The sequence below is a fragment of the Aplidium turbinatum genome, chromosome 15 (assembly GCF_918807975.1).
Source record: "Aplidium turbinatum chromosome 15, kaAplTurb1.1, whole genome shotgun sequence".
In the NCBI taxonomy this organism is placed as follows: Eukaryota; Metazoa; Chordata; class Ascidiacea; order Aplousobranchia; family Polyclinidae; genus Aplidium; species Aplidium turbinatum.
Genome location: NC_137486.1, coordinates 8,926,524 through 9,048,419, shown reverse-complemented (window position 1 = coordinate 9,048,419; position 121,896 = coordinate 8,926,524). Strand labels below are relative to the sequence as shown.

General features: G+C 38.0%; 5 protein-coding genes and 2 pseudogenes across 5 annotated transcripts in view; 4 read left to right on the top strand and 3 right to left on the bottom strand.

Moving 5' to 3' along the window:
- Window positions 1-13,537: 13,537 nt before the first annotated feature.
- Window positions 13,538-19,671, top strand: LOC145784794 (uncharacterized). The gene is made up of 6 exons (XM_082596642.1): window positions 13,538-13,710; window positions 15,930-16,079; window positions 16,771-16,980; window positions 17,416-17,505; window positions 18,431-18,565; window positions 19,166-19,671. Exons 1-6 carry the CDS (start codon window positions 13,672-13,674, stop codon window positions 19,244-19,246), a joined length of 705 nt encoding a protein of 234 aa, XP_082452768.1. The 5' UTR covers window positions 13,538-13,671; the 3' UTR covers window positions 19,247-19,671.
- Window positions 19,672-30,385: 10,714 nt separating this feature from the next.
- Window positions 30,386-31,925, top strand: LOC145783944 (SCAN domain-containing protein 3 pseudogene; annotated as a pseudogene).
- A 3,244-nt stretch (window positions 31,926-35,169) lies between these two features.
- Window positions 35,170-49,782, bottom strand: LOC145784598 (transmembrane protein 62-like). Its single transcript, XM_082596455.1, has 10 exons — window positions 49,618-49,782; window positions 48,008-48,257; window positions 47,619-47,795; window positions 46,243-46,467; window positions 45,472-45,670; window positions 42,116-42,220; window positions 41,407-41,575; window positions 40,460-40,628; window positions 38,722-38,840; window positions 35,170-35,493 (listed from the first exon to the last, which is right to left on the bottom strand). The coding sequence occupies exons 1-10, from the start codon at window positions 49,780-49,782 to the stop codon at window positions 35,197-35,199; spliced, it is 1,875 nt and encodes a 624-aa protein (XP_082452581.1). The 3' UTR covers window positions 35,170-35,196.
- A 13,698-nt stretch (window positions 49,783-63,480) lies between these two features.
- Window positions 63,481-66,822, bottom strand: LOC145784558 (multifunctional methyltransferase subunit TRM112-like protein). Its single transcript, XM_082596401.1, has 3 exons — window positions 66,681-66,822; window positions 65,043-65,144; window positions 63,481-64,428 (listed from the first exon to the last, which is right to left on the bottom strand). The coding sequence occupies exons 1-3, from the start codon at window positions 66,777-66,779 to the stop codon at window positions 64,234-64,236; spliced, it is 396 nt and encodes a 131-aa protein (XP_082452527.1). The 5' UTR covers window positions 66,780-66,822; the 3' UTR covers window positions 63,481-64,233.
- Window positions 66,823-82,861: 16,039 nt separating this feature from the next.
- On the top strand, window positions 82,862-83,693 carry LOC145784756 (ciliary microtubule associated protein 1A pseudogene; annotated as a pseudogene).
- Window positions 83,694-110,453: 26,760 nt separating this feature from the next.
- Window positions 110,454-113,348, top strand: LOC145783943 (uncharacterized). Its single transcript, XM_082595705.1, has one exon. The coding sequence runs from the start codon at window positions 110,454-110,456 to the stop codon at window positions 113,346-113,348; it is 2,895 nt and encodes a 964-aa protein (XP_082451831.1).
- A 5,785-nt stretch (window positions 113,349-119,133) lies between these two features.
- The window catches only part of LOC145784776 (acid sphingomyelinase-like phosphodiesterase 3b), an 8,437-nt gene continuing 5,674 nt past the window's right edge, over window positions 119,134-121,896 (bottom strand). The window contains exons 6-7 of the mRNA XM_082596628.1: window positions 120,954-121,079; window positions 119,134-120,714 (exon numbers count right to left, since the gene is read on the bottom strand). Coding sequence (XP_082452754.1) covers window positions 120,307-120,714; window positions 120,954-121,079 — 534 coding nt within the window. The 3' untranslated portion in view covers window positions 119,134-120,306. The remainder of the gene's footprint in view (window positions 120,715-120,953; window positions 121,080-121,896) is intronic.

The following is a 121,896-nucleotide window of genomic DNA, read 5'->3' as shown; positions in this document are numbered from 1 at the left end:
TCGTCCGTAAGACCGGTTTAAACCTGTTTCAGTTTGAAACCGGTTTAAACATGAAATATTGCGTCACGAACTGCTCTCGTGCCTTTGAGTTATCACAAATTTTTCTGATTCATTCTCGAAGTTGTTTGTTGGAAGTCGGTCGCACATTTAACTGGTTTATTTGGTGCTTGCTAGCTGGACAAATTCTCCGTCTTTTATCCAAGTAGTCTGTATCGTAGTGACAGTTTTAGAGGTGTAGGCATTGCATCTCCATTTCGATAGCCGCGGGCTAATTTTACAGGAATACACTTATTGAATAGACGTTTCAAGAAGTGTTTCTTTTTCGGTCACTATATGCAGACAAACGGATCCGGGAACTTTATGTTACAATTTTCCCACGAAGAGATTATGGTTTACCGCTGTGACCATAAAAAATAAAAGACGATTTTTGTCAGTTGGTAGGTCAAGAAGAAATTAAAGCAAAAAATAAAAATAAAAGACGAGTTCTTGTCAGTTGGTAGGTCAAGAAGAAATTAAAGCAAGAAAAATAAAAAACGAATTTGTTAGCTGGTAGGCCAAGAAGCACTTGAAGGCATAAAAATAAACGACGTGTTTGTTGTCAGCTAGTGCAGAAGAACTAATTAGAAGTAGGCTACAAGAAATAATAAAAGAAGATTTGTTGGTTGGTAGTCTACACTCTTACAGAAGCAAAGAAAAGTAAAGACATTTCTTCTCAGTTTGGTACTGAAGAAAAATAACTTTGACAATCATTGGCAAGAAAGAAGATTAAAAGACAATCCATCTGTGCTTGTAGATTCAAGTGGAAGAATCCAAGCAAGTTTTGTGGACTTTAGGACTTCATGCTCGTACAGCTACGGTATCGTGCATTTAAATTCTTTTTTGTATTTTTACGGTCTTTGCAGTTAAGTTTTTTATAACTACTGTAGCCTAATAATTTTGTATGTTTGTGTAACTTAATTTTTTTAATTGTTAATTTAGCCCCAACATTTAATATGTCTACACTCGGTGGCGACAAGGACTCGACCGCCGTAGACTCGACTGAGTTTAAGCCTGATGATGTTCTTTGCGGTCGGGCAGGCCATTCTGGGGAGGGACCCAATAACGATGAGGCTAAGTCAGTTCGAGAGGCCCGGCATCTTAGACGGGATATTTTGACTCAAATTGGGGAACTTTCTGTAGCCCTAGGTTCTTTGAGTGATAAGCAGGAACTGTTAATTTTTCGATCTAACTTATCTACTTTAGAAGAGGAATTACGGCATTTCCATGCTCTTTTGACTACAATCTTTAACTCTGCAATCTTGGCAGAACTTCGTGATAGGGTAGATCCCGAATTTAACTCGTTAAAAAATAACTTTGAACAAAAAGAAAGTGAGTTCTCAGATATGTTGGATGCTGACATACATCCTGAGGATAGCGCCTCAAATGTAAGCACTAGGATGTCTAAGAGTTCGTCTCGGATAGTTGCACAAATTAACCTACAGCTAAGACGAGAGGAGCTCCAGATCCAAGCTGAGGCCGATGCAAGAGCTGCTGAGGCCATCGCGAGAGCTGAGGCCATACGAGCTGAGGCTGCCGTGAGAGCTGCTGAGGCTGCTGCGAGAGCTGAGGCCGAAGCGAGAGCTGCTGAGGCCATTCGAGCTGAGGCTGCCGCGAGAGCTGAGGCCGAAGCGAGAGCAGCTGAGGCCGCCGCGAGAGCCGAAGCGAGAGCTGCTGAGTTCGCACTCAAAGACGCTCAGTTGAGGGCTGAACAACGTAAAGAGGTAGTTTTAGCTGAATATCGATCAGAGGTGGGCTCTCGGCGTAGCTCTAAGAAGGGCTCTTCTAGGCATTCCAGAAATGAACATCAATCGCAGTTTAATTTACATAACCTTTTCCAAACACCCGTTCAACCTGTGAGTGGACCAGGGCAATCCACACGTTTTCCAGCTGTTTCAGGAGGTCTCGGGGCCGCGGCTAAGGGTCTTCCGAATGCTGTAGAGCCAAGGTCTGCGAATTACAACCGAACTTCTCCCCCAGAGCGTACAGGTCACGGGGCCGCCATTAGTAGTAATGCTTTGCCCCCTTCACAGTTCTCTGCGCCGCTAGGTTTTGATCGCCCAGCTACACGTAATTTGGGTGGTTGTGAGAGGCGTATCGCGTCTGATCGGGCTGTGCATGTGACTGAGCCCACTCAGCCCCTTAAGGGATATAGCTTGTCTTCTCCCGCTAAATCGAGTTCTCAACAGCAGGATTGCTTTTTTGAATACCAAAATAGTAGGACGTTTTTCGATAAGGCGGCCTTGATTGGTTACGATGGTAATAATATGCCATTTATCTTCTTTAAAAATCGTGTTACGGCCTTAATGGCAGCTTCGCCCTTTAAGGGGACTTGTTTGACTTTGTTACAAGCAGCTTGTGTTAGAACAGCTGCGCAAACGATTGCTAATTTGGTTTCTGACACCCCTGGCTTGTCAGAGGAAGACAGGATAGAAATGTCGTTAGCTCGCTTGTCCCAGCGTTTTGGGGTTCGTGGAGGTCTTTTTGCAGAACCGGAAATTAGAAAGTATCGCTATGGTAGCAAATTGACTTCGACCTCTTCCAGTGATCTGAAAGAGTTTAAAGATGAATTATCGCAGTGTTTGCTTTACGCGCAAGCTTATGGTCAGCGTGACAAATTGGAAGGACGTTTTGTTTTGGATTTGGCTAAGCGACTCCCGTTTGACGCTAAGCAGCGTTATCTTGACTTTTTAGGTGATCAGTATGGTGGCACTGATGAGCCTACTTTTCAGAGTTTGTTTGAATTTGTAGTACGGGAGGAAACGCGTAAGTCGACTGATTTTAGCATTATGCTAATGGGCGATTCTGGTGAGTCGCAGCAATTTAAAAAGTTTGGCAAAGGAAAATTGCCTTCATGTCCGGTTAGGCAGACGTCCGTAAAACCCCATGATGATGTGATGTCAGGGAGTTCGCAGTACTCGACTGTTGTTGGCGCACCGCGCGGTGGTGAAGCCAGACGTAAAAACCTACCGGCATGCATTTGTTGTTCGTCACGTGGTCAAGTTGAATATCATTTTTTGTCTAATTGTAAAGAATTTTTGCGCTTGACACCTAAAGATCGGAGAGATGTCATTGTGAAAGCTGGCAAATGCTTGAATTGTTTGCGCCAGCATATGGTTAGGGATTGCGTTCATGCAAATAACTGTCGTAAGTGTGGGCCTAACAACGATAGGAAACACTATTTTCTTCTGCATGATTTTTATGTGACGTCACATGATTCTCTGGATTCTGTTGGGAAAGATGATGCTCGTGCCAGAGTTCCTGTGCGTAATGTTAAGATTGGAAATGTTAAAGCAGCCTTTAACCGCGTTACTGCTGCTCGTGTTTTGAATCCAATGACTGGCAAATCGAAGTTGGTGTATTGTCAGCATGATCCTGGTTCGCAGTTGACGTTTGTTTCGAGTGACTTGGTGTGTGAACTTGATCTTAAACCGTACGATAAAGCGTCGTTTAAAATGGATACCCTGGCTGGTCAGAAAGCTACTTGTGCTGACCTTGTCAAACTCAACATCCAGTCGTTAGAGACAGATGAACTGTTTTGTGATATAACTTCGGTGGTTAACCCAGCTTGGGCTGATGATGTTAAAACTTTACCGCATAAACAAGATTTAAATGGTTTCCGTCATTTTCATGACGTAAATATGTTTCATTTGAATGATTGTAGTACTGTAGATGTACTGATTGGCAACGACAACGCTTATTTGATGTGGGCAAAAGAAGAACGTGTTGGTGAAAATCGTAGTGAACCGCATGCTTTACTCACTCCTCTCGGTTGGTTGGCTTGTGGTGGTAAGTCACCCTTAGAGGAAAGCGTTGCTAAAGTGTGCAGAGTGCAGACGTCTTCAGAGTCGGATGTCATCTCTGGCTTTCAGCGTAAAATTGAGTCTCGTGATATGGAAATAGCAAACCTGAATAAAGTCATTCAGGATTTGACGTTGCAAAATGAAACCTGTGAATTGTCTCGCAATGATAAGTTGGCTAGAGAACTTGTTGAACCGAATATTGAGTTGAAAGATGGTCGATTTGAGATACCTGTTCCGTTGAAGGAAGATATTGATCTACCTAACAATTTTGTGTTGGCGTCAGATAGAGCTGCTGCTTTAAGAAAGAAAGCTTTAAAACAACCTGAACTTCGTGATTTCCTTACTGACACCATGAAAGATCTTAAATCTAATGGCTATATTGAGCGTGCTAGTGAAGCAGGAAATGTCAAGGGATTTGAATGGTATTTACCATACTTTGTGACGTCACAATTAAAAAAGCGTGCTGTTTACGATGGCAAGTCTGAATTTCGAGGAACTTGTGTTAATGATGTCATGTTTTCGTGTCCTGATTTCTTAAACCCTCTGGCAGATCTCTTGGCTAGATTTCGGCTAAGTAGACTTGGTTTCATGGCCGATGTGATTAAATACTTTTTTCACATTTTGGACTCTTCAAGTCGTAAGCCCAATTTTATTGAACTGCTTACGTACACAGGCAGTGCCGTTCGGATCGTGAACGAACGCCCTTTGGTACCTTTGAGTGACGACCCTAGGGATTTTACTGTCATCACCCCTGCCTCACTTTTGACCCCATACTTAGACCCATACTGTGCTGTTGGGCAACCACATGATCGTGACCAATTAAGAAGGGATTATCGGTTCAATTTGTCACTTTCTCAGCAGTTTTGGAGTAATTGGATCGATTTTTACTTGCCAGGTCTTCAGGGCCGGAAAAAATGGCTAAAAATGGCCGAGAATTTGGAGCCTGGTCAACTTGTAGTGGTAGGTTCTCTCCAGGACATTGGTAAACGTGGGAAGTATCAACTTGGGAGGGTGCATGAGGTAGTTCCACAAATTAGGAAAGGGAAGCCTGTGGTTCGTAGAGCTAAAGTTGCCGTCTGCAACTATGATGAGAGTACGGGGAAAGTGAAAGTAGACTATGTGTTGAGGGATATTTCGTGCCTCGCCCCCGTAAAGAACACCTAAGTGTTAGGGTTTGAGCCTGGTTTTGTCTGCGGTGGCCGACACTTGTCTGAGCCCAGAACAGTCGGTTATTATCGCAATCATTGTATATAGCATCATTTTTGCGTGTACCTAATACCTATGGTACCAATTTCATGTATCGTCGTGTTCTTATTGCTGTTTATTCTTTGCATGCCCTTTGTATTTGCGTATTAACTTAAACGTGAGTGATTCAAACAATTTGTGTATCATGTGTTTTTATTCATTGGCTCACAATTGTCGTCAATTCTTTTTTAGTTATGCCATGTCAGACTGTCATAACTAGGGGCCGCTATGTTACAGACGGTTGTTCGCCTGGTCAAACGTCATGTAGAAACCGTTCGGGTCTACTGAATATTACGTCATGGAAATTCCTAAAACATGAGCCAAAATTGCACCATCGTCCGTAAGACCGGTTTAAACCTGTTTCAGTTTGAAACCGGTTTAAACATGAAATATTGCGTCACGAACTGCTCTCGTGCCTTTGAGTTATCACAAATTTTTCTGATTCATTCTCGAAGTTGTTTGTTGGAAGTCGGTCGCACATTTAACTGGTTTATTTGGTGCTTGCTAGCTGGACAAATTCTCCGTCTTTTATCCAAGTAATCTGTATCGTAGTGACAGTTTTAGAGGTGTAGGCATTGCATCTCCATTTCGATAGCCGCGGGCTAATTTTACAGGAATACACTTATTGAATAGACGTTTCAAGAAGTGTTTCTTTTTCGGTCACTATATGCAGACAAACGGATCCGGGAACTTTATGTTACAATTTTCCCACGAAGAGATTATGGTTTACCGCTGTGACCAACACTCTGGACTGAAAGCACAAACTGAACAAATGATACGAGAATGATTGCGAGTAAATTATGCGGTGGGAAACAGATCACATGAGGTGTAGACTACAGGCATTGGACAAAACAATTAGAACACACACAAAAGGAACGATGAGCCACAGGCGAATAACTGCCGGTTGAGAGATAGATTGTTACGTTTGATTCTTAAGGCTTCCATGATCTTAGTGTGAAAATCAGTTCTGCCTCAAGCGATGATTTTAAATTGGTCGATCGAGACATTGTCAGTGCACGTTTCACAAGAGGCGATGTGCTCTTTAATTGCACTTTTAGTTATTAGGTTTGGGTTTAAGTACTCCCCGGCGCTTGTCAACAAATGTCTGGTTGACATACCAATGTATGTCTGGTTTGCGTCACGCAAACAACTAAATTTATACACAACATTTGAAGAAAGAGCAAAGGGGGTAGGCGACTTCAGTTGAAAATATTGGTGCACTTTAAATGTTTTATACACAGGATGAATGTCACATAAAAATTTCTTTTTTATAAGTTTAGCTAGGTTTTTCGCAAAAATTGTTGAATTCTAGAATTTTGAAACATCTAAAATTGGGTCAAAGAAAACAAGCATTTTTTTAATTCACACATGGAAATAGTGAACAAAGTTAAATCATTTTTTATTATACGTCCACATAAAGTACACGGAAGTTGACTTCTTTATTATGACCAACACAGAAAACTTTTTCAATTTTGAAATGGCAACACTGACCAGATTAGATGGAGTCTTTAAATCGTCCTTTGTTGGACACGTCCCAGCCAGCAAGCCCATATGGACCCCATATACTATTTTAATGGGCTTGTGGGCATGTGGGTTCTATGTGGGTTTTTGTGTTTTTGCCATATGTGCCCAATATGGGCTTTCTTGCAGAATGTGTTGCTAAATGACAAGGTGGAATATAAAACTTCCAGTCTTCAAATGCGTGTTCATATAAATGCATTTTAATAAATTTAGCCGCATAAAATTATTGATCATGGGCTAAGCGTGAAATATTGATGGGCTTCCAACTTTGTTTATGGGCAGACCATGGGCTGCCCACTTTGTTTATGGGCAGACCATGGGCTGCCCACATTTTTTATGGGCAAAACATGGGCTGCCCACATTTTTTATGGGCAGAACATGGGCTGCCCACATTTTTTATGGGCAGAACATAGGCTGCCCACATTTTTTATGGGCAGACCATGAGCTGCCCACATTTTTTATGGGCAGAACATGGGCTACCCACATTTTTCATGGGCAGGCCATGGGCTGCCCACATTTTTTATGGGCAGACCATAGACTGCCCACATTTTTTATGGGCAGACCATGGGCTGCCTACATTTTTTCTGGGCAGCCCATGGGCTACCCACACAGTGATTCAAAGGTTTGTGGGCAACCCATACTAATATGATATAGGCTTACACCTCGATCAGCATTTGTCTAGACTTTGAGATCTTTTAAATTTAAACAAACACAAAATGAAATTGAACAAGCAAAATTACTGGAGGCATCTTGCTATGCATTGCGCAAAACTCACTGCTTGCAGTTGGAGCACTTTGGCAAAGTTGCCAGTAGTACTATTTTTGGTGCTTACGTACCACAAATAGGAAAATGTCCCATGGAGGTATATACCTTCATGGCCTTTCCAGTGTATAAATACTAAACGGTAGGCACTGTCTGTTGACGCTCTTGGCTTACGCCGGTTGAGCACTTTACTGGGGCACCTTGCTATGCATTGCGCAAAGTTCACTGCTTGCAGTTTGAGCGCTTTAGCATCTGTCTGCAGTTACATATATACCTGATATACATATGGGCAGCCTAAATTAGATTTATGGGTTACATATGGGCAGCCCATATTAGATTTGTGGGTTGAGTGTGAGCAACCCACATGAAACCCATAAATGAATATGGGCAGCCTATATGGGGGCAATGTGATGCCCGCGGACACAATGTGTATGGGCCCCATATGGGCAGCTCACATAGGGCCCGTACATCAGCCCATATGGGTCCCCATGTGGGGCCCATATGGGCTTGCTGGCTGGGGTATCATATTAACAGTGGCTAAATGTTAGTAGTTGCCACTAACTACTTTGTACAGTACGAGTTCTACAAAAATGCCTCTATCTAGTATAAGTAAACTTCAATTTTAAAGTGATCTTGATCTTATTGTTCTTCAAGATCAAGATCACACAAAAAAAGTGATCTTAGATCAAGATCACCAAAAAAAAGTGATCTTCAAGATCACTTGTGATCTTCAAGATCAAGATCACGCCCATCTCTGGGAACACCTACAATTGAATCGTATATGCATGAAAGTGCAAGTAAAGATCACATTTTTCACTGGCAGAGTGTCACAACTACGTTTCGATAAATCCATTTAAGATTATTTCCAGAGGCGATCTGGGTACCAAACAAAACTTTCGTTACCCTTACCTGCATATAAAACGCAATAAAACTCAATGGTACCGGACTCATGTTATTTTCAATGTCCTTGATCTCAGGTAGCCTAATGCTTGTTGCACTCATCTTTGGATGCTTGCTTGCAAATATTAGTGGATGTGTTATCTTTCCCACTAACTCACATAATACAATAATACAAGTTTTTAAAGGCCTACTCAATCATTAATTAATGGGCTAATTTATTCATCAAAACTATGTCGGCTACACAACATAAAGTTAAAATAACGTAGAAGTAGATAATGCAGTTGTGCATGAGTGCTTTTCTTTTCAATTTAATTCTATTTTTTATTGCTGGCGAAAACATGTAGAGAAAGGCAAAGTAAACACACGAATTTGGCACCAGCAAAAGGAAAAGATGGCTAATTCAAAACCTTTAAAATATGTAAAAACAGTGTTTGAATAGCACTCAAATGTTACAGAGGAAGGCAACGAAATAACAACAATAAATTGCCCATTGCTATTATCGGCAAAAAGCTATACTAATTTTGCATCCGACGTTGAAACAAAGTTGTGAAATTGAAAATCACACTTAGGATCTTCGACCCTCATTCACGGCAGGGACATAGCCACGGAGGGCTTGTGGGAGCAATTGCCCCTCAGAATTTGTACTATGCTTCCGAAAAAGTATATTTTTCGTACTATTGCAACGTTTTAATGACATTGTATTACATGTTGAATGACGTTTTATAAATGTTAGGTTGCATTTAGTAGCTATATTTTTAAACAAAATCTTTATTTCAAACATAAAAATATTTGCCTCCTTCAACAGTTGCTTTTGCCCCCCCTAAAATTTTCTTTTTAGCTTCGACCCTTATTCACGCCTGTGTATCACCTGGTTCTTTGTTCTTGTGTTATTGTTATGTCTCTCTTTCGAACAGAAACTGTTTTGATGTTTCTTGAATACATCAAAGAAACAAATGTGAGAATTTAATCAGGATCAAGTGCCAAGCGTCGCTAAGACACAAAGACTTCTCGAAATCTTTTTGTTTACATAAATGTTTTATTTGTTGAGTACGACCCAGGTCTTTGAGTTCATACAAACTAACGGAAGCCATGTTTTTTGTTTCATTTTCTATTGATGAGTTAGATCACAACAGATTGTTTCAAGAAATTTGTCGTCGTATCATACTGAAGAAAAACAAAGTATTTTGTTGAATTTTTGCTGTAGGTTTGTTTTTTCTTCTACAAATATAATAAACAATCAGTAGCGTGGAACAGAATACAACTAGGTTAGAGATTTAGAGATTGATAAGTTGTTGCAGAAAAGATTTCCATGAGAGGAAGAGTTCTGAAATAATCATAGGAAAAGACAGTATCTATAGTTTTGGTGGGTTTAGCCGAAGTTTAGGTATATACGTCAGAGGTGTACACTGTACAGGAGCAGGAGTTTTGAAGTAAGTAGAAGCCGTAGTCTCGGTTTTCGACCGGAATCGAAGTGGAGCCGGAGTCTGAAATTCTTGGCAAAAACTGGAGCCGGGTTGGAGCCGGAGTCTGTTTTTTTGCCAGTTGGTACTTAGTTTTAACATGCAAATATATACGCTATACTCGGCACAGATGTTATTTTTGTGTGCTTCTATGGTTTTATTTTCCAAGCAGTATTTTTTTCATTTAAAAATATGTTTTTTGTTTCATTGTAGAGGTCCGGAAAGATATTAGTGTTATACGTAGTAGGCTATGAAAAGTCCCGATTGTATTTTATCAAAATTAGTTACTAGTTCACTAAAAACCTTAACAGTCTGTATCACTTTTAGGATCATCAGGAAAAAACTTATTCAAACAGATTCTATTTGAATGAGCTCCTTCTGAATTAAACAAGTTCTATTAAAATAAGCTCCTTCTGATGATTCAATTAAAGGGAAACAGGCTGTTAAGGTTTTTAGCGAGCTAGCGACTACTTTTGATGTAATTCGCTCTGCTTGGCATTGCGCAATTATCGTAGTATTAATAGCATTTATTGTTGATTGTGTTTTTTGTTTTGCGATTGAAGTCGGATTGGAGTTTGAAGTCAAGATTTCCAAAATGTTTGGAGCAGGAGTGGATTTGAAGTCACAGACTTCTGAAAAGGAGTGGAGCAGGAGTCCAGAAAACCTGACTCCGTACACTTCCGATGCGCGTTGAGCACAATTTACGCAATAATGATGTAATATGTAGGTCTTTTCAAATGTTTTCCAAACCTTTGAGATAGTCTCATCATTTGGTAATATCACTTTTGGTGCAATTGCATGTTCTATTTATAATATCAAGTTTTTTTTTGTGGATTTTGCGTTAGGTAGGGGAGACCGGGGCGTGTTTTAACAATTTTGACTAATGGCTTGTTTAACTTTCGAATGAATGAAATAAAACTTTCGCCATATAAAAATACAATCTTTTAGCAATAAGTTGCCGAAGGTTCTATAAAAATATCTTGTCCACAGCTAAAGTTATGACCTTTCAAAAAAGATGACAAAAGTGTTACAACCCGCCCCGTGCACGGGTCGGTTGTAACACATGAAGGGGCGAATTGTAACAAACGAAAACAACCGCATAAACACATTGGAAACGCATTTTTATTGTTATACTTCAACGAAATGTCAAACTCAAGTGTAACAGAAAGTATTAGCCTACGATAGACCAATTCCAGGGCTACTATAGGTAGGTCTCAGAGTGGGTGTAACCAGGAGATGCAAAAGGACAGGATTACTACTATTATAAACAAATTTCGATTACTGTTAAGTTCAACTAGCCTACAGCTGAAACTGCAGGCTTGGATGGGCATGAATTACTAAACTGGCCTAAACGAAATTGGTGATTTTTAGTAAGCTACTGACAACAAGTTGAGCAACTCGAAGGTAAACCAAAAAAGCAGCAAAAATAATACGTTCTTTAAACGTATTGCAAGCCTTCTGTACATTGTGCGCAGCATGCGCATACACATAAGACAATATTGCCAGGTACGGTTACCATAGTTATCCAGCAAATTAGTTTTCATCATCCGAGTCGCAGTTATGAAATAAATACGAATAATTCATGTCGGGAGTGCACGCTTTGTGGGCCCAGAAGTGACATACGACACATTGAATCCATAGCTCGTTTGAAATGTTCCATACATACCAAACAGTAGTTTTCTTCGTCGTCCGAAGAATCAGTTAGCGTGGCTCGCTTTCTCTTGAGGTGTTTAGATTTATTTTGTTTTCTTTTTGTCGACTTTTTGGGCAGCATTATTTTTCTTTTAGCTTTAGCAGGCTTCTATCTCTCCGCTTCTTCCCTTGCTTTCTTGACTGGCGTATCCGTTAAAATTTCTGCTTGCATCTTTTTTCGTTTAATCCAACTAGTTGTCTTGGTGGTGCTTTTGGCAATGGATGAAGTTCTTCAGGATGAAAATTAGAATTAGGCTGGCATGAAACATTTAGAAATTTAATACATCATTTTGTTTCGCTCGGGGTCAGATGTAACACATTTCAAATGTTACAACCAACCCCGGTCAATTTGTTACAACCGACTCAGGCCCATGGCAGCCAATAATTACTTTCGTTCACCACTTGCCCATTCAACTGACTAGTTCATAAATAAAGTATGCACCAATAAATTATAATAATTAATGCTTAATCAGATTGTATGCTTTTCAAATTTCTAAGTTAATGGTTGAACAACATCAACAAAATCTAAACAAGTAAAAAAAGTTACTTTCTTAGCTGAAATATATGTTTTTGTCCACAACATCGTTTGTACTTCCAGAAGGCTGTTCAAACTTTCAATGGCGAAAATGAACTGAAAGGCGCATGCGCTATGTTAATCACGTGATTCCAGTTTGTCTGTGGACATTAGAGTGTTACAACCGACCTGTGTTAGCTGTTCATCTAATGTTTCTCCAATTTAAATTTGTAGGTAAAATATGGCTATTGACGACAGATCCTGCAATGCAATAAACAAACCTAAAGACGACATGATGTGAACTACCTCCAGGATGCAGTTGAAAAATCTTAAGATATTTTACATACTTGTGTAATTTACATACATACATACATACACACGCACACACACACACACACACACGCACGCACACACACACACACACACACACACACACACACACACACACACACACGCAGACATACACATACACAACACAAAGGAGCCTGGACGTTCTAGGAAGACATGGGCTGATACAATATATAATGACAGGAAGCGGTGGCAGTTGACCAACACTAGCCCCCTAGATCGTAACAAGTGGAGACTCAGTATGCACCTTGCCAAACTCCGTCTTACCCCGATATCCGGAAAATTAGACTTAAAACAGGAAAAAGAAGAAGAAAAAGAAGATTGTGGAAAGTGTGCTGAACGTACATAGCTAATCTCCGGCTAAACACGCAAAAAATATGTCTAGGCGCTAATATATTTTTTGCATACTTCTGGAAATGAAAAAATGATAGGTTTGTCATGGCTATGATGTACTAATTAGGACTCTTAAAATTTTTCCTACGTAGCAGCATATTCTGTCGTGTTCTAGTAGTTTGTGGCTACACGTTTCTTACCAAATAGGATGTAGTGCAATACGATATTTAGTTTGCAGTGAAAGAAATATTAATTTAGTAGTAGCAAAAGAAATTGTCAACAATGTTCGATATATTTATAGTTTTTTTGTTTCCATGAGGTGGCACAAATTTGGCTTCCATTGTTAAATCAAAACCTTGATTAGAACTGTCATTAACCAGGCTATTGTGCGCTCAAACAACGCCACAATCTATTGTCATCTTTGTATTGCGAGACTGGTCTTGAATTGTAAGCTATCGCCTAATATACGGTTCATGAAAGGCAAGAAAGGACAGTTGCTCAGACACAGGGGTACGTGTGGTGGTGGATTGGAATTTTAAAGGATTAGAAGATTGGTAGGATGAGATTTATTGGGGGTGTGGTATAAAATTCTGGAGTTGAAATTTTGTCGGGTTGGAACTGGAATCTGGGATTGTTTCTCCCAATCCTAATCGTAAAAATGTGGTTCAACTTCCTATTATTTTACAACTTGTCCTACTACGGAACTACTGTTGGTTGAAGCAGTAAAATTAATATAGGCCAAAACGGATTTGATGTTGCTGGCTAGAAGATCTGATTACGTTATCAAGGAATGGAACTCGACAGTAATGATGTTAAAACTGAAAACCTTTAAAGTTTTGATTATTGTGTCTTATTAAATTATAAAAAGTTTAAATTGTTTTGTACAATAGCAAATAAATTTTATGTTTCATTGTGCAGATTATTTTTATTAAAATCTGCAATTAAAATGAATGAAGAAACGTCCCGTCATATACAGACCTGTTGATATTTAGACAAACTATTTTCTCACCAATAAGGAATCTCACATACTACGTCTGCAGTCCCAATAAATGAAAACATGGCCCATTCAGAAGATATTTTAATTGAGTATGTCAAGGTAAGCATTTAAAAGTTAGACATGTTTTAGCTGATAGAAAAGCAAAATATTATTTCATAGAATTATTCACAATTTGTGGAGATGCGACAGTGCTAGAGTGTATCAGATACAGATCAACGACGTTTTAACTTTTGATGCTCTATTAAGAAAACATTGCTATGCATTTGTAGAACGTTGCAAAAGATCAATTAATCCACTTTTTGCGCAATGTTATGTGTTCTGATTACTATTTCAACTCTACATTTTATATTCATTACAACAGTATTTTGTACGTTGTTTGATGTAGCCTGCTTGGTGTTGTGTTAGTCTGATATTTTGTGTGATGACTGTTAAAAATTTGAATTCTATAGACTTTGTGTCTGATTACAAAAATAAGACCCACGGGTGATGATAAATTAAACAAAATTAAATACTAATCGCCGCAAATCTTTGTGTTCAGTAGTTAATTTTATATTAGAGGAAAACTTTCCAATTGCAACTCAAGGTTTACTCTTTAATTTTATATACTATGAGCAGGGCCTCTGAAAGAAATTTTCACTAGGGGTACGAAGAGTCATTTCGGGCCCTCCTCTCACTTCAGGCCCCTTTGTCTTGGGAAAAACGTGTGATGTTTGCTTAGGCGTATTGCACACCATACAACATTTTGCTGCAGAATTGGACATCTGTGTGCATAATAGTATCAAGCTGCAGTAAACTATTCTTTAATTTTAATAGGCTATATGTACAATAATACTGAATATGAAAGAGGATAAATATGTAATTTCCCTCGTGATATAGGCCTACCCTGCCCTGCTGCCAGATACGATAAGACTGAGCATCATAAAATACAAGTTTACAACAACAGAGAATGGCATTGGACTACCCTAGATTAAATTCTATTCCCATGCATCTGAATAATGACATAATGTAAGGTGTCGCTCCGATAGCTCAGTTGGTTAGCGCGTAACTTCGTGAACGAAGAAGCTTCAAGAATAAGCGGTGCTGGTTCGACTTTTGGAGTGTGCGCTTGAGCAACGCATTCTAAGGACTGCTCTCCATTCAGTGGCACCTAATAGATGTAATAATTCCCCGGCAACAAGACTTCAACAATTGGAAATTTCACTCTGCCAATCTCGGTAACTGGTCCTGCTTCAAGAGCCTCTACATCTACAAGTATGCAAAACAATCAGGAATAATCAAGGCTTTGTCAGTCCGAGGATAGAGATTCAAAACCAAGTTTGCCCCTTTTTCAAATAGTTTTTAAAAAATCACAAAAAAACCCAAAAACATCCGGGCATTAAAAAAACTATCCGTTTCTCAACCCTGCTTTTGCTACACTATGCCCCTCCCCGGACAGGGGAATAACCAACTTTTATGGTTTAATTTAGGGTGCTTTTAACAGAACATGTTTGCACATAAAGCATTAAGTCACCGCTTTGGACTCCTAATTTCTTTCCGGGCCCCCAAGGACTAACGAATAACAACTTTTATGCTTGAATTTAGTCGTTTAGGATGGTTTTTAACCAAACATTTTTGCGCGTAAATTATAAAATCACAATTTCGGGCTCCCCAACAATCACAGGCCTGGGCCCTCAAGGGTACGCCGTACCCTCCGTACCCCCTATCGTAGGCCTTGACTATGAGCTCGCAATCACGACAAGATTTTATTCCTTCCTGGCGCTTTGCAAAGTGACTGTATATTTTACTTAGTATTTCATCTACGATATGAATTCATCATCACCCCGACTCATTTTATTCTCCGCTTTACGCAATTTTAAAAACAAACAAAAAGACTCCAAAGAATGTCCAGTATCCTTTCTAGTATCTAAGGTCTTGAAAGGATTACGCAGACCCTTACAATATTATATCTCCCTGGAATCCAAAATTACCTCTAGACCCGATGTTGTTGGTCATGTATCAGTAACGTACGCACGGGGGTGTGAGCCATGGATCTAGTATTTGCTTAGATCATAGCAACATTGTTAATTGCTTTGACAGTGCTATCGAAACGTATTAAATGCCATGCTCTAGGCAACTTCGTTAAATTACTGAAACATTTCTTTTAAACGGGGAACATAGCCAAGGCTCCTCCTTTCGTACGCCAATGCCATCCTATACCGCAAAGGAAAATAAAATAGACTTGCAAAAAGTAAACTACCGTAGATAAAGGCGTTAAAAGTAATTAACTTCCAAATACAGTAGCAGGAAAATTATTGCAAGTTTGGTTTTTTATGCTTCAGGAAAAAGACAACCTAAGAGCAGCATTGAAAGAAAAAGATAAGGAACTCCAGCAATACAAAGCAAAAGTATACGACTTGACACAAGCTAACGGAGAATTAAAAAAGGAGATCAAGAAACTGCAAAAGGACGCTTCTAAGCATCAAGCAACGGTACAAACCTATGTACAAGTTAAGATCTACATTCGGTTTAAAGTGCAAAGTGTTTTTAAAAGTCATCTAATTTATGTTTATTCTTTTCACTCGTTGCTTTCTGGACGGTATAAATAGGGTTGTTAGAAATAAGAAAAAAACTTTCCAAGCGAAATTTTGTTTCGACACAAAACTCGCTTTCTTTGTTTTCATAGATTGTGTTGAGTTTTGATCAGATATTTGAAAGAAAAGCCTGTGTAATCTTTTGGTTTACACTTATTGACCCATGCAATAAACTTTGCGCGGGGTCGCATCCATTAGGTTTAGGTCACTCATAATATAGGCCTGTCACTGCTCAGTCTAACAATGTGCAACTTTCTTTTTTCTTTTAATCGTGTGTGGTCGATAAGCTGCCTTGCGAACAGGTAGTAGCCTATGAAACGCTCTTGCGCTAGAAGTCACCATGGTCTATTACAAAATCATAGAAATTTTGGCTTTTGTAGCTTTATTGATTGGCTCTATGCTTGCCTAATTGATAACCTCATTTTTTTATCTTTTCTGTAAAATTTGATTGTTGCTATTAGATTCTATTTCTGAAAAGTATAATTTTTAGCTGAAAAGTTTGTTTTGTAATCTCTAAAAACGATACATTATTACAAGTTGATTGTCTCATACAAACTGCAGTTAAGAAAGTAATAATTTTCCTTTTCAGAACAATTCCAAATCAGAAGTAGGCCCAGCTTCATACAGATTAGATGTAATAAGGCCATCTACGAGCACAGGACGAAGTCCGGGTACGAAGCGAGCAAAGTCTGCAAAGCAACGGCGAAAAACAAATGGAAAATCTGCACAAAAATACCCGGAGTCTCCTATGGATGTAAAAAAATACAGAAAAGCAATGAACACTCTCGAGCATTTGCACGTAAGTTAATCATGACTTTCATAAGCCTAGCCCTATAGCCTAGCACGTGGCCTATTTGAACCTTCTTTTGATGCTATAACCTGGCAGCCTCAAATGATTATCGAATCGAGATTCTTCTAGTGTTTTCCTAACAAGACGGTTGACAAAAACGTTATTTTGATGTACTATGGCAAATACAGTATTTTGAAATTACTTTCAAATCACATGTATTCAAACTTTAGTAAAGATCAAATTTTTGGTAGAATTGAGATCAGAGATAACGTAGCCTACATATCATTTCAAATGTGATATCAGCAATCAGACATTGCATGATATTGATGCAAGCAAGCAGTATTGAAGGGAACGTTGATAGTTTGGAATGAACATGCATGGAAAATAGCAATCCTTGCCATTTTTAACATCGATTGATTTTTCTTTGTTTGTTATTATATTTAGGATGTTGCTGAAAAATATCCAGAGTTGAAATTGTCAGTGATTTTTGAAGCAGAGACTTTTTTCTACGAATCCGACACTAACAATGACGGAGTAAGTGACAATACTGGTTTTATTGAAATGTAAAACAAATTTATTATAGCCAAACAGAAAATTTTAAGGATGCAAAAACATTTTGTTTGAGAAATACTTTTGAATGACCGGAAAAAAGTATTCAGAAAGATTTTGTCATTGTTCAAAAATTCCTTTGGAGCATTCATCACTTGCCTTCAGGCGTTCGTTTTAACAAACCAAACTGGATTTTACAACAATATCAACAAAAACAGTAACATCATTAACATTAAAAAACAACCATGGTTCTTTTGCAATATTATTTTTCATGAATTTGCTATCAAAAAAACAATATTGAAATATTTATTTGATGAGCCATAACAGCTATAAATACTTCTAAAAATCTACCATAGGCCTATAGCTAAGTGTTAGTCTAGTTTTATGGACTCAAAAATCTATTGTAGTCTACAATGAATTTGTGGTAGTGGTGATTTTGTAGGCTACTCAATGAGAAATTAGCTCCAACTCGAATTTCTTGTACAGTACCGTACTATTGCTGTGATCGTAAATGAGCCTTTGGGCTATAAAAGATAAGCATGTGTTGAACGTAAGTGACACAATGACACTTTCAAAGAAGCGATGGCATTATCTTGTCCTTTTGTATTGTACTGATCCGTGACAATGTAATGACAGAATACAAAGCAGCCTACAACTGAAACAATGTAGCCTAATAATGAAAAAGACAAGAAATCCACTTTGTTGAAAAATCCTACATACCGTAGCCTACGTCAGTTTGAAGGCCTGTTTGGTATACGATAACTGTGCGTTAAACAAAGTCTAGTCTATGTCATTTGGCTTTCATAATAGCCTACTACCATAATTTATAACATAATATTATGAAAAATAAGCCTATACCCTACTATGCTACTGTGCAAAAGTTAATCGAGAAATACTTTTGTTATCTCAGACAATTGACGAAAATGAACTGGAGAAACTGCTATTGAAACAAGGACATTTGTATACCAACAAACAGCTCAAGGAAATAATGTCGCACATCGATGTTGATAATAACAGTTCTATTGACATAATGGAATATCTTGCTGTAAGTTAAGCCTATGACCTACAAGCAGCGGCGTGACTGGGAAATTTTGGTCGGAGAGTAAAACTGGGACATAACTTTGACTCATTTTTAATCCAAAATAGGTCAATATGAAGAGGGAACCTAATTTTTGCAATTTAGCTTTCTATGGGGTGAATTTCACTTTTATTATTCTAATTTGTTCGTGCCTTTTGATACTTTTAGATTATCTCTCAGGTTCGAAATTCACTTGCAATTTCTGATTGGTTGAAACGCGTTCCTGTAACATTTGATTGGTCGAATGATTCATTTGTCTTACAAAACTTTTTTATTTTTAAGTACCTACCTAAACGAAAATTGTAATGTGATGGACAATTTTAAAGCAGTAAGCTACCTCATCCACTAAAAATAAATTAACAATTTAAACTAATTTGCTAGTTATTTACTGAATGCTTGTTATTCAATGATCAAACTTTGCAGTCCACTGAGATCGGAAAACGCAAAAACTTTCTACACTGAGAATTTATTCTTACTTGCCTCTTGTCTTCAAACCATACAAACTATTTCAAATTGTTATCTTTTAGTTTGTCAAACTACTCAAAACTTTTTTTTGTTGTTGCTTAGGTAATGGAGAAAGTGCAGCAACGGAAAAAACTAAATCTTCCTCAAGCTTTGACAAAAAGCATCACTTGCGCCATCCAGTGATCGATACTGGATTTTGCTCACAAAACTGCAGTGTTTTATCAAAAAGCATTGATGCTTGCACTTCATTCTATCAAGGTTAAATATTTGCTACTGCAAAAATCGACTTTGAATGTTCATCCCATGCGTTGTGACATCATTAAATGGTGTTCGTGTTACTCCCCCAACAAAGGTTAATTTACGGCCAGTTATTGTTGAGGCAATAAAATGATTGTTAAAAATAACTGGTTATTGAACAATATACTGTAGCCTATATTCAATCCCATACAAGTTGTTGCGTCCTGCCTGAACTGGAAACTGTCTGGACTTGTGACCACCACAATCTATAGCCTACACTAGTGCAGTAGGTATAGGCCTAATTGATGTAGATACCGTAGCCTACTACAATAATGTCGGCTATGAGCTGACATGATCTCGGTGAACACACTAGTGACACTATGCATTGTAAAATAAGCACATACGTCGCAAACATATGCCACGCATTGGTGGCTACTAGGCCTATAAACTAGGCTTCTACTTTGATTGAATAAATCTTTATTTTTGGCTAAATAAGCAAATTATTTCATTCACTTGAGGCCGCTAAATGAAGGGCTGTTCTTGACGAGCGTTGCTCAAGCGCGCGTCCATCCATTTCCACATTAAATAGGGAAATACAATAAAGAATGAATTGTATAGAAATAAACTTACATTCATCCAAAATTAGGCCATTAGGAGAAAGCACTTAAAAGTCGTATTGCAATAAGCATATGTCGAACAATGACTTATTAATTATTATCATTGACTATTAGGGTGGGTCAAAACAAAAACTTTTCTTTCAAAACATGGCGGCAACCTCTCAGACTATAAGGTTGGTCCTAGAAACTCCCCCAAAAAAAATTTGAGCAGGTTTGTGCAAGTATTCGCCATGCAATGGCCTTTTGAAATTTTCAGTATAGGAACATGATAGGCCATACGGGAAGGTAAAAGTTTTGTTTTTGGGGGAGGGCTTTTAAGTGGATTTTTTATCTCTATGCCCTTGCTAACATCTAAAATAATCATTTCCGACTGAAATCACCACATATCTGGTATCAATCGATGTTTAAAAGATACAAGAAAAGTTTAATTTGATCAAAAAATAGTAGCAATATTAGCCTATGCCTATTTTTGTAAGCGCAATCTTAGTTGAAAGCCTGAACACCGCGTCAAGGTGTCGCCCATCATCCAGGTTTCTCTTATTTGCTGTTAGATCAGACAAGGAAATCCTTTGCACAGTTAACATATAATTGCGGTGATGAGGCAAACGAAACTGAACAAAACTCCCAATACGTCGATAATTACATCTTGGAGGATGACAATGTGGCTTTTTTTAAATCTGGATAATCCCGCCTTGCCCTTTCTACACAATGAAGAATTACATTTCTTTCTTCTGCACCATGGGTTAAAATTCCTTTGTACTCTTCCATAATTCTCTCTCCTCGGTATGCCGCATAGTTTACAACTTTGATACTCTTTATCACTTTTTCCAATCTTTTATAGTTCTGAAACTCCGGCCATCTTTCTACTGCATACTTCAAGAAAGCAATGTCCCCCATACTGAATTGTAGCCTATGACACGATAAAGTAGATCTTGCACCAACAAATTCATGCAATTTTGTGTCAGCAGAGACCGAAGGAAACACTGGCTTTTGTGGAGCCAAATGAACATCATGATTTTTTGGGTAGTTGTGTGGATGTCAACACCTATTTACGCTTTGAAGATGCTGCTGTTGCGAAACCAACTAGACTTGGAGACACACATTTTGCAAAGTCTTCTACAAATCTGAAAATTTGTTGCTATTTTGTATGGTCCTTGCTTGTTCCAGTGTCCCACTGCTTCTGAAGCGACTGTCAATGATTTATCTTTTTATAAGAAAATGCTTGAGTATACCTTTGTAACTGAAATTTCGGGAATTGTAAATGTTGCCGTACAAGCCTTCACGGATATTGTGGTATTTGACAGAAGAGCTGGTACCATTCGCTTTATGCTCACATCAGCTTTCCACGGAGGATAAAGAAATACAGTAGAACTCGGTTAATCCGGATTCGGTTAATCCAGATCTTCGCCTAATCCGGATGAAATTGGAAGTACAAATGATTTGTAATCTTTTTCTTAAGAAACAGCTTCGGATTATCCGGATTATTTAATCCGGATCTTCGCCTATTCCGGACAAAAGTTGCGCTTTCTCTATAGCTTTATCCGGATTTTCCAGACAGTTTTGCCATTTTATGCTAAAACGTAACGTGGCTTATTGCGAGAAATTTCTTATCTCATGTTCCGTTAATGTGACGCAATAAATTATTGCGGATTTCTTCTTTTCATGAACAGTAATCCCTCCTAACGCAAAATTCGTGCGCAAATGCCCAAGCTCGTACTGTAACTTGAAAAGATGTCGGTGAAATTTTCGGCGGTATGTCGGTGATGTTTTTCCAATAGAAGACTTTGTTTGACTTTTTGTAAGTTTTCCAAAGAAACTCGTCTTCCGTAACTGTTTTCAAAAGTTTTGAGTGACTACAAATTATTCCGACACGCATGTCTGAAGATATAACTTTTGCCAGTGTGTTCTTGCGTTAGACGCAGAGTCTAGAAATACAATCGTTTTACATGCATAGGCTACTGCATTTCAAAAGAATTCTATCGCTAATATGGTGATCGCGCGTCTCGGAATTGACAGATGACCACACTAATGCGTTCAATTTCGGTGATTTTTACCGATACCCTTCTATTTAGGTAACGTCAGGCTTGATAAAAACCGTCATCGGTTAATCCGGATCTTCGCCTAATCCGGATGGAATCGCCGGTCAAATCGAATCCGGATTAACCGAGTTATACTGTACTTGCTTAATGCTGACAAGCAGCATCAAAGTTGTAAACGTTGTGGCAGACCGAGAAGTGAGAATTATGAAGAAAGAAATGTAATTCTTCATTGTGTAGAAAGGGCAAGGCGGGATTATCCAGATTTTAAAAAAGTCACATTGTCATCCTCCAAGATGTAATTATTGACGTATTGGGAGTTTAGTTCAGTTTCGTTTGCCTCATCACCGCAATTATATGTTAACTGTGCAAAGGATTTCCTTGTCTGATCTAACAGCAAATAAGAGAAACCTGGATGATGGGCGACACCTTGACGCGGTGTTCAGGCTTAAATTAATTGTCCGCCCGATAGGTTAGTGAGTTAAGCGCCTGACTTTATCAACGAGCAAACTGCAAGATCACGCGGCGCTGGTTCGACTCTCGACCAACGCATTTCAGGTAGAGTTGGGATTTCGGGATCAAATTTGAAATCCCGGGATCGGGATTTCCCGGGATTTTTACTCCTTAATCCCGGGATTTCTCGGGATTAGCAAAGTAGGAAAATACACATGCAAGCTACACAAACCACATTTATTTATTGTAATATTGACGCAAAAACATGAGAGCATCGAGAGTAGCCTATCATCGGACGATTTCTAATTTTGCTGGCAAAATATCGAAGAGCTGAAAATGCACGTTCAGCCTCAACAGATGTTGGCTTAATACTTTTCAATGCCAGATGCCTCATATATATTGTTTAGGTTTTCTGGCCTTTTTTCGCTTGCTTCATATAACAGCATTTCTTTTTGCCTTACTCGAGCGCCGGCATCACAGTTTTGTGCTTCTTCACTTTCATCTTCTGCTACGAAAGCACGCGACTCTTGAGCTAAAGTCATTTCAGTGTCATGGCTACTATCTTCTGTAATGGCATCTTCATGCTGTTCTGTAGAGACTCGAGCCAATTCAACAGTTGGGTTTGGAAACAATCTTTGAAGAACGTTTGTGGCCAGAGCAGCGATTTTCTGACGTTTTATTTTATGACCAAGCTGATCCTGCGATTGATCAATGTAGGAAGGTTTCTTGAGGGTACCCAAAAAGGTGAACTAGTTCAACATTTCGACGCTCGTCGATTCAAAACCTAAAGCTTTATTCAAGTCTTTGCTAAATTTCCGAATTTAGTTATTAATCCCTTCGCACTGGACGCTGAAGCTTCTTCAAAACGACTTGACAGAAGTTACATTTTGTTTTTTCTGTACATTTACAATATAAAAAGTTTTGCAACGCCTCGGATTTTCTCTTTAAACTTAAATCTTCAAAATTCGCCTTTCTGAACTACATTTTAACTTCTCTTTCGCAAAAAGCTAGTGCAGAATTACCAAAACTGTCCTAACAGCACCATGGCACAACTGGTCGTTTTAACGCTAAAATCTCCAGTTGCACTTATGCTACGACTGAAGCGATTGTGTAGTACTGTACATTGTTATGCCATGGTTGGTATTATTATCACACTAATGTGGAATGTCGAAGACAACCAGCTAATATTGTAAAGCTACTTTAAAACCAAAATAATATGAGCGTCAAGCGATATGGCGCTACATCAGCTTTTGTGGATGTTTTCTAGAAATTCCGGGATTTTAATAAAATTAATCCCGGGATCGGGATCAGAAAAACGGGTTAAAATCCCGGGATTCCGGGATCGGGATTTCCCGGGGTCCCAACACTAATTTCAGGACTGCTCTCCATTCAGCGGCACCTAGTGAATGGAATAATTCACAGCCAACAGCACTTCAACAATCGGAAACTTCACTGTCAATACAAACTCGGTGACTGGGGCTGGGTGGTCAGTGGTTTAAAGCTTCTACAAGTAGGCTATATGAAAAACTGCCAGGATAAGCTCTCAAAAAAGCTTTCTCAGTCCGTGGATATAGAAGCCCACAATCGATCGAACTTTGCCGGGTGTAGAACTTTGATATGTCAGCGATGATAAGCTATATCACTCGGCGACTCTAGTTATAAATAAACGTAACAGCGATATTGGTACTGCACTCAAGCTTTTACCACTTGAGCTTCAGCACAAACTTTTTGTTTGTTTCTCTCGAAGTTAAACCTTTATTTATTTTAAATAAATCCATCTATTACAATACAAACATCAGGTAGGCTATACGATAGAAGATTGAAAAAAACACCAAATGAATTATTATTGATCGCAACAAAGAACAATTGGACATAAACTATAAATGAGCGTATCTTACAAGGTTACTATACAATATATATTATTACATACTGTATATTATATGTAAAAAAATTATTATATGTAATTATATATATATCAAGTTCAAAAAAGAAATGTAATTGTCTAAAATCGGCATAGAAAACTCAGTTTAACATAGGGGAAAGCGGGGTAAAGAGAGACAGTCAAAATTCTCCTAAAATACCGTACAAAATAAAATTAAAATAAAAAGTTTTCATCGGAAACTCTGTTTGAATGACTGGCGTGAGATGTAATTTGATTTACAAAAAATTATTTGAGGTAACAGCGGTTGTTGATAGTCGGTTTTGCACCTAATTTTAAAAAGTTGAAATAAAACTTTTTGAGTTTGATGAAGTGTTACGGGGTGAAATGTTTCAAACGACAATGGCCAGTTATTACTGTAATATTTGAAGTTTGTGATGATATGTTTTGTTAGGTCATGGGTTTGAGACAAAGCAAGCTAAGTTAATTTTTCTTAATGGACTAGCTTGGGGCAAAGAGGGACATGTAGAATGGGGCAAGCAGGGACAGTTGAGGTGTATGTATATTTCCATTACTGTTTTAATATAGACCCAAAGTCAATCTTGCCTGTGGCAATACTTGGGCCTATAAATAAATAAATGTACTGAAGCAGTGAGTGATTGTTTAATGGCTTGGTTGCTGTTGGATGGTGATTCCAATGCTTGTAGCCTAAGCCTAGACCATGGGTTTAGCTTATTATAATCATTACACAACTTATATTTGTAGAATTTGATTTTGATCTATTCTAATTGGCCTAGATCTAATTAAACATGATAAGAATATATAAACGTAAAGCAGATGTTGGAAAATACTCCGAACAAGAGCTACATAATGCCATAAAAGAAGTAAAACAGTGGTTCTTAACCGCCGGTCCGCGATAATCTTTTGCCGGTCCGCCAAAAAGTTGGCTTCATTTGTTCAGTTTTTTCGATAAATCAATGTTTCGCTTCGTTGTTTCCGCATTTTGCTTATGTAGGCATAATTTTATGCCATTTCTAATGTTCTCCTGTGAGGCTATATTGTAGCAGTGTAGCGAGGCGTGGACGTCGCTATAATAGCATCTGGACAGGAAGCCAGTAGAAATTTAAAAGCGCGCTGCCCAAAATGAGGCCAAGCGAATCGCCGCTCGCGCATGCGCTCGTCTAGCTTCCATTTGTGAAATGTCAACAGCACGTTTGTTTTGCTTGGAACGCAAACAGAAAAATAGTGATCATCCAAACTTGGGTTTATAAAACAAATCCACAGGAAATTTATCGTGTGGTTATGTAGGCTAGATCAGGGGTCCGCAAATACTTTTTGGTGCGACCCAAAAAGCAATGGTTCGAAGTCTTCGCGACCCAAACGTTTCGGAAGCATATAATTTTGCGCAAAACACTTTGCAAATTAATATCAATTCCAATACGGTCGTCCCCACTTATTAAGGCCACATCGGGACCGGACGATTTTGGCTGCGAGAGACACTTTTCTACCACTCCTATACCTTCAGTAATTCCGGAATGGACCAAATTGGGCTTAATAAGCGGGTGGACCTATTAACCGTGCGCTTCGTCATCGTGCAAGCCTCTGGGGCCGAGGGTCTACTCTATCCTTTTACCAGCCCAAACTCAAGATGTTTCCGGACTACACTGGAAGGCTACTAGAGAGCAGCCAGTTTTTGGTTTCATCATCCATGACGCGCAGACCTTCCATTCCGTTAGGTGGCTTGAAGATGGTACAGTTATTGATGATGTGGTCTGCAGTCTGTTCCTCGGCACCACATTAGCCTAGTACCCTAGTTCAACTTTTCTTGATGTAATAGGCTATGCTTGTACCAGCTCAGTAGCCTACACATTGTACACAAGCTACTGGTAGGGTAGTTTATGTTCTTACCAATGCTTCTGATAAGCTTGGTTTGATTCTAGTTCAGGTTGTAGGCTATTAAAGACAGTACGAAACCACTTCTGGTTCTGAAAATAATGTCTAAGAAATTCTGGTTGCAATATTGAGTTATCACAACCATTGATATGGCATGTAACAATGTTGTCAAATTCTTGGCTATCTTTGATTCAAAATAGACAAATTCAAGTTACCAAAAATCTTTAGTAGTGGCAAAGCCATGACAAATAAATGGTACCATTATTTTAACTATGTCGATTCTGTTATGCTTTCGCAACTAATGACAGTGTTTTGTTACCAGCTTAAAGTTAAGATATTACGATGGTGTCGTTCAAGTTACACAGGAGTCTGTTAACTTCAAGTTAACTTGAACTGTCGTTCAAGTTACACAGGAGAAAGCAAAGATGTAAATGTGACATTTCATTCATTCCCGTTGAATAACAAGGAACTGCTTCAGACTTGGTTAAAACGATTGGGAAGAAAAGACTTTACTCCAACTAAGTATTCTCGACTTTGTTCTCTGCATTTTCAGCCTTCAGATTTTTTGGATGAATCTGCTGATCACAAAAGTAGACGCAAAATAAAAAGAGTAACATCAAAATTGATAAAAAGGAGGCTGAAAGACAATGCGTACCCGTCAGTTTTTCAAAATTTGCCAGCATATTATACCAATGAAAGTACCCCTAATCGTTCTGGTCTCTCAACATCATTTTCTCGACATGCAAATGAAGCAGCTCGGTTGAAGGAACGTTGTGAACATTTTTTGCAAAAAGATAAAATTACAAATTTTGCTGACTTATTAGCTAAACTACCGGAAGAGCTTAAACGTTAAAAGTTTTTACTTTATGAGTCAGACACCGGAGCATTGGCCTACTTGATTTATTTGTCAGAACAACAACCTCCTTCCATCACAGCAACAATTTTTGTCAATAATGATCTGACAGTTACAGTGCATCAACATCAGCAAGTCATTTGTTCATCAGCATATAAGCACATTTTGCTTAGTAGTAAAGTGACACTGCTTTCACAAATATCCAACTTGATGGCCTTTGCCAAAGATACAAAAACTGATGCAAAACAATCAGTGGATCAATTAAAATCAAACATCACTGAGGCAATCATAAGCTATCTTTCTGTTGCAGAAAATGAAAAAGAAATTTCCTTTCTTAAATTTCTTTCAGAACAAATCGAGTTGCTTTTCAGTAACAAATATCACAGAAGATATTCACCTGGGTTACTGGTGACATCATCTTTGCAACAAGTCCAAAGGCATATGAAAGGCTGTTAGAAGAACAAATTTTAATACTGCCTTCGACAAAGACATTGAAAAAAATAACTCTTAATTTAGATTGTAGAAAAGGATTAAATGACGAACAATATTTGCGTCTTCGCTTTTCACAACTAAACTCCTTTGACAGAAATGTCATCATTATGATTGATGAAATTTATCTATCGAAAAGAATCGAAGCAGCTGGAGGGCAAGTCTTTGGACTGACTAGTGACTGCCAAATTGCTACAACTGCCTTGTGCTTTATGATAAAGTCATTGTCCAGTGGGTACCAAGATATGATTGCCATACACCCAGTTAAAAATCTTAAAGCAGAAGTGCAAAAACAGTGCTTTGATAAAATTATTGTTCTTCTACATGATGTTGGGTTTAATGTAGTTGCAATATCTGTAGACAATGCTGCAGCAAACCGAAAGTTTTACAAGCACTTTTTATGCAATGGAAATTGGAAAAATTCATTTAAAAGCAATTGTGGTGGAGAAGTCTTTTTAATATTCGATCCCACTCATCTTATAAAGAACATCTACAATAACTTTCTAACAAAAAAAATATTTAAATTGCCTGCTATGCCCCCTCTTTTGTCTAAAACTCTCACTGCACGTTTTTCTGATGAGCGTGCTGTGTATAACAATGAATACCACAAGCCATTACGAATTACACACAAGTTGTCAGAGACTGCTTAAACCCAAAGTCAATCGAGAAAGTGAATGTTAAACTTGCTCTTTCACTATTACATAAATCTACAATAGCAGCCCTCAAACAGTATGGATTTTTAGAAACAGCTGCTGTATTGGAACTTTTCGCAAAGTTTTGGTCCATCTTAAACGTTTCATCACCTACCATTGGAAGGAATAAACGTGATATTGCTCGTGATCCAGTCAAATCACCTAATGATTGGAAATTAGATTTTCTTTTAGAATTTGAAGAATGTGTATCTGTTTGGGAAACCTCACTGGTAAGCAATTTTTAGTATCAAACGTGGTTAAAAATGACAAATGTTGGCTTCACTATGATGTATCAGAGTGATCACCAGATCAACCAATGTTTGGATGCAAACATTTAAAGTTTTGGCTTTTTAGTGTCTAAATTTTGATGTACTGATGGGTGCTACTTATTTATTTTCTAAAAGCTTTGAAACATCTTTTATCGTATCAGCCTGAATTTTAGTTTGTATACATTTTACAATCTGTAACCAGGGCAGAAAAAAGTTTGACCGTTGACTTTTAGTTGCCCTAGTTACAGTTTTTGCCTTATGCCAATTTCTTTCCAAAAAATGAAGAGTCATTTTTCATAACCTGCACACAGATGTTGCATGGGTGTGCCCTCGGAAAGTATCAACCTAAAGCATAAGCTATAGATGTTTCATAAGCTTTAAACAACACAGAAATTTTTTAATCGACTTTTACTTGCCCTAATTATTACTGATTGCAAAGTACATATATTTTTCTTTCTGTCCCCTAAAACTGTGTATCCAATCTATCCATATTGTGGAAGGTACCTTTAAAGTTGTTCATATAGGCTATATAACTTGTCTTTCCAACTAAATGACTTTTTATGCAAAAGTAAAAATCTCTGTTTATTATTATTGCTTACACAAACCATAAGTTGTAATTAGTATCTAATATCTATCACTGTTAGATGTGGCATGATTAATTAACAAATTTAACACATGAACAAAAAACAGTATTCCTGCACTTTTGCCCTTATATATAGTGTTCCTTTTTTGTTTCAGATGCCAGGATTGACAAAGGAGACTTTCCTAGCTTTGTGGCAAACATGCAGAGCCTTACCTGCCCTCACTAAACACGTATTTAACTTTTGTGGATTTAAATATGTTCTGCTGGAAAAAATTCAATCTGATACCATCGAAGGTCGCTTTGGACGCATTCGCCAACTCAGTGGAGCGAATTACTATATTTCCATGAGGCAATTGCTCGAAAGTGATGGAAAATTGCGTACACTTTCACTGTTCAAATATGTTTTGCTGTATGGTGTATGGCAAAAGTTAAAGCAACCAAATGCTATCATAAAAATCGTAGGCATTTGAAACATGGGAAATTGAATTCACTTGGTCGTGCAGCCCACCTGAATCTAGCCTGGTAAATAACAAAGACAAAAAAGATTTCAGCTCCTGTAAAGTTTGTAACCTTCCTGTCAATCCACATTGATTTGACTTGGCTCGATACGATAAGAGCGAATTGCACAGAAAAAGTTAAACTTTGTCTGAAAGAAAAAAAACTCGATGGAAAGAATTATGGTCATAATTTTGTTCTGCGCTAATAAAGTGGATAAAAATTTGTTATTTTTAAAGGTGAAAAAAATTTGGTACTCTGTTTATCAATTTGGTACTCATTTAGAAAAAAATTGGTACCCATTCATTAAGTGTGGTTGGCAACACTGCTTATGCTAGTTGTCTCAGTAAATAACGCAAATAAAATCCAACCAAAGATTAGGCCTAAATTTTAAGTAAGTTTGAAATGGAGTCAACCAAACAAGGCATTTTGCGGTTCTTTAATCAAACGGATAGTATTAAGAATACAAACAGAAACATTTTTGAAAGTGAAAGATGTTAGACCTAGTACTTCAAAATTACAGCAAATTACAAAAAAGAAAGGTGCTGATTTGTTGACAAAAGGGACCAAGAAACGAAGAAAAGGGGAGTTCATCAGGCAGTACGACTTGAAATACTTAGAATTTGGTTTTACTGTAGCTCCTTATACGGAAGAATTGCCACGTCCTTTGTGTTTAGTATGCTCCCAAATTCTATCAAATGATGCAATGAAACCTTCAATACTCTCTCGTCACTTTCTGTCGAAGCATAGCAATCTCGAAGGTAAACCGCTGGATTATTTTCAAAGACAACTCAGCGAGATGAGAAGTCAGAAAAATCAAATAACAATGATGACAACCACCGAAAAATCTCTTCTTCGTGCATCGTATGCAATTTCTCTTAAAATATCAAAAATAAAGAAGCCGTTCACGATTGGGGAAGAGCTAGTAAAACCTTGCATCTTAGCTGCCGCTGAAGAAGTTTTGGGTATTCAAGCAGCTCAAAAACTTAAGGCGATACCGCTTTCGAATGACACAGTTCAAAAACGGACTTTAGATATGGCAATGGATGTTGAAAAGCAGCTTATAGAAGAAATAAAGAAGTCAAAACATTTTGCAATTCAACTCGACGAATCGACTGACGTGAGTAATTGTGCCATTCTGCTTTACTATGTGCGTTACAAAGGGGAAAAGGATTTTAAAGAACTGCTTTGCTGCCTTAACTTGCCTAGTAAAACCACCGGTTCTGAGATTTTTAGGTCTCTTAATGAGTATTTTTATGAGCATTGCATAGACTGGGAAAATTGCGTAGGAGTATGTACATTGTACAGATGGAGCTGCGAGCATGACTGGATGTCGCTCTGGTGTGGTTGCCAGAATAAAAGCAGTCAGTCACAAAGACATATGTATAATTCATCGAGAGCATTTGTCTGCAAAGAAACTCTCTTCTGAATTTAAAACTGTGCTGGATATCACGGTGAAAATCGTAAATCAAATTCGTAGTCAAGCTTTGAACTCCAGGCTGTTCAAACTGCTGTGTGAAAGTATGGATTCGCAGCATCAGCATCTTCTGTTTCATGCAAAAGTGCGGTGGTTGTCAAGAGGACGTGTTCTGTCACGATTGTTTGAACTCAGGGAAGAAACAAAACAGTTTTTACAAGAGATAAACTCTCCATTAACAGAATTTTTAATCGATAAAATGTGGATGAGTAAGCTTGCATACTTGGTGGATATATTTGGCCGCTTAAATGAGCTTAACCTTTCTCTTCAAGGGTTTAACACGAATGTTTTTACTATGAGAAACAAAACCGATGCATTCAAAAAGAAGCTGGCATTTTGGGAAAGTCGTGTGCAAAGAGGAGACATCGAAATGTTTCCAACTATAAACGACATTTTGAAAAATGTCGATGACAACATTAGCAAAGAATTGATAATTCTTGTAAGTGAACACCTAAAGGAGTTAACTCTCAGCTTTCAACGTTATTTCCCAGAAGAAGAGAATCCCCGAAAAGGAAACCTCTGGATCAATGATCCCTTCATTGAAGATGTCAATACATGCAACCTTAATTCCAGTGAAAAAGAACGCCTGATTGAATTGTCTTCTGATACCACTCTGCTTACACGGTATAAGAAGGAAACGCTGTCTCAGTTCTGGTCCTGGATATCTCTTGAAAACGAATATCCATCTCTCAGTCACAAAGCGATCAAACTGTTAATGATATTTTCGACAACTTACTTATGCCAGAAGAGCTTTTCTTCTTTGTCTCTAATCAAAACCAAGCAGAGTAATCGATTGGATGTCAATGCAGCACTTCGTCTCTCTGAAACTTCGTTGCAGCCGCGTTTATCTCAAATATTAGCAACGAAACAGCAGCAAATTTCACATTAAATACTCGTAACTCTTGTACATTAATGTTTTGTTTTTCTAATTTCTGGCACCAAAAAACGATTATGTTGATTTAGGATTTTATGTTATTCCGCACGCGTATTTCATATTCTTTTGTGGGAAAGCGTCTTTTAGTAGCGCTGAGTTTGAATATGATTAGCAACAATATTTTTATGGTAGTCCATTCTGTTTATTTCAATCTTATTTGTAGAAGTGGTATTGTTCAAACTGATCGTACAAACCAGCACTTTGAATTTCAATTTCAGAGGCAAAAATATTTTATACAAGCAACTTTAAAATAAATTTGGTCCCAGTACACACCAAAATATTAGAGTAGGCTACGCTGAATATATGAGCATAGTTTTGCGTCAATTTTTTTTTTAAATTTCCTCCGGTACCTCTACTAAAATAAACGTGTCTTCGATACTCTGGATACCGGTCCGTAAAAGGATTTTTCTAATTTTACCGGTCCGGCAGTGTCGAAAGGTTAAGAACCACCGATGTAAAAGACAAACAATTGTCTCTCAAAGATGCAGCAAAAAATATAATGTATCAAAAAGTGAATATAGAGGGGAATAATAAAAACATGAATGAATGAATAGAATGAATAATAACGTTTCTAATCCAGGCAAAGTTAAACTTGGACGCTTTGAAACAGCTTTGCCAGATCATTTTGAATCAGAACTAGTTGAGCACATCAAAAAAATGCAAAAAATGTTTTTTGGATTAAGTGCCGAGAAGTTGTGTGAACTAGCCTTTGAGTTGGCCAAGGCTAATAATATCAGAATCCCATTTAACGCTACCAAAAAAAGAGCTGAAGAGTGGCTGAGGAAATTTCTACAACGTCATCCAGACATCAGTATTCGTCAACCTGAAGCAACCAGTCTTTCAAGAGTTACTGGATTTAACAAGCCTCAAGTGAAATTTTTTTTGACCATTTGGAAAATCTTCTAAAAGAAAACGATTTAACTCTAAACAAAATATTTAACGTTGATTAAACAGGAATATCTTCTGTTCAAAAAACATCTAAAATTTTAGCTGAAAAAGGATGCAAACAAGTTGGACAATTAACTAGTGCTGAGAGAAGCAAAACGATAACCATAGTTGCATGTTTTTCTGCAATTGGCCATTACATCCCTCCGGTTTTTATATTTCCGCGCAAACGCATGGTTGATGCATTGATGAGGTGTTCTCCACAAGGATCAAAAGGTTTTGCATCTTCTTCTGGTTGGATTGATTCGGATCTGTTTCTCCAGTGGTTGTTACATTTCCAAAGTTTTGTCAGTTCATCAAAAGAAAATAAGTTTCTGTTAATTTTGGACAATCACTTGTAGTCATCTTTCTTTACAGGCAGTCAACTTTGCTCGTCAACATGGAATCATAATGTTATCGATTCCTCCACACTCTTCACATAAATCACAGCCATTGGACAAAACATTCTTTGGACCATTAAAAACCTATTACAGCCAAGAAATCAACAAATGGCTGGTTAATCACCCGGGCAAGCGTGTCACTGACTTTGATGTGGCAGAGTTGGTTAGTAAAGCATATGAACGTGCGGCCACTATGCAAAAAGCTATTAATGGCATTAAAGCAGCTGGAATCTCACCATTCAACCCACATGTGTTTGATGATGATGACTATGCTCCAGCAACAGTTACTGAAGTGGAGGACCCACCCCAAGAAAATCTCCTTGAACCTGATAATCATGCACATCCTGGCTCTGTTACTGCGACAAAGGAGACTGAATCATCAGGAGGGAATGATCAATCTGCTGAAAGCATTGCAAACTGCAGTAACAATCATACACATTCTGGCTCTGTTACTGCGACAAATGAGAATGAATCATCAGGAGGGAATGATCAACCTGCTGAAAGCATTGCAAACTGCAGTAACAATCATACACATTCTGGCTCTGTTACTGCGACAAATGAGAATGAATCATCAGGAGGGAATGATCAACCTGCTGAAAGCATTGCAGACTGCAGTAACAATCAATTGCTTGAAAGTGAGCTTGGATGCAGTGGTCTTTTGCAACCTTGCAAAAATGGAGATAGAGTATCAGTTATTGATATTTCTCCTCTACCACATGCTAAAATCACTTGCCGAAAAAGAAAAGGCAAGCTATCAGAAATCTTAACTTCATCTCCATTTAAACAGAATTTGATGGCTAAAAATCTGAGTCGCAATAAAAGTCCCAAGAATTGTACCAAAAATAAACCAAAGATATTAAAATATAACAAATCACAACCTAAGAAAAAACAGCAGCAAAATGTACAGCAGAAATGCATATTTTGTCGTGCCCTGTATCAGCATCCACCCAAAGAAGATTGGATCGAATGCGGTTCATGTAAACAATGGTGTCATGATAAGTGCTCAGCATACAATGGCGCCGGCAAGTTTGTGTGTGACATTTGTCTGTAGCTAATGGAGAGTAAAAGTCTATGCCATTTGCAACTAATAAGTTGCTGTTTGTAATGTTTTACTAGTCTATTTGGTGATATTGAGTGTACATATTGTTAGTTTTGATTGACCAAGTGCATATGGTATGATTAGTGCAGCGTATATAATGATGTGTAGACCTTTTTTGTTAGTATCATATGCTATAGAATTTCTTTGAAGCAAATTTTATACTTGCATGCTTTCCTTGATGTGCGTGTGCACATGATGTTATTTGTTATTTACCATATTATCTTGTGTGTCTTAATAGAATAGGTCCTAACAAGCAATGATGTTAATATTTTGTGATGCTATTAAACTAGAGCTTGTAAACAGCTAGACACACATTTGACAAGCTAAGGGAGCAAAAAAGAAAAAAAATTAGCAATTATCGTAATATAACACCCAAAACTACATTAAAAAGCATAATGTGCTGATGAGACTGTATCTCAGGTTGGCTGTTAGGTCAGCTAAATATGAAGTTTTAACAAATTTCTTGGTTTTGAGCCCTCAATATTCAAAAATTTAAACCTCAAGGTAAACAAAGAAACTGTCCCACTTTGCCCCGGATGGGGGGCAAAGAGGGACAATTTTCAAAAAATAAAAAATTGCTATAACTCAGCTATTGCTCAGAATTTTTTGATAAAGTTTGATTTGGAATATCTATGAGTTGTTGCAGGCCTGTGTACAAAAAACAATCGGGATCCATTGAGAATTACCTAAAATATGGCTATTTAAATATTTTTGTCCCTGCTTGCCCCACCTTCCCTTACTTAAACTGAAATATTACACAAGAACGGTACTTCTTCTTTATTCCGAAGTTTTTTTTTATCTGTTAAGTGTTTCTTAGCATGTTTTGTCGGTTTCGTCTGTGCAACCTTGCCAAAAGAAACAAAATGCTGACTCCCCACCACAAACAAGAAGGGTTGACTACACCGGCCAGCCAGCCATAAGGCCGCATCAAATAGTGACAAGAACTTATTTGACTGACAAGAGGAATTATCAGCATTGCGTTATGTTTAAAAAATGGATTTTTAGGTTTGAGCGTGTCATATAAATTGTAGCCACTTTTCCAACGGATACCGGCACAGTGCGACAGGTACAATATTGCAGGAATGTATGAGGTTGCAAGCTGAAAAATAGAAAATAAAGATTACACGATAAACAAACATGAGTGGACAGTCTACTGTAGAGTTGTAGGCCAAGTAAGGGTTTGGGTTAGGTCTGACAAAAAAGATCGCACCCAATCCTGTAATTAAACTTTTTGATGTTTGCCAAACATTTTTTTTTTTGGTTTGTCGTATCCAGGCTGAGACCCGGTGATGAAAGATTTAGATTACCGTAAGTGGACGGGAAGGCAAGGAAGCCAATCTTCGTGACCACCTTCAGGCATGTCTTTAAGTGTCCGGCCAAAGACACAGCTGTTTGCTCTTGAGCGGTGTCGAACCGGTGGCAACTTTCCAAAAGGTACCATTAAAAAATCCCCTTTGAACTTTGTTTGGTAATTACAGAAAAAAAAGAGCAATAGCAGTGGTGGGAATCAAACTCACGGCAATGATATGACTACCATCGCCCTAACCCTCTGTGCCAAGTCAGCTGATGGCATACCGATGACTTAATTTAGCTAGGATTTGCCTTTTTCTTTTTGCGCTCAAAGGGGATTTTTTAATGGTACCTTTTGGAAAGTTGCGAACCGGTGATCGCTCGAGTGTTCGAGTTCCAGAGCTCTCACCACTCGGCAGCCAAATAGGAATCTTATCTTCACATGGGTTCATTATCACTTTTTAGCAAAGTCTAATCAATTCTCAGTTGTTATACAGTAGGGTGGGTCGATTTTCACATAAAATTGTCGGATTGTCGCATAAATCGGTATTTAGGTGAGGCTTGCCATACTAAACAAAGTGTTAAAATTTCAATGTGATGGTGTGCTCCTAACCACTTACCCCAGGTGGTATGGAAAAATACAATTTTCTACTTCACGGTAAATTACAGTATATATATTCAATAGTTAAGCTAGGCTACAGTGAAAATGAAACACAATTGAAAAGTAATGAGTTAAAACCACACCTGGATGTTAAACTAAACAACACAGTCTTTCTTTGATTCAAAAATAGGCCGCTGCTTCCTTGCATCTAAGATAGAATAAATCATAGAGTTGCTTTTCTCCTTTCCGACAGTTTTTTGAGGCTGACCTCAGCGACTACACGAATCATTCTTTCAACGGTTTGAGTCTGTGGTGTGTATGACGACTTTACTGGGACTGACTTTATTGCATCCCAAAGTTCATTCTCACTCTTAGTTCTTAAGTTAGATGATAATAATGGTGGTTCAGTTACGTCAATCTGTGTCCAGTCGATCATATCAATATAATCCATCGCATTAAGATTAAGTTGATCAGCAGGGCGATGGAATCTTCAAAGTATTGTAGATGAAAGCTTTCGTGCTTTCAGAATTCGCCTAACAGCTACTTCACGAATGGCAGGTCTATTGTCATGAAACATGGCATTGGCATATAGCAAGTTTTCGGGGTGAGCTGCATAACAATTTTGCTTGATCGATTTGTCGATGACAGACTGCACTTCTAGCCTACTGGCTCAATTCCACGACTGAGTTGTGTCATAAGGAAAAGTAGCCTACTGCTGGAGCATCGCTGATATCTGTGGCCATCTTAGTGCAAACCATACAGGCCCATGTATACAGTTGCAATGAATCGTGTCAATGTCTTAACACCTTCTGATGGATGGGTTTGACTAACATAATAGTGGCACATTCGATTTTCTCCTGTGAATGATTAGGCTAGCCTATATTTCCCAGGATCTCTGTGTAAGAGTGTTTCAGAGCATTCCCCAGAACTGATTGCATGGCAGATTTCCAAAAGGTACATCTGGTCTGTGTTTAGATCTTTGAATTGTCCAATTTTGGCAAATGGGGAGTTTCAATTTTATCAAATAATGCGATCTCCAAGGCTATAAGGTTTGACCACAGAATATCGCCAATTTCACCAATGAATGTTTCTGGACCAGTTGTCTTTCCAAACAATCCAATTAGATGGTTCAATGGTAACTCATTGATGGGCAGCATAGGCCAACATATATTCCACTGAACTTCATAATGGATATGATCTTCTATTCTAGCAATTACTCCATTACGATTCCCAGTGTTCACTGCTGTCCCATCACAACCTGTTATTCGAATTCCATCCATGTTCACATTCTCGTCGATCATACATTTTAAAATGTCAACTGAACGACCACTTGGTGTTGTGACATGAGAGATGTAGATCAGTAGATGTCACCAGGTTGTGTCAGTAAAACGTAATGGTATTCTTTTATTTTTCTCCTGTGGTGGCAGTCATCAAAGACATAATATGATTCATCCTTTCTCCCATCGAAATAGAGCGATATAAAATTATTGACGACACGTTGGGTTGGTTTTAATCCAGTACCCCCCTTGACTCGGCTATGTCTCACTTTCCGTGGGTCAATAATGATGTCTGTGGAGAAGTCTTTTCCTAACACATCCTGCAAAGTAGCAGTGGCAATAGCAGCAACTGTTTCGTCAGAAACCATCTTTTGATAGGCTTCCTTTGCAACACAAGAGATTGGGATGGTATTGTAGGCACTACTTGTTGAGACACTCTCCATAAAACTAGGATCATTATCGGATGAATAAGATAAAGAATCAGTTTCACAAAGTTTTGTTGTGGCGTGCTAAACCGCACAACTATTAGAAGTTTGCTCACTGCACAGGATTGCCGGATTGGGCGAAAAAATGAGATAAAATAACAAAAATTTCTGCAACTTTTCGCCCAATCTGGCAACCCTGTTATAGAAACAGAGGGTCATTGGGGTAATAGGTTGCTGTGCACAAAACGATTTTAAACTTTGAGGAAATGTTTAGAAGGTAAAGTGGCACCTGTGTTCAAATTTATATGATAAATAGAGAAATCGACCCACCCTATTATACAGTATAAGATAGTTCGCGGCATCAATCACTTCAACACTAAATCTAGAAGGCACGCAAGCTACTAGCAAAGAACGGCAATTCTTTTTGCGCGAATGCTCTATATCAATAACGCATTAGGCTACTACCGCTGGAATTTAAACAATCTGCAGCTGTGCAAACATTTTGAAAAAAGATCGAAGTGTTACATGCTGAGCACTTAAACTAGAGCAAAAGTGATGATTTCGTGACTTCAATAAAATGAAAAATGCATAGATGTATATATAATACTCCAGCGAACCAACGTTCTGTAAACACAGCCATTTGCAAATGAAAGGCCAGTCCAATTCTTCTTAAGTTACAATAAAAAAACTAAATCAGCAATACAATTATTATACAATAAAATCAATGCACTTACAATTTCTATGCAAAATACATAAATGACACCCTCGTTTGACAACCTCCCGTTGATCAACATTCCATAACTGAAGCAGATCCCAACATGGCCGTTGATAAGCTCACCAATAAACAGAGGGCCTACGAAAAAATATAAAAATGGTAAGTTGATAAGACAACAGTATGACCAATGACCATTGATAGCTGATGACGTGGCCTGATGCGTCACATTTTGCCAACTGTTGCTGACAGTCTGACTGAAATTGTCTCAATCCGTTTTTACATTTGTCATCCTCATAACAGCTCATCTACCCTGGGAAGGCAGCGTAAGACGAAATTTTTTGAAAATCAGTGGGACTGTTAGAAAGGACTGAAGGTCTGTCAGGTTTTCTTATGTTCAAATTTCTCCTGTCTTTTACAGCATGGTGATGTTTTACCGCTGTATCAACTGGGGCCTCACTGAGGGATGACAGAATACGAATTTCAGAAGAAAAAAAATAATCACACTGTCAACAACAATCGAGAAAATCTGACAAATTCTTCAAAATGAAACAAATCAGGCCGTATCTGTAAGTAGCCTTTGATATGACTAAATTTAACACATATTAACCCTAATATTTTCTATTTGAACAAGCTGAAGATGCTATTACAGTAGCGAAATCGATTCTTAACAAATTACACTAAGAGGTTAGATTGTTGTGCAAATGCCAGCATTTGATGAATGCAAAATAGCAGTACCCTAATATTTTGAATTATTTGCGTCATAAGAATAAATATGAAACAGAAACTCTAGTTTCCAGGATGTGTAGCGAGTCATATGAATCACAATGAACACCTTGTCGACAGCTGCATAACTGACTGGTGAGAGTCTAGGTGCGGCATTCCAGGATGTGTAGCGAGCCATATGAATCACAATAAAACACCTTGTCGACGGCTGCATAGGCGAGTGGTGAGAGTCCAGGTGCAGCACTCGAAAGAGTGCTGGTTAAACACCGTTCATGGGCATACGGCTGTGTCTTTGGCAGGACACTTAAAGACATGCCTGAAGGAGTGAAAATGGACAAGATTGGCTTTTTTGCTTTTTCATCCACTAAATCCAAATTCTCAACCACCGGGCGTAAGCCTGGATGAAACAAAAAACACTTTGTCCATTCCCTAGCCCTACACATTTATTGACACTTTCTCTTGCGCCGTTTACCTTCATTAAGTATGCTGCCAGTGTGCAATATTGTGTCATTTTTCGCCATTAATATGTCCCGAACAAAACAGAAACTACCAAGTGGAAAGGACGACGTGTGCTTATTGCGTGCATGAACACAACTGCGTGGCCAGTCAAGTGGAAGTGTACTGTACACCTGTGCAACTGGCACAGCCGCAACAAAGCTCAAGAGAGTGCAAATAACTGAAAGGCATACAAAATTCAACAAAATTTTTTGGACTGTAATACTTTATATAAATGGAAACAGCTTAAAATTCCTGTCCTGGATCAGGAATGGCACCAGGCACAAAGTAGTAGTAGTTGTAGTCCAGTTTACATCCGGTGATGTCTCCGTTACCGAAGGTGGCCGGATTCACCTCCAAGTGCCGCAATCACCTTCACACCCTGCCTCCACATCGATCTGTCTAACGCGTCCTCTCTTGTCAGGCCCACCTTGCTGCTTTCGTCTTCAACTTGCCTTTTCCACGTTTGAAGAGGAAACAACACCATAAATGTTAGTGAATGATTTTGCTTGTAGACCACCGCAATTCCACTTACTTACCGATTAGAAGATTCAAGGTGAAAACAAAAATGACCACAAACGTTGGAGTATCCGTCAAGAGCACATGTAAGTTGAATAAACGGCTGTTCACATTGCTCACACCGTACAGCTTCACGACTGCAAGGGTAGATATTAACCCTGACGTCATGGTTATAAAGAGAATTTTTATCTGAAACAAACCATTGAAAAGAGTTTTATAAAAAAATAAATAATAAGAAGCAGAGCTAAGTTAAAATAAATGTATATTGCTTTAAATTAAGATTCAAAGAAAATGAAGGGGTCTACCATGCAAACATCTATATTAGGAATGGATTTGTGTGGAGCTATAACATAACGAACATCTATATGATTTGTGTGGAGCTACATGTCCTTGAAAGGTTATTGTTATTTCCTTATTCACTAAATTTTTGCAAAGATAGAAAATTGCGAGGAAAAGGTTGCACATAGCTCGAAGCTGCAGGTTTTAGTCTGCTCTCTTCAGGAATCAGGAGCTGACGTCAGAATAAAACAAACCTAAATGTGGCGAAGTATTTATAGTAGAAAAAAACAAAAAAAAAAACGAAATGTAAATTTGGATAATCAGAAGAATTAAAATTCTAGATTTTATTAAACACGTACGACAGTTCTGCATTTGCATTACGATTTTCACCAAGTACGGTAACATTGATAGTTAAACACTTTCCTGCGGAAATACAGCACATAATAATTATTTTTATGTCCACCTATAGTTCAAACCAGATACGATAGTTGCGTGTTTGATCGGGTGATAAAAAAATGTATAATCTCAAGTTTGAAAGGATGCCTTCGACACCCTCCGTGGGCAACAAGGCTGTGTATTGAAAAAAAAAATTTTTTTTTTTGAATCTTTAACAAATAAACAAAAGTCTGAATTGTTAAAGTAATGGAAAACATAAACAATTATGAAAAAATTCTTAATTAGCACTTACAACCAAGGATAAGTTAGTTAGAATAAAAAACACTCCACTCCAATTGAAATCAGTAGACCATGTGATATCAAGGCTGAAACGAGACTGAACCAGTTTCTTTGCACCTGCCTCATCTTCAACTTCAACATCCAATTGATGCATACCTTCCTTGTACAAACTTGGATCCCACCTGGACAAGATCTGTCTTAAAAAAACGTACTGGCAGTCCCCGCTTATTACGCCCAACTTAGTCCGGAATTACTGAATGTATAGGAGGGGCAGAGAATCGTCCCTCGCTTAGTAAGCCCAAGGTCGTCTGGTCCTGAGGTGGGCCATAGACAAATAATGTATAGACTTGTCTGCATTTGTACACCATTCAGTCTGATGATATGCAATTTAATTATATATTTGTAAGACATGCATTGAACCAGTGCAGAGATAAACAAATATGATCATGATATCTTTCATTGCATCGCTGTACTTTAGCTAGGTGATGCGGTGATTTGCTCGCAATATATTTAACTGTTTTTTTGCAGTCGTTGTACTGCACAAATGCTTCATAAATATTTAATACAACCTGAAATGTCGTGTTTGGTTTGTCAGTACCGCCATGGTAATTTAGACTGCAGTGGTAATATCACTACTTTTGTGTGCTCTTTAAGATATGTAGTCACATTTAGAAAGCTTTTTAGTCTGGTAAATCGATTGCGGTTAATAGTACAGTACATACTTGCAAACCCAAAGTGGACCTTCAACATGGCTTGGATCTTGCAAAAAAACGCCGTCGATCGATACGGAAACTTTGACAATTTTTTTTGGACTGAACACCAAAAACCTGCAAACATAAACGATTTTTTATCGTTTCCTTTTAACAACAAAATCACAAGACAATGTAGTTCAGTTCAATTTATTTATTTTTCTGCTAGCGAATAAATAAAAAGAATTCAGACAGTAAGGATGGCAGCGAAAGACCAAAAGGTCACCAAAGTCAGCTGCCACACGAACATATAAGCAAAACACAAAATTTAAAGAACATAATACAGTGAAACAACAAAAACAAAACAACATAAAGACTATGTGCAAGAAGATAAGCAGATGATATGTTTTAGGAGTAATTACTGTACGATTTTTTTAAAGAAACATTTAAATTTAAAAGTATATATATACTGTAAGATGTATACAGTATTTTAGTTCTTTTGGAATTTGATTTCATAGTAACACTCATTAAAACATACCATCTTCTCACCAAAGTTTGATTTTATAGATGGAAAATATAAACCATTATTTTTGTTTTGACGGGTGCTATACTGGTGAATTTCATTTACATGAGCAAACCAGCCAGCAAAGGCCCGTGGCAGCATTTTGAGCATTTTGTGCACATATTTGTACATGAACTTTACATTAATCTTTAATTCTGAGAACATCAAATTTATGATAAGATCGGACAAACTTGTTCTGTAACACTTGAATTGGAGCAAGTAGTCATGGACTTCTTAAGTAGTGTAGTGTTTTCAAAATGTGAGAGAGTAAGCCGATAGGAGGTTTGGCAACGGATTATCTAAACTGATTGATTGATCTAGCAACGGAAGGCCAAGCGCAAACCAAATGTTGTTGGTGGACGCATTTATTCGTGCATAACAAAATCAAATGTAAACTATGTTGATACCAAGGTCTGTAAAAAGATGGTCAACAGCGGAACATCATAAAAAATTATACATGACAAAAGCAAGATGGTGTAGAACTGTAGATAGCATAGGTCAGACACAGCTCTAGAGCATAATGCTGTATCTCGGCAACGCATGGGCATGCCAAAATAATGGAAGCAGTTGACTCGATGAATATACATTACGTAAAGTCCCTGCTTCCTGTTGTATGGCATCCATAATCGCCGTGCACTGTCAGTTGTTGCAATGAGCAGTGAGCACATAGTAAAACATGATTATACAGAGTCATCAATAATTAACGTTACAACTTCAAACAACTGTATTTAACTAAACTATTAAATTTGATTTTTTATTATTGTCAAATAAATAAATATTTAGGAAAAACAAGTTTTACTCAATGTGTCCGACTTTTGCGTCGATAACAAGTCGGAGACGCTTCAAAAAAGACCTGCAGGAGTCATGAATAACTCTTTGAGGTATTTTGGTTCATTTTCTTTTTCAGATTAGATTTTAGTGCTTCTAAACTTTGGTGGTGTTTACTGTTTAGTCGAAACCTTGCCAATGTCTAAGGGGTTCTGGTCTGGGGATGAAGGAGGCCATTCTTCCTTGGAAATGAAGAACGGCACATTGGCTGAAAGCCAGTTTTGCGTTCTCTTAGCTCTATGTGAAGGGTAGAATCTTGTTGCAATTACGTTTTTTAAAGTTTCTTTGCCCAAGGCAACAATGAACCCTCAAGAATATCATTTCGGCAGTTTTCTTGGTTTAATTTCACTCCTTGGTCCACAAAAATCATTGGACTCCTTCCTGGTTCGTTGACTGCGGCCCACACCATCACTGATGCCGCCCCTTGTCTCCGAGTGACTACCCGGGGTTCCACGTCACCATCTCTTGACCAAACATAATCATTCTGATTGTTAAAATGATGCTGGACATCGAATTTCTTCTCATCGCTGAACACAATGTTTGGCAGCGTGCCTCCTTCAATGCGTGAGAGCAGAATTCTGGCTCTGGAGAGACGTTTCTTAATGGTATTGGCATTTAGCAACTGTTTCTTCATATGTTTGAATGGGCTCATCTTCAAATCCTTCTTGAGAACTGTGAACATGGTTCCACAGGCCACGTTCGCCTTCTTTGCCAGTTTTTGAATGGATCTCTTGGGATTTCTTCGCACCTTTACTCTGGTTGCTTTTATCAATTTTGAAGTTCTGGCGCTTCGAGGACGACCTTGGCCAGGTCGATTTTTGACATTTCCAGTTTCTTTGTGCCTTTTGAGAGTTTCCAGACCAACATTAGCTGTTAATTTTTAAGACATTGCAAATATCACTCCTTGACTTGCTCGATTTGAAGAGCTCTACAATAGTTATTCTTTTATTCAAATTTTCATTCATGGCCTATAAAATTTAGGCCTAAAAAATATAAAATCGAGAAGCATTCAATTTATTAACATTGTTTGGCACGCTAAATATTGATGATAAATACGATTGTTTGAAGTTGCAACGTTAATTATTTGATGAGCCTGTATATAACAACTTGATAGGGTTAGTTATATAGTTATATTGATTTGAAACGATGTTACTTTTTAATTTGGGATTTGTTAAGCAATATCACGTGATGTTCAATTAAACTATGGACTTTGAACTCATCAATATTCGCTGAATCATAATATTTAAAAACGTGAGTTTACTGGATACAGGATAGCATTGTGATTTCACAAGGGTAATACAAGTATGAATTTTTTCTGCGTCATCTTTAGAATGGTGCAGAGATAATGACATTATGCAAAAGAGTTGCGTCAGAAAAACTTGCCGTTTAACGTTGAAACGACCCAAAACAACGCAACTTTAGTTGGCGGAAATAATTCCAAGATTTTGCTTTCTCAGCAAAAGGGCTGCCGAACTTAATTTTTAGTCGCCGAAAAAATCTCTCATACGGTAAGTAGCTACTGAATTTCATAAAAAAATGAAGAAGTTATTAACACATGTTCCACATAGTAGAGTAGAACGGTATGGTATGCACATCTCACACGCGGTATTTTTGGCGTTTCAACCAGTGTTTAAAAATGTCATTGCATGTAGCCTGTGTATTGATCCATACCCGCCGTCGCTTTTGATAGCTCGGCAATCCTTGACCAGATAATGGACACCTTGAATGCTCAATTCGCAGTGTGGGCATTTAAGGCTGCTCAGAGTGACCATTTAGGTTGCGTTGGAGCATTGCGAGCGTGTTTACTGAGATTTTGGATTTAGATTTGGACCAAACTGTAGCTGAAGCACATTTACAGATGCTGTGTTAAATCAAAATAAGTTCACTACAAAGTGACAGCTACATTCATTTGACATTTGCAGAAACTGCAAAATTTAAAACTTATGTATGGCCTTCAATTTAGTTCGCATTGAATCATATTTAGCTGTGAAACTTTTACCTAACGTGAGTTGAGTTTCTCATTCTTCCAATAGGTTCATGCTTCGGAGTCATGTATGTTGCAGGCTTGGGATTAGTGATGACAATTACAGGCCAGTCCTTATGTGTGACGTCCGAAAAAGACAATATGTCATGATCTATGGCTATAACCCGATAGGTCCGGTGTTCCATCCAATCACGCAATTCCAACTCTAAAAATCCTTAAAAAAATAAAAAAGTAAATTTATGATCAACTTATTTATTTTCAGAAATGAAGACGAACAGTTCAGGCTTTGGAACGTTTGCTGACTTGTAAAAAGTTGATGGGAAATTTTCACGAGTCAGAAAAGTTGATAAAAAACTTGGCAAGGCTCATGTTAACAAGGTTTTCTTACAAAGTTGGTGACTATTCAGTTTGAAAAAAGCTAGTGGATAAACAATTAAACATCACCAATGATCGCTGTTTGTTTCTCAACAAAACTGAGCGAAGTTGTTCCTTTTTGTACTGTCCTATTGTCCTAAGCAATGCCTTTGTTCTGTTCTAAGCAAGACAACAGGCTTAGATACATCCTAAACCTAGGCAGTCAGTGAAAAGTGATAGCTCTCATTCCATACTACCATTTCAACAAATAACAATCACTGTTCGGTATGTTCTGCTTTCATAAAAAAGAGTTTGAAAATATATAATAAACAGATGAAATACGTGTTCAAACGCTCTTTGTGCCACTTTTTTCAGATCTTTTAAGATATTTTGCAAATGACAACCTTTATTGTCTTATTAAATAAAAAGTACCGTTAGAGTGAATTGCATACATCGTGGGTGCAATGCCATGAAGATTGTGAAAGTGACCATTCAAATAAAATGCACCGAAGCGACCCAAAATGCTTCGCAACCCAAACGCTGCATCAGATACAATTGCTGAGGAAGGGTAATGGCTGTACCAAATAGTGAGGTTGCTTTTTGCTGCTTCTATGCCAGCCTGGTAGAGTTTAGTAAGTTGCTGCTGATTTAAACTTCCTGAAAAAAATTAAAAAGACTTTATAGTTGTATGTCAAATAGCATGATATTTTCATGCTGAAAAAATTTGATTAAAATCAATAGCTTTTATACGGTACCTACCAATTGGTATGTACGGTACCAATTGGTATGTATTATTTCATAGGAAGATCACACAACTCTATAAAACTAAAATTAACACTTTTATGTTAACAAATTAACAACTTCACATAAAGTAGCTCATGCTAATTTCAATATTGTATGATATATACATTTGTAGATTGCCAGAAATGTAGTGAAATGATGAGATCACCTGCATGACACTCAAAAGGATGTTGTTAAAACACTGTTTGAATGCATGAGACTATCGACTTAATTTGGAGAAGCTGATTCAATGACTGTATGGTCTGTCACTGCTAGCTGTCTGTTATGTTTGTTGTCGTTATGACAGGGTTGATCTCTAAGTGGTCAAAACTGGTTTTGACCACAAAGCGGTTTAAACCTGGTTTTAACCGGTGAAAACTAGGTTTAAACCGGTCAAAACCCAGAAAAATATTTTTATGTAGTGAATGGTCGTAATTTACTGTTGCTTGGTCCTGCATTTATTCTTAATGCAATGCTCTCTAAAGTAACTGTAACCTCTATTAACCTCTAAATTTGTTGGAATAAATTCTTATACTTCGCTTGGCTGTGCAAATTGTTCATCGTTCTACCAAGCATTTTTTGGTTCATCAGAAACTTATTTTTAGAATTTGAATTTTCTCAATAATTAAATAACCAACTGATTGAAATATCAAAAATAAACGGAGAAATTGAATATTTTTTGTTCCAAATCCAGCATTTAGGTTATTGTTGATCAAAACAAAAATATAACTGAACATCATTACTAAACATGGAGGGTATATAATATTTTTAATTCAATTGAAAATAACTTGATTCATACACCAAAGGGGTTTTAACCAGTTTTGACCAGTAATAGGTGGTCAAAACTGCCCGGTTTAAACCGCCCCGGTTTAAACCGATCAACCCTGCGTTATGAATGATAAAAATATTGATTGGATCATATATTATACAATACAGCATTCTTAAGTTTATCAATGTTTCCTGGCGTAAAATGTAAAAGTAACAGAAAACTGAGGAAGAAAGTTAGCACAATCTATTCAAGTATGTACCCATGAAATTAAAAGGTCTTCTTGGGCCAGGGAATGAAGTAGCATCAACAGGTATGAAAGAATAATTCCCAAAAGGTTTCACAAAGTTCCATGCATCTTTTGAACGCCTTTGTTTGTCACCAGAATATTTCATGTAGTAGTTACTTGAACTGTTATGTGTCATTACATCAAATGCATCTAAAAAAAGACGACAACATAGATTTTTTTCTAAAAATATATTTTAAACCTTTTTTATTGAAGTAAAAGGAACATATACTCAAAGTTGTTAAACAAGTACCGTACTGTTACATACCCCAAAAGATGATACCGGCATTGCAAAATCAAAAACACTTAAATCTTTAAAAATGCCAGCAAATCAGTCAACACAAAAACACCTTTTGGTGACGTACCATGATTTCCTCTTATATCAATCCAGACGTATTTTTCTGTCGCATTAGTTTTTTGCAACACCTCATAATATTTTTCCCACTCAGAGAGATATTGCTGAGATGTGTAGCGATCTCTACTTTTAGCATCGGTCAAATCTCCAGTTACTAACACAAGATCGGGTTTAATGATGCTAAGCGTATTAGAGCAGAATTCCTCAAGGTCTGAAGCACGATGAGAGTCAAAAAACTTACTCATGTGTATATCTGACACCTAAAAAATTGATAATTTTTACTCGTTTAATTATATAATATAATTGGTTTGCATCATGGTAAAAAATGCAAAGCAATCTTCTGAGACATATCATTTGATTCATTTCCACAATGGCTTCTATTTTTTATTTGGCTCCAGACATATTAGAATGTTTATATAAGTCTCAAACATAAGCCGTACAGAGACATTGACACTGCAGAGACAATAGATAACAAAATTTATTCAATGAGTAGGTCATGCTTATTAAAACAGCAAATTTTTCGGCAACATTAAGATATTATGTTGAACAATATGATCAGGGTTGGTTGATTTAAATCAAATGATTTAAATCATTGATTTAAATCATGATTTAAATCAAACAATAAAAATCAAAAAAATCAATTAAAAAAATCAAATGATTTTTTATTTGCTAAAATAAAAATAAATAACATCAACAAACGTTTCACTGCTTCTCTGTAATACAAAAGTTATATTTTAATACGTAAGGCTATAGGCTATGCATGTTTTGAAAGGCAACTTAGTTTACTTGGCAGTTCACAAACAGTGTTGTTCACTAAACATAGTTTTTAAGCGAGTTTTTTCCACTGTTGGTCTGGTTCAATCAGAAGTTCGAAATCCATTGGGTACTGCAAAAGCTGGCGAGCTTGTATTTATGTACAAACTTTTCAATGCAAAATAAACTGCAATTTTTGTGTCATCTGAAGTTTTATTGTTTTGGTATGGTACGTCGGTAACATAATTATATTACACAGTTAAACTTTCTTTGCAAAAAGTCTGGCTGTAGGCTATGCATCAGTTGAGCAAAAAAGCAAAGTGATGCGTGCTCAAACGTAAGGAAAGATCTTAGTGTAGTGAGATGACAGTCTGAGACGTACCTCAATCTCGATATGCACATTATGATTTAGTATATAGCAACATATCACACCTACTTAAAAATATGTGCAATAGACAGGCTAGCCTACAATATGATAATAAAAATGATTAAACACTTGCAAAGCAAAGCCTTTCAATCAATCAAGGGGTTAAAAATAATTCTGCTATCTTACTAAAATGATCTCTTCCCCCAAGTAGACTCGACGCTTTTTTATATAAAAAAAATCAAAAAAATCTGATTTAAATCAAAAAAATCCGATTTAAATCAAAAAAATCCGATTTTTTTGATTTTTTTAAAAAAATCATAATTTTTTCCAACCCTGAATATGATTGAATATGCATGATAACGACTTGACAAAATGAATTATAATTTGACAAGCTGGCCAGTGAAAAACTAACATGATCACATAAAAAGTTATATATATAAACTAATATATACTTAAGGTTATCCAGACGTAGTTGCACTTTAAACAGCTCATCGACTTACTTGCACAAACCAGAAAATATTGTCAAATTTTTCAGAAGGATATGGTGGTCCAGATTTTTTCCATTCTGTGACAGGAATACTATGAGGAAAGTAACAAGCGTAGGATACAAATATGACATATGAAAAAGCCAAGAGTGCAGAACATTTTAATACGTACAGAAACATTTTCTGCTGATAATAAACAAGAAATTAGATCAGGCATCAATTCTTTTCACTAAAGTATTAAATTTAATTAAGCCTACAAGTGTTGATGGCGTTTTGTCAGCTCCTTTTTCTACTCAAGAGCTGCAAACGGCAATCCAACAACTGAAATGTGGCAAAGCTCAAGGACCCGATCACATACCACCTGAGTTTCTACAACACTGCGGCCCTAAATGTCTTTCCTGGCTTAAAGACTTTTATTCAATCTGTCTCAACCGCAACACAATTCCTAAGATATGGCGGAAGGCCAGCGTGATTGCCCTTCCGAAAAAGCTTGAGCCAAACCGAAAAAAAACGTTGGACGACCCCAAGAGCTATCGTCCTATTTCTCTCCTCTGTGTCCCCTACAAAATTCTTGAGCGGCTTATTATGACACGCCTTGAACCAGTCATTGATCCGCAACTTCCCGCAGAACAAGCTGGCTTCCGCCATGGCCCATGGGCGTTGTACAACCGATCAAACAACTAAATTGACCAATGACATAGAGAATAGTTTCGAGAGGGGAAATAAAGCCGGTGTCATATTAGTAGACTTAACGGCTGCTTATGACACAGTGTGGCACCAAGGCCTAGTGCTTAAACTCCTACAAAAAATTCCTGACAAACAATTATCGCTAACATTATAGCAAACCGCTCATTTGTGTTGAAAACTAGCGACGGACAATCCAGTCGCCCCCGTCGTCTAAGGAATGGAGTTCCACAAGGATCTTGCTTAGCACCCATGCTATTCAATATTTATATTAGCGACATTCCCCAGACAAAGTCCACACAGTACAGCTATGCAGACAATTTGGCCCTACTATACACAAACAAAAATTGGACCAAGGTAGAGGATGTCCTCACCGAGGATATGAAGGTGATCTCACAATACCTAAAGGATTGGAGACTAAAACTCAGCACAGCTAAAACCACCATCACACCTTTCCACCTCAACAACAAGGAAGCTGGCCGCCAGTTACGAGTCCCCCTAGATGGAACCCTTATCCGACATGACCCCTGCCCTACATATCTGGGAGTGAGCTTGGATCGGCAACTCACGTATAAAAAACACTGTGACTTAGTTCGTGCCAAAACATCTGTTAGAAACAACCTTCTCAAATGTCTAGTTGGGTCGACTTGGGGATCCAAAACCCCAATACTGCGCACTAGTGCCCTAGCGCTTGTGTACAGTGCTGCCGAATATGCTTCTCCAGTCTGGTGCCGCAGCACACACGCGGGAAAAGTAGATATCGCCCTTAACGACACCATGCGCATAATCACTGGATGCCTGCGTCCAACTCCCACAGACTCACTACCAGTGCTTTCAGGCATCGCCCCACCAAAACTACGCAGAGAGAATTCCACCGTACGGCTCGCATTAAAGGCAGAGGTCAATGATCGCCATCTCCTCCCCAATGTAATCCTTGACGCACAACAGCTCACACGTCAACGCCTGCTTTCCAGGCACCCTTTTTTTCGACACGTTGTGGCGCTTCATGAAGGCCACTTTGACCTGATGAAGTCATGGAGAGAACGCTGGGAAACCATCTCACGGCCCAACCAGTTCCAAGTCACACCAGACACTACGGTACCACCTGGCTCAGACCTGCCAAGAAAAGAATGGGTGACTCTGAATCGCCTCCGTACAGGTGTTGGTCGCTTCAAGCACAATATGTTTACCTGGGGATTGTGTGACTCACCAGCCTGTGTTTGTGGTGACTGTCAAACAGCACAGCACATCATTAATCACTGTCCAGTGTTTCGACCTGCAGAACATGTGGATCTCATCGGAATGGCCCGTTTCGGTGAGTCCGATCCCTTAATGGGGGATTTTTTCAATTTTTTTTTTAAATTATCGGGTACCGTAGCCTAATTATCATTGCCGTTTTAGGGTTAGGGGTTTGGGGTTAGGATTAGGGGTTAGAGGTTAGGAACTCACCGAATCGGACTCACCGAATAGTAGCAGACCCGGATCTCATAGACCCTGATATGAAGACATTACTCTGGTTACAACAATTGGGAGATGTTGTCTGAACTGCTGCCTCATAAGCAAGAAGAAGAAGAAGCCTACAAGGATAACCTTTTTAACCATTAAATGCCTGTGTGTTTTGTCAATCACTATTACCTATATGGGTTGCTATTGCTAGCGACCCCATCTAAGTTTTTGCAATGAAACACGAGAATGTATTAATCATGTAAACAAACAAGGTAGTGGATAATACACAAAATTTAATCAAATAAATACTTCTCAAAACTGAAAAACTTGACAACTGACAGGTCAGCAACATAATGAAGATTTAGCAATAAGTACATTCCAGATCTGCCTTTTTTGGCATGTTGACAGAAGCTACAGTAACACAAAAAGACATTTGCTATTCATCAATGATCACATCATGAGCACTCACAGCATATCGCTTCTGGCAGTTTTCAATAAGCCGATTTCAAAAGCAACACAAGGCTGAAACAAAGAGCAAATTTCTCTGTCCTTGTTTCAGCCTTGTGTTGCAATCCTCAAAACGAAGAAGATCTTCAAAATTACTAAACACAAATAAAGCTGGAATAATTGCTTTATATGATTGTCCAGGTGACCACACAAAAACAAAGCGATATATATAATATGGGTTGTAATCTGTAAACGCTCATTACAAACAAGAGTCTGATTAGGCCATTGATTTCACCTAAGTCAACTGGTTTTGAGTTGTCGTTTTCTTTGCGGCTTTTTCTATATAGTCAAGTGGAGTAAAAAAAAAAATTTTTTAGAAAGGTTGTCCTAGATTTTTTAAAAAACTTAAAAAAGTTATAAGTTGGTGTTATGTATATGTTATTATTATAGTAGGCTACGGTATTACAAACTAGACAATTGATGTTTGTTATTCTATATCATAACCTAACATGGGTCACCACTCACCAGCAACCCTACAGTTTTTTTGCAAGAACAGTTAAGGTATTTTTTGCAGTTACAAATAAAAGGATTAAGCTTTTATGGAAGTTTAGGTAAAAAGTAGTTTGAGAATTACAAGACTATAACAGTGGTTGGGAGAGTAGTATGGGTGGTAGGATCACTGGTTTATTTAATTTTTTCAAGATATTACAACAATACATTGGTAGTCTACATTAGTGATTCTTAACGTGGTCCAGAATGGAATGTTTAGTGGTCCAAAAAGATTTTGTGCTTATCATATAGAATGAACAATGAAAATCAACAGCAAAGAAATTATCACATTAAGACTGAACTAGAATGACAAAAATTGGCTTTGAATTTTTGTGTCAGAAACATCAAACTAAGGCATCACTAGATTTTGCAAGTTGCTGCATTGATTCTACAAAGCATGGGCATGATGTTTTGTTACAAAATATGTAAACTACATGTCCCACCCATAGCGGCAGAGAGGCACGCGCCTCTCCTCCCTAAATCTGTACAAGACATGAAGCCTAAGTTTTTGTAGTCATGTGCCAGTGTGCCTCTCCTCCCAAAATCTGTACAAGACATGTATATAGCTTAAATTTTCTACAATTTTTCAGAAGTTTTTCACTTACTCAATCCTATCTTATTAAATCGACTGGTGGCATTTTAAAACCCGTAGTTTTGGCAGTGGAAAATCGTCCACAAATCTAAAATCCTTTTGTGGCCGTAAAATAAAAAAACATTTAAAACGTAAATTCAATTTCAAACTAAAACTTATCACTCAGCCTCTAGAGAAATCGAATATTTATTTGATGAATTTGGTCAACTATATATATATCATACAAGGTGTGCGTCTTGACAAAAAAGAACAATATTATTGGGCTTAAAAATACACAAAAAGCGAACAAAACAGTGCAAATTTTGATTCTTTTAAATATCTGTTGCCTTTTCCCAATTTTTTTCTACATCCGACACTGGTCCCCATCACCTTGTAGTTGCTTAAGTTGGGCATGTGGCTGGATTGAGTGTAGTTTACAAATTAGAAAATATTGCTAAACTGGCAAAGAACTGACACTTGATGGCCTTCTTGGGGTGTCAGCAAAACAAAGTGGTTCATCAAATTTTTTTTTAATTATCCATGCTAGGCATAAAATGCTATCCTACGCTTTGTTTGTTTTTCATATTTTTATCCTGCATTGCGGGAAAGCGGACTTGAGCGCTATGCATCGATGTACGGCTGTACGCCTTCCGACGTACACCTGACCCACGCTGCAGCCGAAGGCAATGTCTGTTTCCGGTTGTCTACTCTACTTATGACTTAAATTTGGTACTACCCATTACTCGAAATCGATCAATGCCTGTTTATGTTGCTGCCAATTTGATCATTTACATATTATAGCTAACTAATCAAGATTTCACTTGACACTTTCTTAACCAGCCTCTTCACAGGATATGAAACCTTTATGTAATGCTACACAATGTGGCTATTGCATATTTTTTGCATTGACTCGAAATCTTTATTCTGTAGCAAATTTATCCATGCTAACTTGTGTACATACAGAGTAGGCTACACCTAAAGACACAAAATCTTCCATTCGACAACACCACAACATCATGTAAAAATTATCAGTGTCATACTGTCAACAAACCAAAAAGCTAGAAACCATAAAGAATATGGCATATTTGTTGTCGCTCTGCAAATTCTAATAGTGTTTACGTTTTAAATAGTGACAGTAATCTTTTGCAATTTTGCACCATTGTACCATACCTCACTATGGAACATACGATATTCACACTGGATTATGCAAGATAGAAGGTACACTAGTTGGTAGGCTGTGTTTAAAGTCTGGAATCGAACTTATATGGGCAGGGCCAAAAGCGATGCCGATATTCCACTCGTCCACAGACAAGACTTCTTGACTGTAAGCAAAAGCAAATGATTTTGAACTTTTCTGCGAACAACAGCTGATCGACACATAACAATTGAGTTGCCAGATATTCAGTTTGTTTATTTTGATATATTCAGAAAAGCAGTTGGTGGTTGGTACGGGAATGTCAATAACTTACTAACAAAATAAAATTTCAAAACGTTTATTTAACTCAGCATGGCCAGCAAATTTACAACACTTCCACCACTCCTAAATTGTGTAAATAGAATGTAAAAACTCAAAAAAGATTACAGCGCAACACTGGATATGCTTAGACGCGATTGGATGACCCAGCCAAGCATATCCCATTCCGATGTTCTTAGAAGAGTTGCCAAATAACCAGGGAGGAACTCGGACGATACAGGTCTAAAATTCGGATATTTTGAGACAAGTAATAAAAAAATGTTAAATTTATAGTCTAGCACTTTACAGATGTCACAAGAAATTAAACATTAGCACCAATAAATTTTCCAAATGACTAACTAGTTGTCGGACACAGTATATAAAGTTTAGCCAATTTATCATTTTCTGTCAGAGTTTTAGGTCGTCTGGCAATTTCAATTTTGACACGAGCTGTTTTTGACGTGACGTAACAACGTGGACAGAAAAGCGTGGAAGTAATTGCAGGTTTTTGAGTTATTGTTACTTTTACGCAATATTGGGACATGACATCTGTGGGAACATTGCTTAAATAAACAGGTTTACGTCTTAGAAATTTCTGGTAGTGTTTCAGCTCCATTAGAGACAAAGTGTGGTGTGCCCCAAGGTTCTATTTTAGGCCCCCTATTATTCATAATTTACATTAACGACTTCCCAAATTATTTAAATTGTACTGATTCTATCATTTTTGCGGATGACACAAATCTTCTGATGTCAGGTAAGAGTGTGGATAAATTGCATAAAGCGGCCAATACAGAAATGCAAGAAGCTTCAAATGGCTTGTAGCAAATAAATTATCACTCAATGTAAACAAAACAAAATACATGGTATTTGATACTAACAGTTTACGTGCGAATAAATGTAAGCAAATCTTAAGTTTAAATGATCAACCAATTGAGAGTGTAAAAAATATCAGTTTCTTTGGCCTGACTCTGAATGAAAATCTTTCATGGAAACCACACAGGCACACATGCAACATTTATTGCTGCAAAAGCTTTGAAAAAATTTTGGCATAATTACTAAGATTAGACCTTGTCTTAATTTGTCAAATTTGATCTGCTTATACCATTCTTTAATTGAAAGTAACCTGAGGTATTGCATTACGACTTGGAAATATGGCAACAAAGGACTTATACAAAAAATTCAAAAAATCTGTGACAAATTTCATCGTATTTTCCGTCCCAACAATGATAGTTGTGGCAAGATCTCGATATCAATTGAGCAATTTTTCAAACTGGAAATTGGTGTTTTCGTGTTTAAATTTTACGACAATTTACTACCAGACTGCTTCTCCAACCTTTTTAAATATGTCAAAGAGGTTCACAGCCTGTTTACAAGAATCCATGATAATGATTTTCTAAACATTTCGTACTTCTCAAAAACGCTTACTCAACATTCAATAGAATTCACAGGTGCGAAAACATGGAACGAATTTCCTTCTTCAATTAAAAAGACTGATACAAAGTCACTTTTTATTCACAAACTAAAACAACATTTAAGCAAAACGGACACGCAATAGAAAGACAACGTAGAAAGGCTTTCTTGCATTCTTGTGAAGATTTTAGTGGAAATCCGAAATTATTCACAAAAGATTAGGCTTACCTAACAATACTATCGATTGCTTGTGCTGTACTTTTATGTTTGTAGCAGCAGACGCAACATTCCATAATCAACACGACACGTCACAAAAAAGGATGAGAGCTTCATCAACACCATCAGGACATCATCATCTACCAGCTCATCCATTCCATCACCCACCAGGACAAGAAACAATAACTTAAAGGGGACCTGAAATGAAAAATTAAAATTTTTTTGGTGATTCTTTAGTGTTTAAGTATTATATTTTTCAAAAAAACTTTTTGATATGCCTTTTTGTTTGGGAGATATAACCAAATAAAAATCGGCCACCTGATGGCGCTATGTGTCTTGTGACGTCATCGGCTGGCAACCAAGTAAACAGCTTCATGTATTTGCCTTAGAAACGTCGCATACGGTAGGTCATTGTATATTGAGCATAAACAAGATGTCTGAAACAAGACAAGGATTTCTCTTTGAACCAAAATGACGGCGACTTGACAGCGAAGAACATCATTCTGATTCGTGCTCTGACAACACCAGTTCAGACAGCAGTCGGATGGAAAATTTACATTGAAAAAAATGCAGGAAAATAATTTGCTTGAACCAAGTGGTTTATAGCTTTGGTAGAGAGGTACTTTTTAAAAACCATAGACAGACAATCGATAACAACTTAATAACATTGAATTGCATAATTCAAAATTAATACAGAAATGAAATAGATACATAATTTCGAACGTTTTCGGCAAAACTTTCTGCCCTCTTCAGGAAAATATCTTAATTCATCTAAACAAAACAATTATTCGTGAAATGTTAATAATAAATGACTGAAATTCAATAAAACTGCACTGACCTGCGTACAAGCAACAACTGACGAACAAACACAAAAGGTGGTAGCAATCTGTCATAATTATGCGGGAGTGTGGTCATGAGACGAGATAGTGAGCGGACAACATAACATAAAATAAACGTAAGCTAATACAAATTCAACAAAAAAAAAAGATGCCCCTCCAGCGAATAATTGTTTGTTGAGCCTGGGGTTGTGCTGCTTTATTTGGAGTGCCTCATGAATTTTAGTTTCAAACTCCGATTGACAGTTGCGAATTATTTTGAATGAATCTAATGTAAATTTGATGTTGGAACAAATACTGCAGTCATAAATGTGGTCTTTGATTGCACTGTGCTTATTGATGTCTGTTAAATTTAGGTGTTCCGTTGCTCTTGTTACCAAGTGTCCACAAGACACTTGGTAACAAGAGCAACGGAACACCTAAATTTAACAGACATCAATAAGCACAGTGCAATCAAAGACCACATTTATGACTGCAGTATTTGTTCCAACATCAAATTTACATTAGATTCATTCAAAATAATTCGCAACTGTCAATCGGAGTTTGAAACTAAAATTCATGAGGCACTCCAAATAAAGCAGCACAACCCCAGGCTCAACAAACAATTATTCGCTGGAGGGGCATCTTTTTTTTTTGTTGAATTTGTATTAGCTTACGTTTATTTTATGTTATGTTGTCCGCTCACTATCTCGTCTCATGACCACACTCCCGCATAATTATGACAGATTGCTACCACCTTTTGTGTTTGTTCGTCAGTTGTTGCTTGTACGCAGGTCAGTGCAGTTTTATTGAATTTCAGTCATTTATTATTAACATTTCACGAATAATTGTTTTGTTTAGATGAATTAAGATATTTTCCTGAAGAGGGCAGAAAGTTTTGCCGAAAACGTTCGAAATTATGTATCTATTTCATTTCTGTATTAATTTTGAATTATGCAATTCAATGTTATTAAGTTGTTATCGATTGTCTGTCAAGTGGTTTATATCAACTAAAAGTAGCCTATGTATTCAGAGTTGCCTAATATGCCTTTGCCTACCCTGCCAATGTTTTACTGTCCTACTGACCTGTTTCAAAGTCTTGTTGTTTTCCCACTTTGCTATTCGATCCAAACGTCCGATCGTACTCACAGACCTGTACCTAGGTCGATCGAGTTTTGTGGGTACTGTACTGTATTGACAGTGGCTTTCACATATCTTGAAAAATCAAAGACAGAACAAACAGCTTCAGGGATGAGCAGGTGTTTGGACTTGGTGCCTTGTAGCTCTGCCTGTAGATCGCGTTGGTAATCGCTGGCCAGAAATGATTGGTGCACACACGGCAGTGCTTGTTTACAGGTGGGTTTTTGAGTTTCATCGCTGAGATCCATTTCTTTAGCTTGTCGTCATTATTCAGAGGTAAACGATGAAAGATTTGACGATTTCCCGGTTAGTACAACCGGGAGCCATACAAGTAGCCACCATTTTAAGGGTGTAAAAACTCCCTTAGCACAAAATTGTTCGCTGTTTCGGTAGCCTACGCGATTTGTTCCTTGTGTTTGTACGCAAAACAATAGACCTTGGATGCCGCTTTGCCAGCCAATGACGTCATCAAAAATTTTGACCAATCAGAATCATTCAATTCAAAAAAGGTTTTTTAGGTTTCTTAATTAATGGTAACACAAAAAATAAAAAAATTGTTGAAAAACGTTTTATTTCAGAAAGATCTACCAATACAAAAGCTATGTAGTTTCGTTGCAGTGCCCCTTTAAACTGGATATCAAACCGCAATCGTCTTAGGCTACTGTGTGATATGCAGTCTAACCATAGAAAGAGCTCAACACCTGCTCTCCTGGGCCACATCGAAACGGGCTTTTGCCTGAAGATGGGTTTCTTTTATGTCCGGTTTTCTTTCTCCATCCTATTATTATTATGACAGCTCTTCCATATCAATATTGGAACTGGAAAATTCAATCCACAACACTTTTCATTAGGCTGTCATTCATTACTACATGTGTGCTTCTCTCTGTTTTTGTTTTATTTTTTGCTATTTGTTTTTTGTGGCCGTGCTAACTACTGATATATAGCCTTCTACATAATTTTTCATTCAGGCACGTTTTAAACTTTTCAAGGTTTTGCCACCTTTTCCCGTTCGTTAAAGTGCTGGTAGGTCTAGGGCAGGCTATAGCCTATCGATTTTTGTAGGCCTAGTTGGTATCTTTTTCGTCCCTGACGCGTTAATGACGAAAAATAAAATGATTGGCTAGGTAAGCCTACTAGCCTAAATGCGTAGGCTACATCATCATGCAATAGCTCTGTATGTTGTTCGTTCCACCATCATCGAGAGCATGCTGCTGCGCCGTGGCTAGAAGGCTGGTCTACTGCATTAGTGCATGTGGCTCAGAGTCAGACTGCACCACCACATTATCTATCAAAGAACTGTTCAGTTTGGTGGCCGTGCCTGACTATTTTCATCGACATTTTTTTAATCTTTTCAAAGTTTTTTCTATATTTTCCCCATCACTACCAGAGGCGTAACCAGATCAATGTTACAAATGGGGCAAGGTTTTTTTTCGGAGGGGAAACATTTTCAGTGACGTATAAACGAAGGTGATATAAATTGCTTTAAAATTGAGGTTAGCATTTAGTTTGGCTATTAATTACCAAAACGTTAAACAACAAAATTACATATATCACTGCGACTACTGACAGAAGCGAAAGTTTTACCGTTCATGACAAAATGCCGCATAAATGAATAGGCTATTAGCTTAGGCCTAATATTATTCTTTGACAGTATGTTCATTTATTATATTTATCAACACACTATTCACTATTAGGATATAATGACTTTCAAAGCATAGGCTAAGAAAAATATACAGATCTACTGGCGTCCTGGTTCTTGTGTTGTTTTGCAGAAATCTCTTCATCCAAGCATGACAAGCTGCCACAACACGCTGACGTCACTTACCCCATCAACTACTGTCTTCATTTGGCGATTGGTGGATCATGATGTCATTGTTTAGTTTAACATGCTGTAGATCATTTGCGTACATAAGTTACCTAGGTAATTCTTCATGGAGAGTTTTTAAAAACTTTCTTTAGTTGACGTGTTTGTGGTGCGTGGGTCTCTGCAGCGAATGGAGTGCTTTAACCATAAACGCTTTCAACAATAGGCGCTTTTCCCTGTAAACCGCAGGTAACAGCAATCGTTATAACCCTTCTGACGCTCGGAAAAAGAGTTGATTCTTGCTGTGAACTTTGATAATAATTAAAGAAGAGAAAAAATAATGGCTGGAGACTGGAGTGAATTGAGCCCACGTCGTCGAGGTTGCTGCCTACCTAACTCTGAACCTCTGGGTTACGCTGACGACGGCAAAACGTTCTTTTAGTTTCTGCCAGAGATGTTTCGAGAAGAGCGCTCACAATATTCCATGCATGTAGCACTCCGTCTGCTGTGGCGATCTACGGATTACAAATACGCCTACGATTAAACGGAACACAATTATAACTGACTACCAATAGCCTAGGCCTATTCTTACTACGTGACTAACAAAAAAAGCCTTTAACGAATATATTGTATATTTTTATGCTGTTATAATAGTGTACCGAATATACGGGTGCATTCTGACCATATTTGTATTCCATCTTAATCAATTTTATAGTCATTTTGATTATTAACATTTGGACTCTGGCAATACAGCCAGCTTATGTGATTTTCTGTGATACCTTCTCTTTTTATGTCATTGCCTATAAGCTATAAAGCTCGAATCAGATTAACTTTACTTAAAACTTTAAAAAGCACTAAGAAACAAAACTCTGCTCCTCTAGTTTTTTTAGTATATAAACAGGCAACCGCCATATGTTTATTTCTTTTTTGTTCAAATATGCTTTAGCCAAATGATAAGCTGTGTTGAAAGTGACACTGGATGTAGGCCTAGCTGCTTTAATCGCCACGTGTGTAGTAGCCTAATAATCTTGAATAAATATTTCTGAATCACATGGAGTTCCATCAAGTCGTCTATTATCTTCATCAGTCAGGAATTTAACCAGCATTAATGGCTTGTTAACGTCGGAAGAGGTTCCACTCACCAGCAGCAGCTTCGTCAATCAAGTCGTTGTTTTGGTAGAAGCCTCATCTCTTCAACCAACCTACCCATCGTCGCAATTGTGGATTTCCTTTAACCAGGCCCAGATTTAGAGGGTGCAATTGTCCCGAGCCCCCTTTTTGAAGGCCCCCCACCCCGATGTGGAAAAATGTGATTTTGTGTTATTATTATTTTCTCTCAGGCTTTAAAGTTTCTGCAAAATGCCTCCTTTTTGCATTCAAGGTTAATTTTTAGTCACAAGGTTGCGACTGAGCTTGGCGAAGGCATTAGCAACAGCGTGGGTGACTTTCAAGTTACTGTACCGTGTAAAGTTTTTCAGACCTCGGCGTGGAAAAAAATTTTGCACAGGGCCCTCCGATCTAAGTGCCCCCATCAGTTAAACTTGCCCCTGCCTCTAACGTTACAATAGTATCCGCTATATCGTTTTTGTTAGTCCTGGTGCGATGCGTTCTGAAATAACACTGCGCGTGGTGGGATTTCTTTATTTGCCTACCTTGCTCTTCATGATGAGCTGACGCTTTAACAATACTCCCCTCGAGACCATCAGCACTTTTGATGACGCATCTATCAACATAGCAACCTGTTAGCTCAGTGGTTACGCGCCCGGCACAAGATCACGCGGCGCTGGTTTGACTCTCAGGGTGTGCGCTGGAGCAACGCATTTCAGGACTGCTCTCCATTCAGCAGCACCAAGTGAATGGAATAATTCCCCGGCAACAACACTTCAACAATTGGAAAACTTCACTCTGCCAAGCTCGGTAACCGGTCCTGCGTCAAGAGCCTCTAGAAGTATGTGAAACTACCAGGAATAACCCAAGGCTTTGTTAGTCCGAAGATTCAAAACAAAACCAAACTGCGTTTTGTCTTGTAGTTTTATTTGTTTTTTACTCATGTAAATTGTTAAAAAAAGTTTCACTTACGGTACCGTAGGGGAAGACGAGGCAAAGCGGGACATCGCGATTTCTCACGTTTTGTATTCTTTGGCTCCCTCTAACCGGAAGCACTAGTTAGGCAACTATAAACTGTATTTGCTGTGAAAAAATGGCGACTGGCAGAGCACAACGCGTGTCGTGAGGAAGCAAAATGTGTTTTGGCATGGTTTGTTATAAGAAAAAGATGGAAAAGTAGCTACCACATTCGTTAGCATAAGCGAATTTGTTGGTAGCTTTGTTTTTATCTTAGACACTGAGACAGTATTTGTTGGTAACAAAAGCAACTTTTACCTAAAACTTTACAGTTTTCAGCAGAGATGTTATTTTCTGAAGGCTATACTTTGGGGCAAAGCGGGACAGCTTTATTAGGGCAATATGAGTCTAGATTGTATCTGTGGTTCTTCTGTTGATTGAATTTTTGTTTATAACTCTTTTAGCCTTCAAGATTGTAAAATATTTATCAGCATTCATTTATATTGTACCGGTAGGCCTACGCAATTTAATTCTGACAATGCTTCGTCACTATAATAGAAAAACTGAAATAGGTAAATGGACGGATAGGCTATCAATATTAAGAATGCAATAGAAGATGTGAAAAGCAAGAAGTTGTCTTTGAGAGAAGCGGTTAAACAGTACCAAATCATGCAAAAATGAAGTGTCCCGCTTTGCCCCACGGCTGGGGCAAAGCGGGACATTTAAAAAAAAATCTTTTTTTATTTGTACTATAACAGTAGAAAGATTCCGCTTGATCTTCGAACCAAATATGCTGACCAACTAAGGCTTTCGATTAAAAAAGAAATTAACTAAATCCAACCATCACTGTTGCTGAAATTACGTTTTTACGAAAAGTGTCCCGCTTTGCCCCGTCTTCCCCTACCTGTTTTTTTCTTTTTTAATTCTAATAAAGTGTTGGTACCCCGTGCCATAACTGATTTCCACCTTTGGTATCATGCACGTTAGGCCTATATCTCCGCGGTTTGTAGCTTTTATCTTTTTCTAGACCTCTGCTATGTTTGTTATAGCCTATTGTTTTCGTTGTGATGGTCAGAAATAAAAACAAACTAAAACTGAATAATTTGATCAAAGAAATAAGGCTTTTTTAACAAACTTTTCTACAGCTTTTTACTAGCTTCATATGATGAATGATGCCGATTCATCATATGATGCGTTTTTACCTCGGGGAATTATCGGCCATGTGATGTGCCTTTCTCTCCTGCTTTACCGTTTCATTCTTAAGCATTTCGTTTTTCAATTCATTGCGTAGATCAGTTATTTATTTTCAATGTAGATGTAAAATCAGTTATTTTTCGTTACTCGAGAAGGGCTAACATGTGTATGGCCGAAAACGTTCGTAGTTTATAATTCATGTTCAGTTTTGCATTATGTTAAATGCCGTGTGGTTGCTTGGTTTTATCTGTCAATGGTTTTATTACGTAAGAAACAAAAAGAGGTTTAAGCTAAACACAATTTGTAAAACAATCTTAAATTGCTTGACCAAAATTTCATCGAACTTTCCCGAATACTCGGCAAGGTGAAAAGTGTGGAAAGCGGTTGCACTCATCCTCCTACTCGCATGGGTTTCATTGACACATAATTACATTGTTAAGTAAAGATCTTTCTTTACGCTGCTAAAACAACACATGATTTAATAGTTGTTGTACTTCCATGATACTGGGCAATGCTTTTATGCATTTTTGTGAAGGCAACGACGAAACCAACAGCTACTTTGCTATCTACATTCTACAATCTACATCCAACAAAAAGTGTAGAAGAGTTTCAGATAAACAATAACAGTTGAATGTTTTAGGATACGCAACGTTGAAAAACTTTGCTGGTGGAAGCAGGATTGCTACAACTGAAGCTAAGCAAGTTGGAGTGCTTTTGTAAATAACTTGTAAAGCATATTGAATGGGTAAATGAATCAGTAATCTTTCCAATCTCAACTAAAGAAAAACACTTGGACTTCTAAAATTTTTAAAGAAATGGATGTATGAGCTGTTTTACTTTAAACCTCGTCCTCATTCAAAAGCATATTAGGAATTCCATTGGTAATTGGAAAGCTCCGCGAGGTTTCGGGACATTTTAAGTTTCCGGCAATGATTTCGATTTCCATTAAAGCATGATGAGCCTTCTGTAAAAAGTCTTTATCGTTTTCATAATCCTCAGAGACTGTTTTCGGAAATTGATTAGCTTTTCCAATCTGCAAAAAAATACTGATACAAGTACAGGTACTGCTGCTTGGAAGTGTTCATATCACATAAATTATAGGATGACTCAAATGCTACAAAGTAAGAAAAACTAAAAAAAATCGTCAAGCCAAAAATATACTTTATCTAAAACCAACACAAAATCTATAAGGGACCTAGCGGTCGAAACGAACTTCCTTAAAAACCAATTCTAATACACTTATAAAGCGTTGAGAATGTGCCACTGCAAGTGCAAACAAATGGACGGTAACACAACTCTTGCCACTCACATTGTTAAAAATATAAGATTTCAATTTCTAAGGCGTAAGTGTTAGTTACAGAACAGCACTAAGTCTGGATTTTTTTAAAATCCGTAGCAAAACGGTCTATGGTCATCTCCGAAACGGTCAACCCATTTTCCATCTTTCCACTTTATACTGTAATCCTTGCAGTGCATTGAAAAAATTACGGAGTAATGTCGGAAATCATGTTTTTTTTACAATTCCAAGTAAAAATGTCAGCTGGTGAAGTCACAGAGATCGCATTGACACAATAAGCTACACGAAAATATAACTAAGTGCTCTATTCTCTGAATGAAAACATACAACAAACATTTCTAGCAGCTTACCATTTCTAAAGCTTTCACTAAGGCTGACCATTCCAATCTTGGTATCATCCTTGCTATGAAATCAGGATTGAAATCCACAGTATTTTCTTTTATTTCTGATGCCTGAAAAGATAACTGCATGAGAGAAACATCTCTACTGCATAACCTATATAATACATCAAGTAGTCAAACAGCAAACCGTATTTTTTGCAATACCTACACTTTTTTCCTAGATGACCTCTATTTGCAGTGTTATCAAATCATATCATGCATCCGATAAAAAAATGAAAATTTTAATTTGGGTTATATGCTTGAAAAAATGCAGTCAAACAGAAAAAAGAGCATTACTTATAATTCAGCACACCAACATTTTTTTAGCAAATACGTTTCCAGCATGTGCATTTAAAACTTGGCAGTTCTTGCAAGTTTGATCAAATAACCTTGCTGAGTAATACCTATAGTGTGCCCACTGCCCAAGGTTGATGAATCACTGAATCAGAAAAGAAACAAATTCTTGAACAATTTCATAACTCCAATTGTATTATTGCCATGGCGTTTACTGACTAGTAGACCATATGCCATGGTCGTTTCAAACAAAACTCACAATCTTGAGTGTATTGATTGATTTTTGAAATATAAGCTTTAAATCAGTAATCCAACCGAGACTAAAATTTCTTGTTAAGAATTTTTGGACTATTTTTCATGCAGTAGTGTTGCCAGATAAGGAATGCTGCTCTAATTTGCAAAACATGTACAGTGGTTGAAGACAAAAACTAGTGATTTAGCCACAAAACAATGCTTTTTATTTACAATAAGCATGGAAAAATAAGATCGAGATTTATAAAAGGTCAAAATCAACTAGCCAGCCAACAGGGGGACACACCCTCTAAGGGGGAATCTACCAGTTTCTATGGGGGGAGCGCAAGCTCCACAACAGTACAACAATATTTAGTTTTTTTGAAGTGTGCAATTTTTTGAACTATTTTTTGCAGTTCACATATGTTTGGAAACTGGGAATCATTGGCAGGGTTATATGCAGACAGAACTTTTGTTGCGCATATACTGCAATCTGGCTTTGCTATATGTATGTGAAAAAATTATATTTAGTGCTAGAAGCCTATTCATTACATTCATCGCGAAGCTTGGCATCCAAACTTTTGCTTTTAGTGAGGACGAAATAGGTTGCATGCCTCGGAATTCGATTTTGTTGCGCTTACGTTGCGCAACTTCTGGATATGAACCTCGCATTAAAAGTGTAATTGTTGAGAAGCAATTTCAAGTAGGGTACCTTACCGACATATACGTGATCAATAAATACACAAAACCAGAATCGCTTTTAGAGTTACATTTGTTTAAAATTGGGAGGGAGCAAAGCATGCGATCATTGCTAAAATGAGGCATGTCTAAGGAAAGGTTAACAACCAATGGAACTAGACATAACAGAGCACTAATTACTAGACTTCCAAACACTTCTTCAAATGTGTTAAACATTACAAATAATACATGGTAAATGGTTTTTATATGAGCAAGTGAGATTTCTGTGCTTAGGATATGGTACCTATTTTGCAAGTTCAATGTTAAAACTAACATACTTGCAGAATGAATCACTTTAACCTAGGCTTAGTTAAAAATGCACTTGGCCAAAAATTTCTTACTAACCTCTATTACAAGTGGATATCCATTGGTAACACCCTTCACATGAGATGTCAACATGTTATGCGTTAGAAGACGCATTTTTCTGATGTGTGAAATTCGCATGCACAAGAATACTTTTTACTGTAAGAACTAGGCTATATACACTGAACACAAGTGCATGATAAACATTTTATAGTATTTTTAATTAATTAAAAGCTTATGTTTTTGTTATTGTAACTCTGCTGGTCAAAAAAACTATCACAAAATTGAAATTAATGTATTTAAAAAAAAAGGTTAGTTCTAGTGCAGTGGCTTTGGTGACAATATATGGCAGCCAAAGCTTCTAAGGCTATGGTCTCTTAGCCACTTCAGCTTAAAGTTGACTTTTTCTTTCACCTACTCTTTAACAACAAAGAAAAGCTGCATTTAATTGTGTCATAACACATCATTTTCTTCACCTCTTTACATGATTCATCCACAGGCATCAAATTGTAACTGACTTAATTCCAGGGGGGCAAGAATTTCCACTAATTCTGAAAGCAATTTTTTTGAAGTTGCTGATTTTCAGCCTAAACAGTAAACACGTTCAAGTTCGATCTGTAAAATGAAGTTACAAACTCAATCCAAACATGTTGGGACGGGTTTGACTTGAAGTATGTTGTTACAACTCATGCATTATGGCCTGATCACCTTTTACAGCAGGGTCATTCCATGCCAAATTAGGGGCAACACTAAAAGGCGGAAGTGCGGAAATAACCGGGCGTGAAATGACGTATTGTCCACAGAAGTAGCGCTTTAACACCGATGTAGAAAACGCGAAAATACAATCTTGTGTCCATATTGTTTAACATAGCGATAACCAGTGGCGGCTCGTGGTCTCAAAACATGGGGGGGCTGCATCAACCAGTAGGCTAACCTAATATAAATAATTATAAACCTGTACCGGACTGAGTTATAAATGCACTGAGTTAGGGTTAGTAACACAGTAACATGTTCTTTTAATTGGCTGTCGTTTAATGTTTTTATCATTTAAAGTAAACTTTTGATAATGGCTTGAATTTGGTCAAGTTTAGGTGGTCACCAGATGGAGCTAGTACTATTTTAGGACTTGATATTAACTTAGTTGGTTAGATCTATGCTTGTGCTTTCCAACGATAGCAAATTTGTTGAAATTGAACAACAAATGAATAAATGGGAGACAATTTCCTTCAGGTTTTTTTCAGTGCATTTCTACCCCGTACTTCCTCCTTTATAATAGTCCATTCCAACCTGTGTGACGTATCATGACGTTATCATCCCAAAAGGACGAAATGTGAAGAGCACCAATAATTACAGTAATTGGCTTTACTTCACATCAAAACTAGTCTGTCTCAGTGACTTCTCAAAACACAGATCAAGTAAAGTAACTTACGATCCCTTCACCTAATCACTGATAGCTTCCACACGCTTACCCTAAAGATTTACGAGAACCAAAGTTGGAATCCCTGACCAGGGTCTGTTCTATTTGCAGTCCCTACAGTGTTTGTTCAGTGCAGGGTTACCAGATGTAAATTTGGCAAGTAGCCAACTGCACGTTCAAAAAGGGCCAAAAAAGAGCCAACTTTTAAAGGCAGTGGCCAGGGCTGCGATTTTTGCCTTTTTCGGTGACGAGGTCACTCGACACGCGCCATCACTATTCGACAAACGCCGTGCCTTATGAAAAAAAAAAACGAAAAAAAAAGGAAAATAAACAGGAAAAAAAACTGAGAGAGGACTAAACGTCGTCAGGTCGAGGAACAATCGGGGGGGGGGGGGGGCATCACGTGATGCAATCATAAGAGTGCTGACTTACGTAAACTTTCTTGCGCCAGGTAGGCTACTTTCAAAGCAAGGTCTAAAAGCGTCGCTTCACACGAGAAAGTCCCAAGGCGTCAGCGCCGCCATTTTCAACACTGCGGGAGAATGCTTTGATCGAAGTTCCAACGCCTGGCATCAAACATTTCGCCACACAGGTTTTGTGCTATTCGACACAACGGGTTTCTTTTATAGATAAAATAACCGAAGTACGCTACTTTTAGTTGTCAACGTGTTTGCAAGTTTGTATTTATGTCTGACTTATGCACTTGTTGTTCCAAGATTGCAGAAATGTTTTGCAATGTGAATAAAGAATAGTAGACGGATAAACACGGCTGCAAATTGACTTCCATCCACTAAAAGGGTTTCTGTGATTACGTAATGGGCGATTTTGCATTTGCATTCACAAAAGCACACAACCCAGCTGGCAAAACCCGTCGTTTTTACATTGATTCAATGTCTGCAGACGTTGAATCGAAAAAACGAGAAGCGAAAAATATACTAGAGTATAGTCTATCACGAGTCACTACCGCACTGTTTGATTTGTAGTGATGTAATAATACCAAAAGTAGCGATACGCACGCTGTCACGTTAAATAACTCAAGGGGAAAAGTAAGTTAATTTTGGGTTGATTCAACTTTCGAGTCAGCACAAATCTATTTAATTTTTTTTCCTGGCTGGTTACATTGCGTACCCGGACAGCAAAAATCACCATTTTTACATTGATTCAACATCTACAGACGTGAAGTCAATGCAAAAATAACGAATTTTGCTGCCTGCGTAACAATGCCCAAGAAGAAACTTACGTTTGTTTTACATTAATTCGACATCTAGCAACTTTGAAATATCATAAAATATCGTTAATTGTTCAACCAGGTACCGGTAACAATTTAATATCTCACTGCGAGATGATTGCCTCGATTTACGTTTACACTAACATAATTTCGGCACAATTGAGATATTGCGAGCAAACACGAGTCTGTTTGATAAAGAACCAGCTGTCAGAATCGGAATCATAAGACGCCGTATGGGAGGATGAAGCTGTCGCATCGTCACTGGAATACTTGAAGACGCAAAACTGCCCGTTCATGAACGCGCAATGCCATATGATCAGAAGCATTATTTTTCTTTTCTGCCGAAGAACCGTTTATCCAATTTTGTATTACTTTTTTAACTTGACCCCGTAGCTTTTCTAATTCCGATTTGTTTCCGTCATAAAATTCTTTACAAATTTTGCAAAATACCACACTAACTTTCCTTTTGTTTGATAATAATCTATAGCAGGTAAATTCCACTTTTTAACTGTATCTTCTTTCACGATGATTTATATTCGCAACGACACCGGTAAACAATAAGCATTCGATGAAAGAATAACTTTTGCGTAACAATAAGCCGGTATTTATAAGGTTGCAAACTTTTTACAGTTCACTAGAGCATTGTCAGCGCATAAAATAGCTTGCGTGATGCTCTGGGCTACCGCCGTGTGACACGCGATGAAGAAGCGCATAAAATTTCATTTGATTAAAAATTAGCATACGGCAATTGTCGCAGCAATCAAAGGTGTGTTGATTTGGCAACGGCAATGTTTTTGCCGTCGTAGATGGAATCACTCAACCAGCGTGCGATTAAAAACTTAAAGTAAGTGACTCTGATACCACACAACTTGTGCGGTAACTCGTGACCAAACGCTTATAATCTGACTCTTGTGACGTCATATTACTATTCGACAAACAAGCGTAGAACTTTTGGTCGTTCGACAAGAAAGAAAAAATCGCAGCCCTGGCAGTGGCTATTTAACCGGCGCCGGTCTTTGAATCTGAAACACTATTTGACCGGTCATGACGTCACTATGTAGGCACTTCTTTCTTTTTCTCTTTCAAAGCAAAAGACGAGAAGAGTGCCTATATAAAGTTATAAATTTGACAATTATGTTCAACTGATTCGGTGGCGCGTAGGATACGTCTTGGGCTGGTGTTCCAGAGGGAAGGAGTTCGATACTACGCGGAAGCGTTTTTTTTTTAATTTTTAACTAAATTTTGACCCGAAGTGACTCAATCTTTAGGCTGCTGCATTTTTGTGGTCAATTTTTAATTTGAGTAGCCTACAGCCCAATTTTTTATGTCTTTTCAACTATGAATAATGAAGTTAGAGTTTTTTAATTTTCTTGAATTTGAGAATTTCTCTGGATAATTTTCCGTTCGTCATAAGAGGATGTGACCGTGTTTGCCGAACAACCCATTACATTTTTGCGTCGTTCGGCAAACACGATCACATCTTCTTATGACGAACGGAAAATTATCCAGAGAAATTCTCAAATTCAAGAAAATTAAAAAACTTTAACTTCAATCAATCAATCAATTTTATTTTTTGCTGCTGGCGCAAACATGTACAGAACGACAAAGTAAACATACGAATTTGACACCAACAAAAGGGAAAGATGGCAAAACCCAAAAGTTTAAAATATACATCGATAAAACAAATTTTCAAAACAAAAAACAGTAGGCTACTCAAATTAAAAATTGACCACATAAATGCGCTTCGGGTCAATCAAAATTTAGATAAAAAAAAAATGAAAAAAATAATGCTTCCGGATGGTATCGAACTCATCCCCTCTAGATTGACAGCCGGAGACGTATCGCACGCGCCACGGACTGAGTTGAAGAATACGTGTTGAAGTTAGAACTTATATCGGCGCTTCTCGTCTGTTGCTTTGAAAGAGAAAAAGAAAAAAGCGCTTATGCAGTGACGTCATGACCGGTCAAATAGTGTTTCAGATTCAAAGACCAGAGCCGGTCAAATAGCCACTGCCTAAAAAAAAATACATAAATTCCACTCTCTTTTTTCTCAGATACAGTTTGATTATTCAGTTTAATTTTTTAAAACATTTACAAACATCAAAAATGAAATAAGTTTTTGGTGATTTTAATGCATTTTTGCTTATATAAAAGGTAGCCTTTAGTGAGAAAAAAGTTGAAAATTTAATTGAAAGCAAATTGAGAAGAGACAATACGGCAAGTTGTTAAAGCTACCGAAAGTGATTTTTACGACACACAGTACAATTTAATCAAAAAAAGGTCTGGCAGCACTGATGCTAAACAAGTTAGGCTACCAGTTAACTGATGTACAGATTTACAAATTACAGGGAAAAAGATAAATTTAAACAAAAAATGAGTTGCAACATCCAAAGAATTACAGTCCAGTCTTGATCTTTTTTCTTTTAAATTTTAGGTTTTGATGAATAAGTTTCTTCACATAAAAGGCTGCCGATTTCAACTATTTTACAGCTATCCTAAATCAAAGTTTCTTCAATTTTCTTTTTCTTTGCCAATTCTTAATTAAATTCAAAAAACTTACTATTGGAGTAATTGCAAACAAATTCTTTATTCAATTTTTCTGATCTTGTCGTTTCTTCAACTCTTGATTTTGTTATTTGTCCAAATTTTGAATTTAAACCAGAAGAGTAAATATTTAGTCGCCTACTTGAAAAGCGCGAGAACTTGAAGCGCGGGAACTCGCGGGAACTTGAACTTTATTACTCATAGTTGAAAAGACATAAAAAATTGGGCTGTAGGCTACCGTACTCAAATTAAAAATTGACCACAAAAATGCAGCAGCCTAACGATTGAGTCACTTCGGGTCAAAATTTAGTTAAAAATAAAAAAAAAAACGCTTCCGCGTAGTATCGAACTCCTTCCCTCTGAAACACCAGCCCAAGACATATCCTACACGCCACCGAATCAGTTGAACATAATTGTCGAATTTATAACTTATATATATAGGCACTCTTCGCGTCTTTTTCTTTGAAAGAGAAAAAGAAAGAAGTGCCTACATAGTGACATCATGACCGGTCAAACAGTGTTTCAGATTCAAAGACCGGCGCCGGTTAAATAGCCACTGCCACTTTTAAAACAAGGGGCCAAAAGTAGGGCCAACTCAATTTTCAAAAACTAAGAAGCAATTTCACTGAATTAGCAACACATTCTTAGGCTTAGCAATATAGCTAAATATTTCACCTAAACAAAATAATTAAAGTAATACCTTAGTTTAGGAAATAGTTACTGTGTACCATACACAAAAATAAGGAAAATCGACAAACATTATTGTTTGAAGTAGGAATCAATCAGCCCAATATTTCCACATTCAATTCACTATCATCCTCCCATTCGAGTTCACAGCATACACAATGTCTGTGGTAAGTTTTTCCCCAATTACCGTACTATTGTATTTCCTACCGGTAGTACGGTACCGCTCTTATAACTGCTTTCTACTTCTTTGGCATCCTAGTCTTTCTGGGATGCAACCTAGTTCGTACCGTCAGTTTGTACCTTGAAAAAATCGAGAAAAAAAATTAAAAAAAGCCGAAGTTGCTGATCGCAGTTTCCGCAATCATTTTAAAATTTTCCCCCTGAAAAGATCGAGAGAAAAAATAGCTCAAAACCGAAGTCCGCTGATCGCAGTTTCCGCAAACATTTTTCCGCAGTTTCCGCTAACCATAGAGTAATCTATGCTCTAACCCTAACCCTCGCTGATCGCAGTTTCCGCAAAATTTTTTTCGCAGTTTCCGTTAACCCTTACCCTAACCATAGAGTAATCTATGTTCTAACCCTAACCCTCGCTGATCGCAGTTTCCGCAAACATTTTTCCGCAGTTTCCGCAAACGTTTTTCCGCAGTTTCCGCTAACCTTTACCCTAACCATAGAGTAATCTATGCTCTAACCCTCGCTGATCGCAGTTTCCGCAAACATTTTTCCGCAGTTTCCGCTTACCCTAACTCTAACCATCTATGCTCTAACCCTAACTGATCGCAGTTTCCTCAAACATTTTTCCGCAGTTTCCGCTAACCCTCGAGTTTGTTTCAAATTGTTTGGGGAAACTCCGATCTTCGGCTTTGTGCTATTAAACTGCGATCAGCAACTTCGGCTTTTTTAATTTTTTTTCTCGATCTTCTCAAAGTACGAACTGACTGTACGAATGGTTCAAGGTACGAACTAGGTTGCACCCGTCTTTCTGGATCAAGTCCAACAAACACAATTGAAATAAAATTGTATACCTGTGGTCACAGCGGTAAACCATAATCTCTTCGTGGGAAAATTGTAACATAAGATTCCCAAATCCGTTCGTCTGCATGTAATGACCAAAAAATAAACACTCTTTTGAAACGTCTATTCAAAAGTGTATTTCTGTAAAATTAGCCCGCGGCTATCGAAAATGGGACGCAACACCGTACGCCTCTAAAACTGTCACTACAGAACAGATTACTTGGATAAAAGACGGAAAATTTGTCCAGCTAGCAAGCACCAAGCAAACAGTTAAACTTGCGACTGACTTCCAACAAACAATTTTACGAATGACTAGAATAGATAGCAATATCTCAAATGCACGTAGACAGTAACTGTGACGCAATAATGAAAGACAATTATGAAGTCATTCAAACAGGTGTTCAAGCGGCTAATGCAATATTTCATCAGGTCTTACGACCGATGGTGCAATATTTGGACATTTTCTAGCAATTTCCATGACGTAAGATGCCAGCTAGGTTAAGTAGACCATAACGGTTTTATATGACGTTTGATTTGGTGAATAATTGTCGGGAACAACCTGTATTACGCTGCCACAGTAGCCTAACTAGTGTTATTGTGTTACAACCTTCACCAGAAGACAAGGCAAAAAAAATCACTTGCAAAAAGACATTCTACATTCCCTCACATTTGGAAAACGGCCAAACAAGGCCCAAAAAAAGCTAAAGGGCTGAACTAAAACTTAAGAAACCAACTGGTTTTCAAAAAGGGCCAAAGAGCCAACCCAAAATTGGAAAGCTAACTGGCTTTCAAGAGGCCAAATTTTTGAAATTGGCCCCAAAAAGGCCAACATGGCAAGCCTTCAACTCACGAAAAAAAGGTCATGCTGATCTGAAGTCGAGCCGGGTGTGAAAAGAAAACAGGGTGAAAAATCATAAAGTCAAGAGTTGTCAAAAAACACGTTTTGACTTCCATATTGCTGAAGCTTACATTAAAATCTAGGAAATAGTTCTCAGCCTGCTCATAAAGAGCCAACGGGCCAACCAAACATTTGGGGGCCAAACAGCTTCAAAAAGAGCCAGATTTCTGAAAGTTGGCCCCAAACAGGCCAACCTGGCAACTCTGGTTCAGTGACGCTAGAAAACTTTTTTCTGAAAAACTACGTCATAAAAAAAAGAACAAGCAACACCGGACCTGCAGAATTTGCAGACCCAGAGCTGCCAATTAATTTTTGTAACACAATTTTTTTTTTATTACAAAAAAAAATTAATATTAAGAGTTTTTTAATTCTTTAAGCGAAATAAATTAAAAAAAACATGGCAAAACTATTTATATGTAATATAATTCACATATGCACAAAAACGTTGGGGGGGGCTGCAGTCCCGCAGTCCTTATGACGAGCCGCCACTGGCGATAACTCCATCATGAAAGAATGAAATGTTGCAACATTTGCATTTTGCTTATAAAAAATAAGAATGCAGTCCTAAATGACAATTTTGTGAGTATACTTTATGACAAAAAGCAAATATATGAGATTTCGTAATGGGGTATATATTTTTATTTATGCAATTTGGGTAGAGAGGTAACTCTTTTAAACCATAAACAGACATAACTAAGCAACAACACTACATTTAACATTATAAAAACAAAAAACAACAAGCGAACGTTTTCGGCTAGTCATATAGCCCTTTTTAAGCCTATAAGAAAAATACATTATTGAAAGAAATGCTAAAGAATCATATAGTATCACAGCAAAAATATGGTCAAATCTAAACATTTGAGAAACTGCCTCGCTCACACAAAATGATAACTGAAAATTACACAGCGCAACGGGTCAAGTATTTCAGAGGTTTGTTTTGTTTGTTTTATTATCTTTATCCTGCATTGCGGGAAAGCGGACTTGAGCGCTATGCATCGGTCTACGCCTTCCGACGTACACCTGACCCACGCTGCAGCCGACTGCAATGTCTGTTTCCGGTTGTCTACTCTACTTATGACTTAAATTTGGTACTACCCATTACTCGAAATCGATCATTGGGTAGAGGCAATTATCGTAAAGTTTCTTGCCCAGAGAAACAACAGCAAGTGCGGGTGGCTGGAGTAAAAATAATTGATTGTTCAGACAAGGACTCAGGCAGATTACGCAAGAAAGACAGAAGCACAAGAGATAGTGGCACAAAACAAAGTAATGCGAAAAGCTCAAAACGTGATAATTTAATCAAAAAACTGTTAAAAGGTAAGAAGCTCCGCAAGCAAATAATTGCCTGTTGAGCCCTGGGTTTAAAGATTTGATGATCAATGCCTCATGAGTGTTGTTGCTTAGTTATGTCTGTTTATATTTTTATTTGGTTGAGTTTTTTGCTTACTCAAAAGCCAACCTAATGTGACGCAATTGAAAGTGTTGTTTCTCATAATAAATTAAAGTCGTTGTTTAACTTCTACTTGTACTTTACTATTGTTTCAACTAATTGCAAAATGTCTTCTCTTGAGCTGTTGGCAGTTTTCCGCGCTTATTTCCGCGTTTCCGCCTGTTAGTGTTGCCCCCAAATTAGCAAATGGATTACACCACATATGGCAGATTTTATTGAAATTTGGAATACTTGTAGATGTCAAAGAAATATGAAGAATGCAAAAAAGATTTTTGAAATTTTTTAAATATTAGTGGAATTATGGTCATTAGAAAAGTCACCATTTTGTCTGTTCTGCTTTAGTGATTTTGCCCAATTTCCTATCATACAACTACCGCAAAATAACTTCGCACCTTTCTAAATTTTCAAGAAAAGCAATCTGTTTGTGTACAAAGAAACGTTTAATAACAACCTTTCTTAATATTTTGTCACATTGCATTATTAAAATCTTCACATTTTTTACAATTTTTGCATTGTTAGTCATATGATCTGATGTAAATTAAAAACACACAGCTACAATCCTGGCGAAAATTTTGCTGTAAGCAAAAAGGTCCGAAGTCATTTTGCGATAGCTGTAGGTCTAATTTCTTAACCTATGATCATACAATATAGCTGACAGCATTTTTGCACACCTAATTTTTTAACCACAGTACGGTAGTTGGCCCAACCTTCATTTTGCATCTGAACCAAGACCCAAAAGATTTTCAATTGTAGCCCATGCTTGATGCTCTACTCAAGTCAAGAAACTTATTTATTTGAACCCAAAATTTAGAAGAAAAAGAATCAGGACAGGACTGTAATTTTTGTACGTTGGAACTCTTTTTGTTTTGTTTAAATTTATCTTAATTCATCGCTTCATTCTTCTCTCACTTAGCGTATCACTTCTGGAACGAAGAAACTTCAAGATCAATAGCGGCGCTGGTTCGACTCTCGGGGTGTGCGCTTGAGCAACGCACGTTAAGGACTGCTCTCCATTCAGCGGCATCTAATGGATGAAATAATTCCCTGGCAACAAGACTTCAACAATCGGAAACCTCACTCTGTCAATCTCGGTGACCGGGCCTGCGTCAGTGAGTTAAAGCCTCTACAAGTATGCGAAACTGCCAGGATTAAGCCCTGCAAGAAGCTTTCCCAATCCGAGGATAAAGATTCAATCAATCACTTCTATGAAATGTACCAGTGTATTTGTCATGATATTTTGAAAAGAAAAAAACACAACAAAAAACATTGATTGAGTGATATATTGTCCCGAATTTATGAATCGGTGCATCAGCCATCCGCCTAACTAACTAGTAAGGCAAACTAGTAAAACTAAAATTAACTACATGGGATGTTTAAGAAACAGTGCTGTCAGACCTTTTGCCAAAAATTTATTTAATTTTGTTATTCCTTTAGAAATTTAAACTTAAATTGATTAATCAAGATTTATTTAAGTAATAGTAGTAATGCAGTTATTTGTAAAAAAAATTTGGGCAAAAATGCCCAGGTTTTAATGTAACGATGGAACTGAAAGAACATTAATGAACGTTTTCACCTTTTATTTTTTTTCTCTTGTATTTTAAATGGCAAAATCGTCATTTCCGTAAAGTGGCAATTGACTAGAAGACCGTAGTCCGTAAGGTCGTCTCGTCTCCCTGTCGATATGTGTAACTATTGTGGAACTTGTTTAACTTTTGTATTGTGTATATTACTTGCATATTTCAAACATGTACTATGTTCCTGATACTGATAAACAGAGATGTAGCCTACGTAAGCTTATACGCAAATTCTACGCCCGGCTTGCGGCTTGTTGTTTACGCTAACGCTTTCGGCCACATTTTTTTAGATAGTTGTTGCTTGAAGCTACGCCGTAAAGTTTTCGCGATTTTTTAGCGTATAGCGTCAACGTATACTTTTTAATGTATTTTCTTCGCTACAACACGCCAATACCTTCCAGCGCTGCAGTTGAAAGAATGTTTTCAATGGGCAAAGACATATTGAAACCAAAACGCAGCAAAATGTCAAATGAACACTTTCAGATGCTTGTGTTTCTTCGTGGAAAATCAAAATAAAACTTGTTTGTTTCGAGTAGTTTATACCGTGTGAATGCTTGGCACCTAGCAAACAAAATGAGTTTACGCTAGTGTATGCGCTGACGCTGCCAACTTTTTTTACAAGTTACGTTGACGCATACGGCGTATGGTTTTTCGAACGTTTGCGTTTACGCTGACTGCGTCAATATTTTTTGTATACGCGTACAGTACATCACTGCTAACAAATAAACCATTGATTGATTGATTGATTAACTATGATTTCATTGTAGGCCTAATATTACATCACATAAGTTAGCCTACTAAATCAATCAATAAATCAATGCTTTATTTGTAAGTAACAGGAACATAGTACATGTTTGAAATATGCAAGTAATATACACAATGCAAAAGTTACACAAGTTCCCATGCCGACAGGGAGACAACGTGACGACCCAGGCCCGTAGCCAGGGGGGTTCTCGGGGTTCCCGGGAACCCCCCTTGAGCTGAAAAGGTCCACATTTTTGGAGAAGGTGCAGGGTACATACAATCACAGGATCAGTTCAAACCTTCCAGATAGTTTTGAATAAGATGTTTCTGGAAAATAAATGGAAGAGTGTACAATAGTAAAGTCTTAAACTTTTTTCACACTGTAGATTTTAACGACCTGTTTTAGCCTGATGCTGCGAGTTCGCTGTAGTAATAGCGAATTGCACTAGCTTTCGGAACACAGTTCCTGTCACGTTTTCTTTCTATCTTTTACCAGGAAAGAGACTTGGAAAGGTTTAATATCGTAGTTTAATGGGATATTACCGAAAGGCAGTCAATTAAATGTCGAATAGTTCTACTAGTGAAATGATATAGGCCTATGAAAATTCTTGAACGACTTTAACGAAGTTCACTCACAGCTTCTCATGTAACTCTAATTTTGATCACAGTTCATATCAGCACCAACTCTCACCTACTTGTATTCAATTACTTCAACTCTCAATCCACAATAATCTCTGCATCTATTACCCACTACCACAACAACAGTCAACAATCCACAACTCATAATAATCATAATGCAAATTACACCACTATTTATAGCAGGTTGTTTGGTCTAGTAACTTTGAGAAGGTTACGTAATGCTACATCATAACAAACAACATCTGGCAATTGCGAAAAACAAAAGAACATTCCAGGTTCGCACGTCAACAAAATGTTCTAGAAATACGTCACATAAAGATTTCGCAATCAGAGGTTACTACCGGACAGTAACCGATAATAACATAGCATAAGAATTCCACAATCAAAACAGCACGTTCGGTCAAGATACAAACCAGCCCGTCGCGAGGCCTTGCACATTGATTGTGAATGTTCCCTAGTCATGTTCTATGACGAATAGCCTAATAATAATAATGTTATGGTTTTATTTATTGTCGCTCTACAACAGCTAAGGTCTTTTAACGACAGGGCTCATTTTTCATTTATATCAGGTTTACGATTTTATCACATTATTACCCGGCTCATTCTCACTGCGCTATGCAGGATAGAACACAATCGTTACCGTTTTTAAAGTTTTCGGTTTGACCCGACCTGGAATCGATCTCAGATCTACCAGCACCAGACCCGAATGCAAATTAAAACCACTCGGCCACTGAGCTGGTTTCTGTGACGAACGGTGTTGAAGTCAGTGAGTGGTTCTTTAATGCGGCTCTTTTGTTGGGCTTGAGGCTGCTGAGTTCCTGTGTGGTTAGGCGTTATTGCTGTGAAATTTTATTGTGAGTGAATTGTATTATGATGATCTTCCAGCACCTGAGATGGTGCAGCAAGAGTTTTGTCGCTGGCAATATTACTGGAAAAAAGAAACCAGCCGCCCTAGTACTTGTGTAGATGCACTCAAGAATACTGCTCAGTATCCAAATGTTGACAAATTACTAGGGAAAGCAGCCACAACTCTAGTCACTTCATATGAATGCGAGAGGGCAGCAAGCGTTCTTCGGCCGCTTCATAGCCTACCTTCAACAGATCTACCATGAAAGAATTAGAACGCTTGACCTGCTTCATATTCACTACAACCGAAACATTGACCTGAATGAAGTCATAACAGTGTTTTCACAGCAATATCCGAGGAAAATGGAATCGGGCAACTTTCTTTTATCATAGCTGTTGCCTGCTTGTGATGTTTTATTAAGTGTTCTTTTGATTACGTGGAATGTTTGTTGATGACCACATCGGTTCCCAGGGGCGCCGGAACAATTTTTGACTGGGAGGAAGGATTATTAAATAAGGGCACTTTTGTTGCTAAAAGGCCTTTTATTAAGTTTTAAGATAAGATATAGCGATAATGCTTGGCAATTCGATAATAGTTTTCCCCCTATTAGCCATACAGTATGAATCGAAATGTGAAACTAAATGAATGAAATATACATTGAAATAGCTTGAACAAGAAGAAACAAAACATAAATTTCACGTTCATAGCGTCACAGCCTGCTGCAAAGTATAAAATGTGTCCACGGGATAATTTGTAGCCTATAGTATACTGTATCTGTAGGCTATATAGGCAAATATTAAACCAATCCAAAGTACATTTTAGGCGCGTCGGTTGTTCGAATAAACTCATTTGCAACAGCTTCTAAGTCAATGGTGTCCATCACCTGTTTGTGAATAGTCGCAAACATTCGGTTGTTTAAACTGTTGTCTGTCACTTTGGTAAGAAGCAAGAAGCCACGTTTTTACTCACCTCATAGCGCTAAAACTGCGTTCAGCATTGACCGAGACGAGCGCAATTGTTTGATAAATGCACAAAAATTTGTGTATTTCCGAAAAACAGTCTTTGTTGCTTGTTTAGAACCTCGCATATCGTAGACAATTTTGTTATCTTAGACAAATTAAGCTAAAAGCGAATAGCAGAAAATGTTATTTGCAAAACGTGCAGAAGCTTACATGACCTTAAAAGGGCATCCGCCCCGTCGCTTCCGGGGACCCTGTCGGTTCCACTGTAGCCTAGATGTGCTATTGTTAATGTGAAAATTGTTTGTATTTATTTATTTCGTTTTTGTATTGTTGACAATTTGAAGTTTGTCGGCCTATATACTATGTACTGCCACTTCTTATGTTTTGATTGCTTGTTTGAGGACACGCCAAGTGGAAAGTGTTTTCAAAAGGTCCGTGTTTTTGGATTTGGGAACTCCCCTTAAAAATGTCTGGCTACGGGCCTGGACGACCATATGGTCTACTAGTCAATTGCCATCCTACGGAAATGACGATTTTGCCATTTAAAATACAAGCGAAAAAGAAATAAAACGTTAAAACGTTCCCGCGCTTCAACATACGCACCAAAAAAACAAACATATTTAAGATAACGTAGGCCTAAACACAAGATAATACTAAAAGTAGTTTTGTCCAAAGGTGGAAGATTGATTGAAGAAAGATTCAATTTTATGGTTTATTCAACGTAATGGGGACACAGACAGGTCTATGAATGCAGATTAAAGTTAAGTCAGCCTTTACCTAAGATGGACGCTTTGTTGTCTGTGTTTTCGTACACTGCCAAGTTGATGACTATGAAGTTATTACACCAGGGTCGGAAATCCGTGTCTCGCGAGCCATATAACATTATGGCTTTTCGTGACGGCATCTGGCTTACAGAAAGTTTTTTAATGCGCTCAGAATACACCAAATTAAATGCATTTTTTCAAAATTTTAATGGTAGGCTAAAGACCCCCCTGTTTTTCTAATTTTCAGCAAACATATATGGCCCCACGCCACCACTTTTACAATTTATCATCTGTCACTACGTGGTAGTTGTATTAAGCGTTAATTTAAGCATTATATGGTCCTCATGGAAATACATTTGCACATAATTTGGACAAATTTTGTTCGCCCCCACCCTAAAATGTTATATTCTCCTACGGCTATGGCTGCAGCGCCCTGCAGGTTACAAATACGCAAACAGTAGCTTGAGAATTTTCAAGCAGGGTAAGGGCGACTCTGATAATTCTAACGTCCATAGATCGTAGGCTTGATAAACGTAGATTTATTGATGCAGATACTACAGTAGGCTACTATTAGTAGGATTTCTTTGAGAATTTCCTTTGCCTCTTGTTCTTCTCAATGGTGAGCTAAAGCGTTCTCCTCATTCTATCAACACCTTTGATAAAACACCAAGCCCGATCAACATAGCAACTGTTTATATTTTCTTTGTTCTTATATATTTTTTGTTTGTTTTTTATATTCATACAATTTTTTTAAATTTAAGTAATTTTTTTTGCTCATTGTTTTCTAAATTTTTAAACTTCTAAAGTGTTGCGAGTTGCAACCTTTGCCAAATTTTGAAGTGATTCTTTTGTTTTGGTATCAAGCATGTTATCTAGCCTGACGTTCACGTTGTGTCTCTGCTTTCCTTGCTTCTTCATGATTGGTCTGATTGGTCACAACGCTGCTCCTGTAACTTCTGATTGGTCCAATTATTTATTTATGTTCCAAAACTTTTTATGTGTAAGTGCCTCCCACACTAGTAGGCTACTACTTAGTATTGCACCAGTGCTGCCAGCAGAGATAGGCTATGCTAGAAAGAAAATGTTAAGGAGTAAAAGCAACTTTTGGGGGGCAAACATCATTCAACATAAATTGCAATAGTATTAAAGCATTGTAATGGTATTGAGACGCTTTTTTGTGTAAAGAAATACAAAATTTGGAGGAGACGATTGCCAAGATAAGCGTAGCTAATCTCTAAAGAAAAAAGATCTGCACTACGTGTATTGGAGACGATTTTCCTACCTAAATTAGGACGAATTCCTTATCTGGCAAAACTGCGTCACACCACAACTTCTGACAAATCAAGCACACTCATTGAGACAATTGAGTGACATCATAGATATTTAGTGACGTCACAAACCATGTTCAACAATAAGGTAAAAAAAAAATTCTTTTTTCTAAACCAAGCATTATTATTGATACAGTGATCATGGCGGGTGTTGAAGTTGCTAAAAGACAATGTCCAGTGATAGCTGCTAAATTACGCGGTCCCGGAGCGGGAAGATACAAGCTACCTTCAACATGCGGTTACATTGGACATGATTTCACCCAGAATATGAAGCCAGCATACACATTTGGAAAAAGACTCGGAATCTCTTTCTTGGCAACGAATAAGTTTAGTCCAGGTCCTATTTATTACATTGAACCAAGATACACTCGACACGGCAAAGATGGTACTCCACATTATTCCATGTTGGGACGGCCACGTGATGCAAACCTTTACCAAACTCCGGGCCCAGGAAGGTATCACAATGAAAAGTGCCACCCACAAGGAGAAACAAATGCCCCAAAATACTCAATGGCATCAAGAACCAGGTATCGTCGATGCGATTCTTACCCGGCCCCAAATAATTATGACTTGCCAAATTTACTTGGTAGCAAAATAATCTATAAAACATCAAGTGCAAGCTACTCTATGACTGGAAGATCACTTACAGGTGCCTTTGATGAAGATCTAGCTAAAACACCGGGGTCTGCAGGTTACAGTATTGTAGATCCAAATGCATATAGAAAGCGTGCTCCATGTTATTCTATGTTAGCAAGAAGATACATGCCTGGAGACAAAACAATAAAACCAGGCCCCGGTGCACATTATCCTGAACTCGTAGTCATAGACCATCCAAGAGCTCCAGAATTTTCAACGGGAATTCGACATTCAGAATACCTAACTCCTTTTGTCGACGATTGTGATAATTGTGATTGTGATGACTGTGGTTGTTATAATTAAATGGTAGTTATAAATCATTATTAACATTTGGTGGTTGTTTTTCTAAAGTTCATCACCATCCTTTCTTCGTTGGTGGCAATACCTTACAGGTTTGACTGAAGTCCTATTGCAGAATCTGCGGAAAAAATGAGTCGTCTGACTTTTGTGTCCTACTTGCCTGGTAGATCACCATTACTACCAGTTAGGAATCTCAATGGACCAACTCGTCCGCCTCCGCTTTGCAGTGTAGCGCATCTGAGGAAAATCCTCAGGCTTCTGTGATGATTTATCCACAGCAACAACAAAATGACACAATGGCCGAGTGGTTTGAGTGCTCACCTCTGCGTCGGTGGAGGAGTGATCGGGTCAGATCAAAAATTGTTTAAAAATGGCACTAATCTTCATTCCTGCTTGTCACTCAGCAGAGGAATGGGTTTAGGATACTAACGTACTTCTCTGACGTCGTTCGCAACCGCTGAGCACGCTGCTTTCGGTGACCTGAGTTCAACGAATTGCGTTCGGCCAACAAGCATCATTATTTAAAAAAAAAACTGGCAGTTGATTCTAATTCAAGAAGTTCTCAACGTTAGTCCTGGGAAGGAGCCCAACAACAGCCAAGAAAAAGACAGGCTACAACACAACATTGAATACCATAGGGCTAGGCCTATCTACAGTTCTTTCGAGAATTAAAAGTTTCGTTTCAAATTTAACTTAAGCTCCAAACTAAACTAAAAAGCAAAGACACAAAATTTAATTGATGATAATGTTAAAAAGTGAAAGCATGTCCATGAAGACAGATTATTAGAATCTCAAAATGTGCAAAAAACGACTACACTCAAATCTGAATTTTACATTTGTTTGGAAAAGCAATTCCCCACCCACCGACATAGGCCTAAGTGTTCACCTCTCCTGAGCTACTTTTATGTAGCCAATTCTCAGTAGCCTACTGTCAATCTTTGCTTCGATGGGAATGCAATGTTCCAATTTTTTTTTTGTTTTAGGCCTATTTGTCACTGCCGTGTGTTAAATAGGTCCATTTAGCTAAGGCTAGTTTAAAAAAAAGATATGCAATCTAGCGTCAAGAGAAAAGATTTTCAGAAAAAGATTAGGCTTAAATAAAAATTGCCTAGTGAAGATTTCACCACTTGCATGACCTTTGCAACAATCATTCATCAAGAATACAAATTAAAAACTGGCTGAACGTGACCTATTAGCAAGTTGCTTAGGAATAAGAAGGAAGCGATTAATTAAATTATGACGTCAAATTCAAACACCTTTTGAAGCAAGTTTTAAGCGCGCAAAATCTTTAGTTAGAGTGAAGACGTGATTTATTTCGAACGAATTTTTTATCGAGTGAAGAAATCTCTTCTGAAGCTTAATTCTGGCTGTTCCACATAAGTTAAGAGGCTTTGCCTGATTGCTTGAAACTTAGTTGATTTGAATCTTTATCCTCAGACTGACAAAGCCTCTAATAGATTATTCCTGGTAGCTTCGCAAGCTTGTAGAGGTTTTGTACCACTGACGTAGGGTCGGTTGCCGAGATTGACAGAGTAAAGTTTTTTGATAGTTGAAGTGTTGCCTAGAATTATTTCCTCCACTAAATGCCGCTGAATGGAGATCAGTCCTGAAATGCGTTGCTGAAAGCGCAGGCCCCGAGCGCCGAACCAGCGGTGCGTGATCTTGAGTTTGACGCTTAACTATTAAGCTAACGGGTATGGTTGAGCATATTAACTTGCTTATTGAAGACTGACTGAATTTCCTACTTACGGAAGTGTTGCTGTCTGTAAGTTATTTCATCCATTGGGCACCACTGACAGAAGAGGCAAAGGCTCTTTTTGTAGTGAGTTGCTGAATTCCCCATCTGCGAGTTAAACTGCAGTCAGTTAACGTTTAGGCTATTGATAAATATCTTTTCTACAGGTAGTAACCTATGTTACAAATTATAAAAAAGAAGAATAGCATAAAAAATATGAAATTGCATAAATTTTTCCTCAATAAAAGTTGGAACTTTTCGATGTGTTGGTACTATTGTTTTTGCAAGCTTTGATGCAACATAGGCTGTTGTCGTCATATATTGTCAAAATCTGTTGTTGTCATGTCTTGTGCAATTACCCTGACATGGTTAAACGTTAAAAATAGTGCTATATTTTTAAATCAAACTTGCAATCATTTGTTGTTTATAAAGCATTTAGGTTTGATCAGTATGGAAGTATCCACAAGGGGCTTGGAAGAGCCATCGCCTTTCAAAATGTAATCTTGCACTTCCAAAGAATATGTTTTTAATACTATTACAACTTTGTAATGACATTGCATAATATGTTGAATGACTTTTCATAAATGTTTGACTGTATCTAGTAGCTATAATTTTAAACAATATTTCCATTTCAAACGTTAAAACACCCTTCATCTCACCCCCAAAAGGTGCTTTTGCACTCCTAAATTTTTCTTTTTTGCACCGTCACTGCTGATCAGTTATTTTGAGTGAAAAAAGAAAATTTTATGTTTTAGTTTCGTCGCCACTTTCCTTTTGTTGGGACGTGACTTCTTGCTATGAATTATCGTTCTTTACCGATCGACGATATGAAGTAGTTTTTTATGGAAATTTCACAGCATTTTAACGATCTTCTGGCACGTTTTAAACATATTCGTTGTTTTAGTTTTCTTTTCTTCGAGTGTTTGAAGAATTCTAAATTGGGTTAAATTATTTTCGCACATGACTTCCGTTTACACCAATGCAGAAACCGTCAGAACATTTTGATGACTTTTCTCTCAATTCACTTGAAATTTAATAAACCTAATTAAAAAGACAATTATTTAAATTCGAAAAACAAAACAATTACCAATTAATTACAAAAACAAAAAATTCAGAAATCTTTCAATTTTTGCTTTGTAACCAAAATCAATGTAAAAAGCAGTAACACAAAGTTAGTAAATCATTTGTAAAGCACAAAAACGCCATTAGGCCTATATTACATTGCAATAGAAAGATTTTGAAAGTTGAATTTTGAAAATCAATTGAAAGATTTCTTATTAAATTTTACAATTTTTCAACTCAATCGATCATCTGCCTTCATTAAATGTGACGTTGTGTATTTAAATCAGTTAAGAAACATAATACCACAAGATGTAACTTGTAAATTTAGGGTGTGACTGTTTATTTCGTATGAAAGAACAACACTAAGGCAAAAATTTAATAAGCCCATGTAGTAAATTTCGTTGCAGTTGCTCAACGATAAATAACACTTGAAAATTTGGCAATGAGGTACAAAATTGTATTTTTAACTTTACGTCATGTGATTTTCAATATTTTTGAAGCAATTTCGTGGAAATAAAACGTGATTAGCGAAAAAAGACAAAAGATCATATTTAACCAGAATTTTGAGGATGACATAGTCATAGTTGCTTCATGAGAGGCAAAATAGTGTGCTTTGCCAAAATAAGACATCTAAGTTTTGAAAAAGAAGCAAAGGTCTTATTTTACAAGTGGTTGAGTAAGCAGACAGTGACAGATTTAAAAAGTATATACCATTTATTTTCGTTTTTTAATTAATTTATAAACCAAAGTTTACTTTAACATCAAATTAAAAGTATATAGTTTAGATTGTCTCAAACAGAGCGATATTCGAAAGTTTATATTTTGTTTCTATCCAAGCTGTTACAATAGACGTGTCACAATCCCGACTACGTGTAACAAAAAACTTACACAAGTAATAAACCTGAAACTTCGAGTTTTAACCCATCAACATCTTGATTTCTTATGACTAGAAAAGCCGAAACCGTGTCAAAAGAACTTTTTAAATCTACTTTATTTAATAATTTTATACTGTACAAGAAGTGGAAAAATGAAAGCAATTATAAAGATTATTCTTGTTGTTTCTTTACTCTCTTCACAAGTCTTCTGCCAAGGTAAGATGCCGTGTGACATTTTAATTTTTAATCCTACTGTAGAGTGTTGATGCAAGTAGGCCTATATAAAATGCATTGGAGTAGCGTGACCATTTTTTTTGTACACTTTTTCAGTAACTTTAACCATTGTCTATTTGTATTTGAAAAAAAAACAAAACAAAAGAAAAAAAATGGAGCTGACACGGTTGAACCGCATCCAAGGCTATTTTAAATACAAGTAGGCTACAGTAGACATCATTTGTGAAAAAGAATGAACATTTAAAAGAATGGTCGCGCTACACCACTGATAGAATGATTGCTTTTCATTAACAGGCACCAGGTGGATAGAATAATTTAAGCCTAAATACAATTTACTGTGTCCATTGTTGGTAACCTGGTGAAAGTCAGTAATCTAAAACTTCTACAATATGTGACACTGGCAAAATTAGGCTTTCAAACAAATTTTTACAATCGATCTAAAAATTATATCTTTGAACGCCAAAATTTAATCGAATGTTCTAAATTTCGTTATTCTTGAAACAGATGGAGATGAAAGTCGAAACAGGGACGGCGTTCTTGAGAAAATTTCAAGTGGTCTTGAAAAGGAAAGTGGTGATATGCAAAGCACTGTTGATGACATTCAGAAAACTGTCAATATGATGACTCAGCAACTTGCTCCAATTGCAAAATCTCGGAGACGTCAGATCATCAGAAACACTCGCCAGAAAATCAAGAAGTTTGAACAAAGGATCCGACAGTTTCGACAGAGATTGCGTTTCATCAGACAAAATGATCTTTCTGTTTGGTTTTCATCAATGAGGTCTTTAAACCACGCTGGAAGACGTCAGCGCATCGGTACTATAAAAAAAAGAGTTGCCATTTTTCGGAAAAAAATTGTTGATTTTCGCGAAAGAGGTTTCAGCTTTCGTCGTCAGATTCGAAATATGCGTCAACAGCTCAGGTCTCTTAGAAAGCGACCAATTATACGCAACTGAATTTAAATGTTTAAGTGAAAAATTAAATGATTTAAAATCACATCCAATCTACTACATTGACATCATACTTTTCCGAAACATTGCTAAACCACAGGAAGCCTACAATTTTCATTAGCCCAATTAACTCACTAAATTCCAGGATTCATTTATGAGCACTTAAATTAATTTCGCCAAACTTTGACTTATCAACTTTTGCTGCAAACTACTTCATTTATGAATAGGCCAAACTAATTTCAATAATTTGATTACATTCTCATTTCAGTAGAATTGTATTGTCCGTTGAATTTGTTACGCTATTTAAACAAGTTCTGTCGATATTTTCTTTGCATTTATTTGTCAATCAAATTCATCATCATATTCGCCTGTGGTGGCCCACTGCTGAGCGAAGGCCTTCCCTTTTTCTTGCCAATCCAGTCGATCGTGTCTTTTTATGTACCAGTTTTTTGTTCCATATTCTTTGTCAAACTTGTCTTTCCACCTCATTTATGGATTTTCTCGTTTGCGTTTGTTTTTCCAGAGTGTCCAAGTTGTTAATTTGTTAGTCCAATATGTTGTCCTGGTGTCTTGTTGTATCACCCGGTCATGACCATTTCAGTTTTTTGAAAATAACAATATCACAATATCCTGTAATTTTGTTTGATTTCTAATCCATTAAGCAGTTTTTTGTCTCGCCATGTTAAACCATCATAGTTCGTTTATGTGCTCTTTGCATTGATATTAGTTTAAGAGTTAACAACCAGATAATGGCAGAAATTAATGCAAAGAAAAAAATGTATTTATGAATATCATCGTATTATCAACATGGGTGTTTAACTGTTTATTCTGCACCTTCATTTCTGTACTATATTCAACACTTCTCTAATTTTGGTAAATTATGACTGTTTTCGTTTTGACTCACTTTGAGACCTTAATTGTTTTGTATTTTTAACACCTCACAATGTTTTGTTTTGAGCAATAATTATTCAAAATTTTTATGAAGGGTATCACAAGCATTGGTCTTTACATTTGAGGTCACCAATTCCCTCTCTCGTTTGACTTGTAGTAGCTTAGATTGGCAATGCCTCATCGTGCAGCCATGATACGGTAGTTGGGTCCAGTTTTCGAATACCAATGATTCCACTTGGGGGCCGTAAGATGGGGCATTCGTGGAGTATGTGTTGCATTGTTTGTTCTACCGCTCCGCAGACACATATCGGCGTATTATGCAACTCCCACCTAAATAGATTAGCTCCAGTGCAGCCAACGTCACATCTGATCCTGTTCAATGTGACCCATGCCTTTCTTGAGAGGTCTGCTCCAGGAGGGATGGAGAGTGCTGGTATAACTGAGATTTGGCTCAAGTTGTCAACCTCCACGTGGTGAGCCCTGGATCCGACTGATGACAACAAACCAACAAATAGCAAAGGTCGCCAATTAATGTTATGTTTCTCAGCGATCTAGTGCAGCAAGAATTGACAGCGATAGAAAAGTAGGAAAAGTCTTGATGGCTAATGTAAAAGCTATTACACCGTAATACTCGCTCTTCTATGTATAGGGAGTAGTCAGCCTTGTGCTGACGCTTTTCCTTCAAAACATTATTCTTAATCTGACGTCGACAATGTCATGTATGTAATAACATTGAAAACTTAGAACCTACATTAATGCTCATGTAATGTGTTATTGTGTAATGCCAACCTAAAGAAATCGCATTTCCGCAGCCCTTGAATCAATAAAAAAAATAACTGATTTAGTGGCTGGATATGTCTTGGACCAAGATACTTGCATTGCAGTATATATCACCTTATCTTAAATTTCAATGTAATAACTTGATTTTTTGGTTAACGGAAACCATATTTGACATGTATAAAAATATCCTGCGGTATTTTTAAGGATCTGCTAAGGTTTACATCAGCAGTTCTTAACTAGGGTCCGCGGTCCCCCCAGGGGTTTTTGAAAGTTTCTTAACTTTCCGCATGACTGATAAACGACATTTAATAAAAATTGATTGTGCTTTATTAGCCTATTACAGTGATTGCCTAACTGGGCGTCGTTTGAAATTTTAAAGAGCTTCGCAGAAAGGTTTGGTTTTCTTTCTAAAACAATTCATATTAAAGGGTTGATAATACGATCTTTTTAGAGGGTATGTGTTCAACTAAATTTTTTTGAGACATCAGACTGTTGACCAATGATTATTTTAAGTACAAACGTTAGTGACCAGTCTAATAGCACTCACAGTTTTATCATGACTGTGATTGCAACGAAGTATGCATTAAGCTGCAAATGAAGAAAGGAAGAAATTCTTTGTAAAGGTCCTAAAAAACCAATTAAATTTCGATAAAATTCATAAAACCACATTAAGCTGAATACTGAAAAGTTTGGGTGTTCATAAGGGCAATTATCGTTTGTAGCACTAGTTGCAACGTTCATCTGATGAGATTGAAAGTAAAAACAACAATTAACAGGATGGTTTGTTGCTTCACTGACGTTTCGCGCACCATGACAATGCTGCGCATCCTCAGAGCTAATAACATACAAAATAAAATTTCACAAGGTCTCATCAGATGAACGTTGCAACTAGTGCTATACAAACGAACAACATTACACCAGCATATAGATTACTGATTGTTGAAACTGTGTGCCAACATAGCTCACAACATAACTTGGTCAATGTCATCAGTGGTCATAAGTGCGTCGCGAGTTTTGGACATTTTTCTAGCCTACATGTGTCGCTTCAAAACTTATGGGACATTTATTTGTGTAAGAAGGCGCGATATACTAAACGTTTATAATACTTTTTTGGCGTCCGCTTCGAAGACACCAAAATAGGTCCGCCAAGACCAGATGGTTAAGAACCACTGGTTTAGATAAACTGGTGATTCAAGAAAATGCACAGTAGAAGCGAAACAGCTACAATATCTAGACTGCCGAACTTATTGCATAAAATTGATCCATATCGCCTTAAACTGACACTGATTTGGTGGAGCCTAATTTAGACTGTCTAATCATGATCTTATGATGAAATCCAAGGCGTCATTTTCAACGCATTTGCTTACTTGTTGCACGTATAAAGCCGTTCGGTTCAAATACTTTTTAATTTTCTGGCTAAAACATGGCATTCCATTTCTTCATAGGGCCCAGAAATTTCAATAGACGCCTCATGACATTTCACTTAATTTGGTTGAAAGGTCACTTGCAAAAATATTTTAGAATCATTTTGTATTATGGAAAAATGTGGAAAATTAAAACGGAGATACAGTACAAACGTCACGCCTAGTTGCAGTTATAAACAATTGCGCTAGTCTATGTTACTGAATATTACGTCTTCGGTACAGCCTAAAAACAATCTTTTTAAAAACACGTCTTTTGAATTGCTAAAAAAATGTAATATTTGGGTAAAATAAAATACAATCTATGTAAAAACACACACGTTATTATAATTACGTCTGTTAATTTCTTTTATTATAGAATATCAGTAGACAAATTTTAAAAATAGTCTGCGCTTGTCTTAAATTTATAAGCAAATTTGGGATCTTTTGAGTTGAACTACCGTTGTTTTTCTCCATATACCCTAAAATGTCCATGTTAATTGAGTGCAATTATCGCTTGCGTACGTAGTTAATCTCTCAAAGTAATTAATATAAATAAAATTTATAATACCACATCATGCGCAGAAGACATGCGTCGAATTATGTCTAGTTTGAATATCAGGTCAAACTGAAACACAATTATTTTTTTCGAGGATGCAAGAGCTACCTATATTTTGACTTCGCTTTAAATGATAACGATGTCAAACACTGCTGGCTAGGCTATCACAACGTGATGACCATGCATTGAATTATGCCATCCCACGTCTGATTCGAGTTACTAAACGACTAGAAAAGAATAGTATTTATTTGTAAAAACCTTGAGTGGTAGCACTTCTTTCAATTTTTCGAATACTTTGATGATTGTTTTGAATTCTGAAGCATTAAGATTAATGCCAAACTTTTTCAAGTGTTATTGTTTGAAATGTAATTGTGATGTAATCAAAAAATAAAAAGTTTAAAATGTAGAAAGTAAACTCATGTTCAGCAAACGTTTCCAAAATTGTACTGTGTTCATCTTCATTACTATAAATGTTGTCTAATATAATTAATATTATATAACTGAAAATGAAAACAGTGCAGTTTTCGAAACGTTTCTTGAACATGAGTTTAGTTTTTACATTTTGAGGTGTTTATTTTTTGGTTAGACTAACCAGGCGTTTGAACTATTTTGCTTCTAATTGATAATTGAACCATAGAGAATACTATGGTTCAATTTCTCTATGGTTCAACAAAGCAAACTCTCTACTAAAGCTTTAATTGATAATTGTGATGCAATAATATATCACGAAGCAAAATAAATCAACCGGAGAGTGAGCCAGCACGAGAGCTTTGTTAAACATGAACCAGATGTCAAAAGCGATTTACAGCTTTATTTATTCATTTACTATTTATTCGCATCAGACTAAGAAGTTCATATTTTACTTGTTTCCAACACAATAAAGATTTCTTGTTTGTCTTATGTCATGTGATGTCTTATGTCATCTTTTAATGACGAATTGATAAGCCTATGAACACCCAAGCGAATAAAACAGGGTGGCACATTTCGATCACTTAATTTATCAAACAGAACATTATGGTCAATTTTATCAAAGACTTTTAATGCATCTAAGAAGGCAACAAATACAGGGGAAATATGAAGAAAAAGCTTGTTTCAAGAGAAAGGTGCACATATCAGTGCCATGCTCAGACTTGAAACCAAATTACTTGTCACTAGTCACAAGAAAAGGCGAAATAAAATGCAGAGTTATGTTCAAAAAGCTTGGAAATAGGCTAGTCGTGGATAAAGCTATAGGTCTACACTTGCCTACATATCTAATATCGGTATTAGCATTTTTTACCACAGAGACAACTACTGTCTTGAGGGACCTTTTTGGAATGTAGTTATGAAGAAGACACAAATTAAATAAGATACTGAGATAAATTTTAATGCTCCAGTCACAATACAGAAGATGTTTAGCACATAGGCTACTCCATCTGCACCAGAATCACTATTTGAAGGTAATTTAATCAACATTATACCAATAACACTAAGGAAAAGTTATTTTGAGAGAAGAGCAAGCAATTCCAGCAACTGGCAGCAACAACTGGGAAGGTGCGATTTCCATATTGTGTCTTACATGAACGGTTGCACAAGAGCAATTGATGTTGAGAACGCAAAGTTCTGGCAGGTTGATAATGAACAAGCAAAGTGTCCAGATAGTTCGGAGCAAAACCAATTACCAAGAATTCTATTCTTTTTTATCTGAAGAATTACATTCAAGATTAAGTAAGGATTTGTAATAATCTTTCCACATTTTTGCAATTTTATCAGCTCCAACAACATCACCAACTTAAGCAACAAAGAAGTATGTTTACTGTTAACTGCTTTAACTTTTTTCCAAAAGCTCTTCCTGGTGCAGTCGTTTTGATGGGTAGTAGCTAGGGAATCTGCCTTATGTCTCTCCCAGCTACTCTAGCAGAAGCGAAATGCAGATTTAAACATAGCACGAGATTTTTTCATCTTTTCATAAACTTCACCTTCACAGGGTTTACTACGATTTACCCAGCGGAGAGCCAGTAGCCTACAATAGCTTATTAAAGAAAGTTATATAAAATGCGTAAACACTTTTGATTAAAACATAAGATTTTGTGTAGCTTAAAAATATCTATTTTCTTTTAACAACTCATTTCTAGGTCTGTTTTCTAGGAAGTCACAGACTGTTAATGTAAGCTACAAGAAAAGGATACTGACAAAATGCAAATTATCTTCAACAAAAAATTTGAAAAATTATGGAATTTATAGGATTAAAAGAATTTCAGCTTTTACACCTCGAGGATTGCGATTTTAGGGCATTGGAGGATAGGGGGGGTTTAAAGATCGGAGAGTTTAGGGCAGTGTTTTTTGTGCTTTTTTCGTTACTCATTTTTGTTCAGACCAAACTTTTATTTTCTAAAATCTAGTTTATCTCTTTTGCCAATTTTGCTATAAACAAAAAGACATTTTATTACAAAGAACACATCTCTGTTTATACAACAGTGTCAAGTTAGTGAGACATTTGCTGGCTTGCGGGAATCTGCCTCTATGTCGCTTGCGGAAGACAGCTTCAATATTATGTCACTTGCGGGAGGTGGTAGCCTAAAAAGCAAGATAATGTTATCTTTAGATACCCTAATTCAGCCAGACTGTTAAAAAGTGGCTAACAATCTGATTGAAAGTGTCAAAACGTAAAATTTGCGATTTCTTTTACTACATTGATGTGCTACTCCACGTCAAGTCACCTGAGAAAACTGAAAATATGATTTTCTAAAAATTGCGTTATTTCTATCAGCAGCAGTAGTAAAAATTGTCAGAACTCCACAAAATGTGATAAATCCGGTCGGTAGTATGTATGGTAGGCTACATGTTACAGGTACACACACCGATAGCTCAGTTGGTTAGCGCGTAACTTCGTGAACGAAGAAGGTTCAAGATCAAGCGGCCCTTGAGTGCTTGAGCAACGCATTCTAAGGACTGCTCTCCATTAAGCTGCACCTAATGGATGGAATAATTCCCCGGCAACAACACTTCAACTATCGGAAAACTTCGCTCTGTCAATCTTGGTAACTGGCCTTGCGTCAAAACCCACTACAAGTAGGCTATGCGAAACTACCAGGAATAACCTATCAAGGCTTTGTCAGTCCGAGGATAAAGATTCAAAACCAACCAACCAACTGCATGAATAGCCTACATTTAAACTTATGTAGTACAACTAACAGTAAAACTGATGCCCAAGCTATTTAAGCTCATCGTGTAAGTCGAAAATGACATAAACTTGTCTTGTGGTAGGCTATATTTTAGAATTCGCACATTAAGAAAGCGCTCAGCAAACCTTGATGCAATGTGAACCGGTGTAGCAGTCCAAGAGTGGCTGCAGGCCAAAAGTTACAAAGGTTGCCAAATATTTCATTTAAATTTTATTTAATTTTGTTTTGAAAAATAGTTAAATTTTTAACCTCTCAAAAGGTCAGATTAATAATTATAAGTATTTTGTAATGTTAACTGAAAAGCTTGCATTGGTTTGAGAGCAATGAATTCATTACACTTAGTTAAAACAATTTTCGCTTTTTTATCGATTGCGAAAACGCCGGGCACCCTTGATAACTTTTGGACTGACAGAAACTTCCAGACCGCAACGCCACAGAAGCAGTCCAAAAGTTAGGCTACTGCTATTCTAAGTGGGTGTGCTTTTTCGAAATTCGTTTGGGAAAACTTGTGAATGGACTGAAAATTTTTAAACTTCACTTGGTCAGTAGATTAAACCCTCTGCAAGCATGCGCAAGATTAATCTCAAGGATAAATATTCTCACTACGTAACCCTTATTCTTGATTTTAAGTTTCGTCCCACGTGTTTTCGATGGGAGTCCAACGGAAATTCATTGGAATCTCAAAGTGTTCAACACTTTCGTAAAAGTTAAAGCCTTCCCCGCGTGTGAGACTGTGATAGCCTAGCCTACTCACTGAAGGTTGATGGCGTTTTGACTATCGGTTGGCCTACATGTAGTCTAAGTTACTTTATATTTTTTCAAAACAGTAGTTATGAAAAACCAGACCAAAAATAGGCTCAGTGCTTCATTCACTAAAAAACTTTGGTTTTAACTTTCATGAAATACATAAAATATAGGCTAGTCAAAGACTATGGTCGTCAACTAGGCTACAACTCAAGACCAGCGGCTAACAAGTCACCCTTCAAATGCAAACTTTGCACGATATATTAAGGCCTGTAGCTTATTAAATGCCACCGATTCACGTATAGCGACGATTCAAACTTTGAAATGTTTGGAGCGATGATCAATTAAATTATTTGTTTCAACAGCGCCATAGCCTACAACGAGTCAATAAAACACCCATAACACTACATTGTGAATCGTAGGTTGCATCATAGCACAATCAGGATGACAGCAAAAGACTATAGGCTAAGTGGTCATCTAGTCCAGTGGTTCTCAACCGCCGGTCCGCGGACAGGTGCCGGTACGTGTAATTTTTTTGCCGGTCCGCAGAAGATCTTACTTCTGCAAAGCTTATTTTAATATGGAGGCATTAGCATTGTAAAATTGTGATTGCACTGTGAAACATTCCCAGCTGTAAAACTGACATATCTCCACGCAAAATTGTTTGATAATACAGGTTAACTTTTTGATGACCTAAGTCTGTGCCGTTGATAAGGTTTTTTGTGACAAATTGCGTGTAGTTTTCAAAAAGTTTTGAAACACAAAAATACATAACCAAATGGGGAATTTTGTCCTTGATGATGAAAAATTTCAAAGTCGTTGGAGCAGGGATGGAGAAACCATTTTGAAAGTAGGTGGGCCCAAAGGCGTTGCAGTCAAAGTTAATCAAACTTCTGGGGGGCGAAGCCCCCCAGACCCCCCATAACATTGCTGCATTCCTAATACTTCAAATCGCTTATACATTGTGTTTTCATGATTGCCTTTTGTGCCAACCAGCGAAAAATCTCCGTTTTCGGGCCCGATTTGGCCAAACAAATTACAAAATTGTTAAATTTCTCTACAGCGCTGTACAAAATATGGCGATGTGCATACAAATAAAAAGGCAGTATACACACACAGTTAGGCTATAATACCAACCTGGGAGAAATGATCTGCAGCATTGTACAGTAGGTCTACGTGTATGCACTGTACAATATGTAATGGTATCATTGTTTTAACCTTGGAGGACAATTAGATTGATTTATAGATTACTCCACCAATCACACCCACACGTGCTGCCCATCAACAGTGGGCTCAACAGAAAAGTTTGAAGATTAGATTTCATCATTGAGCTATCAAAGATAACACAGGCAAACAAAAACAATTTTTTTAAAGGCACGGCATGTGAGAGTCATTTTAGGGTATTTCGAGTCCCCTAATTCCAAAAATGCACTTGTTTTTTTCGAATTGGCTCTAGTTTTTAAGATAACCTACAGCAAAAACTTTTTTTTTTGCAATTTGGGCTGCTATAGATTTAACATCGTGTCGTTTATTACATGATAGACAAAACTGAAAGTAATCCCAGGCACATTTCTGAGTTGTATACACGCCATTTGAAACCAATCACGTTGATTACAACCCAAACAAACGGCTATTTAACGTTTACTGGCCTAGTAACAATCAAAATACGACGTGAAGCAAGCCTTAGGATAGGCTACAAGATGTAGATTATATAACTTGTGCTTCGCCTTAATATATTTGTTGACTTCAACAATATCAAACTTACTAACTAAGCTACTGTACTAAGTACAAATAAAATACATACATTGTTTTGCACAACAAACTAGACGAATAAGTAATACAAAGCCATCGATGAACAAACGCAATTCTTTATTATGGTAGACTTACTATACTATAGCCTACTGAGCAACACCCATCAATGTACGAAGGCCATTTATATAATTACAGAATACAAAGTTGTGTTCTTCAATAAAGTAGCTGCTTAAAATTTTATCCTTGTTACGAAAGAATGTAATCTTGGTTCGAAATTCAGTTCCTGGTAGTTTCGAAAATTCGAAAAAACTAAGTGCATTTTTGGAATCAGGGGCCTGAAATACTCTAAAATGACTCTCACCTTTTGTGCCAAAATTTTTTGCTGGCCTGTGTAATCAAACTAGTGTGTATCAAATGAGTGAAAAGCTTTTTTTTTGGAACTCCTTTTCTAATTTGCCGTTTTCACTACATTTTTCAAAGAAATTTGGCTTTCAAAAGTGGGTAGGCCAGGCCCACCCAGAAAATAAAGTAGGTGGGCCCAGGCCCACGAGGCCCACGTGGTTCCTCCATCCCTGCGTTGGAGACGAAACTTTGAAGTTCCGGATAAAGGATCGAAAGGTCAGGCCTGCCATCGAAATTTGCCAGAACCGGAGTTTGAGAAAGCAAAAATCTTTTCAAAGACAATGCGGAAAATAATGGGAAAAGAGCGTTTCGGAATGGAATGGAACAAATGATTTGCTGTGGAAAATGCTGGTGAAATGGAGTTGCAATTTGAAAAAATAAAAAAGAGTTGCTGGGCATTGTGAGTCAACACTTGAAAGAGTTGGCTAACAATTTTGACGATCATTTTGCGTAACATGAAGAATGAAGATCCTCGACATGGAAACTTTTAGATAAACAACCCATGCATCGATGATGTCAACACATGCGACCTTAATCTTCATGAAAAAGAAAGTCTGATTGAATTACAATATGTTGTGCTTTTACTTTGCAGTCCATATTCGGAAAACACCATTGTCACACTCACACTTCTGGTTATCTGTTGCAAACGAATTCGTGCCTAACTTTCAAAACAATCGAATTGAGGGTAATTGTTTCAACTAACTATTCAGAAACGACAATTCTTTTTCATCTCTAGCTTTAATTAAAACAAAGCAAAGAAATCGCCTGGATGCAGAAATAAAGCTACGTGTTTAAGAAACTTCTTTGATATCTCGTTTGCCTCACATGGGCTAATGGCAGCGTAACAGCAACAAATTTCCCACTGACACTGATTTTGTGTGCAAATGGATTGACATTTTGCTGTTTGAGTTGATTTGATTGCCGTTTTATTCCAATTTTCGAGCTGAATACAAGTCATATGCTACTGTATATATAACTTTGCATTATGATACGCAACGGCAACTTTGGTTAACAAAACGTTACAAATATTCATTCTATTCACTACGATTTTTGGTTGCCGGTCCTCGAACAATTTTTAAAAATTTTGCCGGTCCTCCAGTGTTAAGAGGTTGAGAACCACTGATCTAGTCAATCACCTCCCAATGCAAATTTATTTGCCAACGCACGCAAGGCACGGACACAACTTCAAATGGTATAATACAAACAAATCAGGTTAAAATGATAGCACGTAAATTGTTAGGTTACAAATTAAAATTTCATTCCAACTCAGCAACAATTTCTGGTACAAAACTCATCTTTTAACTTTCATCTTATTTTCGCTTCATTCCCAATTACGTTTCTGCTGTAAACCATGTTGTTATGTTGTTAAGATGCAATGGCGGAAAAGTCTTTAAGTTCAACATGTTTCCAATGTTGAAATCATTTATACAAATCTGCTGCAAGCGTCAAATCTGACAACCCTGTTTTAGTAACTTCTGGGCTGGCAGTAACTTTCAGACCGCGTAGGCTATACGCGGTCCAGAAGTTACGGTAACTTTTAGATCACAGTAACTCCTGGACCGTTACACCGGTTCATAATTCAATTTTAATTAAAAGCACAATTTTCTAATTTAGTCTCTTGTTAACAGACGTCATCTATCGACCATTGCAAACTTTTCTTTTTGATGCAAGGAGGCGCGATTGCTCAGCAATTTTTTTAGAAAGTTGAATGAATATCAGGAGAGCCGCTATGGTGGCGGAACGGTACCGCGGGTGAGATATCATTCTAGCGGCAAGGGTTCGACACTTGGCGGTGACAAAAAATGAATATCAGGAGAATAACCTGTCTGAGTGTCTGTCACTTCAAGGAATTAATATAAAATCCTATAAAAAGCTATTCCTCGAATTCGATGATGACGGTCTTTGCATCGTATATAGTTACAAATTTAATTTTAGTTTTGAACGCTCTGTGGAACATCGAACATTTAAGGTCACTTGGAAGAGCAGGGTCTGGGCGTATGCGGCGCTTGTTTATCTTCTTTTCTCTCTCCTTCAAATTTTAGATATTTTCTTGTCTAAACTGGCTGCATCTTCTCAAATGGTGGATCTACAAAGTTTGTGTAATCATTGCTATTACACACTTTGAGGCTGCTCTTCAGAAAATCTTTATAGCTCTTTTTCTGTCGACTCACTGGACGTTTACCTTTTAGGTTACTAGTTTGAAGTAAAAGAGCTACGGTACCTAGTGGATAAAATAAAACTTCAACAAGCAGACATTACTTTATCAATTTTGGAAACCGGGCCTGCATCAACGGTTCAAAGCCTCTACAACTATGCAAAATTGTCCGGAACAACATTTTCAAATGCTTTCTCAGTCCTAGCATAAAAATTTCACCAACCCAAAAAAACCCGACCATTTGCTTTGGAAGACACTGTTCCAGAACATTCACATGACGTGTAAGCACCACCCACCGGAATTGGTTTAAAATGATGCAGAGCTCAGCTCTTCTTGATTCTGCTTCTTGCAGTACGCTCACATTGTTCTTTTTCTTTTATATATTTTGTTTACTGCGTCACTTAATAATGCATGCTAACTAACGACTGCTACACATTGTTACTTACGACGCAAGCAGATGTGCTTGTTCAATAATATTTGTAAAAGTTGACCGAATCTTCTTCTTCTTTTTATTCTCACTTGAAGTGGGGTCGCCGATGCAGATTGCAGTCTTCCACATCACTGTTGACAGAGTGATGTGGAAGACTTCAGTCTGCACTGGCAGAGATGTACGTATACGCCACAAATTCTACGCCGTAGACTTGCGGGGTAGACTTTTTGTTCGCGCTAACGCTTACGGCCACATTTTTTGGATAGTTGTCGCTTGAGGCTACGCCGTAAAGTTTTCGCGTTTTTTTAGCGTATAGCGTCAACGTATACTTTTTAAAGTCTTTTTTTCGCTACAACACGCCAATACAGTGGCGTAGCCAAGGGGGGGGGGGGGGGGGTTTGGGGGTTACGACCCCCCCCCCCTTTGGCACGCGTGTGACGTCACGATATTGAGAATGATGCTTTCAGTCTAAAAAAAATTTGCCTAATTTTAAACAAATCTGCATTAAAAGAGCGAGTTTTGCCAATACCAAACACTCAAATATCTCAGCCTGGAAGTAGCAACAAGAAAACATAGAGACTTAGCTTTATTTCCGAAAAATGCCAAAAAAAAACATGATCTAATGCTTTTGCTATGCCACCGGACAGCACCATTTTACAGGAATATTCATACCCACATTTTTGTTGAAAATGCTTTCAAAATGCACCAAATTCAATGTATTTTTTCAAAATTTTCTGGGGAGGACCCCCAGACCCCCCGCCGCTGGGTGTCGTCTTAGGCGAAAACCCCCCCTTTTCAAAATTCCTGGCTACGCTACTGCGCCAATACCTACCAGCGCTGCAGTTGAAAGAATGTTTTCAATGGGCAAAGACATATTGAAACCAAAACGCAGCAAAATGTCAGATGAACACTTTGAGACGCTTGAGTATCTTCGTGAAAATTCAAAATAAAACTTGTTTGTTTCGAGTGGTTTATACCTGTTCCGGCGGGTCGATTGCCCTCTTGATTAGAATTGAAATTGTGATGAATTTTGTAACTTGGTTGGTTGAATTAAGCAACGTTGAATTTGCGTTCTTTCACTGTTATACGTTACGTGGCGCGCCTTCTGACCAAGACGTTTAATTTCTGATTGTCGCATTTGCCGCGTGCCGGGAGCCGTGGTTTCTGGAGAGTATTTGCCATTGTGTGTTGAGTTTCATTTCATTATCGAAAAAAGCAAGCTAGAGAAATGAATGTGTACCACGGATTTAAGTTGTCGTGTTAAAGCCATTGTAAGTTTATACAAAATCAGGTTTTTATCCCAACTCGCGCTCAATAAATCAAAAAACAACAAGAAACAATTGCAAGTATGATTCAGGCAGACCGAGGAGGGATTGTAGGTAGGCAGTGAGCACCTACTCATGTAACCAAAAATAAAAACCTGATAATTGGACAACTGAAGTAAAGAACTATAAAGTATCTAAATAACGAAATAAAAGAATTAAAAGAACTAACAAAATTGACAGAATTGAAAGAACAAGAACTAAAGGACTAACTTAAAGACTAACAAATTTAAATTTCAACCAAGGAAGACTTCTGAAGGGGTGGTCAGCACATCCCTGCAACGAAAGGACTTTAATATAACCGTACTTTAATTGTGTTGTAAACTGGAACTCTATTGTACCGGAGCCTAATTGTGTATAATAACTTGTGTAAAATACTGTATTGTTTGTCAAAAGGCTTGCTCCACCGTAACTCAGAGAGCGGTAAGTTACTAATTAATGTTGGTTACGCTGTCCATTACGTTACGTGTGTCGATATTACTGTGTGTAGGCTGTAGTATACAGTAGTGTAATTTCTTAAATTGATAAATGGAAGGTGACGGTGGCCATCCGGTGTCTCGTACGCTTCCCGTTGGCAGTGGGACAGGGGGCGCTGCGTCTGGGGGTGGTGCGGCGGAACACCCGGGCGTTGGGCAGGTGTATCCTCAGGGGGTTCATGGCAGCCTTACCCATGCTGATTCCAGTACAGAAGCTGTGCTCAGGGACGTCAGACACAAAAAAAGAGAGGTGCTGCAGGGGGTTGGAGAATTAAGGAGAGGTCTCCCCATGGTACATGATGAAGCGTTGCTAGAGCGGGCCTTGGTTGATATGGCGGAGTTAGAGGGCAACTTTGGAGCACTGTTAGAACTTGCGAATAAACTAAAGGATAGCACTATGATATCTGAAGCTACAGAACAGGTCAGGTCAGAGATTGAGGAATTGAGACGTACTATAAAACAGAAGCAAATCTCCAAGGTAGATACAAAATTAGGTACAATAAAAGGAAAATCAACCACCAGTGCCTCGAGTAGTCGCTCGCGCCGTTCAAAAGAAGAAGAGATTGAAATCCGGCTCGAAATGGAAAAGTTGCGGTGGAAAAAACAGATGCGGGTGAACAAAGCCAAAGCAGAGGAAGCCGAAGCCAGAGCCGAAATTGAAATGCAGATCAAGGCAGCCGAACTGAGAGCAAGGCAAAGTAAGCTTGACTTGTTTTCACAATGTGGATCGGACCAAGGGTCGGAGCGCGGGCAACGACGGCCTACGGCCAGTAGTCTCGGAGTCACCGACTACATCCCTACAGCGATAGAAAAGGTCCAGAGGTGGGACGCTGACATTATCAATCCGCCTGGGAGATCCCATGACATTCATGGGGCCGCTAGCATAGATGCCCAACCTAAACAGAGCCAGGCTAAACAGGAGAATTTAATGGAACCGCCACATAGAGAAACTCCCCTAAGAAAGCTCTTTCCAGGAAACGCCCTCACAAACAAGTATAGAACGTGGACTAAAGATAATTTTTTGGCAAAACCGCCCGGGGGGACCCATGGGGCCGCTGAAAGAGAACCTCATTATGATTATCAACGTGATTTTTATAGAGAGAAGGTTGTGAAACCGTCACAAACATGCCCCTTAACTGTAAGGAAAGATCTTAAAGGTGAGAGATGTAATTCACCACTAGTTAAAGATGATGGCCGTGAAACTAGACATGTTATGACATCCCCGCCAGGGCTTAATGCAAACAGAGGTGCTGAGGATCAACAAAACTGGTTCTATAAATATCATAATTGTCGCACTTTCTATGACAGGGCCGCATTGATCAACTATGACGGCAACAACATGCCATTTATATTTTTTAAAAACCGTATTGAATCACTAATGGAGAGTTGCCCATTTGAGGGAAATCGGCTGACTTTGCTACAGGCAGCCTGCGTACGTAGCGCCGCGCAAACCATCTCAAACTTAGCATCGGATACTTCTGGTTGGAGCGAAAAGGAAAGGATCGATATGTCGCTGGATCGCTTGTCCCAGCGCTTTGGTGTTAGAGGCGGATTTCTCGCGGAGCCGGAGATTCGGCGGATACGGCATGGCAATAAATTATCTGGGATGTCATCATCCTCAATAAAGGAATTCAAAGACGAGCTGGCTCAGTGTACCCTCTTCGCTAGAGCGTATAACCAGCGTCATCAGCTAGAAGGACGTTTTGTACTAGACTTAGCAGGTCGATTACCTGGATATGCGAAGAAAGACTTTTTGTACTATCTGAAAGAGCAATATGGTAGCACCGAGGAACCAAGCTTCCAAAGCCTAATGGATTTCGTAAATTGCGAAGAGACGTGTCGCTCTACGGACTTCGCCATACGCTTAATAGAGGAAGTCGTTGTTAGAAAAGATACAAAACGGTCGGCAAGTGATAATCACATTATGCGTATTCGTCAAACCTCAGCACAGCCTGTCAGAAATGTCACCCAAGGTAGCAGTCGCGGGTCTGGCTTTTGTTCTGGGAGCCGAGAAGAAACGTTTGGTAGCCGCTCTTTTGAGGGTACGAGGAAGGACATACTTTGTATCTATTGTGAGAGTAGGAATAAGCAAGAGCGTCACAGACTACCCAATTGTCCCGAGTTCCTAAACTTGACGCCGTCGCGACGCCGAGATGTCATCGCCACGACTGGTCGTTGTCTAAACTGCCTACGTCTAGGACACGAAGCAAAAAACTGCACCCAATCATGTAATTGTAGGCGCTGCGGCGAACATTTCCGATTTAAGCACTATTATCTACTGCACGACGCCTATGTGAATCCTCAAGGAACATCGGGCAATGGCAATGATCTTAGAACGGCACCTGCCGTCACTAATCGTAGCGTAAGCATCGCTCATAAGAGGGCAGTGTTTAATCGTGTCACGGCTGCGCGGGTCATAAACCCATCTAATGGAGAGACCACTCTGGTTTACTGTCAACACGACCCAGGCTCTCAGCTCACATTTGTTTCAAGCCGATTGGCTAAAGAATTGTATCTAAAAGCCACGGATAATGTATCCTTCCGCATGGACACTCTAGCAGGCAAACAAGAAATACACTCTGATCTGGTTAAATTTAATATCCAATCCTTAGTTACTGACGAACTGTATGGTGATGTGGAAGCAGTGGTAAATGCACCTTGGAGTGACCATGTCGAAACATTGCCGCAGCATCAAGACTTAAATAGGTTTTCACATTTCGATAATGTTGAATTGATTTCGTTACCTAACAAAATGTCGGTCGATATTCTAATCGGGAATGACCATGCTTACTTGATGCGAGTATTAGAAGAACGTGTTGGCATGACTCGGGAAGAGCCCCATGCTATTTTAACCCCACTGGGCTGGCTGGCTAGTGGAGGTCGAGGTTCTATGATCTCTGGTGATTCTAAAGTACGTCGTGTTGCCATTAATGGTAACGTCGCTGAGGAGTCACTTAGTCTTGACAGTTTTGATGCGCAGGAGATTGAAATCAGTCGTTTAAAACATGTAATAAAGGATTTAACCCTAACAGATGAAACGATAGAACTGTCCCGCAATGATGTCATAGCACAAAAATTTGTTGAGACGCAAATGAAAGTTGAAGATGGGAGATTTGAAATGCCCGTACCTTTAAAAACCGACTTTGAATTACCGGATAACCACTCTTTGGCTTTTGACCGTGTTCTGAGCTTACGACGAAAGGCTTTAAAGCAATTTGATGTTCGAATATTCTTAGTAGAAACGATGACTGAAATGCAGTCCAGTGAGTACATTGAGCCGGTAAAAGACGATGACTCATCAGCATGTGTGTGGTACTTACCATATTTTGTGACATCCCAAGCAAAAAAGCGAGTGGTATATGACGGCAAATCTGAGTTTAAGGGTAGGTGTGTTAATGATGTGATTTTGTCGGGCCCAGACATATTAAACCCTTTAACACAAGTTCTGGCTCGCTTTAGATTGGGAAAGTTTATTAGATAGTGTTGTGAAATCTCTTTTGTTGTTACGTATGACGTTTTAGTTTGGTGCCCGCATTCACCTCAAGGCGGCGGCGCACTGCAAATACTTGTTTCTGTTCTTAAAGTTCTTTCATTTCACAATGCATAGTTGGTGTAAGGTAGCGGATGTTTGAGGTAGTGGCTCTTGTGTTTAGAACAGTACATTTAGAGTTGTATTAACTATTGATTTGTTTCTTATAGTTTCTTCGCATTCTTAGTTTGTTAAACCTTACAATAAGGTTTTGTTATGTAGTTTATAACATTTTAACAAACTAAATATTCAAAAGTAATGGACAAGTGTCTTAGACCTGAAAAGTTCGACGCAGATCCTGATCTAGTAGAGTCTCGAAAGAAGTGGCACCACTGGAACCGGACATTCACTAGCTACATACGCAGCCTTGGCGAAATATCAGAAGAAGATAAACTAAGCGTACTAATCAACCATGTTGATGCTTCCGTATTTGAAATTATCAGTGAAGCTGAAAGTTATACTGACGCTATCGCACTGCTACGGAATACCTATGTCAAGCCGTCGAACGAAGTGTTTGCTCGGTATTCGCTTGCAACCTGCAAACAACAGATAGGACAATCGTTGGAAGAGTTCATGCAACATTTAAGACGTCTGAGCAATGACTGCAACTTTCAGGCAGTCACAGCAATTCAGTATAGACAGGCAGCGATACGAGATGCTTTCATCGCGGGAATATACTCGACTTCGATTCGTCAAAGACTACTCGAGGGCGAAAACCTGGAGCTGCAACATTTGTTTGACAAGGCGCGAGCCTTAGAAAGTGCTCGTAAGAACGCCGAGCAAATCGACAGTAGTCTTCAATCAACAGCATCAATTGTAAGCAATCCTCATGCTCGTTCTACCGCAACTGGAAAGTCTACAACTAATAACAGCGAGATGAGTATTGGTAGCGACATTGCAACAGCAGTGGCCGTCATGAAGTGCTTTTTCTGCGGAAACAAGAAGCATGCGCGCCGAAACTGTCCTGCCAAAGATGTTACGTGCTTTAAATGCGCCAAAAAAGGGCACTTTGCAAAAATGTGTCGCTCTAAGATCCCTGACACCGAAAGTACTTCAGCAGCATTGCTAGGTTCTAAAGTCATGGGAATTTCTTCCGGTCTCAAACTTGACAACAAAACTATACTTCGCATCAAGCTAAATGGTACACCTGTCAATGCTCTTTTGGATACTGGATCCACCAACAGTCATGTAAGTGAAAACATTGCAAAGCGGTTAAAACTAAAGATTTTTGAACAATCGAATTGTGTTGGTCTTGCTGTAAAAGGTTTCACTTCTAATAGCCTGGGAACATGTAGTTCTTCAATCGAGTTAGTAGGAAGAACATACGAAAGCGTGTTATTGTCCGTACTACCAGGACTGTTGACAGATGTTGTGTTGGGTCAGGATTTCATGCAACAGCATGCAAGCGTCAACATCCATTTTGGAGGCGTTGAACCAGCCCTAGATCTTGGGGCCTTGCAACCACTGAAAACCTTGTCACAGCCGATGCTATTTGAACATTTGTCTTCTGATTGCCATCCAGTAATCACAAAGTCAAGAAGATATTCCACCTCCGACCGTGCTTTCATTAAACAAGAAATTACACGCCTCCTGGAAGAAGGAATTATAGAGCCAAGTTTTTCTTCATGGAGAGCCCAAATCGTGGTAGCAAACAATCCAAACCAAAAGAAACGATTATGTGTTGACTATAGCCAAACGATTAACAAATTTACTCAGTTAGACGGATACCCTTTACCTCGGATGCAGGATATCATAAATCAAGTTTCACAGTATGACATCTATTCAACGTTGGACTTGAAAAGCGCATATCACCAAATAGATTTGCCAGCAGCCGATAGGGATTATACTGCTTTTGAAGCAGACGGTCAACTCTTCCAATTTACAAGAATGCCTTTCGGTTTGAAAAATGCAGTCCCTTGCTTTCAGCGAATCATCAATGACATTATTACAAAGAACGATTGCAAAGGAACGTTTGCGTACCTCGACAATGTTACGGTGGGAGGAAAAACGCAAGAAGAGCACGACAGAAACTTACAAAAGTTCCTCGATGTAGCAAAACAACACAATGTTACTTTTAATGAAAATAAATGCTCGTATTCCACAGATACTATAGACCTTTTAGGATACCGCATTTCAAAAGGAACTTTACAACCTGATCCGGACAGAGTGAAGCCACTCCTTGAACTTCCAGCTCCCCACAACACCAAGTCTTTGAAAAGAGCAATGGGTATGTTCGCATATTATGCACAGTGGGTACCTCAATTTTCTGATACTATAAAACCTCTTGTAGACACTAAAGTATTCCCGTTGTCTTCAACTGCTGTGCAAGCATTTATGCTTCTCAAAGAAAAGTTGGCAAAGGTCACGTTGGCGGTTATGGACGAAAATGCACCTTTTACTATCGAGACGGATGCGTCGGATATAGCGATTTCAGCAACGTTAAATCAAGACAAACGACCTGTTGCATTTTATTCACGAACCTTGAATCGTAGTGAAATTCGGCATTCCAGTGTGGAAAAGGAGGCAACCGCCATTATAGACGCCATCAGACACTGGAGTCATTTTCTGCAGGGCCGCCATTTTAACTTAATTACAGATCAAAAATCTGTAGCCTTTATGTACGACAACAAAAAGCATAGCAAGATCAAGAATAGCAAAGTCTTGAGATGGCGCATGGAACTTGCTGAGTACGATTACGACATAATTTACCGTGCGGGAAAGTATAATGCTGCTGCGGACACTCTTTCTAGAGCTTATTGCGCAAGCTTAACTGGTGGAGCACTGAGTGAAATACATGCGTCTCTTTGTCACCCAGGAGTGACTCGGCTCAATCACTTTGTGAAAACTAAAAACTTGCCGTTTTCTTTGTCGGAAATACGACAAACAATCGCTAACTGCCGCGTCTGCGCCGAGCTTAAACCTAAGTTTTATAAACCCATGCAAGCACACATGATAAAAGCAACACAGCCGTTTGAACGGCTAAATATCGACTTTAAAGGACCTCTGCCGTCGTGCTCTAAAAACAACTATATGCTGACAGTCGTTGACGAATTTTCTCGGTTTCCCTTTGCCTTTGCATGTCCTAACATGGAAGCTAGAACTGTAATTCAGTGTTTAAATCAATTGTTCACTATCTTTGGTTTACCATCCTATATCCACTCGGACCAAGGCAAAACTTTTCTATCTGCAGATTTAGTAAAATATCTGAACGATCGAGGAGTTTCAACTAGCAACACGTCAATATACAACCCTCGTGGCAACGGTCAGTGCGAGAGATACAACGGTATCATATGGAATGCAGTAAAACTCGCATTGGAATCTCGAGAACTCTCCATAAAACATTGGCATCAAATTCTCCCAGACGCTCTTCATTCTGTACGTTCATTATTATGTACATCCACAAATTGTACACCTCACGAGCGCATGTTCAACTTTCAACGCCGATCGTCCACTGGTACGGCTTTCCCCACGTGGCTCAGTCAACCCGGCCCAGTTTTGTTGCGACGTCATGTGAGGTCCAGCAAAAATGACCCCATAGTTGAAGAAGTCGAGTTGATCCATGCAACGCCTAACTACGCTCAAGTTCGATTTCAAACAGGCAGAGAAGCCACAGTTTCTCTAAGAGACATTGCTCCTGCTGCTGCTGGAAATGAACAGAAACTGTATGAAAACTGTGTTGCTCCTGAAGACGTATCGGAGGAGGTCGTGGTTGACAGCGAACATTTCGACAACTCACCTATACAATCATCCTCACCAGATAAAAACAGTAACTTAGAACTTCAATCTCCTAAAAAGTGTTCAACCCCAGACAGTATGGTGGAACTGCGCCGCTCCAGCAGAGAACGACGCAAACCCGATTGGTTTCAAAGTTCATAGAAAAACATTGTCGCATTAAGAACTATTCTATGAACCGATACTATGTTAATTCATAACAAGGGGGGAAGAATGTTGTGAAATCTCTTTTGTTGTTACGTATGACGTTTTAGTTTGGTGCCCGCATTCACCTCAAGGCGGCGGCGCACTGCAAATACTTGTTTCTGTTCTTAAAGTTCTTTCATTTCACAATGCATAGTTGGTGTAAGGTAGCGGATGTTTGAGGTAGTGGCTCTTGTGTTTAGAACAGTACATTTAGAGTTGTATTAACTATTGATTTGTTTCTTATAGTTTCTTCGCATTCTTAGTTTGTTAAACCTTACAATAAGGTTTTGTTATGTAGTTTATAACAGATAGTTTAGAAAGATTAGAAAGTTTATTAGATTAGATAGAGCCAAGTTTGGCCTAATGGCAGACCTAACCAAGTGCTTCTTCCAGATTCAATTACCAATGGAACAACGCGACTTGTTCCGTTTGCTGTGGTTTGAGAATAATGATATCGAAAAGGGCAAAGTAATTCCGTTTAGATTTTGTGTACACCCTTGGGGAATTAAAAGCAGTCCATACGTCGCCTGCTTAGCCATTCAAAAGATGATTGAACAAAACCCCACTGGAGCCAGTGACCTGACCCTGCGTGCCATTCGAAAAAATATGTATATGGACGATCTGATATTCTCTGGAAATAGCCTTGATGAGGTCAGTGAGATTGCTAAACAAGCCATTGACTTGTTCGATAGCCGAGGCTTTAGTTTGGTGAAATGGAGTGCCAACAAAGGGGCGTTGGATGTTTTGTCGGACTTTAAAAAAGAGATGCTGGCTTCCTCCTTTCGCGATGTCGACCTCGAAAAAGACGACACAGACTTACCAGTAGCAAAAACTCTAGGTTGTGTGTGGCAAACCGAGTCAGATTCATTCTTCATTAAGTGCTCTCTCCAACCTTTAGAGAAGTACACACGTCGCTCAATGTTAAGCCAACTTGGCCAAAATTTCGATCCACTAGGGTTCGGCGCTCCATTCTTCCTTAAAGCTAAGTTAATTCTGCAGCGTTTGGCTATTGAAGGCCTCGATTGGGACACCGAAGTGCCACAAAGCTACATAAAAGAGTGGAAGTCGTGGATTCATTCATTAGATTTACTAAAAGAATTTTCCATACCTAGATGGTATTTTGTAAACACAGAGCCGTGTTGTGCAGACGATGATATCGTATATCAGTTACATGGATTCAGTGATGCCTCCAATCACTCCTTTGCCTCCGTTGTGTATATACGTAGGCTGTGTAACGGAGTCCCTTGCGTATCCTTCGTTTTTGGCAAAAGTAGGGTTGTCCTCAAGCATCAAAGTGCATGGCCGTTTGCCAGAAAGGAGCTTGTAGCCGCGCTTAATACTACGGAACTGTTAAACCAGGCAGCTAATGCACTACACCTGCCTGATCTTAGAAAACATTTCTGGTGTGACTCGAATACTGTCCTTCAGTGGATCAGAAATCCTGATTTACGATTATGCAAGTTTGTTACTCGTAGGTTAAATCGTATTTTACTCTTGTCAGAGGTGAGAGAATGGCATTTTTGTCCGACACATCTCAACTCGGCAGACGTTGGAACCAGACCGAATGCCATCACCAAAACAGGTTCCAGAGAGATGTGGTTGAGCGATCCATCTTTTCTCATGCAGGAGGGCGAGGTCCCAACGGTGAATGGAGCAGATGCTGCTATTCGTAAAATGGAACTGTCGCCGGCGATAACGGTAAGTGAAAATGCAACTGCTGGCTCCATTAGCAAGATGATCGAAACCGCACCTACTTTGTACGTGTTGAAAAAAAGAGCCGCCTATCTTGTAGCTTTCACGGAGTTCATTGTATCCAAATGCAAGAAACATGGGTATGTAAAACCAAAGTTAAATGCATCCTATCTTGAGGACGCTTTAAATAGGGTTGTTTCTTACGTACAAAAAGTAGTGTATAGAGATTTGTTAAGTTGTGACGGCCTGCCGGAGTCGATCGATGTGGTAACAAAACGTCTTGCTTCGAGCGAAGCTGGCGCTGATAAACAGTGCCTGAAGGAGTTGCGCTCTCTAAAAAAGTATCGTCCTTGTGTGGACACACGGGGGAGACTTCGTATTGAAGGTCGATTGAGTAAGTCTCCCGAAATAACTGTCGATGCGAAGCATCCTCTTATTTTGCCTTCGAGGCACGCATTGACACGGCTAGTTGTCCTTGACGCTCATTGTGATAGCTATCACTGTGGTGTGCAACAGACACTGTTATCTACTCGTCAACGTTTTTGGATTGCAAACGGTAATTCCTCGGTGAAACACTATTTGCATGACTGCGCTCCATGTGCCTTAGAGAAAGCAAAGCCTATCAGGCAGCTTATGTCGGATCTACCATTACCACGAACCACGGCCTATAACAAACCCTTCTTCAACAGTGGCGTAGATTATTTTGGTCCAATGACGTTTGTGGAAGGAAGAAGCCAAAAGAAAGCATGGGGATTGTTATTTACCTGTCTTGCGAGTAGAGCAATCCATGTGGAACTTGTGACGTCACTATCTTACAGTGAATTTGTTTTAGCATTTACCAGATTTGTAGACTTGCGTGGATCTATACGTAACATGTACTCAGATAACGGGACCACATTTCAAGCGGCAGCTAAAAGACTACCAGAAATTTTGGAGTCTTCTGAAATTCAAACTTCTTTGCGAAAAAAGGGAATTAACTGGGAGTTCATTCCTCCGTATGCCCCGGCCCAGGGAGGGGCCTGGGAAGCAATGGTCAAGCAATTCAAAATTGCCTTTTCCCACGTTATTGGGAACTCATCACGGAAACCCAACTTTGTTGAACTTCTTACATTTACTGGTAGTGCCACAAGAATAGTCAACGAAAGACCTTTAGTCCCTGTCTGTGATGACCCTAAGGATTCTACTGTTATCACCCCAGCCGCCCTCCTTAACCCATTCTTGAGCCCATTTTCATCAGTAGGAAATCCTCATGACCGAGATGAGTTACGGAGAGACTATAGGTACAACCTGGCTCTATCTCACAGTTTCTGGGAGAAATGGATCTCTTTCTATTTACCTTCCCTGCAGGGTAGAAAAAAGTGGGCCAGTTTGGTGGAAAACCTACAGCCTGGCCAATTAGTGGTGGTTGGTTCTCCAGAAGATATAACTAAGAGAGGAAGGTACCGTCTGGGGAGAGTCCATGAGATCATCCCCCAAATTAGAAAAGGAAAACCGATTGTCAGGCGCGTCAGGGTGGCAGTCTCAGTGGTGGATGAGGCATCGGGTGAGGTCAAAGTGGACCTGGTCCTAAGGGATATATCGTGCGTTGCTCCTGTGGGGAATGCTTGACTGCGTTCAGGACCCGGCCACGCCCTGGTCTGTTGTTAGCTGGTGTCGTCGAGGCATCTGTACCACCCTTGCCTTTCATTTAAATTTGTAGTGTATTGTAGATATGTACCGCGCAAATCTGTTATTAACCTGCGTATTTCTATGTGTCATCCGCAGGACTCCAATATGCGTAACTCAACAACATGTCTTAGTAACGTATGCTCTACAGCAATCTCAGTCATCGGCCTCGTTATAAGTAGCTAGTTAGTTAGGCCTACTGTGTAATGCATTTGATTTGTTTGCTATTGTGTGTTTCATGCAAATGATGTAAATGCTAACCGTGTAAGTATTCGCAAGCGATCTCAGTAATTTGCGTCATTATAAGTAGCTAGTTAGGTACTGTGTAGTGCGTCTGAGTTGTTTGCTACTATGTGTGTCTCATGAAGCTAACGTAGATATTAATCGTTAATCGTGTAAGTATTCGCCAGGCCATTGTGGCCAGGGTGTCCAAGTGCCTTGCACTGCTATCAAAAGATAATCACCGTTTTTGTGTAGTTTTAATGTACATACTTTCTGTGTATTGCATGTCGGGAATCGACCCTTCTACTTCAACCTTTATTTAATTATGTGCCATAATTAGGGGCCGCAATGTTCCGGCGGGTCGATTGCCCTCTTGATTAGAATTGAAATTGTGATGAATTTTGTAACTTGGTTGGTTGAATTAAGCAACGTTGAATTTGCGTTCTTTCACTGTTATACGTTACGTGGCGCGCCTTCTGACCAAGACGTTTAATTTCTGATTGTCGCATTTGCCGCGTGCCGGGAGCCGTGGTTTCTGGAGAGTATTTGCCATTGTGTGTTGAGTTTCATTTCATTATCGAAAAAAGCAAGCTAGAGAAATGAATGTGTACCACGGATTTAAGTTGTCGTGTTAAAGCCATTGTAAGTTTATACAAAATCAGGTTTTTATCCCAACTCGCGCTCAATAAATCAAAAAACAACAAGAAACAATTGCAAGTATGATTCAGGCAGACCGAGGAGGGATTGTAGGTAGGCAGTGAGCACCTACTCATGTAACCAATACCGTGTGAATGTTTGGCACCTAGCAAACAAAATGAGTGTACGCTATAGTGTATGCCAGTGGTTCTCAAACTTTTTCAGCTTGTGGCACATTAGAAAAAATATAAAACGCACGCGGCACACTTACAAAAGAAGAAAAGTTGCTTTAAAAAAAATTATTTTCACGTTTCAATTCATCGTCAATTTCAAGCAGTCTCTCTCGTTTACAGCTTTTAATTTCAGTCAAAACAGAAAAGCCATGTTCACATAGCCATGAAGATGCAAACGGCAATATAATTTTGATTGCTTTTGCACGGATCATGAAATAGAATTTGGAAGCAGACAGCCAAAACGCATCCAAGTTTTTTTGTGAAAACAGCGTTTGAAAAAATGGGTCGTTTCGTAAATCAATGAGCTGTTTTTCTTCTGCAGAAAGATTGCTTGATTCATTGCTTCCAAATGGTGGGAAGTAATGTTAGCAATAGCAATAGCTAACATAGCAGCCCAGTAGTGACGTGGCAATTACCCTGCTGTATCGGCAATGCCATAATTGGTTTCATCGTCACATGTGCTTATTTATCATCTATTGAAGGAGTTAAAGCGCCTTTAAGTCGCATGCTTGTCTGAATGGCTTATTTTAAATATTTATACTTGGCTTATTTTAAATATTCTTTTCCAAAATTTCAAAAAGATTCGCGTCACACTTGAGAATCTGTGGCGGCACACTAGTGTGCCGCGGCACACAGTTTGAGAATCACTGGTGCATGCGCTGACGCTGACGCCGCCAACTTTTTTACAAGTTACGTTGACGCATACGGCGTATGGTTTTTCAAACGTTTGCGTTTACGCTGACGGCGTCAATATTTTTTGTATACGCGTACATCCCTGTGCACTAGTGACCTCACTTGAAAAGGAAATAAAGCCAGAAGAAGACGAAGAAGATTCCTTAACTTTTACAAAGGTTAACTGAATATTGATAGAAAAGCAGGTCTGTTGCCTCAGCGAATTTATTATACTATCCTAGTATCATAGAAACTAGGTGAAACTGCACAAATAATTTTTTTCACGTCATAGTGCACTTCAAATTATTGGTCAAAAGTAATGATGTTGCCCAAAATATAATTTTAATAAGCAAAAGCAGATTAAGCGAGAGCAAATGGTTTAATGATCGAAATAAAGTTTATGCAAATATCTTAATTGCAGTTTGAAGCTTACTAGTTTGATAAATTTGATTGACGCAGTTTCAAAGAAACATGTCAATTGTAATTATCGAATATGACAAAATATGAAATCATAATCCTATTTTAGGCTCAGGCAACATGGAGTTAAAGTGATTTTTGATGTGACGTAAGCAATAAAAAAATATCAGTCACTTAAACAGTCAGCTGTTTTCAGAGTTCTTAAATCTGTGGTCGATTAGCTTATCATAAGCTAATGGCAGCATGAATTCTTCTATTACCCTAGAATCAAGTTTGATTAGTGTAGCTGCTACTGTGATTGATTTGATTGCTTAAGCCACTGCTGCACGTGGTAGTAGGAAAATTTCGAAAAATGACATCATTTCGCACTAAACAAACGCTCGACGTGAGGCGTGCAAAGTGTTTTAATTCGTCTCTTACTGACACCTGTTTATTTTATGTTGTTGTCGATACCGGTCGTTTGTCGTACGCTGTTTTGTTTATGTATTTCACCTTTTGACCCACTAGGTGCTGCTAAAGGAACAGTGCACTATTAGAACTGACTTCGTCCAAGCGTATGATGTTTGGGTTTTTTTGTTTTAAAGTTCGGGTGCATGTCGGTGCAGCTATCACACTGCATTAACAGTTTTTTCTAATTTTTTTCTGTTTTTCCTTGGAATATGACATTTGTCATAAGCAGTTTGTTGCGCGTAAGCATATTGTTTGAAATAAAGCCAAGTGGTCACATGCACTATACCTCAGCTTTCAAATCATTTGCACTGTGTTGGCAAAAGGAAGTAAAGTCGTTATCTCATGACAGTAAGCAACAAATAAAACTGTCCTAAAATGCCGTTTTACCCTGCAGCTTCTGCCTTTGTGATGTTAGTTGTTATGTTCGTCATACCTTTATTTTTCTTTGTACAGAATTCAGAATTTTTTAATCTTGACATTTTTATAAGATGAGGATCAGACGCATAAAAGAAACTTTTTGCATCACAACACATGAAATCATCTCAATAAAATTTTGCCATATTTTAATTCAAAAACAAACAAAAAACAATCAATGCAATAACCATTAAATTAAGCATTAACAATTAAATAACCAAACAATCGGGGGCGTAGCCAGCACAAAATTTCTGAGGGGAGGAGACAAATAAATAGTTTTGCACATGTGGGTGTACTCAGTGACGAGTCACCGAAGGCGAAGCACCCAGAGGGAGAATATTTTTAAAAAAAAACTTAAAATTCCGCATTCTGACAGTACTTTTAGCCTAAATCAATAGTGAAACTTTTTCAACTGATGCTGTAACAGAGCTTGAAATTTTTATTTTTTTTATTTTTAAAAGGATGAGGGAATTGCCCCCCTTTGTCATCCCTGACTACACCCCTGAAAGCAATGTATGGCTTTCTTGTAACTTTTTCAGAAAAATAAAATGTGGACAGCAAAAAATATTGAAGTTAATCTTTACGATTTTTCTTTTTTAGGTTTGTAACACAACAAAGAATTTATTGAAGTTCCAACGCAATTTTATTAAATTTTCTACAAAAATAAAAGGATCTTTAACTCTTTCACAAAAATGTTTTGTAGCAACAAGTATAAAGCTAAATGCGGCCGTGTGAATGTCGTTGTACAATTCTTAGTCTATTCGATGGTTGTTTCAATGCCATGTGTTTCTAACAAATCCAGCTGCTATTTTTTGCTTAGGTGATATAGTGCTGTATGCGTCGGCTGCATAGCCAAGTGGTGAGAGCCCGGGAACGGCAATCGAAAGGGCGCTGGTTCGACACCGCTCAAGAGCATGCGGCTGTGTCTTTGGCAGGACACATAAAGGCATGCCTGAAGGTGGACACGAAGATTGGCTTTCTTGCCTTCCCGTCCACTTACTCTAAATCTTCAATCACCGGGTGTAAGCCTGGACACGACAAACAAGTGATGTATGATCGCGATAGAGCTGGTAGAGCTGTCGGATTAATATGATCGCGATGAGACATAATACGATCCTTTTTCCAATACTAAATACTTTTGCTTATTTGCAGCACGATTAAATGGGAATTATACATTTTCTTCGTAGTCTTACGAAGTTACAAAAAAAGTTTAAACTGCTGAGTCAAATCAAACAATATGAGTAACATAATGCACTCAATGGGTAGTTTCCGGTGTATTCTGTTCGTCTTCTTATCGCTTGCACTTGGATTAGTTTATTGTGTAGGTTCGTTTCCAGCAGGCATAATATTACTTTTTTATATTGATTCAACGTCTGCAAACGATGGTAGCATAAATGTTGGATCAATTCTCTTCCAATCAATAAACGGGAATCGCTTTCTGCTCAAGATAACTTGGATATATTATACACCACTCGTTGTCTTCGTGTGACCTTTAGAGGCCGAGGGTCTATTCTTTTACCACCCCAGATTCACGATGCTCCCGGTACGATACACCACTGATGATCTCAAACAAGGGTAAGACCCGAGTATACCGTCTTCCATTTTCGTGCGATTGTGAGTCTTAACTACTGTACTTAAGACTCCAACACCACTTATTTGATGCCACTGTATAAATCGCACTACATAAGTTATTGAGAGTTGTAAAAACCAGAAAAAAAATTTAATGTGACGTTGAAAATATCAAATAAATTTGTCAATTTTTTGGTAGGTGTACTTATAAAAGAACTGTTCGAAATTCTTATTCAATTTTCAATCATTTTTCTTTTCAATTATCTTCCGTCACAGCACGAAGTGCAGTACTTGGAAAAATGCGATTAATACTGTTTTGCTTTGGTAATCGTAATCAAACACAGCTGACATATCTCGAGTGAAAGAACAAGAGGCAATTATGAAAATTTTCTTTGCCATTAAATCGTCATTAAGTAGAATAAAATATCACAAATGTTCGTTTAATTGGCTGCATAGCCGAGTGGTGAAGGCCATGGCTCGACGTTCGAAAGGGCGCCGACACCGCTCATGAGCATGCCGTTGTGTCTTTGGCAAGACACTTAAACGCATGCCGTCGATTGTGGAGTGGCACTCCTTCGACTATACCCCTTGATTATAAGTAACGGTACGCTGCTCTAGAGAGAAATGCCGACGGCCCTTCTTGGGGCAATGGCCTGCTGAACTGAACTTGCTCAATTCTTCCGTTGGAAGGGTAAAGATGGTCCCACAATCTATTGAGCGAGGGAATCTATTCTTATTTGCGGATTTTCGCACTAATGAAAGTAAAGTGGCCAATGCCTTCTTTGAGTGGCATTTTCTTCAGAAATTACACTTACTCAGTTCATTACCCCAAAGTAAAAGTGATCGATGTTTCTAATAACAGCTTAAATCGGGTGTCACCAGAATTGCATAATTCAAAAGCAAGCGTCTTTTCCTTCAATCCAATATCGTTCAAACTATCAGTCATAATTCGAGTTACATAATGGAAAGATATGGTTCAGTAGATAACTCTGTGTAGGTAGAATGTATAGTTGAATAGAAGCATAGCTTAGTCTTTCGAATGCTGAAAACACTTGTTTCGTCTCATTCAAAACTCTGCACCACAGATCTTGTGTTACGTAACTTCAATAGTTTTATTAAACGAACTGTCGCAGAATTTTGCATATATAAACATTTCTCGAGATCATAAATACAAAAGAATTACTAAGTTGATAGAAAGTGCAGAAACAAAAAATAAAGAAGGCATTTGACAAGTCAATGTCGGTTTTTACATCATTTGCTTACCAGTTAAAGTTCTGAGCACTGCTAACAACTAGGCCATTGTGAAAGATACACCGATTTTTAGCTGTTTAGGATTGAACTGATCCGAATGAAAATAAGTTTGTTTGCATACTGCTGACTACGACAAATGAATAATAACTTTTGCAAATAGTCTTTTCTATTATAAATATTGAGTCCAAATAGAAATAATTGTACTTACTGTACAAGATAATTCACCAATTTGAATATAATTTACTTATACAGTAATTATCATCTCTTGTCTCACTTCCTAGTAAATTCTTTTAAAAACTTTTTTTTTTCTTTCGCGCAACGCTCAGAGTTCAAGAAACAACAGCACACAGTCAATGACTGTGTGAATGAGAGAATGGCCTAATACGCTCAAAATATTTTGGTTTGCTTGCAGGTAAAGCAAGGTTACCTTTAGACTATACAAACGCTCAGAGAAAGTTTGAAAATGATTTTTTTTCTATTTATACAAAATGTTTCCAAACTTTTCATTTCTTGAAGGTTTTTAGAAAAGTCATATTCCGAAACATTATCTGATTATGTTGAAGATGGCATACTACAGCAGTGACTTATATACACACTCCTCTTAAACTTGAATCGAATTTGAAACATAAGTCTATTAACAACTTCATCATGCATTTCAATCTAAACTTTACCCAGATATTTAAACCACCTAAAAACTACAAAAAAAGGATTGACTTCACTTGGTTTGCTTTTGGATCTTTATCCTCGGACTGACAAAGCCTTTGATAGGTTATTCTTGGCATTTTCGCATGCTTCTAAAGGCTTTAAACCACAGTTGACGTAAGACCTGTCACCGAAATTGGCAGACTGAGGTTTCTGAATGTGTTAAAGCGTTCTTCTCGAGGAATTATTCCCTCCACTATGTGCCGCTGATTGGAGAGCAGTCCCAAAATGCGTTGCTTAAGCGCACACCCCGAGAACCAAACCAGCGCCACTTGATCTTGAATCGTGTGCTTCATCACTGAGCTAACAAGTCCTAAAGTTCCAAAATCTCGTGATCAAATGAAACCACTTAAAAATTTGGAAACAATAAAAGATATAGCGATCATAGACCAAACATATGTTCTATGTACTTGATTTATGCTTGCACCAGCCGCTACACAGCTTTCATAGCCTTTTGCTTCCAGTTCACTGATGGCACACGCATGATAACGTTGGCATTTTGTGTCACAAGGGACAGGGTTATATGACACTGAATTGAAAATATGATAATTTTTCAACAGTTGATTTTCCTTACATCTTTTACAACGAAAGTTAGCGTTTTTCAGGCTTTTATACAAGTCGCCCATAGTTAAAGGGTTGAGGTCATTAAGTCCATAGGCTTCTGTTGCTCTGTATTCCGAAATCCAATCACTTTTCCCATCGCTGTTTGCTTTTTGTAGATCCAAGTAATATTGTACATAATCCTGAAATCAAGCATTGTAAAATTTTACTCAAAAGTAAATAGAATTTTAATTAGTTCCTCTGAATATTTTTTCTATAGATTAATCCACATGTACTATAAAAGGTCTTTTTAGCTTGGTTAAATTACACACAGTCAACATCTGTAGCTCAAAATGTTACATATAAACAATTAAAAAAAGATTAAACTGTTTGCATGAAAACATTGGTAAATGCAAAGTGTCCACTGCTTTGTTTGGCTTACCGTTGGTTGCAATGTTGTTTTGCTAAATTCAAAAAGTCTTATTCCTGGATTATGTCCTTTGTTCCGACTTCCCGGAGCCTCCACTCCTCGAGGAGATACTCCTGGAGCGAGCCACAAGCTTGATAACTGTCGACATCAACATCATATTGTTTACAGTGGTTCATTATGGTCTATGGACTATTTCACGGTAACAGCCAAAGTTAGGGAATGTAGATAAGACCTTTATTCCGGGCAGTTAGCACAAGGCTAAGTAGCTTACCACTAAAATAACAACCCAGACAGCCACTTTATCTGGTCCAGATCTTTACCAGGTCGGGTATGGATCTGACCAAATCTTTACCAGATCTGGGCCACATAAAATGGCTTCCTGAGAAATAATTGCGATTCGCTAATCGCTAACCATAACGGTATAGACTCCACTCTAATCATTAAGATACCATAGTAAACATAGACTGTACACATAGTTAACTATACATCGTATGATATATTTTGATCAACGTACAACGTACAGATCTCGGTTTTTCTTATTGGGAAATAGCATCACACTATGTACTTTTTACTTTTCCAAAATCAGCTTTTAAAAATTCAAATTTTCCTTTTACAAAACTTAAGTTTCTGTAAATTCAATCTGATGACTTACCGTAGATTAGTTAATATCAGCTACTTGTGAGTGAATATACAACAATATCATGTATCACTTTTCAGTTTTTTATAAGTACGGTAGCCTACAGTCGTTTCATTAGACAAAAATTTTGGTTTAGTTTTGAATCTACCCTCGAACTGACAAAGCCTTTGATGGATTATTCTGGCAGTTTCGCATACTTGTGGAGGCTTTGAACCACTGACGCATGACCGGTTGCTGAGATTGGCAGAGTGAAGTTTTCTGATTGTTGGAGTGTTGTTTTCTGTGAGCTACTTCATCCACTAGGTGCCGCTGAATGGA

Bases quoted from the DNA above. Each gene is read 5' to 3' on its own strand.
- LOC145784794 (XM_082596642.1), top strand. From the start codon at position 13,672: ATGGCCCATTCAGAAGATATTTTAATTGAGTATGTCAAG. The intron at 13,711-15,929 runs GTAAGCATTTAA...TTTATGCTTCAG, and splicing joins TTTTAATTGAGTATGTCAAG to GAAAAAGACAACCTAAGAGC. The intron at 18,566-19,165 runs GTAAGTTAAGCC...GTTGTTGCTTAG, and splicing joins ACATAATGGAATATCTTGCT to GTAATGGAGAAAGTGCAGCA.
- LOC145784598 (XM_082596455.1), bottom strand. From the start codon at position 49,782: ATGTTTCTGTACGTATTAAAATGTTCTGCACTCTTGGCTTTTTCATAT. The intron at 42,221-45,471 runs GTAAAAGTTTCA...TTATGTTTGCAG, and splicing joins AGAAACTCAACTCACGTTAG to GTTTTTGGTGTTCAGTCCAA. The intron at 41,576-42,115 runs GTATGTACTGTA...GATCTTGTCCAG, and splicing joins GGTCCACTTTGGGTTTGCAA to GTGGGATCCAAGTTTGTACA.
- LOC145784558 (XM_082596401.1), bottom strand. From the start codon at position 66,779: ATGCGAATTTCACACATCAGAAAAATGCGTCTTCTAACGCATAACATG. The intron at 65,145-66,680 runs GTTAGTAAGAAA...TTATCTTTTCAG, and splicing joins GATATCCACTTGTAATAGAG to GCATCAGAAATAAAAGAAAA. The intron at 64,429-65,042 runs GTAAGCTGCTAG...ATTTTTTTGCAG, and splicing joins TAGTGAAAGCTTTAGAAATG to ATTGGAAAAGCTAATCAATT.
- LOC145783943 (XM_082595705.1), top strand. From the start codon at position 110,454: ATGGAACAACGCGACTTGTTCCGTTTGCTGTGGTTTGAGAATAATGAT.